Genomic DNA, 144,179 nt, shown 5'->3' on the forward strand with positions numbered 1-144,179 from the left:
TCTTCCAGTCAACTGATGAAGAAACACTAAGTGACCCCGGCAGATTACGGATAATCTTAGGGTCAAGTAGATGTTTCCCACGAGGGTTAGGTCCAGCAAAGATGGTTATTCTTCTGATGACCTGCAAAACAGACACCGTGAGCTCGTCACTGAGAATGGGGGGGTACCTCCTTGTGACCACCCTCCGGCGTGAGAATCAGACTAGATTGCTCTGAAAATAAATGTATATTAAGAGAAATAGCTAGAGCATATAAGATATGTGATGGTATAAGATAGTATATGATACCGTTCCAAGGTGTTGGAGTATTTATAGCCGAAGGTAGGTTTCCAAGCAGGTACAGCCAGCTGTATAATATTCCTTTTCTACCAACTGCGGGCTACGCACGTGCCATGCTGGTGGTTGGTGGGTAGGCAGCGGCTGATAGTGACATGGCCGGCTGTGTACTATTCCTTTTCCACCAACTGCAGGCTATGTACGTGCCACGACAAGGGTTGGTGAGTAGGCAGCGGCTGATAGTGACATTTTGTACTAGAGCGTGCTCCTCGTCGTACTGTTGTCAGTGAGCTGTCACCCTGTGATTGGTTCATGGGCTGCTTTGGTCAGATCTTGTCTATTTTGTCCATACCTTGGCAGGTATAGTACAAAAGATCCTCCAGAAGCGTATGAACTGGCTCATTTGGGCGGGAGTATTCCCGCCTTGCTCATTCCTTCTTCAGGTGACATTACTGAATTATTGAGAGTTAGTGCCTTGTGCGTGTAGCCTTGCTATTAGTGCGGGTAGCCTTCCCTGATGGCTTGTATCCGCAGCTGCGGGAACAGGCGGGGTACTTCACCATTGGGAGGTTTTTCCTGCGGGAACAGCTGGCGTACTGCGCGTAAGGTCTTCATCTCTCTGAGCATGGTGGGTCCTGCGGAACCAGTTGGTCTTTGCGCAGACGCCCCTCTTCAAGGTGAGTCTTGCGGGTCCAACTGGGCCCTGCTGGGACCTACCTCTTCAAGTCCCCCCAGTCCAATGTTCTTCTCATGAATTGTTAATAAGTGAGGTGAACTTTTGGACTTAAGCAAAGGGTTTTGAAAAGGGTTTTTAGTTTTAAGGTTTTCCGTGGGGATTCTTCCCGCGGTTTTCCTAATGTCACGTGCAGAAATTCCCGACTTTTCTGTTTGATCTTTGGGTATGATGCGGGTAGGTGTGTAACCTCCTCGCAAGTCAGGAGCGTTGAGTTTCACTTGTGTAGATTCTCCACGAGGTTTTGGTAGTTTTAGACATAGTGATCAATTATGTTAAACAACCAATTCCATCTTGGAGCTTCAAACAATCTAGTTGTCAACGTTCCCGCTATGCGAGGATGTTATTTCCTTTTCCACAAGCATGGCCCAGAAGATCCTTCTTGGTTTCAATTCCCTGTAAGTGCTAAGTATGTGAAGGGTTTCGCCTTGACACTGTACCCGCACTCGTCTTATAGTTACTTGATTTCCAAGGTATTCTTGGCTTCAATTCCCTGCAGGTGCTAAGTATGTGAATGGTTTCGCCTTAACACTGTACCCGCACTTGTCTTACGGTTTGTTGGTTACCAAGGTATTCTTGGCTTCAATTCCCTGCAGGTGCTAAGTATGTGAAGGGTTTTGCCTTGACACTGTACCCGCACTTGTCTTACGGTTTCTTGGTTACCAAGGTAAGGGGGTATATTCCCTCTTATTTTTGAATCTTTTTGAAATTCGAAGAGTTGGTGAAAGGATAAGAACAGTCCAAACTGTTGAAGGGACGTTAGCGTCGTCCGACAGTTTCTTCTAACAGTTTCAGGACGTGCAGGCAGTTATGGCGACGTGACAGTATATGGTCATTCCAGACGCTTTTTCAGGCGCGTGGGCGCGAATTTTACGGCACGCGTCCTGTCGACAGCTGTTGCCAGCTTGCTTTCCACGTGTCGTTGTCTCATTGTGCCTGCGCTTTTCCCTCTCCCCCGCATTAAATTCATCGCATTCATTGCGATGGGTATATAAAGGGGGAAGAGGATGCATCTCAACTTACACCTTCACTTCACTCTTCTTCTTCTAAACGATTTCTGGCGAATACTCTAACTTTTTCGCCGAGCATTCTCCTGAAATCGTTCTCTTTCATACCTCCAAAATGTCTTCTACTCATGATCCTGAGGTTACTGCCGAAGAGTCCGACGTATACCCTGAGAACCCGATGTCCGCGTCTGACAAGGACGATAAGAGTACTGCTGGCGAGTGTAACACCCCGACCAAAGGCGGATTATACATCGGGGCGCCACATATTGTTTCATTACTCGTGACACTATTTGGGTGTCAATATTTAATAAATACATTCATTCGCGCACGCGCAACATAAACACAAGATAACATAAAGCAACATAATTCAATATATTATAAGGCAAAATATTCGAACAACAATAACTTGTCTTGATACATTTTAATCTAGGTCCAAAAGTAAAAACGTCCTACGTGTCCACAAGCTCCAAATGTAGCTACAGCAAACCTGAACATGTGTTAAAATAAAACGTCAAACACTTGCGTGTTGGTGAGAAATCAAGTTTAATACAATACATAGATAACAATAAATCTGCGCGCAACATGTGTATGTCTGGTTTTTAACAAGGGTGTAATCCGATCGGGACCAACTCTAAGATTCATAGACTGCCAGTGCTCACAATTGAGCTCACAAACAAGAAAGACTGTGCAAGTGTAAACAAAAGAGAAAATCATAAACGATAGTTCTCCCGTGTTCATCTAATGGTACCATGAGAACTGCGGAATAGACCGACAAGACGGTTAATGATCCACACATACAAATAAACAGCCAAGTCTACGTCCTCAACACATGGGATACTGCGCGACTAAAGTTCATAAACAGTTTAAGACTCTAAGTTTGTATGAACACATGAACATCCCAAAACATTAAAAGCAAAAAGGGATTAGGTACGAGATTACTCACTTGATAAACGATGCGGTGTAAGATAAAGCAAGAACCAACTCTTAACAAGCAAAGTTAACCTATAATTAAAGATTATTGTTTTAATGATTGGTTTTAAGGCTTGATTATAAGTTAGCATAATTAATAAGTAAATTATTATATATAATATATATTACCGGAAAAGCAGGGCAGAACAGGAAGGAAGACGGAGGCAGAGAGGAAGACGGCAGAGAGAGCAAGGAGGAAGTTAAATTAAGTGTGTGATGTGTTAAGAAAAATAACATTATTATTTATAGAGAAACCCTAGGGAACACAATCCCTAGAAAAGGGGAAAAGATCTCAAAAAGCAAAAGATTCCAAAAGCAAAAGATATCAAAAGATATGGCAGCTGCAGGGGGCAAGATAAAGGTGACAGGTAACAGTAACAGGCATGGGTGGGTCAGATAAAGGTACTGGTCAGGCATGGGAAAAGCAGATCTCAAAAGATAATGTCAGTCACTTTTTCTGTCAACCAATGGGGTTGGTGCGCATGCTGCGCCAAAAGTGGCTTTACAGACATAAGATAGGTCAGGTCAGCAACACAGGAGATAAGACATCACAAAAGCAAACGGCTAGATTAAACAGAAGAAAAGATAAGTCTAGCGCGAGAAAGCTACGCGCGAGAAGGCTAAGGCGCGCCGCGGGAAGAATCACATTTCCTAGCGCGCCGCGGGAAGAATCACATTTCTTAGCGCGCCGCGGGAGGAACTACAGTTCCTAGCGCGCCGCGGGAAAAACTATAATTCTTCGCGCGTCGAGGGATGAACTACGATTCTTAGCGCGCTGCGAGAAGAACTACAAATCCTTAGCGCGTCGCGGGAAGAACTACCGTTCTTAGCGCGCTGCGAGAAGAATTGAAATTCTTAGCGCGTCGCGGGATGAACTACCGTTCTTAGCGCGCTGCGAGAAGAATTGAAATTCTTAGCGCGCTGCGAGAAGAGTTCGTCTCGCGAATCGCTGGAACAGATGGTCTTCATGCAGGCTTCCTTGTAAGGAGTCTGGCGCGTGGAGCTGCGCAGACAACCTTAGGCGGGAAGAAACAAAGGACAAGGAGAGGGGAAAAAGAAGGAAACAAGGCTTAAGGGCGGGACGGCGACAAGAGGGAAAAGAAGGCGGAAAGAGAGAAGAAGAGGGACGGGACGGCGGAAAGAAAGAGAGAGAAAGAGGCGGGAAGGAAAATATATTATTATTATTAAAAGTAAAATATAAGTATAAATAAATATTAAATCATAAAAGAAAGAGATCGGATAAGGGAAACGGGTACCTGGGTCGGGTCGGATCGGGGCAGATGTCACAGTCTCCCCTACTTTAGGAAATTTCGTCCCGAAATTTATCTCGAAGTAGGTTGCGCAGAGAACAGGTGCGGGTACTTGATCTTCATTTGATCTTCCCTTTCCCATGTAAACTCGGTTCCGCGCTTGGACTCCCAGCGAACTTTCACGATAGGGATGCGACTGCGCTTGGTTTGCTTTACCTCGCGATCCATAATCTCAACAGGCTTCTCAACGAAATGCATAGTTTCATCAACTTGAACTTCATCAAGTGGAATGTGAAGGTTCTCGTCAGCTAAACACTTCTTGAGATTGGATACATGGAACGTTGGATGCACATTACTGAGCGCGGGCGGCAGGTCAAGTCTGTAGGCAACTTTTCCTACACGCGCGAGAATCTTAAATGGTCCAACATATCGAGGAGCAAGCTTACCTTTCTTCCCAAAGCGGACAACACCCTTCCAGGGCGACACTTTGAGGAGAACAAGATCACCAACTTGAAATTCGAGAGGCTTCCGCCTACGATCTGCGTAACTTTTCTGTCGGCTTCTGGCAGTCAGCAGATGATCACGGATCTTGGCGATTTTATCGGTTGTCTCTTGAACAAGTTCGGGTCCTGTGATTTGAGCTTCTCCCACTTCGCTCCAACAAATCGGGGAGCGGCACTTACGACCGTAAAGTGCTTCAAATGGGGCCATACCGATACTGGAATGATAGCTGTTATTATAAGAGAACTCAATCAAAGGCAGGTGTGAATCCCAATTACCTCCAAAATCAAGAACACAAGATCGGAGCATATCCTCAAGAGTTTGAATAGTTCGCTCAGACTGACCGTCAGTCTGAGGATGATATGCCGTACTCATGTCCAAGCGAGTTCCTAGCGCAGATTGGAGAGATTTCCAAAAGCGAGATATAAACCGGCCATCGCGATCGGAGATGATGCTCAAAGGAGTACCATGGCGGCAGACAATTTCCTTGACATAAAGCTGCGCGAGATGCTCAACACGGTAGTTTTCACGAATGGGCAGAAAGTGAGCAGACTTAGTCAAACGATCCACTATTACCCAAATGCTATCATGTTTGCTAGCTGTCAAAGGTAACTTGGTAATAAAGTCCATCGCTATACTTTCCCATTTCCACGTAGGAATTTCAGGTTGTTCGAGCAAACCAGATGGGCGTTGGTGTTCAGCTTTTACCTTAGAACAAGTCAGGCATTTAGCTACGAACACATCAATATCCTTTTTCATACCGGGCCACCAATAAGTAATGCGCAAATCCTTGTACATCTTATCAGCGCCGGGATGAATAGAATACCGAGATTTATGCGCTTCACTCAGGATATCAGCGCGAAGATTCTCATCAAAGGGAATCCAGATGCGATTGAGATAGCAGAGAATTCCACTCAGATTAGGGACAAAGTGCGCTTCCGCGCCACACGCTAACTCGGCGCGAAGGTTACCATTACTGATGGATGCACGCTGCGCGTCACGAATGCGTGATTCAAGGTTGCTTTGGATCGGCGCAAAGTGAAGCTGCGTGCGCGGCAAGATACAGTTAAGCTGGCAGGGTTTTCGGCTGAGCGCATCGGCTACCACATTAGCCTTACCAGGATGATACCAGATCTCACAATCGTAATCGCTGATGAGTTCGTTCCATCGGCGTTGCCTCATGTTGAGTTCCTTCTGATCAAAGATATGCTGAAGGCTTTTATGGTCAGTGTAAAGGATACACTTAGTACCATAAAGGTAGTGTCTCCAGATCTTCAAGGCAAAAACAACTGCACCAAGCTCGAGGTCGTGAGTTGTATAATTCTTTTCATGAACCTTGAGTTGCCTTGATGCGTAAGCGATAACCTTGCCTCGTTGCATAAGAACACAACCGAGACCTTGGTTGGATGCATCGCAATACACGACAAAATCTTCATTACCCTCAGGTAGCGCAAGAACAGGAGCTTCACACAACAATCGCTTGAGCGTCAGAAAGGCTTCTTCTTGCTTCGAGCCCCAAATATACGGTTTACCTTTGTGCGTTAGAGCTGTTAAAGGCAAAGCGATCTTCGAGAAGTTCGAAATAAATCGCCGGTAGTAACCAGCTAAGCCCAAAAAGGAACGGATTTCGGTAGGAGTGGATGGCGTAATCCAGTTCTTGATTGCTTCAATTTTGGATGGGTCGACATGAATACCCATCTTGTTAACAACATGGCCAAGAAACTGTACTTCATCCGACCAAAATTCACACTTGGAGAGCTTAGCAAAGAGCTGCTCGGCTCTAAGCTTTTGCAATACCAATCGAAGATGTTGCTCATGCTCGGCCTTGGTCTTAGAATAAATCAGAACGTCATCGATAAACACAATCACGAATTTATCCAAGAAAGGCCTACACACCCGATTCATTAGATCCATGAAAACGGCGGGTGCGTTGGTTAAACCGAAGGACATGACCAAGAATTCAAAATGGCCATAACGAGTTCGAAAAGCAGTCTTCGGAACATCTTCATCGCGGATGCGCAACTGGTGATAGCCAGAGCGGAGATCGATCTTGGAAAAACAAGAGGCACCTTGGAGTTGATCAAAGAGGTCGTCAATACGCGGTAAGGGATACCGGTTCTTAATGGTGAGTTTGTTCAACTCGCGGTAATCAATACACATGCGAAACGAACCGTCTTTCTTTTTAACGAACAACACCGGAGCACCCCAGGGCGAAGAGCTAGGGCGAATGAATCCTTTAGCGGTCAACTCTTGAAGTTGGCTTGCCAATTCTTGCATCTCAGCGGGCGCAAGACGGTAAGGAGATTTAGCTACGGGGGAAGCACCAGGGACAAGATCAATACGGAACTCGACTTCACGAGCGGGAGGGATACCAGGAAGATCGTCAGGAAAATCACGCACAACAGGGATATCGCGAAACTTCTTCTTTTCTTCAGCAGGTTTAACCACATGGGCTAAGAATGCAATACACCTTTTCCGCATGAGCCTTCGGGCTTCGGCGCAAGACATAAGTTTAAGACCGCGGGAGGGTTTTTCGCCGTAGATGTGAAGATCACCATTTTCTCGAGGTATGCGAATCATCTTCTTGGCGCAAATAACTTCGGCGCGATTATGCGTAAGCCAGTCCATACCAATGATAACATCAAAGCTTCCAAGGGGCATGGGGATGAGGTCGATCAGAAAATCGTTTTCGTTAAGGTTAAGCGTGCAATCTTTAATCACTGAGTTAATTAAAACAGTTTCGCCATTAGCCAATTCAACTGAAAAATTTTCTTTTAAATCGCTGCGCGGTCGCGCAAGCTTCTGCTCAAACGCGCGAGAAATAAAACTTCGATCGGCGCCAGTATCAAAAAGTACAGAAGCATAATATCCGTTAAGCAAAAATGTACCATTAACTACGTCATTATTCGCTTGCGCTTGGTGCGCGGTTATGTTAAAAGCTCGTCCGCGTGTCACTTGGTTCGAAATCTGGTTCACCGGATTCGCTTGCGTGATTTGCACTTGTAGTCTCGGGCACGCGTTCCGGAAATGACTGGGATCACCGCAGTTGAAGCACGATCTGGGTCGTGGGTTTTGGTAGGTTGGTTGTGGGTTCTGAAGGTAGACTGGTGGTGTCGGCGCAATTGGATTGGCGGGAAGGACTCTACAGTTTTCTGCAAGGTGACCAGCGCGGCCACATCGGTTACAAAGTCGACATGGGACTTGAGGTGGGTGGTGGAGTCTACAGGTTGGGCAAAAGGGGTGGTTTCCTGTGTAAGGTTTCTTAGTTGGCGGGGCAGGGAGTGCTGGATTGGTTAGGGTACAGTTGTGGACTATAGGAGGAGTTGGGTAGGCTGATAGTGGGTTAGGCGTGTAAACTGGAGGTTGGTAGATGGGTTGCTGGACTATGGGCGGGCTGGTAAGCACGTAAGCTTGTCTGCGCCTACGTTTCTGGTTATTACGGTTTGAGGGTTCAGGTTTGGTTTCTGTTGATTCAGGGACAGTCTTGGTGAGTTTGGTCTTTTCAGTTCCCCGCAGGAACAGGGTTCCTGCTCTGACATGGTTGTCGCTGAGCACACCGGCCAACTCGATGGCGTCAGAGAGGGTAACTGGGTTTCTAGCCCATACAGAATCTTGAATTTCCATGGGGAGACCCCCAAGGAATTTCTCGATGGCTCGGCGGGAAGGGGTAACAAGGTGAGGGACAAGTAGGTTTAGTTCATGGAAGCGCGTCGCGTACTCGCGCGCTTCACCGCTATATTGCTTAAGATTCCAAAATTCCTCCTCCAGGCGCTTAACTTCGTTGGGAGGGCAGAATTCTCGCGTCAGAATTTCCTTGAATTCCTCCCATGTCATGCTAGAAGCAGCTTCTGCGCCACGCGCATGAGCTACTCCATTCCACCAAGTAAGCGCTCTAGATTCCAGGACACTGGAAGCATATAGGGTTCGTCGGTCTGGAGGGCATTGGGTATGGAGGAAAGTGTTTTCTATTTTCTCAAGCCACTGGAGCATCACGGTGGCTCCTTCAAGACCTGTGAACTTTGGAGGGTTACCCGCGTTAAAGGACTTAATGTTGTAACCAGAGGTGTTAGCATTGTTTTGGTTTAAGGCTTGGGCTATTGCGGCGGCCATTTCCTGGGAACGTTGCTGTCTACGCCTGCGCGAGGCTTCTCTCCTCTGATGACGGCGGGATAGTGGAGGCATTCTATAAAAGTTTTAATTTTAGTTAATATCTTGGTTTTAGCGCAAAGTAACCTCGAAAAGCTTGGTTTCGCGGAGTCAGTTACTGTCAAAAGTTAAAGTAAAATAAATGACCCTAAATGCAGACTTAATAAAGGTAACAAATTCGAATCAAGAATCGACAATTCATGTATCACCATGACTTTCCGAATTCCCAATTTAAAATATACGAGCAAACGAGTACTGGAGATTGACGATTCATGTATCACCATGACTTTTCAATCTTCAATATAAAATATACAAGAAAATGAGTATTGGAGGTTGACAATTCATGTATCACCATGACTTTTCAAGTCTCCAACCTCAGAACATAATCGTAAATGGAAATTGAAAATCAACTATTCATGTATCGCCATGACTTTTCGGATTTTCAAATCCAACAAACGAATATGTAAGTAAAATCAATAAAAATCGAAATTCAACAAAAAATCGAAATATCGCGGAGTAAAACATAAAATCATACACTGCGCAAGCGCGAGCATATTCATAAATAACGAGTAATTAACAATAAGCGTGCAAACATGAGATTTCTCTCATGCGCGAGAAGGGACTCTTAGGTATTCTAGGCCGTTACGTCTAACCACCTATCCTAAAGTCAACGAGCTCTGATACCAATCTGTAACACCCCGACCAAAGGCGGATTATACATCGGGGCGCCACATATTGTTTCATTACTCGTGACACTATTTGGGTGTCAATATTTAATAAATACATTCATTCGCGCACGCGCAACATAAACACAAGATAACATAAAGCAACACAATTCAATATATTATAAGGCAAAATATTCGAACAACAATAACTTGTCTTGATACATTTTAATCTAGGTCCAAAAGTAAAAACGTCCTACGTGTCCACAAGCTCCAAATGTAGCTACAGCAAACCTGAACATGTGTTAAAATAAAACGTCAAACACTTGCGTGTTGGTGAGAAATCAAGTTTAATACAATACATAGATAACAATAAATCTGCGCGCAACATGTGTATGTCTGGTTTTCAACAAGGGTGTAATCCGATCGGGACCAACTCTAAGATTCATAGACTGCCAGTGCTCACAATTGAGCTCACAAACAAGAAAGACTGTGCAAGTGTAAACAAAAGAGAAAATCATAAACGATAGTTCTCCCGTGTTCATCTAATGGTACCATGAGAACTGCGGAATAGACCGACAAGACGGTTAATGATCCACACATACAAATAAACAGCCAAGTCTACGTCCTCAACACATGGGATACTGCGCGACTAAAGTTCATAAACAGTTTAAGACTCTAAGTTTGTATGAACACATGAACATCCCAAAACATTAAAAGCAAAAAGGGATTAGGTACGAGATTACTCACTTGATAAACGATGCGGTGTAAGATAAAGCAAGAACCAACTCTTAACAAGCAAAGTTAACCTATAATTAAAGATTATTGTTTTAATGATTGGTTTTAAGGCTTGATTATAAGTTAGCATAATTAATAAGTAAATTATTATATATAATATATATTACCGGAAAAGCAGGGCAGAACAGGAAGGAAGACGGAGGCAGAGAGGAAGACGGCAGAGAGAGCAAGGAGGAAGTTAAATTAAGTGTGTGATGTGTTAAGAAAAATAACATTATTATTTATAGAGAAACCCTAGGGAACACAATCCCTAGAAAAGGGGAAAAGATCTCAAAAAGCAAAAGATTCCAAAAGCAAAAGATATCAAAAGATATGACAGCTGCAGGGGGCAAGATAAAGCTGACAGGTAACAGTAACAGGCATGGGTGGGTCAGATAAAGGTACTGGTCAGGCATGGGAAAAGCAGATCTCAAAAGATAATGTCAGTCACTTTTTCTGTCAACCAATGGGGTTGGTGCGCATGCTGCGCCAAAAGTGGCTTTACAGACATAAGATAGGTCAGGTCAACAACACAGGAGATAAGACATCACAAAAGCAAACGGCTAGATTAAACAGAATAAAAGATAAGTCTAGCGCGAGAAAGCTGCGGGCGAGAAGGCTAAGGCGCGCCGCGGGAAGAATCACATTTCCTAGCGCGCCGCGGGAAGAATCACATTTCTTAGCGCGCCGCGGGAGGAACTACAGTTCCTAGCGCGCCGCGGGAAGAACTATAATTCTTCGTGCGTCGAGGGATGAACTACGATTCTTAGCGCGCTGCGAGAAGAACTACAAATCCTTAGCGCGTCGCGGGAAGAACTATTGTTCTTAGCGCGCTGCGAGAAGAATTGAAATTCTTAGCGCGTCGCGGGAAGAACTACCGTTCTTAGCGCGCTGCGTGAAGAATTGAAATTCTTAGCGCGCTGCGAGAAGAGTTCGTCTCGCGAATCGCTGGAACAGATGGTCTTCACGCAGGCTTCCTTGTAAGGAGTCTGGCGTGTGGAGCTGCGCAGACAACCTTTGGCGGGAAGAAACAAAGGACAAGGAGAGGGGAAAAAGAAGGAAACAAGGCTTAAGGGCGGGACGGCGACAAGAGGGAAAAGAAGGCGGAAAGAGAGAAGAAGAGGGACGGGACGGCGGAAAGAAAGAGAGAGAAAGAGGCGGGAAGGAAAATATATTATTATTATTAAAAGTAAAATATAAGTATAAATAAATATTAAATCATAAAAGAAAGAGATCGGATAAGGGAAACGGGTACCTGGGTCGGGTCGGATCGGGGCAGATGTCACAGCGAGTGCCAGTGTGCTCTTTCTGTCGATCTATACAGCTATATTGTCAAGAAGTTCATGCTTGATCCTTACGAGCCTGAGTTTCCGGAGCCTCACCAGACGGTGTACGATGCCCCCAAGGGTAAGATAGGGGTTTATGCCTCATCCTTCCTATATGGGAATCTCAGATTCCCATTAACGAAGTTCGTATACCGTGTTCTGGAGAAACACGGTGTACATTTGACGGAGGTGCACCCGATGGCGATCGCAAAGGTTCGCCACTTTGAATAGGTGTGCCGCATTCTGGGCGTTGAGCCTCGCGTCGACCGCCTAATGACCTTCTATTCCTGGAGGTGCATCCAGGGCTGGTATACCTTGGTCACTCGGATCAAGGGTTTGAAGATCTGTGCTACCGAGCGCAGTCTTCGGTCTTGGAAGCGGGAGTTTTTCTATATCTCCGCTCGCGTCGTCCCCATAGCGATGACGTTCAAGAACGGGAGAGCACTCCCCAACCATCACGCCTCCAACTACCAGGAGACTGAATGGTTTACCAAGATCTCCCGGATCCAGACTCCGGTTTACCGCTTTGCGGAGTCTGGGATGGTGATGCTCGGGATGAGCCAGGTTTGGAAGGATGCCGGTTCTGGGACGCCGCAAGTACCTATCATCCTTATATACGGTTCGAATTCTATTCCCTACGGTATGCTCCATTTCTTTTTGCTGATTTAGGGTTTTTCTTCTAACTGTTTTTCTGTTTATTTTCAGAGGGAAACAACTTGCAATCTCTTCTGCAACCGCGTGAGAGCGGTGGTCCCGCTCGACTGGGTACTCGTGCTCTTGATGAGAACGAGTTGCCCATCCTGGAGCAAACGGCGGATAGGTTCGTGGAGGTCTACCCGCCGGGCCACGAGATTTTGAGCGCCACGCGGCCAGGTAAGGGATTCTTTAACCCTCGCCCTCTTCATGCTCAAACCTCTGCTGGAGTTTCCCTAATTTTATCATCTTCTGATGAGGGATCCGCAGATGGGCCTTTCTTCGTGAGGAAGAAGAAAGCTGCCGGTGTGAAGGGCAAGGCGAAGGTCGCCTCCACCGCCGATCAGGAAAATCGGTCCGACTCGGAGACCGAAAGCGAGGAGGCAGTGGGGAACCCTGGTGATGGTGAGACCACTGTTCCGGAGGTTGAGACAGCTGTCACCTCCGGGCAGCCCAGTACGACGACGGTGACCGGCGTGAAGAGGCCGGCTCCATCGGGTTCGTCCCCGCCTGTCAGAACCTTCAAGCTCAAGAAAACTCGTAAGTATAAATTAATCTTACCCGCAATTCTTTCTGCCATTGTTTTTAATATTTTGTCTTCATGCAGGCGTGGATGCAACCGCATTCCAGACTGGAGCGGGAAGGAGCATCTCTGGACCCATGACGGTAGGTTTGGTCAATCTACCCGAGGCGATAACCCAGGCGGCTGCGCCTGTTTGCATTGTTGGTTCAGTTGCTCATCCCGTTGAGGCAACTGTTCCAATTGTGACGTCATCTCCGCCGGCTGTCAGTGCCATCTTTACTGCATCATTCACTGAGCCGGCGGTGATTTTTTCTGCGGGCTCCTCCGCAGCGGCGGCCTCGGTTGTGAGTTCACCTCCAGTGAGTTCACCTCCGATGGTCTCTACCGCGGCGGCTTCAACCGTGCCTCCGGCACCGGCGACTACCTCGTCCCCGGCCGGTTCATCAGGTATGTTTAGGGTTGAGGCTTCTAGCCAATCTCTGCCTCCTTCCCATCTGCCTGACCTCTTGGATGGATATCCCTTAGGTTCGGGTGATGGGTTTGGCGGCTACCGGCCTGTTGTCGACCCTACAGGTGCGTAGAATTATTTTGGCCAATTATCTTTTTTTCTTTTTTTTTTATCATTTTTTCCTAACCGCTTTTTGTTTTTGCAGTTTCGGATTCCAATGAGGTGTATGTTCCACGGTGGAACATCCGCCGGGGAACAACCCTTCGAACGGCTGTGGACTGCGTCGAGTGGGCGCGTCACGCAGCCCCAAGTGGTGCGTTGGGGGAAGCCATGTCTAGCTACCAGGAGGGTAGGCTGACGAATGAGCTTCGGATTCTCCTTGCCCGGATGCAGCCGCGCGTCGAGTTGCATTGTCGTGAAAACGACAAGTTAAAGGCGGCGCGTAGCCATGAAGTGGCTCAGGCGCGGGCTATCCGGGAGGAGAATAGGAGACTTGCCGCCATTGCTGCGGAGAAGGAAAAGGCCTTCAAGGCCCACGAGGTTGAAGTTCAGACCCGGCTCGAGGCCCGTTCCAAGGCTACCCAAGCTGTTAACGAACAGCTTAGGTTGGCTAAGGAAACTGCGCGGAACGCGACCGAGAGGGCCACCAGAGCTGAAGCCATTGCTGAGCCTTTGCGCGCTGAGAATGAGGAGCTTAAAGCCAAACTAGAGAGGCTTCAGCAGGCTCATGATGCTTTGGCTTTAGAAGATACCAAAAAGCTCCAAGAGATCTTGGACCAGAGGGGTATGCTTGACCACACTGAGCGTAAGCTGAAGGGCGTTGAAGAGGCTGCTGCTAAGGAAGTGTTGCTTGCCAACCTTAACAAAAATGAAGCCCAATGTGACATCTGCCCCGATCCGACCCGACCCAGGTACCCGTTTCTCTGACCCGATCTCTTTCTTTTATGATTTAATATTTATTTATACTTATATTTTACTTTTAATAACAATATATATTTTCCTTCCCGCCTCTTTCTCTCTCTTTCTTTCCGCCGTCCCGTCCCTCTTCCTTCTTTCTTTCCGCCTTCTTTTCTCTCTTGTCGCCGTCTCGCCCTTAAGCCTGGTTTCCCTCTTTTTTCTCCTCTCCTTGTCCTTTGTTTCTTCCCGCCTAAGGTTGTCTGCGCAGCTCCACGCGCCAGACTCTTTACAAGGAAGCCTGCGTGAAGACCATCTGTTCCAGCGATACGCGAGACGAACTCTTCTCGCAGCGCGCTAAGAATTGTAATTCTTCTCGCAGCGCGCGAAGAACGGTAGTTCTTCCCGCGACGCGCTAAGGATTTGTAGTTCTTCTCGCAGCGCGCTAAGAATCGTAGTTCATCCCTCGACGCGCGAAGAATTATAGTTCTTCTGGCGGCGCGCTAGGAATTTTAGTTCCTCCCGCGGCGCGCTAAGAAATGTGATTCTTCCCGCGGCGCGCCTTAGCTTTCTCGCGCTAACCCTTTGAGTTTTCTTCTGTTTAATCTAGCCGTTTGCTTTTGTGATGTCTTATCTTCTGAGTTGTTGACCTGACCTATCTTATGTCTGAAAAGTTACTTTCGACGCAGCATGCGCACCAACCCCATTGGTTGGCAGAAAAAGTGACTGACATGATCTTTTGAGATCTGCTTTTTCCATGCCTGACCAGTACCTTTATCTGACCCGCCCATGCCTTTTTACTGTTCCCTGTCAGCTTTATCTTACCCCTTGCAGCTGCCATATCTTTTGATATCTTTTGCTTTTGGAATCTTTTGCTTTTTGAGATCTCTTCCCCTTTTTTAGGGATTGTGTTCCCTAGGGTTTCTCTATAAATAATAATGTTATTTTCCTAACACTACACACAAAACACTTAATCTCTCCTGTCCTCCTCCTTGCTCTCTCTGCCGCCTCCCTCTCTGCCTCCGTCTTCCTCCCTGTTCTGTCCTGCTTTTCCGGTAATATATATTATATATAATAATTTACTTATTAATTATGCTAACTTATATCAAGACTTAAAACAAATCATTAAAACAATAATCTTATTTATAGGTTAACTTGTACTTGTTTAAAGTTGGTTCTTGCATTATCTTTCACCGCATCTTTATCAAGTGAGTAATCTCGTACCTAATCCCTTTTTATTTTTAATATTTTGGGATGTTCATGTGTTCGTACAAACTTGAGTCTTAAACCTGTTTATGAACTTTAGTCGCGCAGTATCCCATGTGTTGAGGACGTTTACTTGGCTGTTTATTTGTATGTGTGTATCATTAACCGCTTTGTTCGGCCTATTCCGCAGTTTTCATGGATCCATTAGATGAACACGGGAGACCTATCGTTTACGGTTTTCTTTGTTTACACTTGCACAGATGTTTTCTTGTTTTTGTGCTCAACTGGGAGCACGGATTGAACTATGAACTATGAGCTATGATCTATTTAGGCTTGATCACAATCTGATTGCACCCTTGTTAAACACCAGACATACACGTGTTGCGCGCAGATTTATTGTTATCTATGTATTGTATTAAACTTGATTTCTCACCAACACGCAAGTGTTTGACGTTTATTTTAACACATGTTCAGGTTTGCTGTAGCTACATTTGGAGCTTGTGGACACGTAGGACGTTTTTACTTTTGGACCTAGATTAAAATGTATCAAGACAAGTTATTGTTGTTCGAATATTTTGCCTTATAATATATTGAATTATGTTGCTTTATGTTATCTTTTGTCTACTTGCGCGTGCGCGAATGAATGTATTTATTAAATATTGACACCCAATAGTGTCACGAGTAATGAAACAATATGTGGCGCCCCGATGTATAATCCGCCTTTGGTCGGGGTGTTACAGATTGGTATCAGAGCTCGTTGACTTTAGGATAGGTGGTTAGACGTGACGGCCTAGAATACCTAAGAGTCCCCTCTCGCGCATGAGAGAAATCTCATGTTTGCGCGCTTATTGTTAATTACTCGTTATTTATGAATATGCTCGCGCCTGCGCAGTATATGATTTTGTTTTATTCCGCGATATTTCGATTTTTGTTGAATTTCGATTTTTATTGATTTTACTTACATATTCGTTTGTTGGATTTGAAAATCCGAAAAGTCATGGTGATACATGAATCGTCAATCTCCAATACTCGTTTGCTCGTATATTTTAAATTGGGAATTCGGAAAGTCATGGTGATACATGAATTGTCGATTCTTGATTCGAATTTGTTACCTTTATTAAGTCTACATTTTGGGTCATTTATTTTACTTTAACTTTTGACAGTAACTGACTCCGCGAAACCAAGCTTTTCGAGGTTATATTTTGCGCTAAAACCAAGATATTAACAGAAATTAAAACTTTTATAGAATGCCTCCGCTATCAGCTCGCCATCTCAAGAAGAAAGAAGCCGCGCGCAGACGTTCACTGCAACGTTCCCAGGAAATGGCCACCGCAATAGCCCAAGCTTTGAGCCAAAACAATACCAACACCTCTGGTTACAACATTAAGTCCTTTAACGCGGGTAACCCTCCAAAGTTCACAAGTCTTGAAGGAGCCACCGTGATGCTCCAGTGGCTTGAGAAAATAGAAAACACTTTCCTCCACACCCAATGCCCTCCTGACAGACGAACCCTATATGCTTCCAGTGTCCTGGAATCTAGAGCGCTTACATGGTGGAATGGAGCAGCTCATGCGCGTGGCGCAGAAGCTGCTTCCAGTATGACATGGGAGGAATTCAAGGAAATTCTGACGCGAGAATTCTGCCCTCCCAACGAAGTTAAGCGCCTGGAGGAAGAATTTTGGAATCTTAAGCAATACAGCGGTGAAGCGCGCGAGTACGCGACGCGTTTCCATGAACTAAGCCTGCTTGTCCCTCACCTTGTTACCCCTTCCCGCCGAGCCATAGAGAAATTCCTTGGGGGTCTCCCCATGGAAATTCAAGATTCTGTATGGGCCAGAAACCCAGTTACCCTCTCTGACGCCATCGAATTGGCCGCTGTGCTCAGCGACAACCATGTCAGAGCAGGAACCCTGTTCCTGCGGGGAACTGAGAAGACCAAACCCACCAAAACTGTTCCTGAACCAACAGAAACCAAACCTGAACCCTCTAACCGTAACAACCTCAAGCGCAGGCGCAAAGCCTATGCGCTTACCAACCCACCCATTGTCCAGCAACCCATCTACCAACCTCCAGTCTACGCGCCTAACCCACTGTCCACCTACCCAACACCTCCTGTAGTCCATAACTATGCCTTAACCAATCCCGCAATCCCTGCCCCGCCACTTAAGAAACCTTACACAGGAAATCAACCCTTTTGCCCAACCTGTAGACTTCACCACCCAACCCAAACCCCGTGTCGACAATGTAACCGATGTGGCCGCGTTGGTCACTCTGCCGAATACTGTAGAGTCCCTCCCGCCAATCCAATTGCGCCAACACCACCAGTCTACCCGCAAAACCCGCAACCAACCTACCAAAACCCACGACCCAGGTCGTGCTATAACTGCGGTGATCCCAGTCATTTCCGGAACGCATGCCCGAGGCTACAAGTTAAGATTACGCAAGCGAATCCGGTGAACCAGATTTCGAACCAAGTGACACGCGGACGAGCTTTTAACATAACCGCGCACCAAGCGCAAGCGAATAATGACGTAGTTAATGGTACATTTTTGCTCAACGGATTTTATGCTTCTGTACTTTTTGATACTGGCGCCGATCGAAGTTTTATCTCTCGCGCTTTTGAGCAGAAGCTTGCGCGACCGCGCGATAACTTAAAAGAAGATTTTTCAGTTGAATTGGCTAATGGCGAAACTGTTTTAATTAACTCTGTGATTAAAGATTGCACGCTTAACCTTAACGAAAATGATTTTCTGATCGACCTCATCCCCATGTCTCTTGGAAGCTTTGATGTTATCATTGGTATGGACTGGCTTACGCATAATCGCGCCGAAGTTATTTGCGCCAAGAAGATGATTCGCATACCTCGAGAAAATGGTGATCTTCATATCTACGGCGAAAAACCCTCCAGTGGTCTTAAACTTATGTCTTGCGCCGAAGCCCAAAGACTCATGCGGAAGAAGTGTATTGCATTTTTAGCCCATGTGGTCAAACCTGCTGAAGAAAAGAAGCTTCGCGATATCCCTGTTGTGCGTGATTTCCCTAAAGTTTTTCCTGATGATCTTCCTGGTATCCCTCCCACTCGTGAAGTCGAGTTCCGTATTGATCTTGTCCCTGGTGCTTCCCCCGTAGCTAAATCTCCTTACCGTCTTGCGCCCGCTGAGATGCAAGAATTGGCTAGCCAACTTCAAGAGTTGACTGCTAAAGGATTCATCCGCCCTAGCTCTTCGCCCTGGGGTGCTCCGGTGTTGTTCGTTAAAAAGAAAGATGGATCGTTTCGCATGTGTATTGATTACAGCGAGTTGAACAAACTCACCATTAAAAACCGGTATCCCTTACCGCGTATTGACGACCTCTTTGATCAACTCCAAGGTGCCTCTTGTTTCTCGAAGATTGATCTCCGCTCTGGCTATCACCAGTTGCGCATTCGCGATGAAGATGTTCCGAAGACTGCCTTTCGAACTCGTTATGGCCATTTTGAATTCTTGGTCATGTCCTTCGGTTTAACCAACGCACCCGCCGTTTTCATGGATCTAATGAATCGGGTGTGTAGGCCTTTCTTGGATAAATTCGTGATTGTGTTTATCGATGATGTTCTGGTGTATTCTAAGACCAAGGCCGAGCACGAGCAACATCTTCGGTTGGTGTTGCAAAAGCTTAGAGCTGAGCAACTCTATGCTAAGCTTTCCAAGTGTGAATTTTGGTCTGATGAAGTACAGTTTCTTGGCCATGTTGTGAACAATATGGGTATTCATGTCGACCCATCCAAGATTGAAGCAATCAAGAATTGGTTTACGCCATCCACTCCTTCCGAGATCCGTTCCTTTTGGGCTTAGCTGGTTATTACCGGCGCTTCATTTCGAACTTCTCAAAGATCGCATTGCCTTTAACAGCTCTGACGCACAAAGGTAAACCGTATATTTGGGGCTCGAAGCAAGAAGAAGCCTTTCTAACGCTCAAGCGTTTGTTGTGTGAAGCTCCTGTCCTTGCGTTACCTGAGGGTAATGAAGATTTTGTCGTGTATTGCGATGCATCCAACCAAGGTCTCGGTTGTGTTCTTATGCAACGAGGCAAGGTTATCGCTTACGCATCGAGGCAACTCAAGGTTCATGAAAAGAATTATACAACTCACGATCTCGAACTTGGTGCAGTTGTTTTTGCCTTGAAAATCTGGAGACACTACCTTTATGGTACTAAGTGTATCCTTTACACTGACCATAAAAGCCTTCAGCATATCTTTGATCAAAAGGAACTTAACATGAGGCAACGCCGATGGAACGAACTCATCAGCGATTACGATTGTGAGATCCGGTATCATCCTGGTAAGGCTAATGTGGTAGCTGATGCGCTCAGCCGAAAACCCTACCAGCTTAACTGTATCTTGCCGCGCACGCAGCTTCACTTCGCGCCGATTCAAAGCAACCTTGAATCGCGTATTCGTGACGCGCAGCGCGCATCCATCAGTAATGGTAACCTTCGCGCCGAGTTAGCGTGTGGCGCGGAAGCGCACTTTGTCCCTAATCTGAGTGGAATTCTCTGCTATCTCAATCGCATCTGGATTCCCTTTGATGAGAATCTTCGCGCTGATATCCTGAGTGAAGCGCACAAATCTCGATATTCCGTTCATCCTGGCGCTGATAAGATGTACAAGGATTTGCGCATTACTTATTGGTGGCCCGGTATGAAAAAGGATATTGCTGTGTTCGTAGCTAGATGCCTGACTTGTTCTAAGGTAAAAGCTGAACACCAACGCCCATCTGGTTTGCTCGAACAACCAGAAATTCCTACGTGGAAATGGGAAGGTATAGCGATGGACTTTATTACCAAGTTACCTTTGACAGCAAGCAAACATGATAGCATTTGGGTAATAGTGGATCGATTGACTAAGTCTGCTCACTTTCTGCCCATTCATGAAAACTACCGTGTTGAGCATCTCGCGCAGCTTTATGTCAAGGAAATTGTCTGCCGCTATGGTACTCCTTTGAGCATCATATCCGATCGCGATGGCCGTTTTATATCTCGCTTTTGGAAATCTCTCCAATCTGCGCTAGGAACTCGCTTGGACATGAGTACGGCATATCATCCTCAGACTGACGGTCAGTCTGAGCGAACTATTCAAACTCTTGAGGATATGCTCCGATCTTGTGTTCTTGATTTTGGAGGTAATTGGGATTCACACCTGCCTTTGATTGAGTTCTCTTATAATAACAGCTATCATTCCAGTATCGGTATGGCCCCATTTGAAGCACTTTACGGTCGTAAGTGCCGCTCCCCGATTTGTTGGAGCGAAGTGGGAGAAGCTCAAATCACAGGACCCGAACTTGTTCAAGAGACAACCGATAAAATCGCCAAGATCCGTGATCATCTGCTGACTGCCAGAAGCCGACAGAAGAGTTACGCAGATCGTAGGCGGAAGCCTCTCGAATTTCAAGTTGGTGATCTTGTTCTCCTCAAAGTGTCGCCCTGGAAGGGTGTTGTCCGCTTTGGGAAGAAAGGTAAGCTTGCTCCTCGATATGTTGGACCATTTAAGATTCTCGCGCGTGTAGGAAAAGTTGCCTACAGACTTGACCTGCCGCCCGCGCTCAGTAATGTGCACCCAACGTTCCATGTATCCAATCTCAAGAAGTGTTTAGCTGACGAGAACCTTCACATTCCACTTGATGAAGTTCAAGTTGATGAAACTATGCATTTCGTTGAGAAGCCTGTTGAGATTATGGATCGCGAGGTTAAGCAAACCAAGCGCAGTCGCATCCCTATCATAAAAATTCGCTGGGAGTCCAAGCGCGGAGTCGAGTTTACATGGGAAAGGGAAGATCAAATGAAGATCAAGAACCCGCACCTGTTCTCTGCGCAACCTACTTCGAGATAAATTTCGGGACGAAATTTTTTAAAGTAGGGGAGACTGTGACATCTGCCCCGATCCGACCCGACCCAGGTACCCGTTTCTCTGACCCGATCTCTTTCTTTTATGATTTAATATTTATTTATACTTATATTTTACTTTTAATAATAATATATATTTTCCTTCCCGCCTCTTTCTCTCTCTTTCTTTCCGCCGTCCCGTCCCTCTTCCTTCTTTCTTTCCGCCTTCTTTTCTCTCTTGTCGCCGTCCCGCCCTTAAGCCTGGTTTCCCTCTTTTTTCTCCTCTCCTTGTCCTTTGTTTCTTCCCGCCTAAGGTTGTCTGCGCAGCTCCACGCGCCAGACTCTTTACAAGGAAGCCTGCGTGAAGACCATCTGTTCCAGCGATACGCGAGACGAACTTTTCTCGCAGCGCGCTAAGAATTGTAATTCTTCTCGCAGCGCGCGAAGAACGGTAGTTCTTCCCGCGACGCGCTAAGGATTTGTAGTTCTTCTCGCAGCGCGCTAAGAATCGTAGTTCATCCCTCGACGCGCGAAGAATTATAGTTCTTCCCGCGGCGCGCTAGGAATTTTAGTTCCTCCCGCGGCGCGCTAAGAAATGTGATTCTTCACGCGGCGCGCCTTAGCTTTCTCGCGCTAACCCTTTGAGTTTTCTTCTGTTTAATCTAGCCGTTTGCTTTTGTGATGTCTTATCTTCTGAGTTGTTGACCTGACCTATCTTATGTCTGAAAAGTTACTTTCGACGCAGCATGCGCACCAACCCCATTGGTTGGCAGAAAAAGTGACTGACATGATCTTTTGAGATCTGCTTTTTCCATGCCTGACCAGTACCTTTATCTGACCCGCCCATGCCTTTTTACTGTTCCCTGTCAGCTTTATCTTACCCCTTGCAGCTGCCATATCTTTTGATATCTTTTGCTTTTGGAATCTTTTGCTTTTTGAGATCTCTTCCCCTTTTTTAGGGATTGTGTTCCCTAGGGTTTCTCTATAAATAATAATGTTATTTTCCTAACACTACACACAAAACACTTAATCTCTCCTGTCCTCCTCCTTGCTCTCTCTGCCGCCTCCCTCTCTGCCTCCGTCTTCCTCCCTGTTCTGTCCTGCTTTTCCGGTAATATATATTATATATAATAATTTACTTATTAATTATGCTAACTTATATCAAGACTTAAAACAAATCATTAAAACAATAATCTTATTTATAGGTTAACTTGTACTTGTTTAAAGTTGGTTCTTGCATTATCTTTCACCGCATCTTTATCAAGTGAGTAATCTCGTACCTAATCCCTTTTTATTTTTAATGTTTTGGGATGTTCATGTGTTCGTACAAACTTGAGTCTTAAACCTGTTTATGAACTTTAGTCGCGCAGTATCCCATGTGTTGAGGACGTTTACTTGGCTGTTTATTTGTATGTGTGTATCATTAACCGCTTTGTTCAGCCTATTCCGCAGTTTTCATGGATCCATTAGATGAACACGGGAGACCTATCGTTTACGGTTTTCTTTGTCTACACTTGCACAGATGTTTTCTCGTTTTTGTGCTCAACTGGGAGCACGGATTGAACTATGAACTATGAGCTATGATCTATTTAGGCTTGATCACAATCTGATTGCACCCTTGTTAAACACCAGACATACACGTGTTGCGCGCAGATTTATTGTTATCTATGTATTGTATTAAACTTGATTTCTCACCAACACGCAAGTGTTTGACGTTTATTTTAACACATGTTCAGGTTTGCTGTAGCTACATTTGGAGCTTGTGGACACGTAGGACGTTTTTACTTTTGGACCTAGATTAAAATGTATCAAGACAAGTTATTGTTGTTCGAATATTTTGCCTTATAATATATTGAATTATGTTGCTTTATGTTATCTTGTGTCTACTTGCGCGTGCGCGAATGAATGTATTTATTAAATATTGACACCCAATAGTGTCACGAGTAATGAAACAATATGTGGCGCCCCGATGTATAATCCGCCTTTGGTCGGGGTGTTACACCCAACGCGCCAGTGACCAAGCTCAAGCTGCCCTCCAGGAATCTCTGATCACCAAGGAATGGCTTCTACGAGAAGCGTTGTCGCAGGTATGCGTAGCTTCATAATATCTTTACGCTTTTCTTTATACTTAGAAAAGTTGATGCATATATATTTTTTTTTTGTAGGTTGTGCATCGGATCTTCACGAACACATTTTATGACGATGCCATGAGCGCAGCCCTCAACGCTTCCCATGAGGATGGGGAAAAGACTGGTTTCTTGCTTGGTCTGGGGTTTGTTGAGAAGGGCATCCCGCCTTCCAACTTCCCTCTTTATGATGTGGACACTGAAGCTACTTACGACCAAGCAGTGAACCAGTATGCTGCCTTCCCGCATCCGGTGGTGGAGAAGGTGAACAAAATTGCTGCTGCTGATGATGGGCTAACTATTCTCAAGGCTTTCCTTGAACCGCCACAGGCAACTGATGGTGCGGGTTCGAGTGAGTTTGGAGGGAGTGGTCCTGAAGTTTGAACCTTGAGATCCCTTCCCAGCGTTAGGATAGATTTACATTACTGTAGGCGGGTAGATACCTGGCCATTCTTGTAATGTTTGAATTTTTTATGAAATATAAATGTTTGTGCGGGTAGGACCGTCACTTTCACTTAATGACTTGCTTTATAAACGTTATATGACTTGCTCATGCATATTATAGTTTAATTTGGCACTTGTTTTGCCTCAAAAACAATATATGATTCGCTCGTGCATACTTTAGTTTAACTTAGCAAATTTCCAAGTGTTTTTGATAAGTTAACCTTTCGACGCGTGGTTGTCAATAGGTTATTGTTCAGTTTCCTCTATCATGATTGTGCGGGTAGGACCGTCATTTTCATTTAGTGGGATGACCAATCTTCACCTATAACTGACCTGCGTGAAGGTTTTCCTCATCTTTTTCTTAGAAATTTTTGCCGTTTTGTGTTTATGCGGGTTTTGCCGCCTTCCACACGCAACGACTTACTTCCCCACTTATTTATGCGGTGAATACCGGCATATCAGTGTTTTGAATAAGTTAACATTTCGACGCGCGGTTGTCAATAGGTTAATGTTCAGTTTCCTCTATCATGATTGTGCGGGTAGGACCGTCACTTTCATTTAGTGGGATGACCAAACTTCACCTATAACTGACCTGCGTGAAGGTTTTCCTCATATTTCCTTAGAAATTTTTGCCGTTTTGTGTTTATGCGGGTTTTGCCGCCTTCCACACGCAACGACTTACTTCCCCACTTATTTATGCGGTGAATACCGGCATATCAGTGTGGTCAGATCATAAGTATAAATGTAAGACCATCAGCGTCAATGTGATAAGGAGAATCATTTACATTAGAAGTGGCTCTAGGCCTTTTCTTTACAAGTTTGGAATTGATCTACTTGCAGCCTGTGTAATTGAGCTCCCTTCCATGTTCTTGGGATGGGGTGTCATCGAGCCTTTCGAGCCGATATGCACCTGGTTCGGAATCTCGTTGTTTACGCAGTATGTAGTCTCCAACATTGAAGCTGCAGTTTCATCCGTGTTTTCCTCAACTGGGGTTCTACACGCATTAGCCTGCTTAGCGTCCATTACGCCACGAGGTGAGTGAGTTTCCCATTTCTGACGAATGCTTCGACGACGTCCTTCAAGGATACGCATTCCTCCGTGGTATGGCCTTTTGTCCTGTGGAAGTCGCAGGATTTGCTCTGATCAGCGTTGTGACGCTGTCGGATTATTGGAGCCTTTGGCCATGGGAGCCTCTCGGTGGCAAATATTTCGGTGACGCTTTTGGTGAGTGGCGTCCATCTGGAGTTCCGGTTCGACGACTGCATGTTATCCCTTCCGCCTAACCGAGGGTGCGAGCCGGATGAGGTGTCAAAGTTTACCCTTGACTGCCAAATACCAAGCTTCCTCTTTTTGTTTTGTCGGGCGGTAAGGACGTTGTTTTCTCTTGTTTTTTGCGTGTAGAGGTTTGTACTCTGGGGAAGATCCCTACCCAGTTGCTTCTCCGTTTCGGCAAAGCGCTTGGCAGCCGTCATGATGGCACCCCATGTGGATGGCATGCCGTCTTTACCCGTCAACGTGCGGATAAGCTCTGGGTATTCGGCGCCCTGGATGAAAGCGGCGCGAACAAGATCTTTGCTTATGGTGTCCAGACTCAGCTTTTTCGAGTTGAAGCGAGTGATGAAGTCTAGTAAAGATTCATCCTCTTCTCTAACGCAGTTGAGGATCGTCCACTGCTCTTCAGTATATTTCCTCTGTTGGCTGAAGTGCTGGCTGAACTTGTGTTGGAAGTCCGCCCAATCATAGATGTGGTGGACCGATAAACGATCAAACCACGCCCTGGCCGCTCCAACCAGCGTCATCTGGAACATATAACACCACGTGGGTTCCGTCCAGTTGCTGACGGTTGCCCCCGCTATGAATCTGTTCAAGTGATCATCTGGGTCGGATATACCATCATAAGTGCCGATGTTGGACATATGTTTGGCACTCTTCGAGCCGATTGCTTCCGCAATGTCCCTTGCAAACTTGGACGTTCCCGCATTTGCAACAGTTGGTCTAAAGGTTTTAGAGAAGTCACGTGGGTTTCTCCCCGCGTTCCTTGGTTTGAAAGTTTCTCCAAAATTCATTTTCGGTTGGAAGTCCGTTTCCTTGCGCTTCCCTTTCGCCCTATGACGAGGGTTTGCGTCACTGTCGGACTCCTCCCAATCATCGTCCAAGTACTCGCACTCATTGCTCATGTTGAGCTGTTGTCGAGTGTTCCCGAACTCGTCATTAGCCTGTTGGAGTGAACGTAAACGTTCATCCAACTCAGCTTGTAATTCTTTCTGACGTGCTTCTGCCCACGCTTTAACTTGATCAAGTGTTTGGCGGGGGAGCCTCGTTTGTTGTTTCTCCAACTGGGTATCAATGAATCCCAGGGGAGGATTGTTTACTGCACTTGCCCCGGCTTGGGTAACCGGGGTAGTGTTCGTAAAATTTGTGTACTCGCCGGTGTTCCCAGTAGCTGGGGTTTTGGTTACCGGGGTTTCTTGGTCACTCGCTGGCCTTGGCACCGGAGTAACCTTAACCATCTTTCCAGAGGTTTTGAAAAAACTGAAAAAGAATTAGTTCTAGCTTTTATGCACAGATGGCGCCAATGAAGAAACACTAAGTGACCCGGGCAGATTACGGATAATCTTAGGGTCAGGTAGATGTTTCCCACGAGGGTTAGGTCCGGCAAAGATGGTTATTCTTCTGATGACCTGCAAAACAGACACCGTGAGCTCGCCACTGAGAAGGGGGGGTACCTCCTTGTGACCACCCTCCGGCGTGACAATCAGACTAGATTGCTCTGAATATAAATGTATATTAAGAGAAATAGCTAGAGCAGATAAGATATGTGATGGTATAAGATAGTATATGATACCGTTCCAAGGTGTTGGAGTATTTATAGCCGAAGGTAGGTTTCCAAGCAGGTACAACCAGCTGTATAATATTCCTTTTCTACCAACTGTGGGCTACGCACGTGCCATGCTGGTGGCGGCTGATAGTGACATGGCCGGCTGTGTACTATTCCTTTTCCACCAACTGCAGGCTATGTACGTGCCACGACAAGGGTTGATGAGTAGGCAGCGGCTAATAGTGGAAAAGGAATAGATGCGCATACACTCCACCTACCACACAATTACTCTTCCACCAGTCAAATATTAGAGGACATACATTCACCAACAAGGGTTGGTGAGTAGGCTTGCTACTAACCCCAAGCCTTGAACACCAACTCACCAACACGTCTCTCGTCTTCCAGTCAACTGATGTTGTATTAGAACTAGTCTTGGTAGTGGAAAAGGAATCATCATCATAATTAGATATGCGAATGGAAATACGAATATGACGAGCAACAAGGAAGTTGGCGGTGTGAACTTGAGTATCACAATCCAAGCAAAGGAAAGCCTTGTCCGAAAAACAGTATAAAGAAGGTTGCTTGTGGTGGCAAAGCTCACAAGCCGCGGCTGCGGCTGCGGCTGCTAGTGGTGATTTCATTGTGATGTATAACAATTAGCTAAACTACACCAATGGCAATATATAGGAGTTGTATCGAAGGGGAGAAACTGGTGGCTCACAAGCCAACTACACCATTGGCAATATGTGTGTGGCTCATGTTTACCAAAAGTTCTAGCTAGTATGTGTTACATGTTAATAACCAGTTTCATTGAATCATTCTTTTCTATAATTTCTTTTCTTTTCTTTTAAAAAAAATGACATGTGATTTTTATTTATACACGTGTAATAGTCAAAGAAACACTCAAGCTTATTAGTGGCTAAAAGTTGAAATTGTAAAATGGAATTTAAAAAAAAAAAAGAAGAAAAGAAATTAAAGGGTTTGGTTATTTTAGATTATCTATCTACGGTTGTGGACAAAGACAGACACACGAATCTGAAGGTCCATGGGAGTCATGGCAAGTGGCAAGAAACAAATGTAAAACCGTGTCGTACTAAGATATGGTCGGATGCACATACACTCCACCTACCACACAATTACTCTTCCACCAGTCAAATATTAGAGGACATACATTCACCGACAACAAGTTATAATAGAGCTTAAACAACATACATCACCAAATATAAATATATAATAATGTTTTTAATAATCGCTCATTTACTCATTGTGTAACCCTGTAATAGTATATGGTTTTGTGTTACGACTTACTAGTAATGTTGTTAATTATAAGTTGTGTGTTCGACATGTGAGTCCGACACAACATATATGTTATGTGTTAGCATGTTGTTTTCGTGCTTCATTCTAGATGATCAAAGAAATATGTTACTACTTATGTGGAATTTGTTGGTTGACTCGTTTGCTAAAGTGTATTAATAAATATAGCCTAGCCATAGCAGTTAGCATTTGTCAATATAATTATAACTATTTATACCTTGTGTTGATCTAAGATTAATGTTAGTCCTTGGACATATTAAATTTAAATCATCACCATGTAATTTGTTAAATCCCTACTAACCAATTCCATCTTCGTGAACAAATTAAACAATTATCTGCTAATTAACACTTGGACTTATGTTTCTTTAATGATGAACATCATCCATCAAATTAAGTGTAGCTTTCCTATTATGACAGTCACAGAGAAAACTGAAAAGAGATGTCCCCAAAAGAACAAGTATTATATTTGATTCAATAAATGCCCGGTTTTGATATTTGATTGCAAACAAGAAAACCAGAAAGTTTGGTACAACATAACACAATAACAACAAACGTACCCAGTATAATCTCACTCAGAGCAGACCTATTAGGACACAACAACACACGCATGAATATTATGACAGGTAAACATACAAATGCTGGTGGCTTATTCTTTGGTACCGTACTTAAGAGATTATAAGTTGAGGAACACAAATTCTTCTACCGCGGGTACCTGCCCTATTTTGTCAAGGGTATCCTTGTCCGGTTCTTCGTCCACGCCTATTGCCATGATGGCCTTTTTCCTCCTAAAGTTCCTTCCAACACTCATAAAACTCACATTCACATTCTTCTCCCCAAGAATTCCTCCCACCTTCCCGATCATTCCCGGTTGGTCGACCTGCCTGCACAATATCAGGTTTCCTTCCAGGCTTACATCCACTCCAAACGACCCCACTCGCGTCAAGTGCGGCTTTCCATTTTTCACCCTCCCTTCCACACTGATCTCCTCTTTCTCGGTCAAAGCACTTTGAAACTTCGACTTCACATTGATGATCCTCACTTCAATTGAATCAACCGGAGTCACTGAGTTCACATACACTCTTTCCTCAGAGATGGCCAAGCCTTTCTGCTTAGCAATGAAATCCGCATTAACCAGATTAATGATGGTATCAGATATCGGCTCTATGATGCCTTTGGTGACCATGGCCCTCAAAAGTCTAGTGTCCAAGTCATCAGGATCCCGACCTGATCGGTACACCACCTTTACCGACTTGATTCCACTTCCTCCACTAACCAACTGCACAGCTAGTCGTCCCAGTTTCTCGGCTAGTGCCACGTAAGGCGCCAGCTCAGATAGAACCTCAGGGGGGACCATTGGAGCATTGACAGCAGTCGCCGAGAGTTCACCTTGTAAAGCTCCAACTACAGCCTCTGCTATTTCCACAGCTACACCTTCCTAATATGTATATGTATATGTATATGTATATGTATATGTATATGTATAAGATTACAGTTGACCAAAAAGATTAATTACTTAATTAGTTAATTATACATATATAGTTATACTTATATATATACCTGTGCTTCTTTTGTGCTAGCTCCAAGATGAGGTGTAGCTGTCACATTCTCATGCTGCACTAATTTGCTATCCTTTGGTGGCTCCTCACAGAACACATCTAATGCAGCCTGTGCAACGATTCCAGCATCAAGGGCCCTCAACAAGGCATCTTCATCAATTACTCCGCCCCGAGCAACGTTAATAATGCGGACTCCTTTCTTCATCTTTGCAAAGGTTGCATTATTAAACACCTTTGAAGTAGCAGGGGTGAGTGGCATATGGAGTGAAATAAAATCTGCAGTTGAGATAGCATCATCAAAGGAGACCAATTCAACACCAACAGCACGTGCTCTGTCCGCAGGCGCGTATGGATCATGTGCAATAACATGCATCCCAAGCCCTTTTGCTCGCCTGGCTACCTCGGATCCAACCTTTCCGAATCCCATAATTGCTAATGTCTTCCCTACCATAGAAACTCCAACATACTTGTTTCGCTGCCATTTCCCTGTCAAAATGTCATGGATTTAGAGATCTGGACTAGATAAGTGGTTGGAAGGTAAAATAAGAGGTACACATCAGAGACGACCCTGTGCACCTCTTATTTTAGTACTCATCCAGGCATCCGAAATATCATATACTGATATTTCGAATGGCTGGACGAGTACCTAAAGATGGGCTATAAATTAGATGGGCTATAAATTTTATTAGATATACATATAATATATATTTAAAAACATATATAATTTGTTTTTATAATTTTGGGAAACCGGGGCCTAAGCGGCCGCAGAGGCCCGAACCACCTACCAGCTTTCATGGAAGCATCAGCTTGGGCGATATTGCGAGCCATGGCAGCCAAAAGAGCGATCCCGTGCTCAGCAGCAGCAATAGTGTTAGCAGTGGGAGCATTGACAACCAGGCATCCAAATTCAGTAGCAGCCTGCAGATCTACATTGTCAATACCCACACCCGCCCTTCCAACGACCTTCAAGCGGCCGTTGGCTGCTTCAAAGACCTGGCGGTTGACCTTTGTTCCGCTCCTGACGATCAAGGCATCGTACTTGGAGATTTTGGAACAAAGGTCGTCCGCAGACAGGTTGTAGGAGCAGTCAACGTCCGCAAAGGTTCTCAGAAGGTCCAGACCTGCATCTCCAAGTTTCTCGGAGACCAGGATACTAGGCTTGGTGTCCGGGAGAATGGAGTGGAGGTCTGGACCAGCGGATGAAGACAAATTTAAAGATTCGGCGATTTTAAGAACGTTGGTGATCGTTAGAGATCGAAATCCTCCGGGACATAGTTTAAGGGGAACCGGGAATGAAGAAAACTTGGGAGTGGTTCGGGCCGGGAAGCGGGTTAGTCTTGATGAAATAGAAGAAGAAGAAGAAGAAGAAGAAGAAGAAGAGGTGATCATGGTGGAAGTTGAATATGGTTGGTTTGTTCTTCTTCAACTTGAAGTTAAAGTGATGTTGGTATTGTTTATAAGCGCCAACAATAACAAGAATAATTCGATTCTGTTGGGATACATTATATATGATTATTCAATGCCAGCAAAAACAGTCCTTCAATTATTTCTTGGTGGACTATTTCAGCCTTCCCTTTAACTTTGCATATTCGATCTTAGTATAGTACACTGGAGTAGTTAACTATTTATTATATTTTTTGATCATTTACATAGCATTTCTGTTGATGAATATGGAGTTGTTAACTTTGCATATTCAATCATTTACTATTTATTATATAATTTTATCATATTTTAGTTACCATCTTAATGATTTCATAACGATGCTATATTTGAATCTGTAAAAGCTAGAGTGTGTTTGATTCACTAAAAGAACACATTTTGACAGTCTATTGAATAGTTTAATAAACATGTAAATGATACATAAATTACCTCGTAAACCATAAGAACTCTTAAAAGCTTAACACAAGATTGTCAAATTAGTTAGTAAAATTTGATTGCTCCGGCGGTTACGATTTAAAAACTAGCCTTGCACTCCATAATATAAAAATGAATAAGACGCTATCATGTTTTACCTACTTTAAAATAATAATTGAAATATGTTCATTGCTTATTAAAAGTTAAATACAGTCTAGATGCATTATTATTATTACTACTACTATTCCCATACCATGTGAGGTGCCCCACTGACTTTTTATTGTTTTTTTTTATTCTTTTATAAAATATAAAATGTGCATGTGCATAACGCCATTCCTGTTATTGCAGAGTAGAATGGTGTATGGCACAAAAGTGTCCTTAGTGTGACCATTATATAATTTTAATGTCTTACTAATTAACAAAGATTAAATTTGTTACATGTTCTTTCAAACAATAATTTTCTTTTTGGTATAAGCTACTTTTTAATAGAATGTAACGAAAATATTTTACCGATTATAGCATGTCATATATTTTCTTTCGAGTTAGACAAGAAGCTTGATAGCTATTTCTTGTCCAAAATTCGGTCCCGTATTCAACTAACGGTTTGTTTCCAAGTTCAAAGTAGGCGGTTGAGATAGCAACAACTGCGATTGTGATGTAAATCAATATTCAATAATGAAGGTATGCCCACAATTCCATAGTCAAAATGTGAAACCAAGCACTTTTGGTTAATGAAAGTATGAAACTGGTAAGTTCAAAGCAATTGCACAGGAAAACTACAAATAAAAGTTTTGGATTGAAGAAACTTCTAAGTGTTACATATATTGACATGGAAACTTCTCTCCTATATCACAGGATAAAATAAAAGCTATACCACACTCAAACTATAAATATAGAAAACAATTATATATATAAAAATTAACAAGCCAAGTTCAAGTGTTAAATTCAAACTCGAAAAAAAAAACCAAGCTCAAGAAATTAAACAAGACGAGCTTGATTTGTCTGAAAACGTGTGTATTAACTAATTAAGATTAAAAGTACAAGGTGACACAGAGAGGGGGAAATGGCCCCTACCATGGGTGCCCTCAGATGATCCCTCTCTAATCAAATCAATAAATGGAAAAATCGTCTCTAGATTAATGAGTGACCTCTCATTATAGTCAAATCAAGATATGGAGGTTGCCTCTGCGATAAACAACATCTAATGATTGTCAAATCAGGGCCGTAGGCAGCTTTAGGGGAACGGGTTCAACCGAACTCGTACAAAAATTTGTTTTAGTGCTATATATTAATGTATTTTGACATCAAACCCGTAGAAATTTCAACATCGAACCCGTAGAATTTTCAACATTGAACCCGTAGAAAACCCAAGTCTAAGTGATAAACAATCGGTCGTCCGTCCCCCGAACTTTTCCGAACCCGTAAGAAAATTTTTCTGGCTACGCCATTGTGTCAAATCATCTGGCCAGCTCACAACACACGCATTTTTAGAACCAAGAAGTCACCCTTGGTAGAGGCTGTAGTCGCTTGTGAATACCCATATTTAAGAAAGAAAAAAATATATAAAAAAAGATATTACTTTTTCAACGTTTGATTATTATCAGCCACCAATATGGTCCCCAACGTACTTTGAAGTTCAAAAAGAAAGACACCACTTTTAAGGAGGCCACATTTATAAATTCGTACTTATTACATTCATAGGGTAAAGTTAACGTATTAATAAAATTAACATGATAATTATAAAAATAAAGTAGAGTAATTATGTAATTACATCATAAAGTATACATAACTACTCTAATTTAATTACATAATTACTCTATTTGATTCTCACAAATAACATGTTAATTTTATTTGTATTTGATCCAAACCCTACATCCCTAATGGTCAAATTATGATGAAGTAAATGAATTATGTTTTGATTTGTAAACTTAGATAATTAAGATTAAGATTTTTACATAAATCTCCTCCTTAAGGCTCTTAACTACATATTTTCCCAATATTAAAATCAAATTACATATTTCCTCTTTTAACACACAATTACTCTTCTACCCTTTTAAATTTACAAATCCAACTAAAAATAACCCAAAGGTCTTCCAAGCATAAGTGATCATATATAGAAACTTTAGATGCGCTACGTCCGAAAGGGTTAGGGGGGGCACTTTCTTGTGTTTCGGAAAAAAAGGTGCAACTGAAGACAAGAAGGCTATGATTGAGAACCCGGATGTGTATTGAACTAAAAGACTTCGCGCATCCGGTCTGGGCTTGAGCTGCCAAGCCGATCTGTGACGGGAAGACCGAGAGAGTAGAGACCAATACCACCGGTCAATGTCCAAAACATCATTTTACTGGTTTTACTTGCTGAAAAAAAAATACATATGAAGTCTTATAAATAACAATTCTCTAAAATTTGGGCCTCCAAATTTTTTAGACTCATGTTTAAAAACTTACAAAAATAGATGTATATATGTTTAAAAACTTATAAAAAAATGTATATTGTGTTCGTTTGATATTTTTTTTTTAGTTTCATGATAAAGCGTCACGTCCTAATCTTATAAACTTGAGTTCTAGTCTTTGTGTTCATGTTGTTTTTGTATGTTTATGATACACTATCTAGAAATATATTGTTGAATATTTCCGTTTTGAAATTGGAAGTACGATTTTTGAAAGACAACAACGCACTTTTGTTAATTTTAGACCCTAGAAATCATTAACCACGTCTTTACTTGCATCTAATAATAAATTAAAAAAAAAAGGAAAGAAATGTAAGCTACAAGTATACTCAAATAAAAAATGGTGTAAGAGAATATGTTATCTGATGTGAATGGTGAGAGTGGTGATTCCACTCATTTTCTTTCGTCATCATGATGGCAGTTTTGTGTTGGCTTAAGCCTTTTATGTGCATGCAGGTTATAGTTCAAATCTTTAACACGAATAATAATACGGATCAAGTTCGGGTTGTACATTTCAACCCACCAACCTACAACCAGACACACGATTGACACCTCTAGCCTTAGCTAAAAGAACTCCAGGTCGCATAATTTGATAATTAAATATTACCGACAATGTTATTCGGATAATTATCTCAAATCTCATTTAATTATTTTAAATGGTAGTGTTTTTCATTTTAGTTAAAATTATTGATTCTCCGACACTACTACGCACCCAATTATTAGAAAAGTCGCCAATGATAAGTAGTTGTGTGTCTAACAAGACTTTACCACTATTAATATTCTTCCATGTCTAACACTAAATTTTGGTTAAGATGCAAGAAGAAACGTTATTGTGTCATTCCTTCAAATTAAACAATTTATGTGAGAGTGAGGATTTGAGATGGAAGTAGTCCGTGAATCGTGCTAACGTGAAGAGGGTGTGTGTTTGTCGGGTGAGGGTGTTGTGACTTGTAAACCTTTATGGTTGGATGCTTTTAATATGAATGGTTAAAAGTGTAAACCATAAGGGCTATCAGTCAAAGTACAAAACAGCCCTTACGGTTTACCGTTATTTTGTTATACTTACTTAATTATTATTATTATTATTATTATTATTATTATTACTCGATTAAATTGCTAAATAGCATGATGCAACGTGCATGCGTGGTCCTTTTACATAACTTTTCGGATAATATTAACGCCCTTTCTATAACGCGTGGATTTGTATAGAATATTCGGTTTTTTATATAAACTTTCAAAGTCGTGAATTTTTTCGTAGTTTAACGCGTAAAATTTGTATTTGTTTTAATAGCTCTGCCGCAACACTCGAGTCATATATACTGGCTAATATTAATATCAGTATAATGGTGAGATGGTCACTGCACCGACTTCCTTCTAGCTTTTTAGTTGGAGATTAACACAACACTAGAAAATATAAATCGTTGATAGAAGACTAGAAGTCGGCTAAGGGGGTGTTTGTTTTTTCTTCAAACATCTTCAAGGGAGCTAATGTCTGCACGCGCGCAGACATTACCCTTGAAGACTGTTTGTTTTTTTTCTTAAAACAGATCTTAAGTTATCTTCTTTCATCTTAAAAGAAAAGCAAAGAAATCTTGCTTAAAACATCTTCGCAAAAAAATCATACTCTTATCCCTTTGAAGCCACCCTCTCATCCACTCCTCCCACCACCGTCCGCCACCACCACCCACCGTACGCCACCACCACCATCCCCCACTGCCACCGTCCACCACCATCCACCGCCACTACCCACCGTCCGCCGCCACTACCAGCATCCACCACCAATACCCATTGTCCGCCACCACCACCACCACCACCATCCATCACAGCCACCACCAATCACCACCGTCCACCACCCACCACAACCGTTCATCACCACCACCACCCACTGTCGGACGCCATCACCGTCAACTACCACCGTCCACCACCCACCAAAACCGTCCATTACCACCACCCACTGTCCACCACCACCATCCATCGCCACTACCCATCGTCCGCCGCCACAATTTTATTATTATATTTTCTATGTAACTTGAATAAATGACTTTTATCTTGTGAGATAAGTTTGACAGTTATGCAGACAGTATCAGCTTATAAAAACAAACAGTCTTATATTTTCAGCTTGCAGATCTTCAGACCACATCTTCAGTTGCAGACATGAAAACAGATGAAATCAGCTTGCAGACAGTTTATGTCTGCAAAAACAAACAGCACCTAAGTTGCAGAAATAAGGAGAAATGGGTCGTGGACTAATTTATAGTAAGCCCACTCAAAGTAAGGCCAGACTCCGCTTATTCAACATATGGTTAATGGTATGAAAACTGTTGGGCCTTTAAAGTATGCCCACACAAGTCACAACCCACAGTCCACGCACACAAGTATACTGGAGTCTGGACGTTCATATTTTCATGATCTCAATAATGGGATTCACCATTACTTAGGTGTTCGGTTAGGTGACTTGTTTATACTTTATAGATTTCTTCATTCCAAATTACTTCACTTGGCTATACTTAAGCTATGCCTTGTGAGCTCAATAGAGAGTGCTAGTTAAAATGTCATATTGACATGAAGTGATGAAACCATTAACTCACTAACCCTTTAACGAATGCGCTAAAGTAACTAAATAAAAGAAAAAAAAAACAAAATAAGAAAATTTGATTGCTGCATTGAGGGTGGTTTAACGGGTGTAATTGAGTTAATCTGGCTTTGACATCCATAACATATATGGTCTTACTACTTGTGTGTGTATATGCACACACCCACACATAGTTGTCCAATATATGTTTAAAGTTGTTCAATATTCAAATTTGAGTTAAATTACTCAAATTTCGTTTCCATTTGAATTCAGTTTTTGAAAAAAAAAGACTTTGATTCAAATTTTAAAGCATGTATTTTGTAATATTTGGGCCTAGTAACATTTATATCCAGCTTGATAAATAATTACCCTAAAATCTAAATGCCAATCATCTAAAATAAAAATCCATATAGCATTAGAATAAATTACCTATTTTGTACTAAATTAGATTGAAAACCACAAATTCATATTCAGTTGTTGAATAAGAATCGATTCCAAATTTCGAGCTCCTGTCGAATCAAATTGGATGTGAATTCGAATCTAACTCCAAAATTTCAATATACGATCTAATTATTTTGAGCATTCAAAATTTAATTCGTTCAACAACCCTAAACTTCACATTTTTTTCGAAGGGTTTTGTAATTGATAAATATTAACAAGTTCAAATATTCAATTCCTTTTGAGTTTGGAGCTTAATCAATATTAACAAATTGGAACTTTTAACCATATAATGGATGGATGCGATTGAAACAACTTTTTAGAACGCCTAATCCGAATACCTTTAAAATTTGTTGCTAATGGACTACAAGCCGTTGTTATCACATATACTTTGATATCATTAGACTATAACCAAGTCATGATAATAAATATTTTTGTCAATACTTGGTAAAAAAAAGAAAATGACAGAGAAAGAAAGAGATGGGTGGTTTGATAAAACAAAATAAATATTTAATTTTAGTTATTAACTTTGGGATGGAGAAAACTAGAACAGAAGACTTGGTCAGAATAGAATAAGATGGGATTAGTAGTCAAGTGTTGTGTGTTTTGTTTCAACTACAATATGAGCCAAGACCATTTCTTTCTTTCCTTCTTTCTTTATTTTTTTATTTATTAATATTTTACTGCTGACTTATTCCTCATGCTCTTTCTCACCTCCTTTCTTCTTTTCTTACTTTGTTTTGCAGACTCAGTCAACCTTAACATTACTTCAAATTAAAGTCAATTTGCTACTGCTTAAACATACCGTCAATCCAAACCAACCAACATCCTTTATAACATCTTCATCGAACCTTCAACTGCCCATCTATCCTATATCCTTCCTTTTCTAACTTATTCTCCTATTCCTATTTATAAACCCACCAACACTCAAAACATCATTTATTTACACATACTTAAGAGTTTAACTTTACGTCACGTCACACGTTATGGCGATGAGGCCCTCCAACCAACAACCACAACCTTCTCGTCGTCGCCCCAACCTAACCTTACCACTACCACCACCACAACCACAACCGCAAACAGCGGTCCCACTTCCTCTTCCGCCCTCCTCGTCCCAACCCATCAACTTCTCTCAACTCGGCCGCCTCAATAGAATAGGCAGCGGCAGTGGGGGTACCGTCTACAAAGTCATCCATCGCCCCACCGCCACCTTATACGCCCTCAAAGTAATCTATGGCACCCATGACCAAGACGCCCGACACCAAATTCGACGTGAAATTGAGATCCTACGTGGAGTGGACAACCTTAACGTGGTCAAGTGTCACGACATGTTTGATCGCGCGGGTGAGATACAAGTACTCCTCGAATACATGGATTGTGGATCACTTGAAGGCACTCATTTGTCCAATGAGGCCGCTTTAGCCGATCTCACTCGTCAAATTCTCTCGGGTCTTTACTATCTCCATCGTCGTAAGATCGTCCATCGTGACATTAAACCATCAAACTTACTAATCAACTCTAGAAAACAAGTCAAGATTGCGGATTTTGGTGTTTCTAGAATCCTGGAACAAACCATGGACCCTTGTAACTCCGCGGTTGGAACGATCGCTTACATGAGTCCTGAACGAATAAACACAGACTTAAACGAGGGAAAATACGACGGGTGCGCAGGCGATATCTGGAGCGTGGGTGTCAGCATTTTGGAATTCTATATAGGCCGCTTTCCGTTTAACGTAGGAAGGCAGGGCGATTGGGCTAGCCTTATGTGTGCTATATGCCTGACAAACCCGCCCCAGGCGCCTGCGACGGCGTCTCCTGAGTTTCGAGATTTTGTAAATTGTTGCTTGCAGATAGATCCTGCAAGGAGGTGGACCGCAGCACAGTTGCTGCGGCACCCGTTTATGACGGGTGCTGTCGTTAAACATAAACATAACTTTAGTGAGGCGCATCCGACGTATCAACTACTTCCTCCTCCACCTCAATTTTCTTCATCCTCTTAGTCTTGGTTATTGTTCTATTTGATCATGTGTTTCTTGTACATGATGTGTTGTGTGTTTTATTTTGTGGAAAAAGAATTAATTAATGTGTGTTAGGAAATGAAATTAATTCCTATTTATTTGTTTCTCTCCTAAAAGAATAAAATTAATTATCAAGGATCTTAATGATTTCTACTTGTAAATTAGATGACTCTTTATTCTTTTCTCACACATGACATGCTTTCATCATGTTACAATCATTTAAATATCTTTACTTTTCAACATAACTATTAAGTAATGTAATGCAAGTCAAAACTCACATCACTCGGTTTCAACTTCCTACACGTCTCTAGTATAAAGTCTCGTACAAATCATGTATAAAAATACAAATTTATCACTAAGAAAAAAAATACAAAAGTTTTGGCCGGTTTGCTAGAACATTGTACCGGCTGTTTTTGTCTAAAATACCGGTTTTTACCGGCAAACCGGTTTTATGTCCGAGACATTGTTAATATTTGCGGCCCATATTTTTTCAAATTCACTTTTAACCAAACAATTAACATTCAAACGTGTAAACTTTAGGACTATGTTTTAAAATATTAAGTGCTTTTGCATTATTTTTTAATATTGATTAACTTTTGGATTATTTTTTGTTGTGGAATCATTTAATTTTGGGTTAAAGTTACATTTATGAAAAATTATAAGGTAAATTATTCAACCGGTTGAACCTTCCGGTATAACCCTGTTCAACCGGTTATATCATTTTTTAGTTTAATCCGGTACAAATAAAATACCGGTTTTTAAAAATTGTATATTTCTATACTAACACAAAAAGATATTTAAGTGACAAATGATTGACCTAGTCAAACCCAATATCCACGCTACACTAATCTCCGCCGTTGATGAAACCATGTCTAGTTTTATTATAAAAGATAATAAAAAAGAAATAGATATGGATATTGGGGAGGAAGGTTCCTCTTGCATCTGCAAATAGTGGAGTAATTGAATAGAAATAGAATTGGATTACAGAAATAATATATGCCGCCTTGCTTTTGCCCACTTCATTCAACTCTCCGCCCAAATCCAGATCCAAATCAACTAACTTAATAATACATACATATACATAACATAATATACGTACATATATATCTTCACCATCAATTAGTAATATTTCATTTCATCTGGTTGCACTTGTGATATGATCTGCCTGTGTATTTAAATCTCTGATCAAGGTTACTTTTTACTTTCTTTACTTTACTTTACTTTTTATTTATTTATGACTAATTAATCGCTGTATTATCAGTTTGTTAAAGTCTAATAATTAACACGATCTGCTGTTATTGTTTGAAGATTGATTGATTTTGCTCGTTTAACTGCTCACATTGTTGTTTTATTGCCACTAGCGAAAAACTAACTCGGATTATTAGGGTTGCAGATCTTAATTTAGTTTGGTAAAGTTTCAACACATAGTTACTTGCCCTACATATGGATCAAAGTTGAATCTAGCATTAATGTGTCGAAAAAGGAACTGAATTTCATGGTTTCCGGTTTTCGCTTAGTCGTTAGCGCAATGTAATTAAGGGCTACCTAACTTGATAATGAATAGTTTTATGGTATAATACAAGATTTAATGTTACTTAAAAAAGATTTAATCGACACCGATTTTTTTAAGAACAAACCTAGACAAGACAATTGTTTTCTGGAGGAGAATGGGCACCGTTGACGACCAGTGGTGTACAAAAGATGAAATAATTGTTTTAACTTTGTAAACCATGATAAGTTCTTTTTTTTTGTTTACAACTCACGGGCGTCAACTTTTACACTCTCTCGAACTTCTCAGCCTTTCTAGTTTCATTTTTTTTTCTTTTGACACCAACGGTTTATATACTTGTGGTTCTTTTAAAGAAGCACAACCAAATAACACGCATTTACCTATGCCAACGCTTTTCGTATCAACATTGTACTTGCTCATCTAACACCAAGATTCAAATACTTTAACTGTGAAGGAAGTTTTATTACCAATTTTGTACTTGTCAGGACTCTACTCTTTTGTAATCCTGCTTTCACCAAGTTTCTATCCGGTATAATATGACGTCTGTAAAAAGAATGAATTTTTAGGTTGAATGCATGGCTAATCAAGCTATATACAATTGTTTATGAATCTTGCAGATGGGATCTAACAGCATGGAGTTATCATCAGAAAATATCAATTTGGACTCCGATGAGGAGAGCCCGTTAACATTATCACAATCTGCAGGTGCAAAACAATCTTTTCAGTTTGAGGCGTCTAATACAAGTGTCCCCAAACCTAAATCACTAATCGTCAGAAAGTTACAAAACTCTGCTCTCCACAGTGTCTATGTTGTCTTGTTTAAAGCAAAGATCAATGTTTTGCTTCCTTTTGGACCCCTTGCGGTTTTACTGCATTACGTCACTGGCAGTCATGTAAGAACTTTTTTTTTACCTCGAATATCAAAGTCAAGAATTTGTTCACGCTTTTCCTTATTTAATTTTCTTCAACATCAGGGATGGGTCTTCTTTTTCAGCTTACTGGGAATTACACCTTTAGCCGAACGATTGGGTTATGCAACTGAGTACGATTTTGTCTTTCATCTCATTGTGGTTTTTCCTTCCTTTTTTGAACTTCTTTAAAAAAAAATTTCCCTGTTTTTCAGGCAGCTCGCGTGCTATACAGGGAATACAGGTAAATAACATTCCGTTATTATAAACAAACATCTTATTTTTTTTGGTTGCATGTAGTAGTATTAAACAAGGATTAAGTATTTATTGGTTGGATCCGCAGTTGGAGGTCTTCTAAATGCCACATTTGGCAACGCAACAGAAATGATTATTTCGATATATGCATTAAAGAATGGGATGATAAGGGTTGTTCAGCAGTCATTGTTAGGATCCATCTTATCAAACATGCTGTTAGTGCTTGGTTGTGCTTTCTTTACTGGCGGCGTAGTTCACTATCCAAAAGTTCAGCGTTTCAACCAAGTAATTCATCACTATTTTGAACTTCGTATAGTGGGCTTGTTGTTGAATTATCTCTCTTAAAAAGGAAAACGCTCATTTCTGTGTGATTAAATATGTTTACAGACCGCTGCAATAGTTAGCTCAGGGCTGCTGTTGATGGCTGTAATGGGAATTCTTTTTCCAGCTGTGCTTCATTTTACACGCACAGAAGTTCATTTTGGGAAGTCTGAGTTGGCACTTTCAAGATTCAGCAGCTGTATAATGCTGGTGGCATATGCAAGCTATCTTTTCTTTCAACTTAAAAGCCATACTAATCTTTATGATTCAGTCGATGAGGTATTGTTCAAAGCCTTTTATTTTAGTTTGTTTTCAAAATAATTTCCCCTTCCAAAATGATTTATCAAGGTTAAACCCTATTATTTCTTTATTTCTAAAATTGTGTGTATAATACATTAATTGCACGTTCTTTAAAACAACCATGTTTTTTGTCTAGCGGGCAGATGATATGCACGTGTTTGTAAGTTTTTAATAAGGGTTAAATGCAGGAAAGAGAAAACAACGAGGATGATTCCGATGAAGAAGATATTCCAGAGATTACGAAGTGGGAAGCAATTGCTTGGCTTACAATTTTGACATTATGGGTGTCTGTATTATCTGGATACCTTGTGGATGCCATACAGGTAGGTAACTTTGGGTTATGGGCGCGGCGCGGCTCAATGGTCCCTTGATTTCTAATGTTGATTGTGATTGATATGTTGCAGGGAGCATCTGAGTCATGGAATATGCCGGTGTCTTTTATTAGTGTAATCCTGCTTCCTATCGTTGGTAATGCAGCTGAACATGCAAGTGCCATCATGTTTGCCATGAAAGATAAACTTGTAAGCCTTTAATTGGTTCATGTAAAACATACATAGGTGTGTAATGTAATGACTGTCTAATTCTTTTTGTTTGTTTTATTTATAGGACATAACGCTCGGAGTAGCAATTGGATCATCAACTCAGATATCCATGTTTGTGGTAATGCCACGTGTTCTTTTCTCATAAATTGACAGTGTTACATTTAATAAATATTAATGATATGATACCCTTGTATCTTTTACAAATGCAGATCCCATTCTGTGTGGTTGTTGGTTGGATAATGGGGCAGCCAATGGACTTGAACTTCCAGCTCTTTGAGACGGCTACTCTATTTATAACAGTGCTAGTTGTTGCATTTATGCTGCAGGTATTTCCGTCTCTCATCCTTCCGTGTGTGTATTGTTAGTTTTAAGTTGTAACTAATGATTTGGTGTGTTTACAGGAAGGAACATCAAACTACTTCAAAGGTGTTATGTTGATCCTCTGCTATCTGATTGTTGCTGCCAGTTTCTTTGTGCATGTGGATAAATCTGGTGAGTATCATCATAAATATATAAAAAGCAAAATAATATGTTACTGGACATGGTAAATAATATTTGGTTGACGATGTGTTTGCGTGATGCAGATGATGAGTAGGCCGGGACTGATGGCGATGGTTGTAATTTCGTGAGGCAGTATTAGTTGATGATGATGTAGAATTGTCAAAAAGAAAACAAAAGTTTGGTTTTGGTTGATGTAAGCAGCCAGCCAGTAGTAAAATGAAATGAGATGAAGAGGTGCCTACCTGCCAACATGTAAAAATCTAGTCATGTGTTTTGTGTATTTTTCTCTCCTCTTCTATACAATAACCCACCTTTTTTATTTTTATGATAATTATTTGAAAGCATCGCCGCCCTTTCTTTGAATGAAGAGCATTAAAGATGAGCTTCTTTTAATGGTAAATAGTAATCAAATTAATAGGAATAATAATTTGTTCTAAAAGATGGCATAAATATTCAACAATTAGGTTATGTGTTGTGAAGGTACATTCATGTCATATGGGTATGATGGGGCCTACTATGTCATGTCGGGCAAAATGTATGAGGCGCCTAAAATGGGGAACGCCACCCCAACAACTGCGTGAAACAAATCAAATGGTGGATCCGTCCCACTAACAAGTAATGAATTAATTTCGTAAATTAATTAAAAGACCGCTTCTCCTTACTTTATCACCCTTTTGTTTTTTAATTTAAATTTCTATATAGTTTAATTATTATTTTAATTGGATAGTGACTAGTTAACCTACAACGTTTAAATTAATGGATGACTAGCTATCCTACATGACAAGGACATTACACGGTAACTAATTATCCCACACCAAATGATATGTAAAACTTAAAATATTGATTTTTATTATTTTTTTTCATTTGGTGATCTCTGATTTGTTTATCTGAGTAACACTGTCCTCTTATAGCATTACATTATAGGTGTTAAAAAAAACTTGGTATGGGCCCGGCAACTCAGTTTATAACCCAACCCACTTCACTAAATAACCGGTTTGGGACCTAAACCTTCAATTTGTATACAGTATACTAGTTCGTAGTTCAATTCCTTCAAAGCCAGTTTGAACCCGGCCCAATTTGGAAACATGCCAAAAAACCGGTTCTTTTGTCCCAAACTAGATCCAAACCGGTCCTGATATAGCTGAACATTCTTGCCTCCAAGTTGGTTCCCCACCCAATCCGCTTTGGCCCAAACCGGTTTTGACCAAATATGGACCAACCCCGATCAGTTTATCTCCCGAATTGGTTTGAGTATCTAAGCTGATTTGTACATGTCTACATTACATTTTTATCAATTCCTTTTAGAAATTACGTATTTGATCCTCAATTTCGTTGGTGTGTAACACATTAGTTTTTCCTCTACTTGAAGTAAAAAGTGTGTTGATAAATACTTATAAAAATTATTATTTTATCTTTATTAAGAAGGATAAAAAAAATACATAAATACCTTATCTGTCCCCTTGAATTACATTCTCTTAATATGGAAAAATATTATTTTATCTTTATTAATTAGTTCTTCATGTTAATAATGGAAAAACATGATAATATGTTAAACTTATAATTATATATGTATTTGTTACAACATGTAGATTAGAAACCGCAGCAGAGTATGATGTAGTTGACATGTTTGTCATCTTGATCAAGTTTCCTTTTAAAATGTATCGTTAAAGATAGTATTCAGGTTCTTGAGATGAACCCGGTACAGGAGAAAGAAGACACACAAAATTGTATGTGTGTGTAGTTAAGTTATGATGTTAATTTTCTTCTCTCTATATGCACACAAGAGGAAACCTTTTATTAGCTAATTAAAGGTAACATAGCTCATCAATAATTATCAGGCTAATATATAATAAGGTATAACTAGATGGGAGCTCGCACGATGCGGCGTGTGTTTGAATACAGACTCTGGTAATCACGTAATAATTATGTATGTTCATGGTTCGGTTTAAAACTTTAAAATCGTTTAAACCGACCATCGATTAAGTTTCACAATCCGTTTTTCTTTAACTTTCGGTTCCAATTTATAATTATAACAGTTTAGTTTCAATTTTCGTCAACATAAAATCGTTACTAACGGTTTATCTCACATGTTTAACTTAAAAATTGTCAAAACCGAGTTGTGAACAACCATACGTAACATGTTATTTTTTTTAATTGAAAAAAAACTACAACGATATTAGCATATGAAAATGTTATAGTCGTTTAAAAATCGTGGTGGGAAGTTGGTTTAAAATTAAAATAAAATGTATTATATAGTGAAAAATGAGGGACCAAACTTGTAAGGGTTATTTAATTTAATAAAAGTCTAGTAAAGTTGGTGAAAATTTGTAAATATTTTGAAAGAATAGAAAATTAATGTGGGATTTTATGTTTGGAAGACTATTTTGTCTTTCTTCAATGTGTTTTAAATGTTGTACCATGTGTTATATATGTTGTAAATCCCTTAAAATCATGGTGTCTTAATTTGTCCATTCTCATACATTATAGACAAAATGGCAAAAGACGTCCTTTACGTTTGCACGGTTTTTCAATAGTCGTCATTTGGCAAACATAATGACAGAAAACGTATTTTATGTTTCAAATTCATTTCATGTTACGTCCTTTGACACTAACCCGGTTATTTTTTTCTCGTTAAATCTGAACATGTGCAAGGCACATGGGGGTATATTTGTAAATTTATAAATATATATATACATCTCTCTCCTTCTCCCTCTCCCTCTCCCTCTCCTGCCACCCACCTCACCACCATCACCTACCTTTGCATAGCCACCCCCAACTACCGTGTCTCCATCGTCTACCCAATACCTGCAATCTGACTTCCTTGTTGTCTCGGTGGCAAAGATCCAACCAGATCTTGACCTCCTTGTCGTCGCAATTCAACCAAATCTTGAACTCCACTGTCTCTCTCTCTTTTTTGTTCTCTGTAATTCATCACCACTATTAAACAACCTAGCAATCATCAAACCACAATTACCACAACCACCACTGACCTACCACCGCCATCTCTGCGCCGTTGGGCCCGCCGGAAAAAGCCGCCACGCGAACTCCGGCGAAGCTTTATCGGTATCAATTGGAACCAATTCAAGGTAAGTAAAACATAAATCTATGCGGCTTTGGATTATGAACAAAAGCCCTATCCTATGGAGAATTAATTTTGAAGCGAAATATTCATTTTGATGCCACCGGAATGTTTATAGAGCTTCCTCCTTGGTTGTTAGGGACATCAGTTTCATCAGCAAACCCTGGATTCCGATTGTTGTTTGGAAGAGATGAGTGGTGGTTGTCGCAACCGACAGCCGGAAGTTATAAGGTGGAAACGGTGATGGTCTTCGAAGTGGGTGAGAGAGAGTGACAGGGAGAGAGAGGGATTGAGATCAAGAAGAAAGAGAGAGTTTTTAAATATTTTTATTTTTAGTTGAAGTATCAAAAATATCTTTATCTTTTAATAATGTATAAAATTATAATACTACCCTCATGTGCCTTGCACATGTCAGATTTAACGAGAAAAAATAACTGGGTTAGTGTCAAAATACGTAACATAAAATGAATTTGAAACATAAAATACGTTTTCTGTCATTATGTTTGCCAAATGACGACTATTGAAAAACCGTGCAAACATAAAGAACGTATTTTGCCATTTTGTCTACATTATATATAATTTAAATATAAATATAAATTTAGATTAATATTTTAATCTATTATAATATAAATGATTATAATGATCACATAAAAATATATATAATTACATATTTAATCTTAGTTAAAAAAAGAAAAACGAGAGTTCGTATCTTTGAAAGTATTCTCCACCATAGCTAGTTTGTTCTAGAAAATAACATAATTTTTAGCATGTCAATTGTCAAATACACCAATAAACAAGGTATATAATCCTGGGTATCAATATCTTTCATCGATTTAGACAGTTATAAATCATTAAGAAGCAAAAATTTATTTGTTAATTATATCTTGAATTTGGATGGGAAATATCAATGATCACATTTAAGTTAAACTGCCGTGTTGCTTAAGTGATGGAAAAGTCATGGCACGTGATCTGACCTCCATTGTGTTAGCCGAACATATTTTATTATATGTCCCGTCATAATTTTTGTTCAACCAAAAACATATGTAACTATATATCATTAAATTGTGATTTTCTTTTAACTTTCAAAATTGTTTTAATTAAAAGAGTTAGAAATTAAAATATAAGATAACGTAGAGAGACGTAGGGTAACATCCAAGACCGTGACACGTGCGATAAATGAAATGCACCCGGGCACCCAAATTGACTCGAAATCAAACCTCCGATCTCTGTTGCTTTTTATATAATATAAAAAAATAAATAAATTTGTCATGATTTAATTAGAGACGAATAGGTTTTAACAAATTCAATTATAACTCACCAGTCCCATAGCTAATAATCTATATTACTGTATAACTTTAACATTTATAATCAGAGGCGAAGCTTGGACTGAGGCACCGGGGGGGCTCAAAATGTATACAAAATTACACAAACGAGGGGGGGCGGCCTCAAATTTTCGGTCGAAAAAGGCTAAACTTACACTACGTATAAAAAATTCGGCCGAAAACGGGTAAATTTACACTACTGCGCAAAAAAACAGGGGGGGCGAGGCCACCCGGGCCTCAATGAAGCTTCGCCCTTGTTTCTAACTTGTAGTTTCATTATTGAGTGCAATCTTATTTTAAGGGAAAAATAAATAAATTTATACGTATTTAATGACAAGTTACGAGAATTTGGTAGGTTTCGGTCTTGTTCATTACAGTGTAAATAACTCATTTACGTTCGTTACGATACTGGAGCTGAAAAAATAAATAGACGTCGATCAATACGGTTTCCTCAAATAACCGAAAAGGGTATTTGCATCACCAAACTTCTATACACGCAAACTACAGATTGATAATAAATAATACTAATATATAAAATCCTACATATACTTTATCGACTTTAACTTGAGTGTATTATGTAGTCTTTTTGGACGATGGATTGGACATGTAAATGCAAACAACCTAAAATCTTCCATCAATCAAGATATATATTAAATTGGTATAAGAAAATAATAATAATGGATGAATGAATGAAAATGACACATTAAGTTTTAAATTTTACTTTAAATAAAATGTCATTATTGTTGTTTAAAAGTAAAATAAAATGGCACAAGATATGATAACGATATGATGGATGATGACCCATTCATCATCTTCAACCACACTTTCCAAATGTGCGAATTCTATTAAGCCTTCAGTGTCGGTTATATACTCAGTGCCGGCCCTTTTTGTAACTAGGTGAAGCCCTAGCTTAGGGCCACCAAATTTCAAGGGCCCCAAGTTTTTATGACTAGGGCTTTAAATGTTTCATATTTTGTATAGATAATTTGATGTTTCTCACAGATTTTGAATGGTTATCAAAGGTATTCATAGTTTTTTTTTAAGAAACAATGAGCAGTGTGCAATTTTCATTAGACATATTTTTGAAGTAATGGTGAGTTGTGTGGGATTTTTATTCGATATTCATGTTTGCGTAGATTTTAATTTATTATTTTTTTCATGCTTTTATAGTTTTCAAAGAGAGGAAGCAATTCTGGTTTTTAACTTTGTTCATGCAACAACATTGCATATCAGCTTTCACTCTTACATAAGCTGTATAAGTGTATATATATGTTTTTCAATAAAGTGCACTTACATATCTAAGTTTTGATCAAGAACATGTTAATTTGACCAGTCTAAGCAATCTTGTTAACACTGTTAAATGTAAGTTTATTACTTAGCACTTAGTTTATCATTTCAAGATTTAAAATAACGTCTTTCCAAACCTATTTTATATTTAATCGAAACTTGCAATCTAATGTATTGGCTATAAATTTTGCCTTCACTTGGCACTTGGCAGTATTTAGAATCTTCAAGAAATTTGACCGGACATGATTAAACTGCAAGGTTTTTGGAAAATAGATAGTGTTTGGCAATCATGGTTCGACTAATAGAAGTTTTGACATCAATTTGTTTTCATTGTCTTGCAGTTGATTTCGTTTTCTAGTATTTTTTTTATTTCAATGGGTCGTCCAGACTGGATGATGGCCCCACTCGCTTATTTTGCTAGGCTTACGTGATTCTAAAAGGGCCTCAATTTTGAAGTTCGCTTTAGGCATCTAAAAAGGTTGGGCCGGCCCTGTATATACTTAAATGCAAATGACGCAACTAGCTACCTGCGAACTTGTCTTTTAATGTTATTTTATTATTAATAATTTAACCATGAATATATAAGGCAATACGTAATGGGGCAATAAAAAGGGCGATATTGGGCGACAACACCGCCCCCTGGGCGAGAAGAGGGGCGAAAAGGGGCGGGGCTACAACAGCTTATCGCCTGCTTCCTTTCTTTATTATTATTATTATTATTATTATTATTATTATATTCTAATGTGTTATATATATATACACACATATATATATATGGGTTGAGTTATAATAAAAAAATTAATTTTCCTATGAAGGATAGAAAATAATCTTGTCCATTCATTTTAAAATTGAATGGTTGAGATTAGATTAGAGAGATCATAAAGTGTAAAACAAGGGTAAATGCATAATAGGGATAACACATTTGTTGACTTTCTCTCTCCACATGCAAGACACATGTCAAATACTCCCATCATTTTAAAACGTCCATAACTTTTTTATACGACAATTTTTTTTCAAAACAATTTCACCATAATAACGAGTGTTTTTTTTATCTTTTATATGAGTACCATATTGCTTTATAAAAATAAGAAAAAAAATTCGTGGGTTTTTACAAGGTGTGTTTTATCATATTGTGTTTTACAAAATTGTGTTATACAAGTGTGTTTTATTTTTTCATAGTGTTTTTTACATTGTGTTATTTAATTGTGTTTTCATTGTGTTTTTGCCATTGTGTTTTTATTTTCATAGTGTTTATTCCATTGTGTTTTTTACATTGTGTCTTTTTCATTGTGTTTTTTATAGTGTTTTATTTTCCGACGAAATTTTCGAAGACTTTTCCGGCAAGGTGGGTGGCGGTGGGTGGCGGTGGGCGGTGGTAGTTGTAGGAGATGAGTGCAAATTTAAGTGGGTTTTAATTAAGTGGGTTTTTGAAATTAAATTAAGTTGGTTTAAATATTAAGGTAGTAGACTAAAATACCCTCATTCCTAGACTTCTTAGAAAAACCAAACTTCTTATTTGATCCTTCTCTATATATTATTATTATATAACTATTGTAGCCCCTACACCATTACACCCAAAAACAAATTCTCACACATTGCTGACTGGGCGCCACACGAAGCAAAATGCCCCAATTTATAGCTCTTCCACTACGCATAGCCTAACATACCGGTAGCAGAATTGGTGGAATCTGAAAAAGTGTGAATAAATTATTATATTTTATGAATCTATCATAAAACTATTTTCATGGCAAAAAGAAAAAAAAATAAATATAAAGTCTATGGACAAATTCTTATAGAATAAACATTATTTATCATACTTTAAGGCTAAGCGATGTGGTTTAACCAGAAAATGCATAATTTCTCTCATTTGCTGTTATATCTACGGTGGGCTTTAACCAACTACTTTGATGTTTGAACGAATGCATTGCGGTTTAACAAAAATAAAAAATTTAAAATTAATGTTTGTGTGTGCATGTAATTGGTGGATGTTAATGCCTAAAGGGGGAGGGGTGGTGGATGTGGTGTGATCACTCATCACACACCCCACCCAATCAAATGGTGCCACATCACCAACCCTAAATACATCACATGTGATGGTTTTTTACTAAGGGTGGTGGTGTGGTGTGATGATGTGTGATGGTTTTTTTTAATAAATACTAAATTAAATAAAAAGAAAACAATATTTTACATTAACTAAAAAATAAAACAAGATTACATTAAACAAAGACAACTAAATTAAAAAAACCGCAAAAAAGAAAAACTACGGCCCTTCCCAACCCCACTTGTCGCATATCTCGTGTTTTCGTTGAAGTTGGAGCGATTTAACGGGTTCATCAAGATGGTCGTGCGGTTGTAGGAGGATTTGTAGATCGGCGTTTCTTTGTTTTTCATTCAAATGGTTGATATACGCCTCCTCACGCTTCATTTTTAAAATACGAGCCTCTTTCCTAAACTCCTTCTTCTCGGCCATTTCCCCCATCCTAGCCGACTTGTATTCGGCGAAGTTTTCGGCCACCGCTTCCTTTCCAAGTCTTGACGGTTCCCCACTTTTCTTGCGATTCGGCCGTGTGGGTGTGGGCATGTCTTCGTCTGGATTGTCTTCGGGTTCTTCGTTCAAGTTAATGTTCGGCATGTTACATGACAAGCCGCCGGTAGACGTCGTGCAGTCCCCGGACTCGGAAGTTTTTGATCTTTTTGAACAAGATCCTTTCTTCCTTGAAGCCGTTGGTCCCTTCAAATCGACCAACGGAATCGGTACCCACTTCGCGTGACGTCTCGCAATCTGCCACGCATCCAAGTGGGGAAAATCCTTAACTTTGTAAACTGAGACATATTCGCGCAAAGCGTTCGTTATCATAGTCGCCTCGCTCGCTCCGCTTTGTGGAGTTCGGGTCTACAAAACATTTAGAAAAAATATATTTATAACAAATTGTAAAAATAAAGTACTAGATTATAAAATAAATAAACTAAAATAGTTACCTCTTGGACGTAACAAGCGTTAAATTTTGACATTTTTCGATTCAAATCTCCCCATTTGCCAATCATTTGATCCTTATTTCGTTCGGTTGCGCCGGGAAGTTGCGAGAAATGTTCTTTAATACGTTTCCATAACGCGTCTTTTTTTGTTGGTTTGAGCGTTTTTTTGATTCGGAGCAATGTAAATAAGCCTTGGTCAAGGCGACCTCCTCATCGGCCAACCAACGCCGAGCACCTCTTTGATGCGGCTCCTCATCCTCGGATTCATCTTCATTCAAAGTTTGCACATCGTGACGAAAAGCACTTGCAAATTGATGTATAACATCGTTATTGTCTAGGGGATCGACAGACATTTGGGACGATTGAGAGCCAAACATTTGAGACGGTTGAGAGCCAAACATTTGAGACGGTTGAGACGGTTGAGATCCAAAATTTTGAAAAGCATTATTTGGGTAATTTTGGGTAGAAAAAGGGGGTATAAAAGGTTGGTTTTGATACGATTGGTTTTGGGACGGTTGATAATAACGTTGTTGTTGGGAAGGTTGTTGTTGGTTTTGGGACGGTTGAAAAGGTTGGGGATAATAAGGTTGTTGTTCGGAAGGTTGGTTTGTGTCGGGTTCGTCTTGTAAGCGAAATCTCGTCGGTTCGCCTAGATTTTGTCGAACCTTTGGTCGAGTTTGGGTTTTCTTTGAACCCGACCCATGTTTCTTAGAACCCTCCATTTGATATGTTAAAAATGGTGTGTGTAATAGAAGATTTTGAGTTGGATTTGTGTATGTTTTGAAGATATATTTATAATGTTTTTATTGTGTTTGGTTTAATGTTTTTTTTTAATTTTTTCAATTCCAACGGCTACATTGAACCCCCCCCCCCCCCAACGGCTCTTTCTTCTTGGAAAACACCCCCACCAAGCGTGATGGCCATCATGCAAATTTGATATTTTCGCGTGATCATAGGACCGGCGACGGTGTTGCCTACCTCATCACGCGTGACGGGTAGGCTACCACGCACCACCCCGTCCGCCCTAAAAGGAACATCTCCCATCTTGGCACCCCCATTAAAACATGCAGCGTAGTACTTAACTAGCTTTTTGGGTGAGGTGGCATGGGACGCCACCTCACAACGCATGACCTAACAATCATCAATGATTTAGCGCTATCCCCTAATACTCTATACATATTAAATATTACGAATTTATCTAAGTTCTAATTATGCCGCCTTTAGTCTGCGTTGTTGCCTTGACAACCCACCCTCTTGAACGACTATTTGTGATATTTTTAAAACAAAAGTAAAAACTAAAGATATAACAAATAAAAACTCTTAAAAGTATCAAATTTGTGAAATTTAATGTACCTCTTTCGATGTCAATCATTATTCGCAACTTATTTTTGTCACCCATAAGATTTGTTTGCTCATAATATAAAAAAGACAAAACATTATCTAACGCCTCAATCAATTTGGTAAAAAAAGGAATATATATTAATCCAAAACAGAGAGAATATAATCTAAAATTGGTTAATAATAATAATGATGGTGATACCCATAATCCGCGTAAATTTAGAGAGGCTTGACTGACTATTTCTGTGGGGGGCGTAGAATATCCGAGAATGTAATACTAGACACTAGACCACCTCACCTCACCTCACCTCACCTCACCTCACCTCACCTCACCTCACCTTAACTTATTCTATTGCCATTTGCTATTGCTTGCTGTTCCTCTATTCACACGAGATACAAACATTAAACCCCTAAATAAATTATTATTCAGATCAAATGCATGCGTTCTGAATCTTATTTATTTTGCTGCTGTTGTTGTTATTTGTCGGTAGTCAAGTGTCGGTAGCAATGACACCATTCCTCTTATTCATCTTCATCTTCCTTCTTGCCCCTAACTCCATCTCCGCCGACACAGATCCATCCGACGGTCAGTATCTATCTTTATTTAATCTTTCAGCCTTTAGGGTTTTTATGTTTCTTATATTATTCATCTTATGTTGGGGTTTTATCATTTATGTTTATGTATGTATGTGCAGTCTCTGCTTTGAATGCCATGTATATAAGCTTAAATTATCCGGGTCAATTAACCAAATGGACCTCAACCGGTGGTGACCCGTGTGCTGAAAACTGGAAAGGCATTACCTGTTCCGGTTCAAGAGTCACTGAAATGTATTCCTTTTTTAATGTTAATAACATTTGTATTATTATTATTAGTATTATTACTACTACTACTATTATTATTATTATTGTTATTGTGTTAATTAAACTTTATTTTATTATGAATCAGAAATCTACCAAGTCTTGGGCTTTCTGGAGGAATTGGATATCAGCTTCAAAGTTTGACATCAGTGACTAACTTGTAAGAACAAATACAAATACAATAACAATGACATTGTTTTCTTTTGTCACATATAGAAGCAGACTAACATGATGTCATCTGGTGGTGCAGTGATGTAAGCAACAATAACCTTGGAAATCAGATACCTTATAGCCTTCCTCCAAACTTGCAAAGATTGTATGATTTTTTTCTTATACTTTTTATTTCGGATTGTGTAACGTGTTGTGTTTTTCGGTTTTATGAAATGAGCTATTTTGTAATATGCAGAAATCTTGCTGGATGTGGATACACTGGCAACCTTCCGTATTCTATATCGCAAATGACTTCTTTAAAATACTTGTGAGACAACTTTCATATTTCCTCCCTCTTATAACAGTTGCATTATCACAAATGTTATCTTATTTTGTATTTATATATTTGAACAGAAATGTTGCTCGCAACCAAATTAGTGGCCAGTTGCCCGACATGTTTGGGCAGCTTTCGGCTCTAACCACTATGTATGACCTTCTTCCTGAGTTCAAATTTTCCGTCTTTTTTTTCTGTTGTTAAAACTATATTATATGCTTCAGGGATATATCTTTCAATTCGTTTACGGGTGACCTTCCTGAAAGCTTTAGCATGCTGTCCAGTGTGACTGATATGTAAGTATATGAATATGTAATCTGACATGACGGTCAACATAACATTCAATCATCTTATTTGATGCTTTATAATATTGTTGTGTAGGTATTTACAAAACAACCAGTTTACAGGCACCATTGATGTCCTTGCCAATCTTCCACTTAAAAACCTGTTAGTTTTAGTTTCAATCCACTTAAAAAGTCTTCTTTTGATTTGGTTTGGTTATTTACGCTCGTGTTTCGATAATGATTCAGGAATGTTGCCAATAACCGGTTTATGGGTTGGGTTCCTAGTCGACTAAAGTTTATGTACAAATAAAAAAGAAGATAAAAACCGTTTTGAAAATTGAATTATTGTATTGTGCCAGAAAGGACGGTAACTCGTGGAACTCCGGGCCTGCACCACCACCTCCACCTGGAACACCTGCAGCTGGAGGGGGCGGTCAAAATCGACAGCCAGGTGGCAATAGCCCGTCTACTGGCGGCGGTTCTAGTGGTGGTGGGAAGAAGTCTGGTGTTGGTGGTGGAGCTATATCAGGAACTATAATATCCATTTTGGTTGTTAGTGCAATAATCGCCTTTGTTTTACTGAAAAAAAGATCCAAGAAATCGTCAAACGATATAGAAAAAACCATGGGCCATTCTTTACCCCTGTTGCTCCACAGCCAGTTGAAGGTATAAAGTTTTAATCTTTAAATTTGTTTTCCTGTAAGTTATATGCTTCAAGAAATCTTAATTAAATACGTGACCTTTTTTTGTAGAAATTAAGCCTGATCTATCTTCTCCCATGGCCAACACAAAAACATTTCAAACTGCAGATGTTATAAACCTAAAACCACCACCTTTTGATCATCACAAATCGTTTGATGACGATGATTTTTCTGCAATTCCCATTGTTCCCAAGAAAGTACAAGTGCCCCCACCAAATGTTCCATCATACTCGGTAGCCGACCTTCAAATAGCTACAAACAGCTTTAGTGCTGATAACCTCATTGGTGAAGGATCTACCGGACGTGTATTTCGTGCTCAATTTGAAGACGGAAAAGTATACTATTTTCATCTATTCATAATTCATGTAAAGTATTGTATATACAAAATTATATAACCTCTCACCCTTGGTATTTTAGGTTGTTGCTGTTTTTTTTAAGAAAATGATATCTGCTCTGTCAGATGATTTCATTGATATGGTTTCTGATGTATCTAGATTACTCCATCCTAATATAACCGAGCTTATTGGCTACTGCTCAGAACACGGACAACACCTTCTTGTTTACGAGTTCCTTAAAAATGGCTCTCTATACGATTTCTTGCATCTCTCTGATGAATACAGCAAGCCATTAATATGGAATACACGTGTCAAAATTGCTCTAGGGACAGCTCGTGCATTGGAGTAAGTCAAAATTTCATTTCTTAAATCAAGTTATGATCTTTACTAATGAATGTAAACTTGTTTGTGTTTGTTAGATATCTACACGAAGTTTGCTCGCCATCTGTTATTCATAAGAATATTAAATCCGCTAATATCTTACTAGACTCGGAGCTCAATCCTCATCTGTCTGAGTGTGGGTTAGCAAGCCTCATCTCAGATGCAGATCAGGTATTTCAGGCTTAGTATGAAGTTATAGATAATACCTAAATTACCCTTGTTATTAACTTTTGAATTTGCAGAGTTCTGGATACAGTGCCCCTGAGGTTTCCATGTCGGGCCAGTACACATTGAAAAGTGATGTATACAGTTTTGGTGTTACTATGTTAGAGCTACTTACAGGAAGAAAACCATTTGATAGGTAAAGTAAAGCATATAATGTAAATTGTGGCATTCAGTTTGCTTAAGTTGTAATGTAATGGTACAGCTCAAGGACAAGGGCAGAACAGTCTTTGGTGAGGTGGGCGACACCTCAGCTTCATGACATGGATGCTCTTGCAAAGATGGTTGATCCATCACTAAAAGGACTGTATCCGGTTAAATCTCTTTCTCGTTTTGCAGATGTAATTGCTCTGTGTGTACAGGTAATATAATACTCACAATATCCGAGTTCAAATTGTATATAGTTCTATGCTTATTACTGATATATAACAAAACGAACTGTCAGCCGGAGCCAGAGTTTTGACCAGCCATGTCAGAAGTGGTTCAGGTGTTGGTTCGACTTGTGCAGAGGGCAAATATGAGCAAGAGAACTGTAGGTGTTGAACAAGGGCGATCTAGCAACCAGGACTCTCCGTCATAAACATTCTCCGTTGTTTACGTTTAGTTTATCATCATAGTTTTGTCAAATTTCACATTCTTGTGTTGAGTGTATTAGTTAGAAACAAAAGTCATGTGGCAAAGACTACTTTATTATATTAGGGTATCCTTGGTTAGATGGAATGAAATGACCCCGCCTTAGCATCATGATGAGAGAATTATAATTTATTAATGCAAGATGTGTAAAAATATAGACTAACGGGTTACAAACTTAGTGAACAACAAATATATACGGGTCCAAATAAAGAATATAGAGTCGGTCCAAACCTGTCATGTGTTTGGTCTTCATTAACCCAAAAATACGTCTTTTTGGACCCAACTAGGCCCAGCCTACACAAACCCAACATATTAAACCATTAACGTTGAATGATTTCAGTGGCTTTTCTTTTACATAGTGACCCCATGCAATCTAACAAGCATAAATACAAATTGTATAAAAGATTAAATCACTATCCTCATAGAGTCCTGCCGGGGGGACACCCATACACCCTTTAATATGGGTTGTATTGTTGTACTATACGCTACATATTAAGGGGTGTTTGTCTTATATGGTGTACCTGATATGCGGCGTATAGCACAATACGTCCCAGATTAAGGGGAATAGGCCGCGACATTATGCTATACGCGGCATATAGGTTCAGATAGGGATACATATGGTTAAAAGAGCCCTTATATGCCGCGTATAGTGCTATACGCGGCACATAGGTCCCCTTTTGTTAAAAGGGGTAATGTATGGATGTGAATATTATTATTTATTATTATTATTATTATTATTATTATTATTATTAAACGTTTTTTTACCACGAGTCGAGCACTTCGGGCGTTAGACGCGGACGGGGCGACAAAGTGGACGACGATAATTAGGGATCGGGCGTCAGACGCAGGGTCGACGAACACGTTGATGTTCACGATACAACGTTTACAGCCCCCGACATCGACGACACGCCGTTTTTATAGTTTGTATATATTTTGTTTTATTTTCTACAAACTCGATGTTTTTTATATAATAATGTTTTGCTTTGGTGTATATATGTGTTTATTGTTTTGGTAAAAAATTTGTTATAAAAACACATCTTTTTAAACAAAATTATTATATAAAAACAATAAAAAGAAGGAAACAAAAAACCAAAATTAAAACATAAAAATAAAAAAATAAAATAAAAACATAATAAGAAAAAATTGATTGGAGTTTTCTAAACAAACTCCTCAATATGTCCATAGAAAATAGCATCTGATATCCTCCATTGTTTTTTTTCTTTTATCTCCAATAAGAACTATAATATCAGTACTCTCGTACAAACCGATGTTGTGATTTTTTTAAATAAAAAAGGTTGTTTTTTTTTAATTTATTGCCGATTAAAGACTTATCTAGCGGTTATCCATTTTGGAGCCACTCCCAACCAAACATGCTTAATCGTTAAGTTCTCCTTTCACTTATATGCTTTGGTGGTGTTCGGAGGCTGGTCCACCTAGGCAAAATGCTTTTCAAACATCAATGCGCCCAAAATGCTTTGATGGTGTTTGAGGCGGCTTCACCCAGGTAAAAAAGAAAACAATGTTGTGATTTACTTGTAAATGAATCAGGAATTATTAATTTATAAATATGAACTGTCGAATGTTACAAGAATCTATTTGTGCCTTTGTGGTTGCAGGTTAATAATCATAAAAAAAATCCAACTCTTATTTGATACATTTGAAAATCATTATAAGATTGATTGAAACCATTTTTCTATTTCTTATTTGCTGCCGTTTAATAAAAATAAAATTATTTCTTATTTTTCTGGTCAATTTTTGTTTTAAGAATAGCGATACACGGTTGGTCATTGGTTTTATACTTTTATGCATCTGTTAACAAAAATGTGTTTTGTTAGTAGAGATTTACGGCCGACCTTTATATTTTCATGCCATTTGGGGCTGCAGCTGCATAAGGCCATGACCACGTTTTGTAGACTATTTAAAAGTATTAAATTTTATAAAACTTAATACGGTATTAAACTAAAACTTTATTTAATACTAATATGTTAATATGTTACTTTTATTTTATAATAATATTTTTTTTAATACTAAAACTTAGTTATTATATATAACACAAACCGAGCTACATCTGGGTAATGGGTAAGCGAGCAACAAGCTGCGCCGCTATCTCCTTTTGAATCGCAAAGGGGATAAATAAAAGAAAATATGCAATCAAATGGTTTGATCTTAGTCTATCCAAAATAGCTTGCAAACTCAAGAGTTTGGCAAAGAAAATACTTAAGGCTGAGGGGTGTGGAGCGCTAGGAAGGGCGCAAGAGGCCAGACGATCGCGCCCCGGGGCGCGAGCACCACACCACCGAGGCGCGATAGGGGCGCGAGAGGGGCGCGAGAGCGGAAAACGATGCAGGCGCCAGGGGGCTCGCGGGAACTGTTGCGCGTGAGGGTGCTTGGGGAATGGTGAAAGAGCCGTTGGAGGCTTAAATGTGAATAAAAAAAAAAAAAATTTTCCTCTATATATATCACAATATATATCACATATATCCACACCCAAAACCATTCTCACATACCACACCCAAAACCAATATCACATACCACACCCAAAACCCGAAATCACCCCATATTCCAAACCTTTTTTTAAAAACATGGCTGGAAATTGGTACCCAAACCTAGAATCAGATTACAGTTACGACGATTTATGGTCGGCACCGGACCAACCGATGTTTTATTCGGGGTCGCAACAACCATCCGGCTTTCAACCATCCAACATACAACCGTCTCCTAACTTTGTAGTTCCGGAGACACAAGAACCAGAACCAGAAGGCGAAGCTGCGGGACAAAGAAGACGCGTCCACCGGAAAAAACAAGTTGCAACGGACGGGTCGGGTTCGGCTTCGACCGGAAGGGCGAAACGGAAAATCACTCCGTGGTCATCGGATGAGAAGGAAGCCCTGTGTCGGGCTTGGATAGCCACTTCTGAGGATCGGCGTTGCGGTAATTGTTTTAACGTTTTTAAAAATGATTTTTAATAAAAAAGTTAAATAAAAAAGTTAAATGACATACAAATTTATTATGCATTTTGCAGCGGACTACCAAAAGAGCAAGGTCTTTTGGACAAAGGTTAGGGAGACGTTCTATTCGCTCGTTGGGAGTACAGAGCGGAACGCCGATATGATTTCGGGTCGGTGGACCGAAATCAGAAAATTTGTCGGCTTGTTTACTAATCTGTTCAACAGGAACGCCGGTCGTATGAGACCAAGTGACAGTGACGATTTGGCGGTCTATAATTTCACTGTCGAAGAGTGGAGGCAGGAGTGCCTGCGGAGGTATGGGACGGTGAAGACGTGGGACGATGTAAAGGTGTGGGAGAGGTTGAGAAGGTGTTCCAAGTGGGTTGAGCTAGTGGCGCCGGACCTAGATGCGGAAGTAGGGCCGAAACGGACTAAAACTAGTTCGTCTGGAGCGTACAGCACTTCCGCCGGGTCGGATTGCCGGGTTGGATTCGACCTAAACGTTGCGGGGGAGGAAACGTCTTCACCGCCGAGGAGGCGGCCATTGGGAAGGGACGCCAGGGGGAAAAAACCGGCTGAGGGGGAAGCCGTAAACATCAACGATCTTGTTGAATCCCTCAATAAATTCAACAAAACCATGGAGGTGGTCTCTATTGACAAAAAGGAAAAAAAAAGAATGAGAGATTTGGACTTCCTTGCAAGAGACTTCAGCCACCTAAATCCGGTCGACCAAATGCTGATGGAAAAACAAAAGGAACGTATCCGGAAGAGGTTGATCGAAGAAGACGAAGCCGAATAATAAGAATAATGTTTTTCTTTAGTACTTTAATTTTTTTTTATATATTAATGTGTTTTTTAATTAATGTGTGTTTTTTTAAATAATTTCTTGTTTTTTTAATAATACGTTTTTTTAATACATTTATAAAAAAATAAAAAAATAAACCGCTCGCGCCCCCTCTCGCGCCCCTCCACACCATGGCCCGGGGCGCTATCACCACTACCAACACCCATCTTATCAAGTTTCTCTCTCTGCCACACGTCACAATATTATTGGCTGGCGCCCCCACTCACGCCCCCTCTCGCGCCCCCCACACCCCTCAGCCTAATATATGAAGTTCACATTTCTTAAAATATTCATCCGTTGTTCCAAACACAAACCAAAAATCCAAAAAGATAAAGCCTAACAACCAAAACAAAGATAAAAGATAATTATAAAAAATATTAATAAGAGATTCAAACGGAAGTTGTAGATAAACTCAGTGCAATGCAAACCAATCCCCTTCATTCCAACTATCCTAAGATAATACACAAGCATCTTCTTGGAAAAGTTAAGACATTTTCAATACATTATACAGGATAATCTTACAACTTAAGACAAAAAACTTAATAAAATTTGCTAAAAGCCGATCCGACTGTCTTAATAGAGAAGGTCCAAACCCATTGAACCGGACCGACCTGGTGCCCATTTCCCGATCCAAGTACATCTTATAGCATAGCCCTTAGTATCAACTCATTTACATATCCAAATACACATATTTTAGCATCTTCGTATCAACCCTTAACTTTTTCCAAACGAAATTCATTTTTTTTTAAAATTATTTATATTATTTTTTTTGTGAATAACTTGCTTGACAACTGACATTCTATATCATCACCCTTTTTATAAAAGGCCCACCAAAAGTAAGCCTTAGCCTATATAGGATATCGATTTTGTATTTCACTATTTTGGAGGCTCCCTATAGTGGTCCCACTGGTGGGCGTGGAATCATGAATCCATGATATCCGAATTTTCTCTTCTGCAGACAAATCAATTTCGTTCTCTTTCATATAATTTGAAAAGAAACCACCTTGTATTTTTCAGTTGGAAGTTTCTGAAAATATCTTAAATATTCACAAAACGTGAACGCTTTCTCACATGGTCATTGATGATGACACCGTCAACTAGAGAGGTCAAAACTGTATCAGGTTGAATTTCCAACTAGAATTCATATATTTATTTTTTTTCAAAGATGTTAATTTGATCTTAAACATGCCCCGTTTAACCTTTTTATCTAAACAAATTGTAGTAAAAGAGTTGACGAGTTATAAACATGACAACATGTTAAATTGATTCAGTGGCGGATCCAGGAATTTTTTTTAGGTGGTTCCCTCTTAATTTATAAGGTGGTTCCTACGCGTCTTCTATATATCCGTACACTATTATTTCGAAACTCGGGTGGTTCCGGGGAACCACCCGTTTGTATGCTGGATCCGCCAATGATTGATTGTAAACAGGTTGATGAGTTAACCTTATAAATCGTATATGTTATGTTTTATTCTTTCCAACTTTAATTGTGTTGATCAGGCGACCTATTTTATATTTTCTTGTCATTTTTGTACTTCATAGGCTGCAGTAAGTAACTCAACACAATTAATATTAAATGAAAACACTTGCGTCTACTCATACAAATAAGAAATTTTGGCAAAACATTTTGTTGCTTGTGCCTTGTTGATACGTGTTGAAATGAAAGTTCTAGAAGTCAAAATGAACTGCTTATTTTGCTAACAAGAAACCAAACTCACACCACCCACGTCTTAGGAAGTTAGGCCAACGGTTCGTAACTCACTCCTAACTCCCCAATATTCTAATTTGAATTTCCATAAGTAATGAATATTATTAATATATTATATTACTTTAATCTTGTTTACCTCTTTTACTTTCTAATGACTTGATAATCAACAACAACAATAATAATAATAAAAGAAACATTACACGTTAACAAGCAATCAAAAATGCCCCTTCCTTTCTTTTTCCTTATTTTCTACGGAATATTCATTTATATATAAAAAAAAAAAGTGTCAACCGTTTTGAAATCGTCAATGACATTATGTGGTGTTTCCACTTTGAATTCTTCTTCGTTTTTGGCAACCTAAATAGCCATCACTTATCCCATTATATTCAACCTCAACCGTCTTCCTCCACAATCCCACAACTTCACTTTTTTTATATAAAAAAAACACATCTCCTTTGGTTTCTTATTTTTTGTTTCATTAAAAACTTTAGATAAAACATGAGTTCAAATAATCTAGATGATCCAGGTGTGATGGAGGTAACAGGAAGAGTACTAATTGCCACCATAGTTGCTTTGATCATCGTACTCGTACTAGTTGTCATGTTCCACATGTATGCTAAGTGGTTATGGCACCGTCGCCAACAAGGTATAGACAGCTCGAACGCCCGTCGTCACCAAGAGCAGCACGCGGGCGTTACTGTCCTGAGGCGCGGCCTAGACGCCGCGTTTCTTAAAACGTTACCCATTATCCAATTCGATTTGAAAGACTTTAAAGACGGCCTTGAATGCTCGGTTTGTTTAACCGAGCTAGAACAAGGGGAAAAAACTCGGGTTTTGCCTAAGTGTAGTCACGCGTTTCATGCAGAGTGTATAGACATGTGGTTTCATTCACATTCAACTTGTCCGATTTGTAGAAACTCCGTTTCTGAGCAAACAGAAGTTTCTGTTGAGAGCTTGCTTGATTCAAATCATGCGGCTGAAGAATCGTCGAGAAACAGTGGCGATTTCCCGACGAATGTATTGTTTTGGGGGGATGAGATGGAAGTAAGCACGTTGACTTCGCAATTGGTGGAAGCTAATAATAACCATCAAGCTCCGGTTTTGCCGTTTGAACTAACTTCAGCTTCAACATCAGCATCATCGTCGTCGTCGAGCAATAAGGATAGATTGAAGCCGGATTTAGTAATTGATATACCGAGGCAAGGACAAGGGAGTGAGGAAGAAGATGCAAGAACTCCAATTATGAGATCATTAAGGAGAATTTTGAGCAGTAGTAGAAGGTTTAATCCTTTTAGCCCGGGTTCGGAACAAGCCCAAAGTTAATTGTTTGACATTTGTTAATTTGTTGATTTATGTATAGAAATTGTTGGAAACAAAACCTTTTGATTTTTGATTTTATAGTTGTTAGTAGTTTGGGTTGAGAGTAAATCATGAATGTATATGTACCCGCTCCTCTAATGCAGAAATTTGCATAAAGAAAGGAAGTGTTAAAAGAAATTAAATATGTATGTATGATAGTACTTGTATAAGTATTCAACAAGTGACAAATGTGCTTTAAGAACAAGGAAACAATGAGGTTGTTTGTATGGTTATGTTTGTTTTGTTGTGTTAGAGAAAAGGTTTAACATGTATTTATACATTCTGGTCTTTTATATCTTCTGTTATGATCTACAGGAAACAAACACACAATTTCTCAATAATTGGCACTTTCTGAATCATGACGGACATGTCGATTGGAGCATGCCCTTAGTGAGTCACATCTGCAACGAATGGGTTGGGGTGCGGCTTGTGAACATGTCGAGCCGAGCTAGTTCAGTTAGTAAATGAAGCATACTGAACTCAGCCTTTGAACAGGACAAGGCAAGTGCGCATTTATTTTTGACATAATTAGCATACTAAACATGTCCTGATATCCTTATATAGGATACAGCTTTATATACTTATCATTATTCGGTTAAGATGGTTTGTCAATTTAGTAATTTACTTTACAGGTTCAATAAAGTCAAAGACCAAATCTATAGTAAACAACTGATTGGGAGATTTGCATACCAAACAAGAATAAACATAAGTGATAAGTTTAAACTTGGAGCACAAATAACTTTATAGATAACTAAAATTAAAGTACCAAAACGCATGGATTTAAGCTAATTGGATTCTATCAGTTGGGCTGAAATTAAAAGAGAGCAAAGAGCCCACGGAACATTTGAAGGCTAGATGTTGGAACTATTGGGAGTTCACGTGGATGTAAAAAGGAGAGTGTTTTTTTTTGTGGAGGGGGGGGGGGGGGGTGGGGGGGGTGGGGTTGTATTTCCCTTAGTTGATGTAAACAAGGCACTAGGATGAGGGTAGTGGGCCGCGGACGACGTGGCTGTCGTGCACACCACTACCACGATTGCGTGAACTGGGCCGCGGACGGCGGGGCGAGCCGGTCCACGGGACTCAAAAGAGCCGTTGGGCATGGGGTAGATAACAAACTTGGGGGTGGATCAATCAAACCCCACTACACCCTCTGGGGCTTGATCCAAAGACTTGTGTACATGGTCTGATTTTGATCAAACATTGTTTGTGATCTTGTGTTTATTTTATTTTGGGCCAAAATTACCAAGGACTATATTGTTTAAACACACCAAGTTTCACTGTTTTAAAACCCGAGGATTAAACCGTAACAGCAAAACTCAGATTCAATCATAGAGATTGAAGTCATCATCTTAATTAGGAAATATGGTTTGAAATCATTTGCCAAATAACTTGTTTAATCGAGTCGCTCCAACCATAATTTAGTTATTTGATGAACTAAATGTCACAATCTATATTTAAGTGCGTTTGGTAAACAGTAAACACCAATTAAAGAACCAAATTTCTTATAACATAAAGCCAACTTTTATATGATTTATATTTAGCATGTATAATACGAGATACGAAGTACCCGGCGTTACTTAGTTGGTCGTTAAAAAAAAATGTATAATACGGGGTCACTCCTATATTTTTGTAGTGTCCTCTAAAGCGTCAAGTCAAACTTGTGAAATGAAAGAATTACCACGTGACAAGTTGAAAGGCTCGGTGTGTCACAAGTAAAAGGATAAGGGGATAGAGTACTTTTACCACCTATATTATATTATTATGCTAGTACGAACATTATTGGGATCAGGGGATACCTACTGTTAATAGGACGACAACTGATCACTCACATTAATTAATTGCTTATAATTTGATATGTTATCTCCATTCTCTTTAGCCAACGTTGTTATCCATACCTAATTAACTAATTTACATATCGAGTTTATGTAAAATGCATACATCAATTAACACACATTTCATACGACAAGACTTTCAAGTTAGTTTCTCAAAATAATGATTACAACCTTTTAATACGAGCCACCGATATCAATTTAGGGAGGGAGAGGTGAGCTTCTCAATTATCCATAGTTTCACTAACCGTACACTGTCATGTCATGTCATTTACATTTTAAACTATCCTAAAACCCGTTAAACCAAAGACACCACCACCACTTCTCTCAAATACCCTGAAATCATTGTTTTATTTATTTATTTATTTTATAAAAGCTAGGTGACTACTGATTGGGTATGATAGATTGAGGACCCATAAACAACTACAATTTTAAACTCCAACACCAATTTGTGGTTAAACAACAGGGCAACGACGGTGTTCTCTCTTTAAATTGCCATATATTACATACCCACATCCTAGTACTGGTAGACGCCCTGCCCCCTCCTCCGCCTTTAGGTAATCCAGTTTTTCAAACGTTTAAACTTTAAACCGAACTTCTAGAGAACCAAAAATGAGTGTAAGTAAATTAAGTATCAAATCTTATCTCATTGTTAGACTAGTTAGAAACCTTTTAGCTATTCTAGTAACTAAAATTATTTAATTGACATGATGATTATATATATGACACACGTTTAATAAGTAGGAAATAGTGGACGGCCCAAGACCATACATATATGTCAATATAAACACCACACTTAAACTCATCAACACCACACTACTTTTATCAAATCCAAAAATCAAACAACTTTATTGTTGCCGGAATGTTCAACTTTCGTCTAATCCTTTTAGCATCATTATTGCTAACTTCGGTTGTTCATGGAACCACACTACCATCCTTAATCAAATCAACATGTTCCACCACCTTATACCCACAACTTTGCTATACCACCCTCTCCACCACCACACTTTCAACCACTTCAACTAAAAAAGACTTGATCCAAATCACCATCAATACCATAAGCCGCATACTCTCAACCGATGCCACTCTCACCAAACGCACCAAACTTGCTCTCCTTGACTGCTTAGAGCTAGGATCCGAAACCATAAGACGAATCGACACGGTGATCGACGACCTTAAGGCGTATCCAAACAAGAAACCTATACACCAACATGCTAACGATCTTAAAACCCTCATGAGTACCACTATCACCAACAAGGAAACTTGTTTGGACGGTTTATCGCACGAGACACCCTCCTGGCTGTTACGCAAATTAGTTATTAAAAAACAGGACAAAGGAGGAAAGATGTGTAGCAATGTACTAGCTATGATTAAGAGCATGACGGATTCGGATATTGTAGACCATGAAGAGGTTAATATTAAAATGTTTAAGGATGATGAGAATATAGTGATGTGGCCCGAGTGGTTGTCTGCTGGAGACAGGAAGTTGTTGCAGTCGGGTACAGACACGGTAAACGTGACTGTGGCGGCTGATGGTAGTGGAGACTATACGACTGTGGCGGCTGCGGTGGCGGCCGCACCCTCGAAAAGTGGAACGAGGTATGTGATAAAAATAAAGGCGGGTGTGTATAGGGAGAATGTTAATATTCCAAGTAGTAAAACAAACTTGATGTTTATCGGGGACGGAAGGAGTAACACGATTATTACCGCGAACGACAGCGTTGCGGGCGGGAACACCACCTTCAAATCTGCAACCGTAGGTAAGTGAAGTGTTCGTTTTTTTAACTGATTTAATAATGAATCAAAGTTTGCTAATTCCTTTTAGGATTTCAACATGTTTTGGACTAAAATCAGAAAATGTAGATTTTAATCGAGAAAATTAACAAAATGGTATTTAACTTTGTTTTGACTTAGGTTTCTAGTCAATGTCTTTTGGGGCCATGAATCTCAATCTATATCAACATATTTCAAACTGGCACAAAATATTTGATCTTTTGAGACAGTAGATTTAAAAAGGCGCAGAAAGTTGATTTTTTTGTTAAAACGTAATGCATGAAATTCGAAAGTGGTACGGGAGATTTCATTCTGACGCAGAAGAATTTTGCCTTCTGTTTTGGTGTAAGCATCATAATTTTTTTTTAAATTAATGAAACCAAAAAAGTTATATATATAGCTATTTTTGTAATTTCAAAAGGTTATGTTTATCTATCTAGTGGTTAAATGGATATTTTCTTATGTTCCCAAAAACAAATCCTCTTTTCATTGAATAACACAACCAAAATTAACATCTTAACTTGACACGTTTCTGCCTCAATTTTCATCAAAAGATCGTAATCTACAAATTTTGAATTAGGACAATTATTGCCATTGAAGTCTAAAGTAGTTTAGTCGTAAGACAACGCCGACTTTGTTGACTCACTGGCCGTAAATTACGAGTAAGCAAACCACTATTTTTTTTAGTGTGTGTTCTACAATTTTGATTATGGTTTTTGAAGTTTTGTACATATGTGAACTTAAATGAAATCAAATTTATTCGAACTTGATTTAAATTAATTCGAATTCAAGTTTCAAATTTGAATTGAATTGCATTTCGAATATGACATATATAATACAAATTCAAATTAAAGAATTCAACTTTTAATCAAATAAAAATAAAAAACAAATATAAAAAAAAACAATATTTATTTTAGTAGTCAATTCGATTAACTCGAAAATTCAATATTGATTCATTAACACTTACGATCTGTATTATTATATCCAAAAGTAATAGCTATCTGTAATAAATATAAATTCAAATAGTCGAATTTAAAAAATTAATAAAATAGTAAAGTAGTGCTCCACGCAATACATTTATTTATTCTTTGCCGTTCATTATAATAATATATATTTTTGTGACAGAATATAATAAAATTTAAGATGAAATAAAGAAAAGGCCCTCTTTCGATTCTTTTGAACATGCATAATCATCTCAGTATCTCACTCAATTTCAATATTTCGTTTTCTTCAAAATATAACTACTTTCACAAAAAAAAAACTAATACAAAACTATAAAGCAAAACCACTTTACCCTACCAATTCCCACCAATGTTTTGCGAAATGTCGGTTCGACCGGTTCATGTTATTATCTCCAAATCAAGCCAACGACATGTACCGATTTAGTTGGCCGCCATATGGTCCTGTTTCTAAAGATTATTTCCAACGTACCCATTTCACTTTTAAAATTTAACAAACAATGAAATATGTACAAACATACATGTGGCATTGTCCACTTTGCAATTTGAATGGTCATGTATCAATCATTTCCTTTGATTTATGATGCTTGTAGCAGCGGTGGGAGATGGATTCTTGGCACGGGACATCACATTTCAAAATTCAGCAGGGCCGTCAGGGCACCAAGCCGTGGCACTACGTGTTGGATCTGATTTCTCAGCATTCTACAGATGTGGTATGCTAGCCTACCAAGACACCCTTTACGTTCACTCCAATAGACAGTTTTACTACGAATGCATGGTGGCTGGCACGGTCGACTTCATTTTTGGCAATGCGGCAGTTGTCTTTCAAGACTGTGACATCCAGGCTCGCCGCCCGGACCCCAAGCAAAAGAATATGCTCACAGCTCAAGGGCGAACTGATCCTAACCAAAACACGGGCATCGTTATTCAAAAGTGTAGAATAAGTGCAACTTCTGACCTACAACCTGTTCAAGCCGATTTTCCAACGTATCTTGGAAGGCCATGGAAGGAGTATTCGAGAACGGTGGTGATGCAGTCATCCATTAGTGATGTGATCGACCCTGCGGGATGGTACCCGTGGAATGGGGATTTTGCACTTGACACGTTGTATTACCGAGAGTATCAAAATACAGGGCCTGGGGCTGACACGTCTAAGCGAGTGACATGGAAAGGGTGGGGCGTGATTACTAGTACCGCGGAGGCCGAGAGTTTTACTCCTGGCACCTTCATTGAAGGAGATAGTTGGTTGCAGTCTACTGGCTTCCCCTTCTCGCTTGGTCTGTAATGCTGCTACTACTAGTACTACTAGTGTTGTTGCATGTGACTTGTAATAGTTCTTAATAAAAGCCATTGTGCTTATTTTGTTCATGTTGTATCGTTTTATAATATAAAGTATGTTATTTTATTGTTATGGAACCCAACACCTAGATTTCTAAAATACTTGATGATGATTGTGATAGCAGAATTTTATCCAAGCATTTACAAAGACAGAATTACAAATTTTACCATAACATTGTGGATGCAGAATTTTACTTGGACACGATGAAAGAGACGGTGTGGGAGACAATGATCTTGCCCTTTGTTTGTGATAATGTGTTCAGAGACGGTGACGGTTGTGTAGGTGGTGATGGTGGGTGTATTATGCGGTGGTGTACTGGTTGCCGACGATTGGATAATGGGTTGAAGATGAATGATTAATTTTATAAGTATAATTAGTTGATTATAAATAATAAAAGAAAAGGGAAAAGGGAAAAGGATAATATACCTTTGACTTAACGATGAAATTAAATGAAGTTAACGATTTGGACGTAAATGACAAGAAGTGGGAAACCTCGGTGGTCAAGTTGCGGAAAATAATTTCTTTGACGAAAGTCGCATAATTAGAAAAATCTCATGGACGATTTTGGGCCTCTGGCACTTTACTCTTTTGAAAAATCTCAAGAAGTGGGTATGTATCTAGACCCCCAAAACCAAGTGCGATTTGACTATTGAAAATAGATTAATACTAACATGTTTGCATGTTAACATATATTTATAAATATTGAGACAAAATTTTGCGTTTAAATGAATTATTGAGTTTTTTTTTTCTTTTTAGATTATTTAAAACATGAAAATTATTAAATAACATAATGAAGCTCAATGGGACATTGGCACTTTTTAGAAAAAATATTACGTACTATTACAAGGTCATGATGCTATAGCATCAATCAACATTAGCATTATAAACCAAGCGAGAATGGGAAGCCAGTAGATTGCAACCAAACACCTCCGTCAATGAAGCTTCCAGGAGTAAAACTCTCGGCCTCCGCGGTACTATTAATCACACCCCACCCTTTCCATGTCACTCACTTTGACGTGTCAGCCCCAGGCCCTGTATTTTGATACTCTCGGTAATACAACGTGTCAAGCGCAAATTCCCCATCCCACGGGTACCATCCTGCAGGGTCGATCACTTCACCGATAGATGATTGCATCACCACCGTTCTCGAATACTCCTTCCATGGCCTTCCAAGATACGTTAGAAAATCGTCTTGAACAGGTTGTAGGTCAGAAGTTGCATTTATTCTACACTTTTTGAAGAAACGTGGATCTACTCACTGGTAGCAGATCTACTTTCCTCGGGTGTGAAGAAACGTGGATCTGCTCACTGGTAGCAGATCTACTTTCCTCGGGTGTGATTATACTATTTCACCGATGGTTCTTCTGGATCCGTGCTCTTCCACCTACAAAATGAACAGCGCCGTTACTTACCCCTCAGAAAGGGACAGAGGGGTCCTCTTTGGGGTAACCCTCCGGCGTGAGAATCAGTATATTGTGGAGAAGATGATAATGTGTGTAAGGGAGTCTCAAGAGTATTGCTTAATAGCTGAATACCCTCTGATTGTGAGACTGTGTGTTTGTATGTAACTGATTGTGAGTGAATGTAATTCAATATGATTGAATGTGATATCACTGCCTGTAACTGTCAATGATTGAGTATGAATGTGTCATCAAAGTGGAGTTGATGCTGTATTTATAATGCTAGGATTTCCACTGATTGGGCTCAACCTCGTTGGCCTCCTCCAATCGCACTGCGCCACGTGTCCTCTGGGACACCTGGCGCTTTCTCGTTGGTTGTAATCACGTGGTAACACATGTGTCATGCTGAGTTGTCGACCTTTCATTTGGCAGCTGTCAACATCAGCATATTCTTACTCCTTAAAAAGATGCCTTCTGGAAGGTTGTCTGATGTGCACACTCAAGGTTGCCCTAATCCTGATTTGGATAAGGACGAGGTTGATTATGTGCACGTATGATATGCGCCCACCCTGAGGATGCGCGAGGTCTTCTCTTTATTCTCACGCGCAGATATTTCATGCGCAGATGTGATATGCACGAGCATGTGATATGCGCCGCGCGCTGATGCGCTGCGCGCATATGTGATGCGCGAGCATATGTGTGCCTGGGCAGATGTGATATGCACGGGCATGTGATATGCGCCGCGCGCATATGTGATGCGCGAGCATATGTGTGCCTGGGCATATGATGCCTGAGCATGTTTTGTATGCGCCATGCGCATAGGTTTTGGCTTTGTGCCTTCATAATGTCTTTATCTTGTGGGTTGACCCGCCTTGCTCGGTGTTGAGGTGGGTACATACCTCTTCAAGCCCCCCCAGTCTAATGTGTGTCTTATCTCGCGCGAGCGCGGTAAGATGGATATTAGACTTACTGATTTGGTCTTTTAAAGGGGGTTTTGTCGTTTTATTGGTTGTTTCCATCGTTGCGCGAAGTTCTATCCATTTGGTTGAAAACGAAGGGTCCAAACACGTGGTTAGTTGGTGGTGACGTGCGCCGTAAACATGTCAGACGTTTCGTGTGCTCGAGGTGCTACAGTTGCCTCTCATGTCCCCTCACACAGCTGTCTTGAACACGTGTCGCGCTCGCATTGGTTAGCACCTGCGAGTGGGGGCGCGTCTCTGTTCCGTGGCAGGTCGGTTACATTTTTATGTCCCCTCAACAGTGTTAGGAACACGTGTCGCGCCCTCGTTGGCTTGCACCTGCGAGTGGGGGCGCGTGAAATCCGATCAGTTGCCACATTTCTCTCTCCTGGGCCTATAAAAGCAGGCCCTTAGGAAAATTTTTTATCTTCATCTTCATTGTTGCTAATTTTCGAGTTTCTGCCTTTCACATTCTGATTTGAGAGTTTTCATCTTTTCGATTTTTCGAATATCTGCTGCTGCAGTTGTATGTCTGATAGTTCAGACTCGTCTAGGCCCTCAATCACCTCTATTGCCTCTCGAAGACGCCGTGTGAAATCTGTGGTGATGTCGACATTGAAACAAAAGGGGAAGGGGAAGGGGAAGAGGGTTGTTGAGACCACATCTGAGGAAGTAGGGAGGACCAAGGCCACCAAAAGGTGGAATGAAATCCCCTGCAAATTGAAGCAGGCCGATCTCGACAGCCTCATCGCCTCTCAGGGCTTTCTCCCCCTGTTTGGCTGCATGTTGCCTGGGGCCGGGCAAACGGCGGCGGACCCGCCTGCCGGCTATATATCCCTATATAGCCACTTTTTCACCCACTGCAACCTTCGTCTCCCGATAACAAGGTTTGTGGGTGCACTGCTGAAGTTCTATGGGATTCATATATCCCAAGTCCATCCTTTTGGACTTGTGCGCATGACTCACTTTGAGTTCATGTGCAAATCCCAGCGCGAGGAGCCTACCCCTCGGCGCTTTCAGTATTTTTATAAGGCCAAGATCCAAGACAATTGGTTCTCCTTTATTCCTCGCAGTCAGAAGGTGAAGTGCTCCACTGTTTCATTCAAGAGCCTTCATGACTGGTCTGAGAGGTTCTTCTACATTAGGGCTGGTGTGATACCCATCCGTATGACCATGCGCTCCATCTCTTCTGCGCCTGCGGATGTGGGTGTCCTCAAGAACCCAACTGGCGCCTGGGTTAAGAAACTGACCGCCGAACCTTCCCTTCGAAGAAAATTTGCGAGGAGGCGCTGGTGGGGGTCGGCATGAGTAAGCTATGGGCCGACAGCGCGCTTGAGCCCGTTATCCAAGTCGACGGGTTGTGTAAGTTTATTTCATTGCTTTATTTATTTTTTCTGCGCGAACATAATTCTTTTGCTGATATCACTTGACTTGTTTTTGCGCAGTCTCCAAGGATTATATCCTTGCCGCTTATGATGATCAAGTGGAGGGTGGCTCCGTCGCGCTTGGCGCTGGGGAGGTTGGTTTCCCAGATCGCTTCGATGACATGTTCATCCCAGTGGATCTGGATTTTGACTTTGACAGTGACGCGCCTGGTAAACCTTCGCACTTATGCTCATTCCTTTAGAATACCCAAGTTTATTAACAGTTCTGTTGCTTGTTTTGCAGATGCGCTTGAAAACTACGAGCTAGAGCTCGCGGAAGAGGAGGAGGAGGAAGAGGAGGCGCCCCTACTAAAGCGCAAAGCTAAGGGGAAATCTGGCGCAGGGGCCAGTAAGAAACAAAAGAAAGATGACACCCCTGTCGCTCATCCCCATGCTCAAACTATGGGACCTAAGGAAACCCAGGTGTTTACTACCAAGGTTTCTTTAGCTTCCCTGCCTGTGAGAGTGGGCAGACCTCCTGTCCACTTGAGGTATGGTGGCGTCACCTCCTCCGTTCGCGCGGCTGAAGAGAGAAGCAGTGCCGCGCCTGCAACAGGTATACTTTGCTTGTCTTCATCTGGTTGAATTGTTATTAAACCTTTGCTCCTTTGAATGTTTGCAGAACCGGCGACGGTAGCAGATCAGCCGACTGCGCCACAAGGTGCTAAGGCTGCGCCGGGGGCTGCTTCGGAGTCCCCTGTTCTACCCTCTGAAAAGGGTAGAATGAACTTTATGGCGATGTTCGCCTCGCGAACAGAATTGCGCCAAGGTAAGTTTTGCACATTTGTCTTCTGAATTTCTCCTTTTGGATTCAGTCATAAACCATTTTTCCTTGTTGATTTGTTCATAGGAGTTGTAGCTGGCGCACAAGTTGCTGGTGACACTCCTGGCGCCGTTGCCGGCGCCGCTGGTTCTGTTCCTGCTGCTGAGTCTCCCCTTATTGGGATTACCAAGGAGCAGGAAACCGTATTGCGCTCCGAACTGGCGGCGCCGAGACCTCCCTCGCCTCCTCCTACACGCAGCCCTCCCCGCGAGACTGGTTTGGAGCCCTCCCGGTCGCAGGAGAAGAGGCCTATTGAAGAAGATGAGGAGGATGAGGGGGCTCAAGCTGAAGACTCCTTGGGAGACCGCGCCAGCCCTGCGATGCCACAAGAGTTCGCAGCGCAGACTTCTGGTGGGGCTGGCGCTGACTTTTCTGCTTCATCCCCGCAGGTATGTTTTAATTTGTTGCTCCGCCGCGCGTACCTCCATATAAGTATGTTTTATGACTTAGAACATTTCTTGTGTTTTGCAGGGAGATGACCACGTTTACCGCCCGAGATGGAGTATTAATGAAGACAGCTCCTTCCAATCCTTGGGCGTATGCGAGGACTTCTGGGCTCATGCCGTGCCTCCTACTGAAAGGAGGTATCAGGAGGAGCGCACCCGCAGGTATGTTTTAATTTGTTGCTCCGCCGCGCGTACCTCCATATAAGTATGTTTTATGACTTAGAACATTTCTTGTGTTTTGCAGGGAGATGACCACGTTTACCTCCCGAGATGGAGTATTAATGAAGACAGCTCCTTCCAATCCTTGGGCGTATGCGAGGACTTCTGGGCTCATGCCGTGCCTCCTACTGAAAGGAGGTATCAGGAGGAGCGCACCCGCGCGGACTTGCTGAATGACCATATTTTCGCTGGGTCGGCTTTCTTTGCTGCCTCCCAGGAGCTTCGTCGTGATTGTATTAAAGTACGCGATGCTCTTGTGGAAGCCCAGCGAGAGGCTAAGGTGGCCGCCTGGAACCTTTCTGATGCTCGCGCACGAGCTGAGAAACTCCAGGCGGAGCTCAGCGAAAACCGAGCAAGTGCCAACACCGCCTATATTAAGCGCGGGCATGAGCTCCAAGCTGCGCGGGAGAAGCAGCAGGTGGCGGAGGCCGAAGTTGCCAAGTACGCGCGTAGAGTGCGTGTCTTGGAACAGCAGGCTGAGGCGCGTGACCAAGCTATCGTCCAGAGTATCACTGAGAAATCATCACTGGAGAGCGAGGTTGCGCGCCTGAAGAGGGAGTTGGCGGCCGCGCAGGCCGATAGAGATGAGGCCTTGGCGACGGCGGCGTCCAGCCAGGAAGCACTTGGTGCTGCGCAGGCGGAGAAAGAAAAAATTTTGGCGGCAGCAGCGTCTGATAAGGAGGAGCTAAAAAAGACCAAGGAAACTGTTGAGTTATTAAACTCCCAGGTTCCTGCCCTCGAGACGTCTGTTGCTGGCCTCGCGCAGGATCGCCAATGGCTGGTTTCTCAGGGCATGACTCGTTGCGCTTTGGCGATGAAATATTCCGTCGAGTTTCAGGCCCTTGTGATGGACTGCAATGCCGCCGCGCGCTTGGTGGGCCGAGCTGAAGGGTTTACGGATGGGTATGAATATGGCATGTTGAAGAAGAACCCATCCGAGTACCCTTACAAGAGCGACGCGGCCTGCGCGGACATGGCCGCGGTGGGGGAAAAGTATATGAATACTCCCATCCCCATCCTTATGCAGGTACCTTGACCTTAATGAGCTTTACTTGACTAATTTTTCCAAGTGTTTTGTACTCAATACTTTCCAATGATTTTGCAGATAGCTGCGCTTGCTGACCAGCCCGACCTCGGCGCGCTAAAGCAGTTGCTCGATGAATGCGAGAGGGCTGGTAGCGATGATGGTGGCGCGGGAGATGTTGCCCCTGCCAGCGGCTCTGGCGCTGCGAAAGAATCTGCTCCTGACACCGTCGTGATAGAAGACTCCAATGAGGAGGAAGAACTTGACTATGGTCAGTTCGGAGATGAGGAGCAGGCCGCGCCAGATGCTGCGGGAGATGATAAGGGTGATGAAGTGGCTGACGTCGACGTGGAGACTTGAGAAGCCCTTCATCAAATTTTATAATTTTTTTTTTTTATACTTGTAATTTGTAACTCATCATACTTGTAAATTTCAATGCTATGGAATGAAACTTGTTTTCTCTTTTTTACATCTTGCGCATTTCCAATCATCTCTTCATGTTTGCTTGTATAGATATAAGATATGCTTGCACGTTAAAATAAGAACAAGGTTGTAAGGAAATTATTCACTTAACCATAGTCCTATTTTGTAAGTGGTTTCGCAGTATCTTGTTTATGCTGACATGCGCGATAACTTTTCACAATTCCTTTTTCGCGCGTCGTTGTCGCGCGGTTTTTATATGGAAGTATGAGTTTTAGCCATTACATGTCAGCATGTGTTACTCAGATACCCACTATGATTCCTAGCGCGACCTCGACCTGAGACCTTAACAACTATGATATGGCATGTACTTTGCCTTAGTTGTGTTTAAGGATTTTTATGATCAGGCTGCGCGGGATGTAAGATGGATGTTTGTGAGTGTTTTGAGCTAAGGCTCTTTGTTTTGGGCTAAGGCCCTGACGTTTTAGAGTTAAGACTCATTAACGTGTTTGAGCTAAGGCTCGTAGGTTTGGGCTAAGGCCCTGACGTTTTAGAGTTAAGACTCGTTAACGCGTTTGAGCTAAGGCTCGCGCATGTATGTTTTACTTCGTTTTATTTTGTTTTGAAGTCAATATAGTGTTGTCGTATTGCTCCAAATTAATAAAGGAAGTGTGAAACATGTATGCAAAGGTAATAGAACAAATATTGAAAGATTGCGCGAATCATCATTCATGATGGCTTAAAAGCCTTGATTACATATTTGAACTTTTACATGAAGCATTTTCTAAGCTGTGCCGCGTTCCACGCGCGCGGTATCTTTTTTCCATTCAAATCTTTTAAAGTGTACGCGCCTTTCCCCAAATCTTCTGAAATTTGATAAGGTCCCTCCCAATTGGGAGACATTTTTCCTAGGGGTATCGCGCGGCTAGCTTCATTGTTTCGAAGGACAAAATCATTTTTCTTGAAGTGGCATTCTTTAACGCGCTGATTATAATATTTTTCCAGCTTTTTCTTGTATTTGGCTTCATTGATGATAGCCGCTTCTCTGCGCCCTTCAAGCAAGTTGAGGTCCAATCTTCTTTCGCGCTCGTTATCAGTCTTGCTCATCATGAGTACCCTATGGGATGGGCATCCAATTTCTGCTGGGATCATAGCCTCTGTCCCATAGGTTAGGCTGAACGGGGATTCGCCATTGCTAGTTTTGCTTAATGTCCTGTGCGCCCACAGGACATTAGGTAACTCTTCGACCCAAGAATGGGATTCTCCCTCCAACCTTTTCTTCAGCCCATTTAACAAACTTTGATTCGCGCGCTCCACTTGGCCATTCCCCTGAGGGTGGTAGACCGAAGTGAAGATTTGTTTGATGTGCAATTCTTTGAGCCAGCTGGATATCTTCCTGTCAGTGAATTGTTTGCCATTGTCGCTCACAATTTCCATAGGAAGGCCAAAACGGCAAATGATGTGGCTCCAGATAAATTGCCTCATCGCCTCAGCTGTGATTTTTGCTAGTGGCTTGGCTTCAACCCATTTTGTGAAATAGTCTACTGCCACTACCAAAAATTTCACTCGCCCTTGCGCTTGCGGCAGGGGCCCCACAATATCAATGGCCCATTTGTGGAAAGGCCATGCAGAGGTCACTGGAATCAAGTTGTTCTTTGGCCGCATGGTGTTTGGCGCGTGGCTCTGACATGCCTTGCATTTTTGGATTTCTTTTAGCGCATCCAAGTACATGCCTGGCCAATAGTAGCCTGCGCTCATTGCCTTGGCAACCACCATGCGCGGGCCAGCGTGTATTCCGCAGATCCCTTCGTGAATCTCCCTAATCACATAGCTTGCTTCTTCAGCATCCAGGCATTTCATGAGCGGTCCAAGATAAGAGCGTCGATATAATGTACCCTCAAGTAGTTCATAGTTCTGCGCCTTGTGTCTTATCTTCCTCGCCTGTGCGCGATCGTCTGGTAATTTCCCCTCCTTCAGGAATTCCATTATTGGAGTTATCCAGGATGAAGGGGTTGTATGAATTACAAGGACCGATTGCGTTTGCACTGACGGGCTGCTCATTACTTCCACCCTGACATCTTTGCCAAAGTGATCAAAATTAGTTGACGCCATTTTACTCAAAGCGTCCGCGGACTTATTTTCGCTGCGCGAGATGTGTATGATTCTGAAGAAGTCAAACTGCTCAACAAGCTTTTTTGCCTGCTCTAGATATAGAGGCATTGTGTTCTCCTTGGCGTCATATAGGCCGTTGACCTGAGCAGCTACCAAGTAAGAATCAACATGTGCCTCTAGCCTTTTAACTCCAAACTTGCGCGCAATGCGCAGACCAGCCAGCAGGGCTTCATACTCAGCCTCATTGTTGGTACTCTTGAAGTCCAACCTAATAGCATAAGTATATTCATGATTATCAGGGTCCACCAGTTTGAGGCCTGCGCCGGACCCTTCGCTGTTGGAGGCTCCATCAGTGAATAGCCTCCAAACATCTTCTTCATCATTTGCTCGCGGAGGGTCTACCTCGCGCTGAGCTTCTTCAATCTTTCCCTCTGGGATTTCCGTGATGAAATCCGCTAAAACTTGACCCTTTATTGCTGGACGGGGCTTATAGGTGATCGTGTGTTCACCTAATTCCAGCGCCCACTTTGTCAGCCTTCCGGAGAGCGCAGGGCGTCGCAAGACTTGCTGGATGTTTTAACCAGTCAGAACTTCAATAGGATGACCATTGAAGTATCTATGGAGCTTGCGCGACGCGTGTGTTAGTGACAAAACTAACTTTTCCATGATGGAATAGCGCGTCTCAGGGTCTGTGAGCACCCGACTCACATAGTAGATTGGCGTTTGGATCCCCTTGCGATCCACCAATAATACTGCGCCGATGGCGCGATCTCCAGCTGACAAGTACAATGTAAGGGTTTCGCCAGGAAGTGGAGCTGTGAGCGCGGGCAGTTTTATGAGACATTCTTTTATCTCAGTGAATGCTTGCTCAGCCTCAGGCGTCCACTTGAATTGGCTCTTCTTCAAGCAGTTCCTCAAAGTGTTAACGAATGGAGTAGATTTGCTGGCGTGGTTCGCTAGGAACCTGTTGATTGACACCAGTCTACCATTCAGCTTCTGAACCTCTTTCATGGTGGATGGTGAAGGCATGTCAAGGATGGCTTCCACCTTTTCAGGGTTCACCTTGAAACCATCCTTAGTGACCATTACACCAAGAAATTTCCCCTCTTCCGCGCCGAAAGTACATTTGCTCGGGTTCAGCTTCATGTTAACTTCCGTTAGGCGCTGAAGAGTTTCCTCGATGTCTTTGAGCATTTGTCTCTCCTCCCTGCTCTTGATCACCAAATCATCAACATAGACTTCTAGATTTCTTCCGATCTGTTCACTGAAAACCGAATCCATAAGTCTCTGATAGGTGGCGCCCGCATTTTTTAGACCAAAGGGCATTTTCGTGTAACAAAAAACACCCTTGTCGGTCCTGAAGGCCGTCTTGTCTTCGTCTTGTGGTGCCATTTGAATCTGGTGATAGCCTTTGTAGGCATCCAGGAAACATTTGAACTTGAATGGCGCCACGGAGTCCACCTTTGCGTCGATGTTTGGGAGGGGGTAACAGTCTTTCGGACATGCTTTGTTGAGGTCCTTGAAGTCAATACACATCCTCCATGACCCGTTGCTTTTCTTTACCATCACAGGATTGGCTACCCACGTCTGGTATCGGATCGGGCGGATGATGTTTGCGCGCAACAGGTCCTCCACTTGCTCATTCATGGCCTTCGCCTTTTCATCCCCCATGATTCTCTTTTTCTGAGCAATTGGCTCCACCGACTTGAACGTGTTAAGAGAATGTTGCGCCAGGTTTCGCGGGACCCCCGTCATATCGGAGTGCTGCCACGCGAAAACCGACGTGTATTTTGTGAGCAACCTTTTCATTCTCAATCTCGTTTCGTCTGAAATGGTAGCGCCAATTGTGACCGTTTGCTCTGGGAATTTTGGGTTTAAAATCCACTTCTCTGGCGCATTGTCCGCCATTGGAAGTTTCATTCTCCCTTCCCGCGGCGTACTTGTCACTGCGCACAAATGATCGCGGTAAACAAATGTTACGCCTGTTTGTGTAGGGAACCCCAATGCGCCGTGCGCTGGCGACGGTACAGCATTAAATTGAGCAATCGTTCCCCTACCCAGGATCATATTGTGGCATGACGTGGTGGGCAAGACCAAGAAGTTGACAACTTCGGCTCGCTTGTGCTCATCATCCCCCATAGTTAATTCAAACTGAATCTGGCCTAGGGGATGGATGATTTCATTTGAAACACCACAGATTGGTGCGTTCACAATTTCGAGCCGCGCTTGGTCTGCCGGGTCTAACTTTCTGAAACATTGCTCATACATAATGTCAGATTCGCTTCCAGTGTCCACCAGGACTTTTGACACTTCGTAATGAGCAATGTGTGTGGTGATGACGAGAGGACTGCTTATTGAAGGGCCTCCCCTGATTCTTGGGAAGATGACTTGCTGCTCGCGCCAATCCCCGTGGATTTGCTCGCTTCTCTTTTTTGACGTCTGCCCTTGTCGTCCCCCCTCAGCCACACAGATTCTTTTGTATTTCTTGCTGGCAGAGGCTCCTTCCGGTTGCTCATCTTCTATTCTTTGGTTTTTCACCAAGTGAGCCAGCCTGCCTGACTTTACATCCTTCTCGATCGCATCCTTTAAATGATGGCATGCGTCGGTGTTGTGGCCCGGGGACCTGTGAAATTCACAATATTTGCCACTGTTTTGCGGTCCCTTGTAGTGTAGTTGCTTGGGGGGCTTGAATTGGACATTCTCAGTACTTAACACCTGTGAAGGTGTTTTAGTGAGGGGTGTCCATATTCTTGGCAGAGGTCTGCTAGGATCTCTGCCGCCCTCCCTCTTGTCACCCTCCCCGCGATTACGAACATCTTTTTGGGGCTGGGGTGAGCTTGGTTGCGCTTGTTTTTCCGCGGAAGAAAAACTTGTTGGCTGCAACCTGGACCATACAGAGTTCTGTTTGGCCCTCTTCTCTTTGCTGCGCAGTGATTCAGCCTGATGCGCTCTTTCTCTTGCCCTATCTTGGGCAATCTGTTTTTCATTTCTCGCGAAAACTCGCGATGCCTCCATTAACTTGGCCCACGTGGTGGGCATGCCATCTTTGCTCACGAGAGCTCTTCGTAATTGATCACTGCGCGCGCCTTGTATAAAGGCCACGCGCAGGAGTTGCTCGGTTATACCTCCGATTGCCAAAGACTCCTGATTGAACCGAGTGATGTAATCTTCAATCGTCTCATCATTCCTGCGTACGCAGTGCATGATGTCATCAGGATCGCGCGTGTGCCTGCGCTGCTGTACGAAGTGGGCTTGGAACTTTTCTAATAGTTCCTCGAACCCATCAATTTGCCCTGTCGGCAAGCTCTCGAACCATACCCGCGCTGCGCCCGTGAGGCAGCGAGCAAACATATGACACCATGTTGGCATCGTCCAGCTCTCTAGGTTTCCCGTGTTATAGAAACCTTGTAAAAAGTCATCTGGATCTGTTGTGCCATCATATTTGCCCAGACCACTTGGCATCTTGGTCTTGTGCTGGATGGGAGCCTGCGCGATGCGCGCAGTAAACTTTGAGTGTTTTACCAGGATGGCTGGTCTGTAGGGCGTGGTTACGTCCACTTGCCCTCTGACCGGTGGGCTGTACGGCATGTGCAGATCCAGATCTGCTCTGGCTCCAGGCGCCATGTTCACAGGCGCGCGGAGCTGTGAGCCTCCTGCATGAGTATCCCGTGTCTTCCTCATGCTATGCACTTCTTCATCACTGAACTCAGTGTGTGCAGTGTGAACAGAATGTCCTTCTTCCGGCGCGCGCGGTCTTTTTGTAGTCTGCTTATCAAAAGCTTGCCTTTGTGTTTGGTCGGCTAGCTTCTTCTGCTTGACCATTTCATTGTACTTTTCCATCAGACGCCGCTGCTCGTTTATGAGCCATTCATTGGGATCATTTGTTTCTTCTTCTGGACCCATTGGTCCTTTCAGTTTCGCGCCGGCCATATTTTGTAACGTGAGATCGTCTGGAGGAGTTTCAGTCTGGCCGTGAGGGGTTGTGACGAAGGGACGGTTGCTGGTGGTACGCGTAGAATCACGCGGAACCCTCAGAACCTGTTGTCCGTCGTTAACACCCTCACGTTCAATATCCTCCAGAGCTTGATCAACGTTACGAACGCCAGAAACCATGGTGATTGATTTTTTTTTTTTTATAGATCTGATGAGATCTGATTGCCGTTTGTAACAGTGGATGGCGCCAATGAAGAAACGTGGATCTACTCACTGGTAGCAGATCTACTTTCCTCGGGTGTGAAGAAACGTGGATCTACTCACTGGTAGCAGATCTACTTTCCTCGGGTGTGATTATACTATTTCACCGATGGTTCTTCTGGATCCGTGCTCTTCCACCTACAAAATGAACAGCGCCGTTACTTACCCCTCAGAAAGGGACAGAGGGGTCCTCTTTGGGGTAACCCTCCGGCGTGAGAATCAGTATATTGTGGAGAAGATGATAATGTGTGTAAGGGAGTCTCAAGAGTATTGCTTAATAGCTGAATACCCTCTGATTGTGAGACTGTGTGATTGTATGTAACTGATTGTGAGTGAATGTAATTCAATATGATTGAATGTGATATCACTGCCTGTAACTGTCAATGATTGAGTATGAATGTGTCATCAAAGTGGAGTTGATGCTGTATTTATAATGCTAGGATTTCCACTGATTGGGCTCAACCTCGTTGGCCTCCTCCAATCGCACTGCGCCACGTGTCCTCTGGGACACCTGGCGCTTTCTCGTTGGTTGTAATCACGTGGTAACACATGTGTCATGCTGAGTTGTCGACCTTTCATTTGGCAGCTGTCAACATCAGCATATTCTTACTCCTTAAAAAGATGCCTTCTGGAAGGTTGTCTGATGTGCACACTCAAGGTTGCCCTAATCCTGATTTGGATAAGGACGAGGTTGATTATGTGCACGTATGATATGCGCCCACCCTGAGGATGCGCGAGGTCTTCTCTTTATTCTCACGCGCAGATATTTCATGCGCAGATGTGATATGCACGAGCATGTGATATGCGCCGCGCGCTGATGCGCTGCGCGCATATGTGATGCGCGAGCATATGTGTGCCTGGGCAGATGTGATATGCACGGGCATGTGATATGCGCCGCGCGCTGATGCGCCGCTCGCATATGTGATGCGCGAGCATATGTGTGCCTGGGCATATGATGCCTGAGCATGTTTTGTATGCGCCATGCGCATAGGTTTTGGCTTTGTGCCTTCATAATGTCTTTATCTTGTGGGTTGACCCGCCTTACTCGGTGTTGAGGTGGGTACATACCTCTTCACTTTTGAATAACAATGCCCGTGTTTTGGTTAGGATCAGTTCGCCCTTGAGCTGTGACCATATTCTTTTGCTTGGGGTTCGGGCGACGGGCTTGAATGTCACACTCTTGGAAAACAACTTGTGCATTGCCAAAAATGAAGTCGACCGTGCCAACCACCATGCAGTCGTAGTAAAACTGGCGATTGGAGTGAACGTAAAGGGTGTCTTGGTAGGCTAGCATACCACATCTATAGAATGCTGAGAAATCGGATCCAACACGCAGTGCCACCGCTTGGTGTCCTGACGGCCCTGCTGCATTTTGAAATGTGATGTCCCGTGCCAAGAATCCATCACCCACCGCAGCTACATCGATCATGATCACATGTTCATACAGAATGATTGATACGCTATTAAGATTGCAACACGCACAAACACATATAATGATTTGAACTTATATTTATTAAAGAGAAACAGTTAATAGTTTTTTCCATGATAATCTTATATATTAATAACATTTAACCAATATCTGAAACTAAAAATAATTGATGATAGAGATCGCATAGTAATATTATACATATCGATTCTCTTTTTGATCTACTTGATACATTGTTAATACATATTAATTAATATAATATAATAATGTTTTTATTGTCACGTTCCTTCTTTGTATATGTAAATATTTGACAGGTACCTGGCAAAAGTTTTTTAATTTGAAGCACAAAGATTCCACACCTTGCAATAGGTTTGGTTTTCTCGTAATCAAGGCCAGTGATTGAGTCAATTTAGTTTGGTTACGTTTAAAATGAAAATGGTCCTAAGCTAGAGGATTATGTTTTTATTTATAATTTTTTTGCAAATGAACACATTACTGACCTACGGTAGCTGAGTTGAAGGTATCGTTACCGCCTGCAACACTCTCGTTTGCGGTAATAATCGTGTTCTTCCTTCCGTCCCCGATAAACATCAAGTTTGTTTTGCTGCTTGGAATGTTCACATTCTCCCTATACACACCCGCCTTTATTTTTATCACATACCTTGTTCCACTTCTCAACGGCGCATCCGCCACAGCAGCCGCTACAGTCGTATAGTCTTCACTACCATCAGCCGCCACAATTACATCTGGCATTTCTGTCCCCAACTCCAACAATTTCCTGTCTCCAGCAGACAACCACTCTGGCCACGTCTCCTCATCAAACATTTTTATGTTGGACTCTGCCTGCTGGTCTGCCATATCCGAGTCCGTCATGTTCTTAATCATAGCTAGTACATTGCTACACATCTTTCCTCCATTGTCCTGATTCTTAATAACTAACTTGCACAACAGCTTGGAGGGTGTCTCGTGCGATAAGCTGTCCAAACAAGTTTCCTCGTTGGTGATAGTGGTACTCATGAAGGTTTTAAGATCGTTAGCATGTTGGTGAAGAGGTTTCTTGTTTGGATACGCCTTGAGGCCTTGGATCACCATGTCGATTCGTCTTATGGTTTCGGATCCTAGCTCTAGGCAGGTACCGAGAGCCATTTTGGTGCGTTTAGTGAGAGTGGCATCGGCTGTGAGTAGGTGGCTTATGGTTTGGAGATTGGTTTGGATGGTGTGTTTAGTTTTATTGATGGTGAGTTGGATCAAGTCTTTTTTAGTTGAATTGGAGGAAAGTGTGGTGGTGGAGAGGGTGGTATAGCAAAGTTGTGGGTATAAGGTGGTGGAACATGTTGATTTGATTAAGGATGGTAGTGTGGTTCCATGGACTACGGAAGTTAGCAGTAATAATGCTAAAAGGATTAGACGAAAGTTGAACATTGATGATTGATCCGGCGACAATGAAGATGTTTGATTCAGGATTTGATAAATGTAGTGTGGTGTTGATGATTATATATATGGCCCACTGGCCATGAACCTTCCACTACTTCCTATAATCCTATTTATTAAACTTGTGTCATTATATATTACTCTCTCCGTCCCATTGTAAGTGTCCTAATTTAATTTTTCAAATATTTTTTGTTTAACTTTGACTGATAATATTTTTGTTTGTGTTATATAATACTTGATGTAAAATATATGAATGATTGAGTTTTAAATATATTTTACATTGATATAATTTTCATCAAGTATTATATGACACGAACAAAAATATTTACGGTCAATGTTACAAAAGAAATACTTGAAAATTCAAACTATGACACTTATAATGGGACGGAAGGAGTATTTCTTTATTATTGATTTATCTAAAATCATCGTGCTTCTGCTTTTAATCAATAAAAATAATCATGAGCATCTTCAATGAGTGATGTGGCACATGTTTGAATTTACAAACACTCCTTACAAACCACTCCCCCATTGGAGTAGTATCAAGTTCTTGTAAAAGTTTGTAAACACAAACAACAAACACTTGAGATGGGCCATATTCAAATTATTATTATGATTATTATTATTATGATTATTATTATTATTATTATTATTATTAAATAAGGAGTTTGGTGTCGTTGGATCTTGATTGATTCACGTGGCACCAATCCTGTAGCCACTTCAATTTTGATTTTTTTTCGATTTTGTTTTGATGAAGTCCTGATTGTGCCACTTTGTGGCACTTTATTTGGTCTTTTTGGCTTGTTTTAGTTGCAATCCGATCGAATGTCAATTTTATATTTTGTTTTGTTTTGTTTTAGTTATGGTATCACCTCAACACTTGTGACCGACAACGCTTGAGTTTTACCGTTGCCCAGATTTCATCGACTTGTCCCGGTGCAACGCATCGGGTAAAACACTAGTTAATAATAAAAGAGGGTTTAGTTAAAATGCATAGTCTTCTAAAAATGAGAAGTCGTAGAAACTAGAAAGGGTATCAAATGGACTCCGATTGAACTCAAACTAGTGCCAGTAGAACTATCTTGTCGAACTCTACGATGTTAGATTTTTGGTTTTCGCTTTTCGATTTTTAGCTTGTAAATTTTAGTTTTTTTTTTCATATCATTGTCTCTTTTTATTAATAATTGAGTTTTTTTTTGTTGTTTATTTTCGTTATTGTGTGTTTTTTTACATTGTGTTTTTTTGTTCTACGATGTGTGTTATATTACTCATTGTTGTGTTATATTTTGTTCGGCATTATATTATATTTTGCGATCTATTGTGCTTTGTACCCTTTGTAGATAACATAACCAAAAGAGGGTTAATAAAGGAAAAAATAGGTGATGAGGTGACGGTTTGAAACAAAAACGGATAATAACCACTGGAGGAGAAATAAAGGTTTTTGTTGGTTGGTTGGTTTAAAATCTGATGATGTAACATACTAAGTTGGTGGTTTGAAAAAAAACAGCTGTTTGACACTGATGATGCTCTCATATACACTTTAATTACCAAAATAGCCAAAAGGGGGCAACTCGCTAGCTAGTACTGCAATAATATTGAGATTAAAATATAGACAATTGAATAGAAAGTTTCATCTTTTGATCTTAAAAGGTATAACCAAAATGCCCTAAAGAAGTCATCCACAATTGTTAGAAAGTATCTAACCCATCTTGACTAGTCACCTTAAATAGCCTCATAAATATGTGTATTAAGTCCCCTAATCCACTGCATTCGCAGTTGCTAGATGAGAATGACAATCTAGTTTGTTTAGCCATTTAACATATCTCACAAGGATTAGATGAACTGGTTTGTTTGGTGACCAAGTCTATTATGCTACAACTCAGCAAAATTAAGATTTGAGATAACATTATTATACACACTTATTGGCTGATTGGCTGATCGTCCCCACTAACAGAACTAAACACATAAAGAACACCTATTTCTTTACTAGTCATGATCATAAGTTTCTGATGTAACAAATCCTACATTGTGATTCAATAAATAAGGTGTACATTTTATTTTGTTTAGCTTTCTATTTACATATATAAGATTAATAAAATAATCAGTATAACAAGTATATCTTTTAAAACAATGTCATTATTAACCTATAGACTCCTAATTCTCATGATTTTTACCTTGGTACCATTATGATGTCCCACGGACAACTTTAGGTAAAAAGAAACATCCAAACAGCTGTTAATGTATGGCTAATATTCTATATTATTTATATTATTGTTAGGGTTTTGTATGTCTTTCGGTTTACTTATAGTTGGTTTATTACTATTATGTACTCAGTACGTTTATTTTGTACGGTAAAAGTCCATTGGGTAAGTTCATTTGGGCCCATGATCTTATAATGACTTAGATATGGAGCATATATACTCACATATACTAGATAACTCTCTTCAAATAAAAACAACTTCTTTCATAACCTCTCTTTCTTTCTTTTGTGTTTGCAAGACTAAGATCCAATTGATCCGAGTAAAGTTGTGAGATCCATTATAGAGGACCTACAGTTAATCTTGACTGTATACCTACAGTTAATCTTGACTGTATATATGCTGGTTAACTCTAGAGTTAACAATCCGACTATTGGATTGTAGTAATTCTCTACGGACGACATTAGCAAAGAAAATTGAATTACATGCAACTCATTGGATTAACCAACCTAACATGTTAATCGAAGAATCCAATAGTAATTTTGTCAGATATAAGGGTCATAATTCTAACAACTTGGTCAGAAGTAAATGGTTGAGATATAGATTTGGTAATGTCCTTAGGGCATTCATAGTTAGAGGAGGCATTAGAAACACTTTGGTTTCTAAAAACATTTGGTTTCTAGGTTATAGTTAGGTGAGTAACCAATTAGCTCAGAGGACTTATGCACTTAGGAATTTGGTTAGTTTGTTTCCTTTTGTTAACTTAGCATTGAAGGCAACAGGTTGGCAATTGGAAGAAGCTACGTACCACACCTTTTGTGAGACTCTTTACTAGAGATAGTCAATAGTGGCAAAGACATCCTCAATGGAAGGCAGAAGATCTTTAGTCAATAGAGTAGTCTTGATAGGTTGATAGATGTCATCAAGCCCCATAAGGTATTGCATGAGTTTAATCCTATGATCATTAAACTCATTGTTCTAATCTAATGGGAGGCACAACAAAAACATTTAGGGAGCTTCATGAGATTATCATATTGTCTCCACATAGAATTCACTTTGTGATAACTAATTAGGAGTACCAGATATGGCAGAACCATTTTGAGTAATAGAGTTGATTTGTTTATATAAGTTGTATACAATAAAACCATCTATTTTACAATAAGTTTTGCTTAATTCACTCCACATATATTAGCAGCAATAATAGATAAAATTTGACTAGCATACAACTCTTCACATACAGAATTCAATATCCAGGATGGTACAACACATAAATACATAATTACACCCATCCCATTGGTTCTTTGACACAACATCTGTTACACAGATCTAACAGATTTACCATTTATAAAGCCAGTTTTGTTTTTTACATTTAAAATCAACTCCATAGAGCTGGCCCAAACTTATAATTCTCTGTTTCTTTCAACTTAATACAAAATTCTAGACTGCTTATTTGAGTTTGACTTTTAAGTAGTTTATTAATAAGATCTTGACACCTCATTATTAATAGATCCATCATTGTCGTGAATAGAACCAAACATGATGCCAAGCAAGAAGTAAACAGGTAAAACTACAAACAAACAAGAGATGCAACAAGTAATATGCAACACATAAACCAGTGGTCCATCACCGGTAACAACTTGAGTCAGGAAACCAACTTTAAGATCTTAGTTATACCTTAATATGTGTGTGAAATTAAAGGAAATGAAGCATGCATTCTAAACACAGGGTGAATATGGGTCTCAACATGTTACATGTTTGAATCTTAACTTGAAAACACTTTCTTCAAATGCAAAACTTGTGAATGCTTAAAATAATAATTAACCATGCCACCCCGGTCGAGCTTGGGAGTTGCGAACTATGGGAACACCAAACCATACTTGGGAAGTTTGGAATCACGCTTTTGAAGGGAACCTGAACTTGGGAAGTTTGGTTTGGAGACCATGTAAAGTTATATGGACTTGGTGAGTCTGGTTTCGTCATGCATGTTTCACCTGGAGCGACTTACACGTCTCCTACTTGCATTTTGGGTAACATTCTCTGGGCTTGAGAAGTCTAAACACACCAAATGTGAAAGAATATCTATTGACACTAATTGTGAAATATTAGGCGTGATTTTTAAAAAGATCATGTTGCCCAAGATCCTAAATAGGTTCTTTCGACCGATGGATTATGTTCGTCGGTAATAAGTCATTCGATACATTATCCTCATTTGTTTAGTAATAAAATACATGTGAAATCAGACGGGAACCACATGTACGATTTGGTTTGGTTTTACTAATTTAGTTCCTAAAGATTTGGTGTCACTTGAATTACTTTAATCAACAAAAAGAATAATCAAATGTTGTATGTACACGTAACTATAAATGAGGAGGTTTTCCATCTTAAAACATCAAAAAACGAATGTTGGCCTAATCAGCAAACCCCATATATACATATAGCCATACGAAACAATCGACATAAATAATTAATGCATTTGAAATTAATTAACCTAGAAATATACACACAAAAATGATAAATTACTTTAATTTAATACTCATGGTTAATCAACTAATTAAAAACTAATAAGATGAAAGAAACATGAAAAACGTGATTAATCAAAAGAAATTAGCATGCATGTTACGGAAACGGTTCCTATCCCAAACTATTAACTGATTTTACCCACTTTCTTAACTATTCTAGTAAAACACCACTCTCAATTAATTTTCTCAAAAACAAAAATAAATAAACAAAATAACGTTAGTTATATGATAACAGTATAACAATCAAACAAGCTATTTTCATAGCAAAAGAATCATGCCACTTTTAATTCTTTTTGTTTCACTACTACCAACTTCCATTAGCCATGGAACTTCAAGCTCCAACATTAATAATATTATCACTTCTTCATGCACCACCACCTTGTATCCAGACATATGCTACTAGACCGTCTCAGATGCGACCCAAAACATCACAACTAAGAAAGATGTAATCGAACTAACAATCGACAAGACAAAGGCAACCATTGAAGCCAGCCTTCACACCAAACGTGCCAAAATGGCTCTTCATGACTGCTTAGATATGGAAGCTGCGAATCTAGAACAACTCGACACTGTCATCGATTACCTAAGGGAGTACCCGACGAAGAAGCCTCTTCTTGAGTAAGCGGGTGACCTCCAAACCTTAATGAGCACCACTATAGCTAATAAGGAAACTTGTTTGGACGGCTTATCTTACGATGATTATGTGATTAAGCGGATACGAAAGTTGGTTATTAAAGGCCAGAAGCATGGGGGAAAGATGTGTAGCAATGTGCTGGCTATGATTAAGGACATGACAGATATAGACATTGCCAACAACCCGGAGGCAAGTAATCGGGGTCGAAAGTTAAGGAGGGAAAATGAAATCATGTGGCCGGAATGGTTATCGGCTGGAGACAGGAAACTGTTGGGGTTTAAAGGCGTGAAGGCGAATGTGACTGTTTCAAAAGACGGGAAGGGGAACTTTAAGACGGTGGCGGAAGCGGTGGAGGCTGCCCCAAACAAAAGTGCTAAGAGATACGTGATAAAGATCATGGCAGGGACTTACAAGGTACAGAATATGGTGAACTTGTTTTTTTGGTTTGGTGGGTGATCATGAAAATGCATGGCGTTTGGGTGGTTTTTGGAACTATTGTTGGAAATAAGTGATCCACTATACTAGTGTATCTGAATCTGATGATGATTTGGCAAGCTTTCACGGATGATTCAGCATAGAGTGAAGGCATGTGTAACGGCGTTTACACCAACAAACCTTTACAAACTGTCACATCAGCAATACATTAGATTTCAAACTTTTTATAAAAAACTCTGTTTCTTTTACAACAACAAATCCACAAACCTTATTAAAAAATTTAAAATTACCTATTTATATATAATATGTTAATTTCATTTGTACGTTAATATTTCCCGTTATATCTATATATTATCAATAAACCCTAACTAATATAGTCTTTCTAAATACATACAAGGAGTATATCCAAATTCCAAAAGGCAAACAAAACATCATGCTTGTTGGGGCGGGAAGAGGTAAAACCATTATAACCGGGAGCAAGAATGTGGCAAGCAAAGACGGTACCACTACCCTCAACTCCGCAACCGTAGGTAATTAATTAGCTTAATACACACACTGTCTGACATCTAATCCCAAATTGTTTCAAACAACCATTAGGATTAAGAGCGGATGGCCGTTTTAACAAAAGAAAAAATAATAATTCAAAATTTGACCATCTATGGTCATAAGTTCAAAACGAACATCCGGATGTTGTCCGGCCTTTCTTACCAATAGCTTGACCCAATGGTTAGAACGACCGTCCGAATATTGTTCAGGAAAGATAGCTTTCAAGAGTTTGAAAATTTTTTGTTCAAATTGACTGTCCGTCTGTTATGAACGGCCATTTGATGGTGTGAAATCAGATGGGGGTGATGTAGCTATAGCATGACCCATAAGATAACGACATTGGCATGCATACATGCAGCGGTGATGGGCAATAGATTCTTGGCACGCGATATCACATTTGAAAACACAGCAGGGGCTTCGGGGCATCAAGCGGTGGCATTACGTGTTTCATCAGATCAATCTGCGTTCTACAAATGTAGCATTGAAGGTTATCAAGACACCCTTTATGTCCACACAGACCGACAATTCTACGTCAAGTGCCTGGTGACAGGCACGGTTGACTTCATATTCGGCAACGCAGCAGCAGTTTTCCAGTTATGTGACATCATGGCCCGCAAGCCCAATCGTGGTCAAGCTAACATGGTGACAGCACAAGGGCGAACCGATAAGAACCAAGACACTGGCATTGTGATTCAAAAGTGCAACATTGGTGCGGCTGCTGATTTAAAACCGGTTCAAGGGAACTTTCCAACGTATCTAGGAAGGCCTTGGAAGAAGTTTTCGAGAACAGTGGTGATGCGAACGATGATTAGTGACGTGATAAAGAAGGAAGGATGGCACCCTTGGGATGGTGACTTTGCGTTGGATACGTTGTATTATCGCGAGTACCAAAACAAGGGGCCTGGGGCGGATACGTCGAAGAGGGTTAAGTGGAAAGGGTGGGGTGTGATCAAGGATAGGAATGAGGCTAAACCTTTAGCTGTCACAAAATTCGTTAACGGTTGGACTTGGTTGCTATCTACTGGTTTCCCATTTTGGTCTGGTTTATAGTTATTACTTCTTGATAATATGTATAAGTAATAAAATTAATGCTGGATATATATACGGCTAAAGAGTGATGGATGTAACATTTTGATATAATAAACGAGAGATCGATTGAGTAATCTGACAACTACATGTATCTTAATTAGTTTTTATGAGACTATTTTTATTTGAAAGAGAACTGGTTGGTGACCAGGATGGCCCGTAAACGAATCGAATGAGGTATGTTTATGTTCGTTCATTTAGATTTAAACGAACACGAACACTCAGTCGAACAAATATTTTGTGTTCATGTTCATTTATTTAAAATCTAAACAACCCATTTACCAACACAAATGAATATAATTGAACAAAGATAAACGAACAAAAATGAGCATATATGAAAAAATGAATGGACGAAACATGTATTCATGTCCGTTCGTTTAATTAAACGAACACAAATTTTTTGTTCAAGTTCACTCATTTATTAAATAAACATAAACGAACTCCGGTCAAACGGCTCATGAAACGCTTCAATGAACATTCGGTTCTTTTACACACCTAAATATCATTAGCAACAAAATTAAAAACACTAAACACCTGTCCTCAATAGTTTTTTTCCAGAAATAAAACAGGTTTCAAACTTTTGCTTCATCTATTCAAAAGTGCCACGAGTTGTTTTTATGTATTCAGTCTCCCAAATTACTATAATTAAAATAGTTAGGGAAATAATTCATAAATGGCACTCTAGAAATACCCCAAGCATTATTCTCAACCACAATTTTAGCATGCAACACTCCATAATTAAAACAATAAAAGCAATATTGACTATCAAATATACACATTGAACCAACATAAACAAACACAAATGTACAAAACTTTCTTGGCCTAATAACAATTTTCATGCCTTTTTTTTTCTTCTTCACCACCATCCATGCATGCAAGCAACAAATAACATCCATCTTTTTAGAAAATACTGATTGATGCTCAAAAATGATTTGTAAAGAAACTATAGATATATAACCGACAATCATCAAAATATACATACATATTCATTCATTCCCGGCTTCAGAAAGATCTGTCTGGGACTTGGTTGGCACGACAGCAGGCGGAGACCATTGGTCCGGCACCATCAAGAAGTATGTTGTCATTGCTTTCCTAAACCTTTTCTTGTACTGTTTGGGTGAAATCACTGTTGGAGAAGCGTTTTTTGGCCCTCCGAGAATCCCAGAAGCCTTCACCCATGTTTCCAGATGCTTGTCCCATGTGTACTGTCTCATGAAATCAATAATCCCAAGTACCAGTTCATGTTTCTCTTCATCTACCCCAACCAACAATGAATAATCCATCACATCAATTGACTGCAAATCAAAAACAATAAAAATATGACATCTTCATCTTCATATCTAATATAAAGTTCACAAACATATTATATATCATCAAACAAACTTACAGCAAGAAACGCAGTATCGTTCCAAACAGCTCGTTCCAACAGCCGTTTAGCTTTATTTCCCACAAATATTGGAGAAGTTGGCATTGCTTCGATTAAATTCTGATCAAGTAAAACCTTATTACTCCCACTAGAATCAGGATTATAGCGCGACCTTGAAGATCCTTTAAGGTCATAAAGCCGCGACAAATTCCTTCCAAACAGAAGATTCTCCATAACAAGCACGTCCATTTTCATTTCTTTTCCCCCTTTCATTTGCCTAGTCACCTTTACACACACACACAAAATACTCACGCGTTAATAAATAAACCGCAAAACTACACGAAACAGAAACAAAGTTCACATAAAAGACAATGATTCATACCACAACAAAAGAAAAGGAGAAAAAAAAACGGATACCTGATAAATGCCTAGAATCTTTGCAAGACAAGTAGGGCTACCGGTACCAATTGATTCAGAAAGATACTTAAAGTAAGCAGGAGCAAACTTAATAAACGACTCCAGTTCTGTTTTTGTAACCTGCTTAATTATAAACCGGTCATCTAAAGTTTTTGCAAAGAAAACGTTGCTTTTACCACCTTGTGCGCCCCACTTCTTACACCGACTTAAAGACCTTATATAATCCAGCTCAGCAGGACAACACAGCCTCCTTAATGCTTCGAACCGTTTGGCATAGTAACAGATAACACCATACTTCACTTTACCATCATCTGAAAACTCAACTCTTGCATGCAACGCTTTTGTGTATGATAGAGGGTCTAAAGCCAGAGACCCACGAGATCCCGACATGGATAATAATAAACTCTCATCACCACCGCTTTTAACAGATTCAAGTGTCGCGTCATCAAAACTGTTGAATGACTGAAACATTGCTGAGTCAGCAGATTGTGATGAAAAAATAGATTCCCCTTCTTTTACTTCATCAGACATCTGGGAAGCGTAATCATGGGACAGCAACGCATATGATATGATACTTGTTGGCTCATCATCGTACACTGGAACAACAATGTCATTGATGCCCACAGATAGAAGCAACCGGGCCCCACCTTGGAGTTCTGATTCACGAATATAAATGGGCTTATACTCGTTTAGGGCTTCGAGTTTCTGGGTAGTCGGTAACAAGTTTTTATTTAAAGAACGATAGAAGTTTAAAAACGGCATGCTAAACCAGCTTGATGAATCTTCCACACTTTCAGAACCCTTTGTAGACACTGTAGGAGATGGAAGTGATGACGGTGTATGGTCTTCGGCATGATCTACCTTATCATCTGAATCATTGAGATCAGAACCCGGCGGGTTACCGGTCCATGCAGCATCTAGGGTGTCCGATAAACTAGCCATAACTGATAACTGCCCTTCAGAAACCACCCTATGAACACCTACTTCAGAATTGTTCTCGTCTTTAGGGCTTGAAACCACCATTACTTCAGGCTGACTTTGCTTCCCATCAACAGTTTCACTAATATCTGAATCAGCAAGTTGTTCACTTAATTTATCCACATTTTCAGATTTCGAGCTATCCAGATCACCACGAGAACTGTTGCTACTAACACTAGCTGCATACACCAGTCGGTGGTCCCACATGTAAGATTGAAACAGCAATTGTCTTCGCAATCGGTTGATCTCAAAAATATCAATCATGCCTTGGCTTTTCTGATTTATAATCTTTTCAAGTGACTCCTACAAATATTACATATAGCATAGTTGTGAGCCCTAAATCTAGCAAAACTTGATTAAAAAAAAGTAGGATATGCAACCTCAAATTCTGTTTTCTCCTTCTGTAGCATCTCTTCCAATTCTGCAAGGTGGCGTCTTGATTGTGTCATATTTGTGTGTTTATTGGATGATTTTTTCCCAAATTTCTTCTCTGAAATCTGAGTCAATGCGTTAAGAATTTCAGAAAATAATAGCTCAGCCCGGCTAACAACCTGCACATGCATTATGTACAGTTAAAATACACAAAATATCACCGAAGTCGATCACACTATTAGTTACTTTCAATCAAAACTCAAACCTCATTCACTTCACTTTGTATCCACTCCTGATTCTCATATTTGAAAACAAGTTTAGAAGGAGGAAGGTAAACTGAGTGGACATTAATTGATGCATACCGAAAACAAGCAACCATTTTTCCAAACCTGCAAACAACAAGTACTCATGACATAAAAACATTTATTAATAATTCTGATATCAAAATAAAAAGATAATCACCCGTAAAAACGAAGGCAGTCACGATGCAGAGAATGGCCACAGTTGGCCACCCTGCTGGCAGCAGCATGGTTAGAAAAACTAAGTTCCAAAAACTTTCCAAATGATAAACCCCAAGCAGCATCTGACATCACAATTCTCCGGGTTGAAGGAAGGAGCCCGTTAACCCGTGGACACCTCAAGCACCTATGCCACATCCAAATCTTACCATCTTTTTCTCCTGGTAAGGGTAATCCCGTCAGTTTCTTCACAGATATGGTTAGCGTGCCTTGCCTATGTGTGTAACATTGTACATGTGCTTCTGAGGGCATCTCACACTGAGGACATCTATATCCCTACCAACAAAGAAAAAGAACCACAATTCCATTAAATCTCAGAGTGCAACTAATTCTTATAACAAGAAAATTTTAACATGTTAGTAACTTACTTGATCAAACAAATTATCTCGAAGAAAACGTCCCAACGGTTTATCAAAATTCCCATAGTATTTGATGCGAAATAGGTGGGACCGTTCACACACGGTCCCTTTCCACACACACCGAGATGACAATGATACCAAAATGCTCTGATGATCCGATGGTGTTGGAGGAAACTCTTCCTTTGAACCACCACCATTCTTTCCCTCCAAAAACTGGTCAGCATTGTCCATGTCATCACCAATTTTTGAGGTGTTTACCATTTCACCATTTGTCGTTACCACTTCGGAGAAATCCTTTGGTGCATCTGAACCATCCGAATTTGGGGTGGAATTGTCAAGCATGGAAGTAGAAGGCTTGTTTTGAGACAAACGATTATTAGATTCCCCAAGGGGCAAGAGCATTGTTTGTGACTTTTGATTCATTATGGATGTAAACACGTCTAACATAGGAAGACTGGTTGTCCTAGGTGGTTCATTGTCTTTCATGGAGAGAGTAAAACCAGGTATTGTTGAAATTGACCGATCAATGGTTGATGCCTTTTCAGGAAGTGCAACAGTTAGTGGAGAATTTAAGGGTAATTCTGGAAGTGTGGCTCCTTCATCAGCAAGAAAAGAAGTCTCCAAAGCCAAATGATAGGCTGCAAAAACTCCATACTGAACCACGTGTTTCACTTTCTTCAGCTCATCACCACTTGCACCTCGTAGTAATATCTGACAAAATCAAAATAACAAATTGTCACACACATTAAAACGTAAAACTTGCTTACTGATAGCTAAATGCAATGGCGTTCTTGTCTTCCGTCATTAGACATGTTTTTTTTTATAATACTCGTTGAAACCAGATATATACAGAGTGGTTTCAATACATGGGTGGCTTCCAAATACAATGAAACCAAATGGCAATAACTTACCGTGCAACCAAATGGCTTTGGGCAGCCTTCAAAGTACATCAATGTCTTGACCAATTTCTTCCCATTTTGCCCTGCACTCCCATGCTCTTCTAGAAACTTCTCAACATGGAACATTTCACAGTATCCCAATTTCTGAGATGAAAGATGGTCGATTGAAGGAACTATCTGAGCACCGGTGCAACGGGCTATTCGCTCCAATAGTGACCTTTTTATATTCAAAACAAGGGATATATCTTTCGCCAAAAGGTATTCTTGTGCATACCGTGAAACTGATTTTTCTACCAGAAGAACATCAGGCTGGTGTGAGTCTATCTTAGCCACCGCCATCTTTAAATGATCCATTTCCTAAACAAAAAGATTACGTAAAATGTTAAAGTGATATCTCAGTTCAACCAACACTAGGATGAACAATGAAAAAGGAGGGAAAGAAGAAAAAAACTGCAACCTGTTGCAATAAAGTATCAAAACTTGATAGAAGGTTAGATACTCGCTGATACTCCAGTGCCCCTCCTAGAATTAAAAACCTTGGCTTTTCTATTCTTGATGTCATTCGTCTATGAGCCACATTTTTTTTACAAACAACTCCTTTGACCACCATACTGAAAAAAAGATGAAACGTTACAAGAAGAAAAAGAGAAGTGCAAAATCATGTTGAAACAAAAGTCAGCTCTTCATAATGAAATAATTAAGACAACAACAAGAAGCCTCTTATCTCAAACTAATTAGTGTAAGCCACAAATAAACAAAACAATACACAAAGACAGAACCTATATATTAATGTTGTAATTGGCATACTACAGTAGACTCGAGAAAAACAAAATATGATAAGCATCTTAATATAGAAAGACGAATAGCATATCATATTCAAAACAATACAAGTATATCACGTATGACTATGAACTGCTCCACAATTATAATGACTGATATTGCTCAGCTAAAATCCTCAATACAATCAACTTAAAATGCATCTACAAAATTATAAATATAGTATTGATGCAAAAAATTGTACCTGTCACAAGGACGTCCAGAAGCTAAACACTTGATCTTGACATAACCACCAGGATCCATCCCACCATCTTTGCTTGTGTCTGGTTTTAGCATTGATGCAGCCTCCCATGAAAGTGATGTTATAATTTCTAGCCAATTCTCTTTCTCCTCTTCATCATTTACAGCAACGTTCTCAGCCTGAAACAGCTGAGATACTAATGCTCTAAAGTGTCCATCAACTACAGTCTTCATAGCTTTCTTGTGTTCTTCATTCGACCTATCCCTGTTTCGAAATTCTCCACTCCCCAAATTGCCATATCCCCACTCTCCAACACCATCACCGTTATCATTTCCGTCATCGTCATCAAATAAAAGAGCATCCCTTTCATCTTCTTCGTCTTCAGGTTCAGGAGGTAGCCATAGCTCTCCGTTGTTCTCGAAATCCACAGGTTCAGAATCAATTTCCTGTGCAGCATATAACGAGGACGATGATGCTTCACATTCATCACCAACGTCATGTTCATCTTTTTTCTCGAAACTGTTTTGTAATGAAGAGCTGCTTGAATCAGCAGCAACTCCATCCGGATGCACCTTGCGGGACCCATAGTCATCTAATTGTAGTTCATCATAATATGCATTATCAACCTGTGACAGCTGTCCTGAATAAGCAAAGTCATCCGCCAACTCATCTCCCCTAGTGTCAATAAAACATTCACATATATATCATAATTTCTATAAAAAAAACTTCATTTTTCAAGCAGAGAAAAAGTGATAAAACAAGATGTAACTAAACCTGTTCATGTCGAACCCAGCTCGAGTAGGAGAATGACTTCCCACATCAACTTGTTGTTCATCATTCTTCGTTGCTACGGTGTTTTGCTCATCAAAATTTGATTCCATCACTAAAGACTGACAATGATTAGGAGTTTGTTGAAAGGAGCTAACCGCAGTCGTAAACGTTACGCAGCTACTGTCAGCAGTGGCACTGGACTTGGTACTGATGTAACTAGCAGCAGAAGGTGAAGTGCTAAGATCCAGGTTCCCGGCCTGGATCTCATGATCAGCCAAACCACCCTGCTGCCATTGCTTAAAACAATAATTACAAACCCTAATCTTCCCCGACTCTTCCCTCACACCACTCGAATCACTAGACGGTGTCACCGGGACCCAATTCGGCGTACACTTGGCACAGAAAACACGACCACAAAACCTACAATGATGCCTGCGGTTAAACAAGGTAAACTGGGAATCACAGTCGTAGCATACCCTGCAACTGTGATCGGGCATCCAAAAGTCCCTCGACACGTTAACGGGGTGGTCAGACCGCCGAGGGACCCCCCAAGATTTCAAGGCACCTAAGAGATCAGATAAAGGGTTGTCGGTTGCATCCATGGACTATACCTAATCACAGCCATTGTGTAATACAAATACTCATCTATGTGTGTACAATCATATCAAATAAAGAAAACCCAATTCAATTGAGGTTAATTAAAACAAAACCCAGATGGGAATTTTGGAGTTGATCCGTAAAGCATCTAACTTTGGGTGGTTCTTGATACTGCAAAATAATAATAAATCGAAAGAAAGGAAAGTGAATAAGGAGTGAAGGGAAGTCCCGTGAAGGGAAAAGGTGGAATTAGGTTTAAGTTGAAAACAAAAGGGGGTTTGGATTGATAAGATTAAGAATAAGATTACCTTTGCAATCGGTTTGAAAACTGAAAACCTGTTTGGTTGGCATATGTTGAATCGTACAAACGGAGGAGATCGATGGAGACTGTGAGGGACCGTAGATGGATTGAAAGAAGACGACTTTTACTGTTATTGTTATTATTTATCAATGTCACCGCTTTTTCTTTTCTTTACTTTCAATCGGACGGAACCATATTTATCGAACCAACCTATACAACACGACCACACCGAAACCGGGTTTGTTCACGACTTACTATTTATTATTTATTGTTATTATTGTAATACACGATTCTTCTATTTTTGACCTATACTCATCCTAATCTAATCTCTAAAAGTATAAATATAAATATAAATATTATTATTATTATTCCCGTAAAAATCAATCAGTTTACGGGATTTGCGAAAGGAGAAAAGGTTAATCCCGTGAGTATGAAATGAGTTGGATATTTATGACGTGAGCTTCTAAGAACTTTCATTCTAATAATGTTGTTGTACCAAGTTTTATTTTTACCTTATAATATAATTCTTTTTCTTTTTTCATTATATAGTGTTAATCTTTTTGTATGTATAATTCTCTTCATTTGGAAAACATTAAAAGTTAGGAGATTTTAGACACCTCTTTTGTCAACTTTTATAAGAACATCTACAATAATAAACTCATGTAAACCGAAATATCATTTTCACATCAAATTTTAAACTCTTCTAAAAAACCTCATTTTTTATTATAAGAACAAACCTCTACAAACCCATTAAAAATATTAAAACTATTATATATATATATGTGTGTGTGTGCGTGTGTGTGTGTGAGAGAGAGAGAGAGATGGGATATTGGGACCCACTTTGGTTGTTTGTTACAAGTTTGCAGTCAAAAACTACAACTTGGCAAACTTCGTCCACAATAGTGAAGTTTGTGATGGAGCTTGTCCAATGAATGTCACTTAGATTCAAACCTAAGGATTTGGATCATATTAATCTTGTATAAGAGCATTCTCATCCCATTCCTCATCCTTATCTCTATAAATACACTAAAAAACACTACATTTATCTCCTCTACTCACAACCAATCCAACAAATATTAAAAAATAAATAGGGGTAAACAATGTTTCCCAAATTTACAAAAAATCACTATATTTTTCTCTTCACCCTATAATTTACACTCACAACCACTCAAAACTTCACCCTATAATTTGCATACTCTCCTCACATAAATTTAGGGTATGAGATGTGAATGCTCTAAGTATGTTAATTTGTAAAAAGATCAAAGTTAAATCATAAAAATTCTTAGGAGGTTTTAGGGGGGTGTTTGGTACAGAGAATGGAATTGTAGAGAAATGGAATAGAGAAATGGGATTGCAGAGAAAGGGAATTAGTCTGGAGAATGAGAATTGACTGTTCTGTTTGGTAGTACAGAGATTTCAGTAGAGAAATATAGCTGAGAATCATTTCTCTTATTTGGTACATAGGAAATAAACTGAGAATTATAACAGTTAACGATATGCACGGATGAGGTGATTACCAACCGAATCCAGTAAAAAGAAAGAAATAATACAAACACTTCATAAGATACCATCCACTTACAAAACTTAGTTGGTTTTGCACAATGGCAACACCAGCCCGTTTTTTTGGGCTTAGTCACTTATTATTCATTTTACAACAACGTGTTCGTTTTCAAAGAAACATGCCTGAAGATGGGAGAACAAGTCATTTTAATGACATCTATTTTTAGACAGTTACTGTGTATACACTGTATCTATGATGACAAATTGCTATTCAATCTAGATATTTCCTACCAGTCATGGAGTCGTATGTTGCAGAGCAGATGCATCAAAATTCCCTTCAGCCAGAAGCCGCATGGCCCCGTCTCTAGAGAACTTGCGAGCAAACAGAAAACAGGGGACCAATATTCCATTAGTCTTACACCATTCTGTTCGGTGTTCAGTCTCATAATACAGTTTATACTAGGTGTTTGAATGGAAGTAATTATCTGATTACTTCAACTACAAGTTGCAATAATCAGTTTCGAGTATTTGGGCAACCTACGTTTGTTTATGATTTTCTGGTGTCAAATAAACTAACTAACTATTCAAAGCAGCTCGAATACTAAACAACTATCTACCTACGATTTCTAACTTCACGATTGAAATCAACATAATTAAGTACAATTAGGTCAAAATTAACAGCAATAGAACCACAAATTATGTACAGTACAATTGAATTCTGCTTTAGAAATGATCTCCAAGCTCATGTACAATCAAATTAAGCATCATAAACATAATTCAAATCCGATAATAATAACAATAATAATAGATAGAACAACCTAACGATAAGCTTTTGGATGAGTACAGTATCAACAAATACAATTCAATTCTGCTTAATCAATGATCTCCAAGCTCATGTACAGTCAAATTAAACATCATAAAGATAACTCAATTCTAATAATATTAGAATAACCTAACTATAACAGCTAGAACAACTAAATAACTTCATGATTAAAATCAACATAATTAAGTACACTCAGGTCAAAATAATAGAACAATCTAACGATAAGCTTTTGGACGAGTACATAACTCAATAAATACAACTCAATTCTGCTTCAGCAATCATCTTCAAGCTCGAGTACAATCAAGTTAAACATCACTAATATAATTCAATTCTGACAACAACAATAATAATTAAATAACCTAATTACAAAAGTTTGAATAAGTAAATAACTATCTACCTAACCATTTCTAACTTCACGATTGAAATCAACAAATTAAGCACAATTAGGTCAAAATTCGCCAAGCTCATGTATAGTCAAGTTAAACATCATAAACATAATCCAATTCCAATAATAACAATAATAAGTAATAACAACTACCTGACTACAACAGCTTGAATAAGTAAATAACTAATAACTATCTGCTATGATTTCTATCTAACAACACGATTCAATTCAACATAATTAACTCCAATTAGGTCAAAACTAACGGCAAATAAGCCGCACCTTTTGAGACGAAGAGCCAATTAGCGCGTTCGCAAGAGCACCGAGCGGATTTGACGACGAAGAAGAGCCAGGTACGGCACACGCCGCACCGCCGGTGACTAAATCATGCATCGCCATCGGTCAATTGACTGTGAGCTCTGGTTCGATTGAGCTAGGGTTTGGATAGCAATCGATAATCTGTTTGGACCTTTATAGAGGAGGATGTTTGATCACGTTATGTATTGATGAACAAAACAACAAAGCCGAACAATAATAGGATCGTTGGAGAGAGTGAGGAAGAGGCGTGAGAGAGTGAGGCTGAGAAATGAAATCAGAGAAATCCAATTCTCCGCTTTTTGTAGAGAAATGGAAATGGTTTATTTCCATTTCTCACCTCTTTCTTTCATAAACAAACAAGAGAATTCTTTCCAATTCCATTTCTCACCTCTCAATTTCCTCTACCAAACACCCCCTAGATGTCTCTTTTGTCAGCTTTCCATGTTTATTCTCATATGTACATGCTAGCCAAATGGTTTTTTAGTGTTTTCGAGATGAAGTTTAAAGTTTCTTATTCATTAAGATTATGGTGATCGAATAAAGAGTGTCATGAGAATCATATGAGTCATATTTTCTATCACAAGACAATATGAGTGTTCGGGTGTTTCTCTCTCCACAATGTGTATCATAAGGTGCAAGTGTCTTAAAAAGAATGGCATCAACTTCAATTTCAAAACTGACTTATGTTATAAATTATTGCATTGATGAAAAAAAAAAGTTGATGAAAACTTTTATATAAAAAAATTTTTTTGCATTCAAAGTTCAATGCAGAAGTTTAAAAAAAACTTACTTTTACGTGTTGTTGAGTGACCTTTAAAATATATATGTTACTAACTCTAGTCACGTTTAGCTTGTAAAAGATGTTTTTATCGACTCTAGTTGTGCTTATTTAAAACTAGTATAAGAGTTGTTATACAAGGCTGTCAATTACGAATAGCGTGTTAGGTGTGCATCGGGACATTTACATCAACGAACCAAAGGATCATGTCATTTGTGGATTATGTGATATTTTATATAATGTCGGTTTATAGCATGTATCTTTTATATACGTATTTTGAAAAAGATATATCATTTCTTAGCATGGGCAACATTTTTACAAACATGGATTCATCAATCATGGGGTTAACGAATAGTCTTTTTAATCCCTATGTAACATCCATCCGTTAACTTTTATTGCGTTTATTTGAGTAAACTCTCGTCAAAAAGACTTGTCCCGAATAGACTTCCTAATTGATTAGACTCTACCTATGAAAATAACATCAGATAATACTCTTCTTTGGCTACATGTAACCGATATTTACAATTTTTAGTTCATATTTCAAATTAAGTTACATTTTGCTCGTATTTAACACGGTACATTTGAATCAACAAAGATAAACAGCTAAAGTGTGGAGGTCGGAATGGAAAGTGATCCCATTGTTGTTTAAAATATCAAGCATCCATCACACAATTTCTGTATAAAGCTTTTAAATGTTAACAATCTTTATAAATACTATTTTACACTTATAGAATTATGTATAAAACTTTTAAATTTTAATATTACAAAATAAGAAAATGATTCAAATTTATTATTTATTATGATTGTTATCAAAATATCCTTAAATAACTAGAGAACTTATCTTAGACATCATTATTTTAATCTTCATATTTTAGTTATTCTAACCATTAACATTAAATGGATATAAATGTAAACAGGGTAAAACCTCCAAGAATAGAGAGAGATACCCCCTATAACTGGTTATGACTTATGAGTGTGTGCAAATGCAATGGATAGTTCAGATTTGTTTTTGAACTTTATAAACCAAAATAGAACCTCTTTTGTTTTAAAAAAAAAAAAAGGTTGTTGCTTTTCTAAGGTTTCCTTCAGTTGTCCGGCTCGTGAAGCATTCTCTAACAATTAATTGATGATCCATTTGAAAATCGTTCAATTTAGATTTTCTTGTTTTAGTTTTCTGCTTTTCTAAGGTTTCCTTACGGCTCGTGAAGCATTCTATAACAATTAATTGATGATCCATTTGAAAATCGTTCTATTTTGATTTTCTTGTTTTAGTTTTCACCATGGGTCCGGTTCGGTTATAGTTTTACCATTTGAAATTGAAGATTTTTGTGAAAAAAAAAACAACCAGAAATAAAGAACTTGGTTTTGAAACATGTGCCTATTATTATTATTATTGTTAATTAGTGAATAAGCGATGATTACCCATTTGGATCAAATTGTTTTGGGGTACACCGGTTTTTATTTTTATAAATTACCTAAAGTTTGTTTCTCGGTTGATTGCAAACCTGAAATTGAAAACCAATTTTTGAAAAACCATAAAAACAAACCACCAGATTTTTATTGTATTAAGTTATTTCGGTCTAGTTACAATGACAATTTCGGTTAGGGTTCTCCTATTTCGGTTTCATATGCACCCATATTTGCAAACACCTCAATGATATAATCAAAACATACAAACACGTCTAGCAAATTAGACATGCAAAAAAATTAGAAACACTATGAATGAGTCAAGTTGGAACAAATTGGAGAGTGAAGTTGTAAGGCCCCGAACCCGGTAGCCCTACTTTAGAGTCGGATTTACTCATAAACACAGTCCTTCAAATCAGAGTTTATTAAAACTTTTCGCGGAATATAAAACATCAATCATTTGTTACAAAACATTAAATCTTTTCTTTGATACCATAACACAAAACTTTATATTTAAAACATCTTTACTTCTTTCTTCAGATGCCAGCCGTTCAATCCATGCCATGCGTCATCCTCTTGCTAGCTCTGTAATCGGCTCACCTGCGTGCATACTAAAAGTCAGCTACGCTGAGTGAGTTCTAGTTAATCAGGTATCATACAATTTATTCCCATATATTACTTCCCGTATCCGAAGACACATATTACTACCTTAACCTTGTATAAATATCCATAGGAGGATCGTCACGTAATATTTATTAAAAGAACCATTACCATTACCCTACCATATATAATTTCCATAGGAGGAACACTATACTATCCATAAAAGGAACACTATACCTTCCATAAAAGGAACACTATACTTTATTATTTAATATCCATGTAAGGAGCTAGTCACTTCCCTTGACGATACGTGCAATATCCGAAGATCGTTCACGTACCGTCAAGCAATCATTCGTATCGATCACATATACCATACACGGCATACACATAAAATTATATCCTTTCGTTCATACTTTCTTACTTTCTTTTGTATTATCTTACTTTCATATCTTACGTTATAAAGAGCATTACGCCTTACATTCCTCGAGTATTACTAGGGCTCGGTACCCTCTTCGTAACCATACAACCATACGTTATCATTTCTTTCTTCTATTATCTCTATCATGTTCATACACATAAACATACATAACATACTTATCTTATTCTTAGCGCTGCAACCTGACAGTACATGCAATATCTGAAGATCGTTCACGTACCATCAAGCAATCATTCATATATTTCACATTATCCATATAAGGCATACACTTATCTCTTAGGATAAGTGTATTAACAAACATATTGAGTATGCATACAGCCCCGAAAACGTAACACATAAATGGGGCTAGAAACTCACCTGAATTCTGCTTCTTTTTCTGATAGCTGTAAATCCCTTCTCTAACTGAGCTTGGCTGACTGTACAAGTTACACGTATCAATACTCGTCTGATCTAATCTGGTGGCCTAGTATTAGCTTACTTTAACTTATCGCTTTATAATTTATTTTCTAATCAAACTTAGCTCTAGGCGAAGTTAACCTTAGGCGAACTTAGCTGTAGGCGAAGTTACCAGCTAGGCGAACTTAGCTTTACAGCGAAGTTGCCATCAGGCGAACTTGGCTTCAGGCGAAGTTGTCATCAGGAGAACTTGGCTTCAGGCGAAGTTGAACCTTAGGCGAACTTAACTTTACAGCGAAGTTGCCATCAGGCGAACTTAGCTTGCAGGCGAAGTTCATCAGGCGAACTTGGCTTCAGGCGAAGTTGAACCTTAGGGGAACTTAACTTTACAGCGAAGTTGCCATCAGGCGAACTTAGCTTGCAGGCGAAGTTCATCGCGTTGAAGGCGAAGTTGCCCAGATGAAGGCGAAGTTGCCCAGACGGCCGCTGTTCGGTTTTTTTTCAGCATTTTGAGCGATTTTAACACCCTTGCTATGGTTCAATATCACCCACTACGCTTCCCGACCATTTTTGGTCGCTTATACACTAAAAAGCTTGGATCTTTAAACCTCAAAGATCAAGAATCATACCTTTTTGAGCTTGTTTGGATCTTCGTTTAACCTGCTAGCACACTAATCGCCCTCTCTCGGACCTGCCCGATTCTTCCCTTGGCTCGGCCGGCGAAGTTGTGGCGTGTGTGTGTGTGTGTTTTTGGAGTGTTAGGGAGTTTGGTGAAAATGAAAGATATTTTGGGTTTAGGGGATATTTATACCCCTGAAATCCCATGGACCTAAGGCCCATTCTCATTTAACCCATCTCTATTAATCCAAGTCCATAACCCACATCCATTACCCAACACTAGCCCGACCCATACCAACTCCTATTCTATTATTTATTTCCTGATAACCCGAGTAACTTTCCCTCTATTATTAAGTAATATAATTAATATTATTTTGGAGTTTTTGGGATGTTACAAAAGTCGGTTTGGATCGATTTAATCGACTTTGCGTGGTATGCTAATCGAAATCGGTCAAAATTTCCGGTCATGCCAAAACTAAAAACTCAACTATCAATAATGTCTTAGGTTTGGCATGATTGTGTTGATTTAATTCGATTTGATTTAGTTCGATTTGTTCAATTAGTTCGATTACACTTGATTAATCGTTAATTTGTTAACCCTAAAAAATAGACTTCTTAGCATATAGGCGTTAGCATATAGGCGTATATAAAAACGTTGGCTACTTGGCTTAGGCACTTTCAAGGCCTATCTTTTATTTCGTTTTTTCTTATCTCCTAAACTTGTGTTACTTAAGCATTGTATGTTTCAATATTTGTTGATAATCAATTCAACATTATTAACAAATTTCCTAATCATTTTGGGAGATAGAGATACACCTCTTGAAATATTATTTGTTGCTTTCTTGAGAAGATATATCAGGAATTCAAATTAATGTATTGGTGTTTCAAGGTGTAGTTTGATTTGAGTGTAATCATTTTAAGTTTAATGAGAATATATAAATATTTGTAGGGAAAAAAAATTAATGTTGTTGTTTTTCAACATATTTACAAAATAAAATTAAAAGAATTTTAGATGGTGTTTTGAGAACTAGTATCCATCGTGGTCTATTTTAACTGTAGGGACGTCTTAATATATTATAAAGTTATAAAAATATCACTACAACAAAAATTCGAGCTTCAAATACCTTATTTTATATTACATGAAAAAGCTAAATACTCAATCTTATAGACGTGTTTGATAAGAATTACTAAATATTTCTTACATGTGAACAAACAATTTCACGCGTAAATTAGCACATGATTTGTTGATGAGTTTTAAGATTAGGTGCTTGAAAGCACATTTGTAATCATTCACATGTTAACAACTGATGACTGATGACATGTGTTTATAACATAGGTGAATCGAATATTTAATGCTTAAACGTTCTATAACAAGAATTATAGTTTATTTTGTAGAGTAGTCACATCCCAAATCCCCAACCTTGGAATTTATGTCAATAAATGGTTTACATTAAAATAACACCCATTTACATGTTAGCTACCATTAATTAACATGTGAATTAGTGTTAGCCGAAAGTATTTCACATGCAAACTAACACCAAACCAAAAAATTAATGATCTAGTGAAGGAATTTAATTAATGTGTATCAAGTTGAGTGTTTAATTAAAAAGAAAATAAATGCTTAATGATTTTATCTGCTTGATTTAACTATTTTATGTGTTTAAGGGAATTATGTTTGATTTAACTATTTATACATATCCAACTACATTATTATACAATATGGGTTACAAACGACGAAAGCATCCACAACAAGATAATCGTACATGTCTCTTGATAATAATCTTATATGAGAGGCTCGTATTTATTTATGCTCTCAATAAACATTTTTATTTATTTATTTCTCTATTAGACTGATTGGTGTGGGTGCTGATTCACCATTTACAAAAGGTTCAAAACAAGACAAGTTTGTTCCATCATTAATCACTTGAATTTGATCACAACTACAAAACGGTCAAAGTTTTTCTATTGAAGAAGCTAGCCGTGGATTCCATGATCATCAAATACGTGTTTGATTAATTCAAGGAATATCATTATTTGTGAAACACACACTTTCAGACAAAAGAAAAAGGCCAACTTATGTTATGATATCACATGCAAAAACCCCACAGAAATTCATGATTCCATCCAACTGGATAAACATGCAAGTTAGCTGATATATCGATCATTTTGTGAATATATAATCTAGCGTCATGTGAGTATGTCATTTTCTTAATTAAAATAATATTCATAATGTTATATGTTTTTGTATGGGTTAAATCATATATAATTTCTTACATCACTTTTAATCTCAATGTAATTTAAGCCTGACAAACCAGATTGCTCGAGCGGATTAGGATGACGAGTCAAAATGTGTAATGGTCAAAACAAGCCCTGAGCAAAATGAGTTCGATTAAAAACGGTTTGTTATAAAAACAGTATCAAATTGGTTAAGGTCATAACAGGTATGGCTGAGTCGAAAAGCTAGAGTCTGGGTGGTGGTGGACGTTACAGTGGCAATAACATGTTGGTGGCAACACATGGTGGGTGGAGAGACAATGACGACGGTTATGAAGTGGCTCATGTCTAGTTATTAGTGGATGATGTCTAACCAATGCGTGAAACAAAAACTCCCTAAAATGTTCTTCATTAAGTTTTATTTCTTGCGTCTAAAACACACTATATAACAACTTATGACCAATATGCATGTTTTGTTGGTCAATTTGGCATATGCACGATGATAAAATAAATTACATCTTATAAAAGAAAACTCTTCCAAGCATTCGAGCAAGTTTACTTTTTTTTAATTGCGTTTTTTTTAACAACCTTAAGATTAATTTTGTTGCCTCGTCTTTAACTAAATCACCATCTTTCATCATCAATATGCATTATATTTGTGTAACTAGCATCTACAAAACAGCTATAAGAAATAAGAAGAACACATATGGGTTGGAACATAAGTATAAGTACCCAAACTATGATGCTAATTCCAAACCCAACTTACAAGTCGTTGAAATTGAAGGACCAATGCTGACAAACTGGTCAAAGTTGATTTAGTTTCATAATTGTGTTCTAATTACCTTTAGGGGTGAGCAAGATAAGGGTTAGACCCTTGAAACCCGGTTACCCGACTCTTAAAACCCTTAATTAGACCCGAATAAATAATATGGGTCGGGTAAAGGCTATTTAAATTTCACCTTAAAGGGTAAAAGGGTTTCAAGGGTCTGACCCTTTTTAAAACCCTTGACCCGTTTACTAGATAGATATACATCATATTCACGATTAATATGAAATTTATGAGAGGTTTGTATTTCTTATATGATTCATCAAAAGTTTCCAACTACTAAGAAAAATAAAAATAAAGGGTCATACTAAGGAATGGAAATATATATATGGAAATCACTGAATTGTTCTCTACAAGTAATTTGTGAATGTGGATATTGTTTGCATAAGTTCAAATCATTGAAAACACTTTCGAAGTTAGACTTTACTATGTTATTAAATGAAAGTATAATTGTTCTAGGATTCATATATTAAAGTTATTTATGAGATATGCAACTAGTAAATGCAGAAAAAAGAGATGTGATTACTGTCTTAAATGGTAAAGGGTATGACCCTTGAAACCCTTATTTATACCCGACCCTTTTATTGGTTAGAGGGTAGGGTCTCGGGTCCACATTTCTTCCTAAAAGGGTAAAGGGTCCGGGTAGGGTATTAGGTAAAAGGGTAGTCTTGCCCTTTGAACAGTCCTAATTACCTTGGTAATGTTTTGGCTACATGTTAAGGTTACTTTATATAAAACGAGTCATAGTTAGAAATAACTACTTGAATTAGTATTAGAAAAAAAAAACTAAAAACAAGGGAGACCTGAAGGTCAATCAAACTTATCTAAACCCGAAGGCCGGTCTAAACACAATCGAAATAACCCAAGACCAATCAGTCGCCTTCAATATAATACTATCACGTTAATGCATATAAACTCACTTAAACACTTTATCCAGCTATTGTCGTTGTGTGACCATTTAGGATCAAACCTCAGTAACAACATTGTTATATGTTGTTACTTACTTGAGTGACTAGGTCCCACGAATACACACTTTGTTATGTTACAAATGTCTTAAGTAAAGCTCATGAATGAGATGATGGCTGGTAATCAAGAACTCAGAGCAACACAAGAACATCACATTTGAAAAGTGCTTTACCTTTTTTTGTAAATGTTTCAATATATACAACGTTATCTGGACTTAACAAACAGGTGCGCTACTTTAGTTCCAAATTTTGATGGACTTGTTCTTATAATGTTTGAAGCTTGACACATGATGTATATCAGTAGATAGTGTTTATAAACGAAAGTTTTTTTTGGGACCTACATCTTTAAATACCACTAAAACAATACAATTGTACACATGGCATCATTCTAGACCCTCCGCATAGGATGCTACCTACATGTCATGTGTAATATTTCTTATTCTATTAATTTCTAGCCATTAAAATAAATCAATATTAAAATCCCTCTACACGGACCCATTTTACAATATTTATAACCCATGACCCGTAAATAACCTGCTTCGTCCACAGAAAACTATACCCGGTCCATTTTTCATAATCCACAACCAATTCCACCACTCATTTTTCTCTCTAACCTCCTCACAAAGATACGAACCCTAATTACGTCACTCATATCCAACATCGAACGTCTACAGTATTTACCAACAATTGTTGAATCTACTATGATTTTCTTCACTTCCAAGGTTATTGATGTCTCCAATAGATTCGATTCCGTTCAATTGGTCGTTCCTCAGAGACGATGTTATAACGATATATTTGGTCAATTAATAATGATGATTATAACAGATCGATCATCCGATGAATATATTAAAGGTAATTTCCGTCCAATTTCTTTATTTCCGGCCACTTTCTTATTGTTGTTTACTAAATATTAAGAAGTGAATTTCCGTCCAATTTCTGATTTTTTTTCCGTCCAATTTCTGATTGTTTTCTTTACTAAATATTAACAAACATAATTTCCGTCCAATTTATGATTTTTTTTCCGACCAATTTTGATTCAGTTTTATTAAAAGTTTGAAACTTCGATTTAATATTTTGTTAATTACAATCTTTTTGAATGTTTAATAAATTTGTTTGTAAATTATTTGTTTCATATATAATTTAACTGACTCGAATCGATTGGAGACAATATTGATCTTTAATATTCCAGAAATATTAATTATAAATTTACTAAATTTTTTATAATATTTTATTTAATAATTTAAAAATATATCTTACAATATAATATTGATCTTTCAAATATAATTTATTCTATAATTTTCTAAAAATTTAGATGTACATTAAGTTGATCTGTTATCATTTAACTATAATTGGTATTCTGTTATCTCGGGCTTTCTGGTGGTGAACTGTGCGGTGATGATTTTTGTGACGAACTAGCCTCGGTCTTCAACGGGGACAAATCCAGATTATCCAACGGTGGTCCTTGTGAACGAAGATGTGGCATAAACATGAAAAACACAAAAGACCAAGTGAGTAGACTCGAATACTTAAAAATAAACTAAAACTTAAATTAGACTCCTACGACTCAAACAAAAATAAAACAAATAGCACGGATATAGCAAGTAAGTCAAAGTAAAGCTATTAACGCAATTGCCAAGAGTCCCCGACAACGGCGCCAAAAACTTGATGTGCTAGAAACAGTCAATTAAATATTAACTAAACTAAACAAGTAATAAAAACTAGACTTAAGACTCAACTACACAAAACACCGGCAAGTGAACCGGTCAATTGTACTAAAGCTAAGTAAGTCCGGAATATCGAACCCACAAGACTCTATAAATTACGTTAATTAACTAATTAGACTCGACTTATGACACGACTATGTATTATTAATGTTTAAAGGGGGTTTTTAAACTAATATTAAACTAAGAAAGCAAATAAACAAGTAAACTAGAAAACAAGCAAGCCAACACAAGATCGAAACCAATAAGATAAGGAATCTACCTAGGTAAGAATCTCATGCATCAACAATCATCAAGCAATGGACAAATAACATGATTATGGAAACTGATTTCTAAACATATTCATCTAACAATACCCTAAGGACCTTTGACTGAATCAAACGAAATCCCAAAGAACAATTATTAGATTATTAAGCAATCAGTATTATTGATTTCTGCAAAGTCATCAACTAGGGTTAATTAATAGTATCTAAAGCAAGCAATCTTACGAAACATTAAACTCTAGATAACTTGATAAACTCATCATGACATCATGAACAAGGATCATCGCACTAAGCAAAAATATTGTCACAATCTATCCTAGCATGCAATTGACCAAGACACACGAACAACTCCTCACCTTACAGCTATTGGAATTTAGCAAAACATTTAAAACCCTAACCAACTATCAACAAGCTTCTATGATCTAATATGCCTATTCAACCATAATAATCAAAACACCAAGTAAAGATTAAACATGAACCCTAAGATCTAAATAACACAATCAATAGAAAACAAAATCCATGTGAAGCAATAGTTAATAATCAACCAAGATAATAAACAGTTATACGCATCATGAAAGCAAAACCAAGTCTTTTACTATTAATAAAACGAAACCATAATCAAACAATTATCCAAAGCAAGAATCAAGTCTTAAACATGTTCATCAAACCTAGGTAGACATGAAGTCTAGCCAAGAATCATTATTAAAAACAATCCTAAACAAGTCATTAAAACAAAGAGGAAAGACATCAAGAATAATGAACAAGGAACGAAAGTTAGAGCGATAAAACCCTTTGCGATTGATCCTCTAACACCCGGATGAAAGCTCTCTCGATCCTCCTTGGTTCCTAGCTTCAAATCACCTTTAAACCCTTGGAAAACCTCTTGGAATCGGCTGCAATCAAGCTTAGGATCGGCTGGATTTATAATGATGTTTATATATCGAAATATCGGGCTTGGACTTGCAAAAACGAGTGACCAGGAGGCTCTAGGCGCCGCGCGACCGGGCCTGGCCACCCCCGTCGCGCGCGCGGCGTGCTATAGGGGGGGTCCGGAATTTTGTGTTATTTTCTTCTTATTTGTTGCCAAATATTGATATTATTCTTCCTTGAACTCCAAGTAATGCTTAGAACCTTCTAGATCTTCCTTCCCTTGATCACCAGGCCACCATCTACATGAACATAAATCAAAACTCGTAAATGAAGTAATCATGTAATCAATGATAAGCAAAACGAGTATAAACTTTGCATGAAAAGATAGAAAGAATTAAAGCTTAACATTCAAGACACCAAAACGATATAAAACATGATAACTATAATACTTGACTCAAAAACCTTAATTAATAAAAGATTAACAAAACTCGAACTAAAACGAACTCAAAACATTAAATAAACATAACTTTACACGGGATACGAGATGTATAAATAGATGTATATCAAATATCCCCACACTTACTCTTTTTTCGTCCCTGAAAAAGTCTGATGCAGTTGGATCAGAATCGGAAAATAAGGTATAACAAACATATAGGTTAATTTTTAAAGCTCAGAAAAACGCAAAAACCGCGATCACCGATATTGTTGTCCACTTAAACCCATGCCTTAATCTTTACCGGGACAAATGTGATCCGACAATTTTTTACTCAGTGGTTTACACAATTAAGACCCGCTTATTTTCAGCTATTACCGGACCAGACCACCCCAAATTGACTTAAACCTCAAAATTAGCAGATTTAAAACTTTTGTTGCTCTATTTTTTCATGAATAGTTAAGACGATCAAGGGTATTGTCTATCCACCTAAGCTTAAGCATCAAAGTCTACCAAGCAACCATTGGATATGATTAAGGTTCAATTAATTCATAGCTAGTGTTCCCCACAACATGACATACCCCCGTTATCAAGCAACACCCCAAATCCATCACCATAGGTGAGTATGCAAAATTTCATCTGTAGGGCTTACATGTAGCGTGTCCCTTGTGGTCCGTTTCTTAATGGTAATGAGACGCGAGCAAGGGGACCCCACATGGCTAACAGCGTGGATGATCAAGTCTGTAGTGATTTGTACTTTTGTACTATTGTGATCATGTTTATAGACTTAAAAGGGTTTGCTCTCTTTGGCTTTATTTTAAATATCCACAACCCCACTTAGGAATTGTGAATACCCAGATGAATAAATTGCATACGGGGTGTTTTAACCTTCTAGATGAATAATAGACTTAAAAGGGTTTCCTTGAACTCCAAGTAATGCTTAGAACCTTCTAGATCTTCCTTCCCTTGATCACCAAGCCACCATCTACATGAACATAAATCAAAACTCGTAAATGAAGTAATCATGTAATCAATGATAAGCAAAACGAGTATAAACTTTGCATGAAAAGATAGAAAGAATTAAAGCTTAACATTCAAGACACCAAAACGATATAAAACATGATAACTATAATACTTGACTCAAAAACCTTAATTAATAAAAGATTAACAAAACTCGAACTAAAACGAACTCAAAACATTAAATAAACATAACTTACACGGAATACGAGATGTATAAATAGATGTATATCACTACTCATGCTAGCTCATTAAACACATTTACCTGCGTGCATACTAAAAGTCAGTTACGCTGAGTGAGCTCTAGTTATTCATACATGATACCATACATACAATTACATTCATATACATACATATCCGAAGATACATATTAAAATCTTAACCTTGTATAAATATCCATAAGAGGAACGACACGTAATATCTATTAAAAGAACCATGGCTATTGCTCATGCTATATATTCTCCATAGAATGACACTCTGTATACATTCTCCATAGAAGGACACTCTATATACTTTCATAGATAGAACATCCGATATATTTCCATAGAAGGAACACTGTGCTTTCCATTAAAGGAACACTACGCTTTCCATTAAAGGAACACCACGCTTTCCATTAAAGGAACACTATATATATTATCCGTAGAGGGAACTCTATACATCATTTATTATTTAATATCCATATAAGGAGACAATCACTATTCTTGGCAATACATGCAATATACGAAGATCGTTCACGTATTGACAAACAATCATTCTTACATTACATTTAATATTCATATCCTTATTTATAACCTGGCTGTACGTGCAATATCCGAAGATCGTTCACGTACTACCAACATAACGTACATACATCATTCATACTTTTCATATATATCAATAATATCTTTAACTACCATCTGGCGGTACATGCAATATCCGAAGATCGTTCACGCACTGTCAAGCAACCATCATACATAAATTACACAAAGCATACACTTACCACTTAAGGTAAGTTTATTAACTATAACATCGAGTATGCACACAGCCCCGAAAACATAACAAGGAAATGGGGCTAGAAACTCACCTGAACTCGATTACTTCTTCCGTTAATGTTTACTTCTTTCTTTGGCTGTGCACGGCTAACTGTATAACAATTATGCGTATTAATTACCATCACTTTCCATATCACGGTTCTAGTTTAATTATTACCCTCAACGAACGGGGTTCCGGGGGCAACGCCCCTGGCAGCAAGGTTCTAGGGGCGGCAGCCCCTAACGGGGTCCAAGGGGTAGAGCCCCTGGCTGGGGTTAAGCTGCCAGGTCAGCTTGAAAAAAAAATATTTTCATTAACTGTCTTAACGCATTTTCCATTAGGATTTTTAAGTTATTATTTTATTCACCTACTCATTCGTTACAGTGAATTAAGCCCAATTTGTTAGCCCGATTCGTGGTCTAGTACTGGTTTACTTTTACTTAGCATTTTAAGCGAACTTAACATTAAGCGAACTTATTAGTGGCGACCTTGTAGCAGCGAAGTTAACCACAAAAGAACTTTCTTGTAGCGAAGTTACCCACGGGCGAACTTGCTTAAAGCGAAGTTAACCACGGGCGAACTTATGTCCAGCGAACTTAACGTCCGGCGAATTTATACTGCGAACTTATGCAGCGAACTTAGCTGCGGGCGAAGTTGCCCAGCAGCAGCCACTGTTTGATCCCATAATCATCTCTGTTTCATCGTGAAATTCTGGGTTATGATATTAACCAACCCGTGATCATTCCCATGGTCTTTTTCGGATCAAACTTGGCACAGAAAAGCATAAAGTTTGGATCTTTAGGCTTAAACGTTCAATACTAGGTCTAGGGTTTATTTTAAACGAGTCATATGCAGCCGTAAGTTTTTTAAGTTCGTTTCCAACATCAAGTTTGCTACTTTAATACTTGTTTATACCCGATCTACTCTAGGTTCAAGTTTCAAGGCTAACCATTCATAAAAACGTAAAATTTAAAGATAAAAGACATACCTTTACGTGTTTTAAGGTTGCGGCTTAGCTTGGTTATGAACTTTAGGTCTTGTATATATCTTGTATTACGAAAATCTATCAAGAATCGACGTTTGTTTGGCTTGGATCTCGCTTCTCTCTCTCACGGCTGAAATGATAAGGAGGTGTGTGTGTGTGGAGTGTGTAGGCAAATATGGAAAGATGGAAATGAGGATTTCGGGTTTTAGGGTGGTTTGAGGGGGTATTTATATCCTTTAAAACCCATGGACCTAAGACCCATTACCCTTTAATCCACCATAATTAATCCAAGTCCATGATCTTCTCTTTGTTAATACTAATTAATTATTTATGCCCAATAACTAAACGTGACTTTCTTTTATTAAATATGAAAATTTTAGGATGTTACATATTCAAATCTAATTTAATATTTAACTTGTTGACTCTAAATTGACATTCAAATTTTATTTAAAGCTTTGACTATAAAAACGATAATTAAGGAATAATAATTTATGTTTTTATTATTTTTATTATTTGATTCCTAAAGTATTTTCAATGTATTATTATTAAATATAAACTGATTTTGGAAAAACCTTAAACATAGAAATATTAAAACTTATCATATAATACATTCTAATAATACTTTTATTTATAAACAATCGGTTATTTTTGGAAATGATTATTTGAATATAATTTTTGTTTTAAAGGTTTGACTATAATAACGATAATTAAGGAAATAATTAATTTTTTTAATTATTGTTATTATTATTTCATTCCTAATTAAGCTACGTATTATTATTAAATATTAACTGATTTTTATTTCTAAATTAATTAGTCATATTAGTAAAATCAGAACCGATTTGATTTTAATTTATGTGATTTGACATTAACTAGAATAAGTTATCATTTTAATATTCAAAAACTGGTTGTCAAACTAAAAATACTTACCATAATTATAATGTAATCTTACTTTAATTTACGTGAATATTAATTATTAATTAATACTAAAATAATAACCGCGTTATTTTAGAACATAATATTCAAATTGACATAATTGCTAATAATCAATACTTAATATATCATAAATTAAATAACCGTTTTATAATAATTTTAAATAATATCCGGCACATATGATTTGGTGAATATTAGTAAACATGAAAACTTTTCAAGATATTTCAAATTATTTCAATCCTTACATGAAATACCAAATTTAAACTTAAATTTCGATCATTTATAAGTTTACCATTCGATATCTTATTCTTCATTGATATTCTATCATAACTACATCCAAATTTCAATATTTTCGCTACAACCGTGTAACTTTTTCAAAGAATTATTAATATACATTTCACTTTGTTTTTCAAAAATTAAATTAATCACATATTAATTTCTTATTGTTATTATTTATAGTAGACTCAATTGATTATGAGATTCCACACCCGAAACATAATTTTCTTTTTATATTCATCGTTTTAATTTTGGTTATGTATGTTCAATTTCTTTTTGAATTTGTGTTCACAAAATATTTATGTCACTAAATTTCTCAATAATGTATAATAAACGCCTATTATATTTTTACCCATTTTAACTAATAAGTTTTTTAAACATAATACAAATCTTCTAATTATAACATCCAAACAATTTGATAGTCTAAGTCTTCATAATGTTATCAAAGAATATTAAAAATATTTGATAATTTATTTCCTATACCTTTATATTTTGTTTTCATTGATTTTGTATCGTATATTTTCACATTTAATTATTTTCAAAGTCAACATAAAATTTTTTAATCTTTCTAAAGTTATTTAAAAATTCATTTATTGTAAAACGTCTTTAAGTTTTCCATGTTTAACAAAATATTAATGTCAGTGATTTAAAAGTTTGTTGCAAGATTGGTAAAAAATCAAAAAGAATTTCATAATTTTTTGAAGTTGACTAATTCCAGTTTTTTAATATTTTGTAACTATTTCGAAAATATTTCAAAACAAGTTGTTTTAAAAGAGTATCAAATTTGTTAGGTATAAAATGACGGCAAAATTTTTTTTATTGATGTATCTTTTTGGTTTAATGGTTTAAGTTAGAAAGATGTTTGATGCTGTCATTTTACTTTGTTTGTTGTTGTATGTTATTTTGTTTTAATAAAAACAAAAAATTAATAAAAACAACTTTATTAATGTTCAAATGTTACTTATTATTAAATATGTTATTATGATATATTTAATTTGGATGCTATTGTTTTATTATATTTTCAGGTGGTGAAACAAAATAAGTTTTATTTGGTAGAATGTTTGAAGAAGTTGATGGTGGTTTAATATGAAATAACATGTTTATGTCTTTTGTTAATGTTTTTTGGTTGTTCGATGTACATTAACGTATTGTAACTTTTAACTTTTAATATCTAGACAATGTAATTGGTTAACGTTTTGTCCGAAAGTTTGAAGAAGTATTGTGCTGCTTGAATTTGTTGTTTAAATTTATTATGTTTGTTGACATGTTTTTTCACCCGTGTGTAACACGGGCTATACCCTATTTCCCTCATTAAAAATACTATAACGAGTCTTATAAAAAGATGGGTGCTACATACATTTGCTGTTTTAGGTTATGAAAACTTATAAACTAAGTGAAATTATGTTTACTTTCTCTCAAGTTGCTATAAATGTTTTAAGATTTCTATATCCATTGTTATAGCATAATCAAACGTTTAGTATCATTTGTAATTTGTATGTTATTTACTGGGAAGTATAATTTTTTTTTACTTTGAAGACTTTGTTAAAATAAATATTTAGTATTGGGTTATTGGTATGTATAAAAGCTAAAGTAAGACATAATTTTATTTTATTTTTGAAAGACCAACAATATATTATTATTTACCATCAAAAGTCATAATAGCAAGATGCTAACCGACCCACCACATATTACACTTCCAATAGTTTTCTACCAAACGTAACACCAAATAAAACAAAGTTTACATTTTACACATTAAAGTTAAAAGAACTCCATCTCTTCAGATGTTAACGCCTCCATGTTCGATCTCGACCGCATCCACAAGTAACCCAAAGCTTTTATATTCCCCACCACATTACTCAAATGAATCGGTTTCCGGTTGAACACCACATCATTCCGGGCCTTTCATAGACAACACATCGAAATAAGACAAAAAGTATGAAAACTTTTAGCCTTCTTATTCGAGAACCTCGTCTTTCAAGACCTAAATTGGTTATCGTTGCACACCAATAAATCTAGAGGATTCCCGTGTTATTGGCCTACAACCAAAAGACTCTTGTTAAAACTTTAAAATCTTAATAATAATAAAATTAAAATTGGCAACAGCGTTTCAATTTATAAATATACTATGTACGTTATTATTTGATATCAATATATATATATATACACTATATAATAAATAAAAATTTTCTCATTACACATGTCATCCTCTTATACATTCTTATTCTTTCTTCCCGCCTCTCCCTCCTATTAATTATACATACATTTTATTGTTCTTTTTATATATTTTTGTTTAATGATTTCTATAATTGTTTTTACAAAACGTATTTTATATTTTTGAAAAACGTTAGGTTTATTTATAAAACATTTTTATAAACTGAACATTTTCATTATTCAACGGGTTCATTGTCGAAAACACGTGGATCCTTATTTGAACCCGACCCACTTTCTTTTCACCTGTAACCGTAATATCTTTCTTTCTATCCATATTTTGTCGATCAAAACGTTATTGATTCTCCTTTATTGTACATTCTTCAACTAATTGAACGTTTTCTTCTATTGATGGTTGGTTCGTATTGTTTCGATTTTTACTTTAGTTGCTACCATATTTTTGTGTATTATCTAATGTTGTATCGAACGAAGTATTTAGAGATTTATGATTTATTTTTAAGTTTGTGAATAGTAGTTATATAATTTAACTTCGTACTTACTTAATGTATTACTTAGCTTTATTTGTCGAAAGTTTTCACTTACAAAATTTAAATTGTCCAACCCGTGTAATCTATACCATATAATAAATAAAAGTTTTCTCATGACACATGTCATCCTCTTATATATTCTTATTTTTTCTTCCCGTCTCTTTCTCCTATTAATTATACATTAATTATACATACATTTTATTGTTCTTTTTATATATTTTTGTTTAATGATTTCTATAATTGTTTTTACAAAACGTATTTCATATTTTTGAAAAACGTTAGGTTTATTTATAAAACATTTTTATAAACTGAACATTTTCATTATTCAACAGGTTCATTGTCGAAAACACGTGGATCTTTATTTGAACCCGACCCGCCTTCTTTTCACCTGTAACCGTAATATCTTTCTTTCTATCCATATTTTGTCGATCAAAACGTTATTGATTATCCTTTATTGTACATTCTTCAACTAATTGAACGTTTTCTTCTATTGATGGTTGGTTCGTATTGTTTCGATTTTTACTTTAGTTGCTACCATATTTTTAGTGTATTATCTAAAGTTGTATCGAACGAAGTATTTAGAGATTTATGATTTATTTTTAAGTTTGTGAATAGTAGTTATAATTTAACTTCGTACTTACTTAATATATTACTTAGCTTTATTTATCAAAAGTTATCACTTACAAAATTTAGGGTCATAATTAGTGGCTTAATAGGATAATTTTTAAGTTTTGACCTTACGAAAGAATCGGATAATAGGGTCAAAACTTAAAAATAGTAATCTATCACCGCTTATAGGTCAAAACCAAAACCCATCCCGAAACCCGAGCACACAACTGTCACTATGAGCAATTATGGTGATTTTTGCTATTGTGAAGGCCCGTATCACTATCGGGATTGTTCAGTAGTTGCACAAAATTGGCAAGAGCGTTGCCATGGGCGAAGATATATGACGACAAGCTATGAAGATAAAGAGATTTTGTCATATTATTCATACTCTGAACAACACACATCACCAAATTATGATGAAGATTATCAATCAGACATGGATGACCAATATGATCAAGAGCCATATTATTCCAATTGTGAACCGGAGATGCCCTATTCCTCAAGTTCCCAAGACACTGTGGAATCCAAACTTGACAAATTGATAAATATTATGGTTGAGCATAACAAGGAATCAGAACAACAAAGGAAATCTCTCGAGGCTAAGTGGACCAATCAAATTAATAAAGAGATTATACACACTGAACCAGACTGGGATGAGGATGATTATGAATATTCTCATGAAGAAGATGATTATGAATATTCTCATGAAGAAGATGAGTATGAATATCCTCAGTCGTTTGATGAAGAGCAACAAAATATTCTGCATTCTAAGCTCGATGCCATCATGAACGTGTTAATGAAACAAAAGAAACAGATGATGGATTAAGAAAAGGAATATGAGCTAAGACATGAAAGAATTTTGGCCTCGCTCAATCCGAATATTGAGGACAAAACTGAAATCAAACGAGACCAAGAGGAGTTGGCTAGTGGTACTATGTCTGATGGTGATGAAGAGAATGAGGTTGTTGATCTTCCAAAGCAAGAAAGTGAAACTGTGATTCAAGTAGAAGATACAACTCATTCAGAGTATGAAGATCCCAAGGTAACCATTGTGAATCCTATGCCTTCTCCGGTACTTATTATTCCAAACAACAAGTGTGGGGATGAAGGCTTGGTAAACAATGAAAAGAAAGTAAGCATGCAAGATATTGGGCAAATAATTAAGAAGCGGCCTTACAATGATCATCCAAGTAGCACGCCAATCACTGCAAAGCGGTTATGGACTTGGCATGTAAGCTATCGAGCGCATACTGGAAACTCGGTGGGTAAGTGCGCACTTCGACCACCGTGAGGAATTCATGTATTGTCGAGCTGTAGACATCAATTCAGCGCTAACCGGGAGGCAACCCAGGGTTTGTAAGTATCTTTCCAATTTGTTTTTATTTGAGTTATTATCTGCTGTATTTTGATTTATTGTATATTGTGTTGTATTTGGAACTTTGTGGGTGTAGTTCACTATAAACCCTCACGAGACCTCACTCGTTCACCCGGGCTACCGGGGGGGTTTAAAGGGCTTGTTGCATACGCTAAATGCAATCGTGATTCCTACGAAAGTGAGTTAGGTCTTTTAACGTTTTTAACTTCTTTAACAAAATTTATTATGAAACGACTTAATTTGGCTCAGTAATTGTTTTATTAAAATTAACAGAAAATCATTTTTATAACTCTTGAAAGCCATATATCTTACACTTGTGAGAAGCTTGCTTCTACACGTCTCGAGATTTTGCAAGTTTGGTTGTCAGTTTGGTACTTGGTCGAGACAAGAGTATACGAGTGTTTATGGGGTCGTTTAGGCAGGGATAACGAGTCATGAGGACAGGTATACATGTTTCATATTGGCAACACATTATTCCAGACATATTGTGAGATGCCCCCTATACTTAATACACATATTATATAATATATATAAAACATGTTTTACACCATTTATTGAGGGAAACCGGTATGTTTTACAGAGTTAGAACTTGCTTGTCACATGCTTATCGAGATCTTAATACCACCACCTGTATGAAGATTAGGACTTTAGAAAACCTTTACATACACTTTTCCTCCACTAAATAAATTTCCTTACCCGACATTGCCCCCCTAGGAGCCCGTTTGGACCTCATTCCTGTTTATTTGCTAAACCAGACATTACACACCATTTCAGCCTTGGCCTTTATTATATTTTAACCATGTGTGATGAAATCCAGTTCGTTATCGAGTTGTATATAGTCAGTTGTTGAGCATATTACACAATGTACGTATGTCTCGGTTGAATTGTTAATATGTGTTTGTCATAGTTGTATAATTGTTTGCTTCAGTGTATTGTCTATCAGTTGCAAAAAAAAAAGAAGCAAAAAGCCAAAAAGAAAGTCAGTTTTAATTCAGTTATGTAATTAGCAGTCTGTTTGTTTTTGATCAGTTGTCTGTGTATTTGTTTACTGGGTTTCATCCACCTTAGTCACTAAATATGCCTATTCCGCACCCAACCTAAGTCTCAGCAAAACCCTAATCCGAGTCTTTATGGAACCGGTGGGTAATGGGTGGAGATAAGACTGACTTGCAAGCTTATTAAGTTGTGACTCATATTTGGTATTTGAGGGCAAAGATATACTGGCACATCTTTTGCTAGTCCAGATATTAAACCGGGAGGAATGTTGATAGTGTGAGGGTATGAACATGTATGCCTTAACCAGAAACAAAGTACACTCGTCTGGGCGGCTCTATTGTTTTTATAACATCATTTAACCTTATTTGTGAGATGTCACTCTAAAAACAGTGTTAGTCTGGGAAACTGGGTATGACCTTAAACCTTACTAGTATTAATGGCGATAATTTACGTACCTATGATGAAGGTTGATGTTTGCTTTAGAGTTTGCTTGAGGGAAAGCAAAAGATAAGTGTGGGGATGTGATGGTCGGTTATTTTGTATATATATTAGTGTATTAATTATGTAGTTTTATTGAGTATATTGTTAGAACTTTGGTACTTCATACGTGCTTTTGTATTTCAGGTCATTGATCACGAAAGATGCTAAATTGGAGACTTGTACGAGCATGAAATGATATCTCGGGAAGACCGAAGCATGATTTGATGTCCTGGGAAGTGTTACAAGGATTCGGGAAGAGTATGGATGAGAAATCATAAGCCGATGCTAAAACTGAACAAGATAGGTTGACAAAATGCGACCTTGAAGTAAAACGAGCATATCCTGAGCTAGGAAATGAGTTACGGGAGCCATAATATATGAATTTTGGGTTTCTCGACGAGAGGAATCTGAAAATAAAGTTTTCTTAGGTCTCGATACTCGATGGGATGGTCATATGGCCATCGCGTATCGCGATGGACATAAAAAACGGGAATTTTAGGTTTATATCTCATTCTTCATAAACAAGAACCCTAACTCCGTATTGACGGCCAGCAGCAGCTATTAGGCGATTTTGGGTGAATTTTAGGGCTACCAATCATCTCTTGATCAATCCTAATGGCCTTCCTCATCATAATTGAAGATCTATCCATTACAATGCTCGGCTAGTCTTCTCCGAATCATACTTGGGATGTATAGTTTGTAACCATTTACAGTTTTTCTCATGTGAATAAGAATACTTATGTTTTGTTATTGATGATTGATATATGATTATTGATATTTAGTATTTCTGTGTGTTCGGTCGGTTTAGGTTTACGTTGGTCTGAACGATCTGTTACTAGTTGCTAGATAATTAGTCATATAACTGTTTGGTTAGATTGAATACGATAAAACATACAATTACCCTTAACTGAGTCACACTGGCAAGGACTGTTTGATAACCAGTGCCGTGTGTAAAGTAATTGTTGACGTCTAAGGTTTTGTCTGATTGATCAGTTTTCAGTTAATCGTTAATAATTAATCTGTTAAGTTGCATGAGATACTGTTGGTTGCTTACTTGAATTCCCGGGTATGATTTGCTTTGTTAACTATTTGAAATTCGTTTACTTGTTCATTGCTTAGTTCTCTGAATTTACTAAAAATTGTTTGTGTGATCAGCACTAAAAATTAGTCACTTCATAATATTAAATCTGTTACATGAAAACATTGACCACATACTCCTTGTGATACGATACCCTACTTGCTCTAACTATTTAGGATAATTAGGTTTTTGATTGACTCAAACGACGGTCATCAGCCACTAGTCCGAACGGACGGAGCCCCTAGCGGTCCACCTATTGAGGGATTCACCGGATAAAACCCGACCCCCACGCCTGCCAAATGGCACGACAGCGAGGAGCCGGTAAAACCGGGTGAGATCAGGACTTGAACCCTGGCAAGCTAGGGTCATCCCTCATATATCCCATATAAATTGATGATAGTGATGTTTGAACCCCCTACCTCTCACTAGTAAAGTGAGTGCTCTACCATTGAGCCACATCCAATTTATAAAAAAAATAAAAACTAATATAAAAAAACTAGATCTACTAAAGAATCTAAAAAATAGTAAAAAAAATAAAGATATATGTTTTTATGTTTGTCACGCAAGAATATGTAATAACAACACCGTAAACAAACATTTGGTTTATTAAAGTCCAAACACCCTCATCACCCCTCTTTATCGTATACATCTAGACCAAAAATAAATTTAGTATTTTTACGCATCTAGTAATTAAAACAATATACTAAAACCAATGTTCAAACATACGATTAGAAAGTTTTCAAAATGCGAAGAAAAGTCGTTTCAACATACGACGACAAGTTGTGAACGGCACTACTAAAAAGTAGTTTCAAAATATGAACATATGACATAGCTGAACTTTTACATTGACATCATAAATAAGGTCAACACCTTATTACAGTTGCTTTTGATTTATTCAAGAGCTCTAAACTTTTCCAATTAAGACAAAGATGTCATTTTTTTAATCCGAAAGTGATCATTGTTGTTTTCTTTTCTTTCTCAAGTTCATACTTTATACCTTCACTCAATTAGGCTGAATATCATAAGCAAGTATTTAATAATTAAACATCACCAAATAACATAATCAACACAAAAATTTCATAAGCAATTGGTTTCTAAGACGATGGTGGAGCACAAAGGTGGAGGACGCCGGTAGAGGCGAAGTGAAGAGAGGCTACATTAGTGTTTTGAAACATTCTAGGGAGCATTTATAACATTCCTTTATAAACATGTTGGATTTTAGAATCCCATGACGGTGGGATTTGACGGTATTCTCTTTCCATTCCAACTCGGTCTTTAGTATAATAAACGCAAGAATCTCGTGGGATTTAAAATCCCTTTCCGTCTGATTCCTTGAAACGAACACGACCTTAAAGTTCAGCTAGGTGTACAAAAGCATTTCTGATGGCAGTTATCTCATGGGCAATTTCGTTGCAGATGTTCTAACCTTAACTCATGGGCAATTTCGTTGCAGATGTTCTAACCTTAAATCTACTATTATAATAAACAAAAATGATGGTTCAACCATATATCCTCTAATTAGCCTAATATATGCCAAGTGACATCCCTATCTTTTTATATTTAATTCCTAATTATTTTATTAAAATAAATCATTTAAACCTTCCATAACTAATCCATGTATCACATCCAAGCACTAGTAGTTTAACATGTTTTTTCCTATAATATTTAATTTTAGCAAAAAAAAAAACGTTTCTTAATAATGTCCTACTAAAATATTTGTTTTAAAATTTTAATATTACATTCCTTTGTTTTTTACCATTTAATGACTTATACAAAATATTAGTCTTAATAATTTCAAATAAAAATGTTAATGCATTAAATTTTATACGTAATATATTTTTAATTTAAACTATAAACTACATTTAACACATTAATTCTTGAAAACCTTTCATGATTTTTAAAATCTTTCACTTCCGACCATAATTATTACTTCTATTATATTCCCAAAAAAATTATAATAATAACATACTCAAAAGTTTAGAAATTAATTTTTATATAATTTTACTATCCTATGTTTTTTATTAAAATTGGTTTATTTCACATCAAAAAACAAATGTTTAAATGTTATAAGTTTTGGACAACCATCCAACAACAGTATTTTCATTGTCGATCATGCGATGTTACATGGTCATGTGCATCAAATCTAGATAAACACCTTTCAGGAAAAATACATGTGAATATGACCAAAATATACGACGATCGTTGCTATCCAAAACCTATAATGGTTTCATGTTGTTTGGGATATTTTGTTGTTTTGAAAAAGTGAAGTTGTTTTTTATATTTAAGATGATGTTTTTTTATGTTTTGAAGTACGTTTTCAATTTTTGTGGATTAGCATTGTTTTAAACACTTAGTATCCAGTATTTTGCTTATATATATGTATATAGGGTGAGGATCCTATGAGAACTTTGAGAACCATTTTAAGCCAAAAAAAACCTTTTAAAATATTAAAAAAACTATAAAACGAAAAAAAAGATTAAACAGTAAAAAACCAAAAAAATTATTTTTCATCCCAGTTTCATTAAAAAAACACACATAGTTATACACATATGTATATTTGTATTTAATCTTGATTTACATAATGTACATATATATACATTATCATTTATCTTAATTGTACATATGTGTATAAAAAAATAATATGTAAAAAATTTAAAAAACTAAGTATTATACATACGTGTATAATTTTGCTAAACCGATATTTTTTTCAATTTTTTAAATTTTTTTATGAAACCTGAATAAAAAATAATTTTTTTTTGTTTTTTTTTATTTTCGTGTTTTTTTGTTTTATTTTTTTTATATTTTTTAAGAGGAATGTCATTTTTGTCTAAAATAGTTCTCAATTTCAAAATAGTTCTCACATGATCCTAATAGGGGATGGATCTTGCGAGAAGTGCGAAAAGTGAATCCCTAATTTCACTCACTTTCATATGATGTTACATACATATATGTAGGTTGGTTGTATTTGTGTCTTAATTATACATATAAACCAACCTCCAAACATATAAATGTACCGAGCCACATTCAAACCTATGTACCTACACAAATACAAACATACATGCACATATACAAACATACGTACTTACACACATACATATGCACCTACACAATACACATACACATAAGAAAAGGAGTGAAATTAGGGATTAATTGTGACATTCGTCAAGTTTCGGTGTCGTATTTGTATCCGTTTTATTACCCTTTTGTAATTGGATATTTATATTTAATAAAAACATCCATTTATTAATTATGTCTTTCGGTTTTGTCTTTACTATAATTACGCGTATTCTAAATCGTTTAAAGTATCTATTGTTTGCACTTTTAACCCCTACACTATATTGTTTACCACATTTGACCATCAAACCAATCTTGAAGGACTTGTTTGCAAATATTATTCAAACTCCCTCCTTCCCTCTTCCTTTTCCGTCACCACCATCAGCCCCCCCCCCCCCCTTTCCAATTTTGATTTCATTTGACCCCCAAATCGCGGTTTTTGGTTTAATTAGAATGATCCTCATCATACACGCTCCTTCCTATTATAGTATAATGTAACATCCCCAAAATTTCGATCCAAATTTGACAACTTAGGAAAGTTGAAAGATCAAAAATAATATCAAGACAAGACATGAGAAAATATTTAATAAGGAATTATAATTAAAATAAGGAAATAAAAATATTTCCTAAGTTAATTACATAAAGGAAAATAATAAAACTCCATCCCACATTGGAAGATGTAAGAAAGTGGAAGCATTCCACTAAGGTATAAATAAGGGAAATGGAATTCATCCCACATGGAAAGTGGTAAATAAATGGAAGCTCGTTATAAGGAAGAGATTTTCCATAGTTATATTCTTTTATGAATATCATGCACCTAGTGGTCCTAGAGGAGGGTGCGTAGCACCCGACGCGCACGCGCTCGGGCTCGGGCGAGGACGAGGACGAGGACGATGGTGATTGCGAAGGCGACGGCAAAGGGCGCAATGTGGCGCTTTGATGGCGAACTTTGCACTTCGCACGCTCGCATCGCCAAGAGCCGCCTTAATATTTTTGGATAACGAGATTTAGACCAGAAGTGACAAGCTGCAAAAGATGAAGGACCAAAAGTGAAAAATAATATCTAGGAACCCATCGCGCTACGCGATGAGTCCAAGGAGACGACCATCACGTATCGCGATGGGACGTGATGACGCATCAACACGTGTCACACTCTAGTGACACGTTTCAGCATGACGGCGACACGTGGCAGACGTGTCAGGCCACGTGGCGACACGTGGCATCGCCTGATGACATGTGTCATCGCGATACGCGATGAACATGAGAAAGGAGCCTATCGCGTATCGCGATATGATCCAATTTTGGCTATAAATATGGAGGCTCACGGCATTTCTCACACACACATCTCCACTCTCTCTCTCTAAAACAACTTTCTCTCTATACCTCGGTTTGCGTGCCGAACATCATTTTGCGTGCCACCGACCCGACAAATAACACATCGTAATCCGTACCATAAACCCGGCGTTTCCTCGAAGTGCGTGCCACCCAAAGGTAACCCGACATTCTGTCTCGAAGTACGTGCACGACCCGACGACTGAATGTTGCCTCGATTTGCGTGCCAAGGAAGGTGGATCAAAAACGCCTCGAGAAACGTGCGTATAGAGTAGAAGTGCTGCCCGTATAAACTTAGGAATATCTAACTCCGGATACCCGTGCGAGGTAAGGGTTCTGCCTAAGTTATTATTATATTATTATAAATGGCTTAGACCATAGTCGGAGGTATAGCCGAACCTTGATTACGATTAAGAATAATATAACTTTTCTTAAGCAAAGGTTATAATCAAAATAATATTTCTTTATGACTAAGAAATATAATACAAGAGATTATAATTATGAAATTAATGTTTCTTCTTGAAGAAGAAATTCAGTATAGACGTTTCTTCTTCACACGTTTCTTCTTGAAGAAGAAACGTAGCATATAAATGGTAAATAAAGAAAAGGACTAAAGGTCCAAATGTTTTCATCAAGGTTAAAGCTATACGAAATAGACTAAAGGTCTAAAGCTAGATCGTTGATCTAGATATTTATACAAAAATGTTATTCTCGTACTATAGGTCCGAGGTAATAAAACAAGAAGAAGGATCAGAAAACAGGAATCAGTAAAAGAAACTGATTATAAACAGACAAGGTGAATACGCCCCCAAACCTTTTATATTGAGTCAGAATGTTTGCATAGGATTTACGAATCCTTAAAACTTGTGTTACAATAATAAGAAACGGACACTCTGATTAAGAGTATACATGTGTCTGGATCCAAACATACATGGTGACTCGCCATTGTATAACTCACCAAGACTGCCCCTGAACAACCAGAAATTCCTACGTGGAAATGGGAATGTGTAGCGATGGACTTTATTACCAAGTTACCTTTGACAGCAAGCAAACATGATAGCATTTGGGTAATAGTGGATCGTTTGACTAAGTCTGCTCACTTCCTGCCCATTCGTGAAAACTACCGTGTTGAGCAACTCGCGCAGCTTTATGTCAAGGAAATTGTCTGCCGTCATGGTACTCCTTTGAGCATCATATCCGATCGCGATGGCCGTTTTATATCTCGCTTTTGGAAATCTCTCCAATCTGCGCTAGGAACTCGCTTGGACATGAGTACGGCATATCATCCTCAGACTGACGGTCAGTCTGAGCGAACTATTCAAACTCTTGAGGATATGCTCCGATCTTGTGTTCTTGATTTTGGAGGTAATTGGGATTCACACCTGCCTTTGATCGAGTTCTCTTATAATAACAGCTATCATTCCAGTATCGGTATGGCCCCATTTGAAGCACTTTACGGTCGTAAGTGCCGCTCCCCGATTTGTTGGAGCGAAGTGGGAGAAGCTCATATCACAGGACCCGAACTTGTTCAAGAGACAACCGATAAAATCGCCAAGATCCGTGATCATCTGCTGACTGCCAGAAGCCGACAGAAGAGTTACGCAGATCGCAGGCGAAAGCCTCTCGAATTTCAAGTGAGTAATCTCGTACCTAATCCCTTTTTATTTTTAATGTTTTGGGATGTTCATGTGTTCATACAAACTTAGAGTCTTAAACTTGTTTATGAACTTTAGTCGCGCAGTATCCCATGTGTTGAGGACGTTTACTTGGCTGTTTATTTGTATGTGTGTATCATTAACCGCTTTGTTCGGCCTATTCCGAAGTTTTCATGGATCCATTAGATGAACACGGGAGACCTATCGTTTACGGTTTTCTTTGTTTACACTTGCACAGATGTTTTCTCGTTTTTGTGCTCAATTGGGAGCACGGATTGAACTATGAACTATGAGCTATGATCTATTTAGGCTTGATCACAATCTGATTGCACCCATGTTAAACACCAGACATACACGTGTTGCGCGCAGATTTATTGTTATCTATTATCTATTAAACTTGATTTCTCACCAACACGCAAGTGTTTGACGTTTATTTTAACACATGTTCAGGTTTGCAGTAGCTGTTTTGGAGCTTGTGGACACGTAGGAAGTTTTCTTTATTTTGGACCTAGATTAAAATGTATCAAGACAAGTTTTTGCTGTTCGAATATTATGATTTATAATATATTGATTTATGATGATTTATGTTATCTGTGTTTACCTTGCGCGTGCGCGAATGAACGTATTTATTAAATATTGACACCCAAATAGTGTCACGAGTAATGAAACAATATGTGGCGCCCCGATGTATAATCCGCCTTTGGTCGGGGTGTTACAGGCATTTCCCCGAGGCCATGCATATCATCAACATGTCTCTGAAGGTCTACGGGACTGTTCAGAGAAATGATATTGTGTATATAATTAATTGCACATGGTACTTAGGGTAATTTGATCCTAATTTAGTTGGGTGCCTAATGAGTAGTCACAAAGGTATTATTGTTGGTTTCACAAAGGTATTGAAAAGAGATTTTAGAGTCAGAGTTATTCACCAGCTTTGTGCTGGCGTATTTTCCCACTCATGTTACAGGGAAATAAGAAAGGTTAGAACATACAAGAAAGAAGGAATAAAATATTGGAGTTATAGTCATTAGATGCTATCTGATGGCTCAGATATTTTATTTCAAAATATTACAAAGAGTTATGTTTTCTAAAGAAATGTATTGTAAACGATGAACGGGTATTTAAACCCGAGATTTTAATAAGTTTTCAATACAAATATTTTAAAGACTTCCGCTATAAACCGCAAACTCTGATTTATTTACAAAACAGGTACCAACTTGTGGTCACACGCCTAGGCCCTAAGTCGGGGTGTGACATATAACGCGTAAATTGACAGCTAATCCGCATCGGATTGAATCAATTCCGTTAATTAGGGCCGCGGACTGATTGGACCCTTAACCCTATAAATATACAACCAAAATTCAATTAAACATGCATACACCACCTCCTTACAATCCCGAAGCAAAACCCTAAGATAATTGCAGCCAATAAACAGTTCTTGACCTCGTTTGAGTTCGTCTTCTGGCCGTAACCCTAGATCGTCGTTCTCGTGAAATCCGTAACCAATTAAGGTAATTAAATATAGCTTATAGGTCGTCTTTGAACCACCTTGAAAACCCCTATGTCAATTTTAATTAACAGAGAACGTAAGACCCTAGATTGAATTCTAGGGTTCTTGAGGTTATGATGTGATTTGGGTTTATGGTTAAGTATTCTATGTTTCATAGCTTAAACAAGTTAATCACTGGTCTGATGGTCAGTGCACATTCTGTTAAGCCTTGAACCGGCCTGGGGCGCGGGTTCGATTCCTCCAGGCCCGGTTTTTGTTGATTTTTTTATATTAATTATTTTAAACCTTTTTAATTATTAAATACTTTTCTATATTAAAATAAATATTGTTTACACTTGTTTAACTAAACCGAACCCAAAACATTTAAAATAGAATATTTAATTTGTTTTTGTATATATATATATATAATTCGGTATTTATAATTTAAAAAGTTAACCTTATAGATTTCGTTTAATAATCAAGGATGATTTTCTTTATTATAATAATTAAATTAATAAAACCTTAATTACACTTTCACCAATTATTCCATAAAATATAATAAACCCTTTAACGATCCCCAAATCTATTATAAACCTACTTTTGTTTTATATTCATGTTTAGTTCGTTCTCTTTGTTTTAGATATTCATTTCGTATATACTTTAATAACTAGGACAAGTAACCGGGACGACTCGCGGATCCATCTAGTTGCATTAATTGTTATCATCTCCTCGTTACCGTATTTCCTTATTCCAAGTGAGTTCTTCATAACCCCATTTTTAACGCTTTTAATATTTTGGGGTGTAGCATGTCACAAGTTTTACCTCGTTAGTTATGTGCTTATTTATAAACCGATTCACAATTAGCGTACATGTTAATATTATTCTTGCATATTGTTTATGATTATACGTGAACTTGCTTGCAACGTGTTTACTATTCTTATGGTGGAAGTTACGCAAACACATACACATACACATAGTGGTAGGGTCCGACGGGACGTACCCGCGCCGTCTAACGTTACGACTTCGGTTGTTTGTAAGGTGGTTCTCATTTCCCCTATTACTACGACCTCGGCCAAAGGAACGGGAGGACGACATTAATTGATTTCATTTACTTTACGCTTGGATATTTATTACATTACGAATGTTGAATCGTGGTTTTTATATATATATATATATATACTCAAAAACTTATGAAAACTCACCAACTTAATTGTTGACAAATATATTATTTTCAACGTGCTACAGGTTGATCGATGACATGCTAAGGATGAAGACCATTAGTATACCTTAGGATATTTGAATAAAGAACTTATTATTGTTTTGATGAAGTGTTTCTTTTTTTTATTTATTTATAATTATGAATAATTGTGTACTTGTTACGTTACGAAATTAAATGATAAAATTATTGCCACTTTAAATAGTGTTATGAGCTATGAGTGATCTGTACGTTACACCCGGGCGTATTCCGCTTAAAGCCGGGGTGTTACATTAATGGAGTTACACCTCCACTTTCCACAGTTCTCGCTGTAAAAGAACTTCTGAAATGATCCAATACATATATATATAGGGAGGGGTTATCGTATAATGATGGGTGTGTCTAAAAAGTGTAGGAAGTAATCTGGATGGTTAGATCTTGGTAGTTAATGGTCAAGATTGAAAGATGGAACAAATTGAGGAGTGTTGTATTTTAAAGGGTTAAATTGGTGTGTTAAAGGGTAGTCTAGTCATAATGAATATAATAACATACAGGATGTCAACTGTATATAATTGGAATCTCCTACTTTTATGCAATAATTATATGTATCTTCCAAAATATGGTTAATAATCAAATCTCTCTTTATTATTCAAACCAAGATAATCTATCAATTAGTCAAACCAAAAAAGACTTTTATTCAATTTAATATTTTTTTCACCGTCATAGCTATTCAAAAAATAAAACACACTATCCAATAACAAAAACACACTAACATTTATTAATAAAAACACACCGAACTAAAACACACTATGTTTGAAAATGAGTAATAACATTATTCAATTTATTAAACCTTATCTATGAAGTTGTAAAATTGAATTTAAACACAATAAGTAATATTCCTATGAACTGTATAACACTAAAATTATGGTGATGAAATAAAACACTTTATATAATTAATAAAAGTAATAAAAAGTATAATCTCTTAACTGCATGTGTATTTGTAATGGAATAATATTAACTATATTAAAAATATGAGGAAGATAATATAAAATACAATACACAGACCATCTCTCAAGCAACTATTGCACAAAACTCCACCAACAACTTTTTCACATATCACCAAAACTTTTACATAAATCTACTATCTAACATATATAACATTGTCATCAGATTCCCGCGGACACCATCGAACATCCACTAGCCACCGTACCATGGGGCCTGAATAGCTTTCGTGCCCACAGTGACTTCTTTTTTGACGTCTTTCATTAGAGGTTATGGCGGCGCTCCGCCGTGTGGTGGTTTTACTTCGCTGTTGAGCAGTACTCATGGCTTCGGGCATTTTTAGGGGTTATGACGGGGCCGATAATTAGCAGTTGGAGAGTTTAGACGATGGGGTTTGCTGGATCTCGCAATTTTAATACCAAGGAATGCAATCAAATAGATTAAAAGAGGATTGGGAATGATTGCGGATATCATCGGCAGCGGTGGCGTGTCGTACAAAAACGTATGTATAGCTTATGAATTATAACACATCGTTGCCATTTTATGAACTATGACACTCATGTCGTTGCTTCCATGTTGGAAAATAGAAACATAATACACATATGTTCAATAAAAAATTACCTTGTACAATATGTAACATGTTGTTAGCCGTGTAGTAAAGTGTAGAATTATTATGAGTTTTGCTTTGTAGGGTAAAGTTAAAATACAAAGGACAACAAAAATGAGAAGGGTGAGAATGAATCCAGTCCATTGATCTTGTATTTGAATGGCTGAAATTAATTTAATAAATAAAAATTGATGGAAAGGGCATGAAGGTAATAACACACCTTTGTTAACTTTCTCTCTCCGCATGCAAGGCACATGCCAATTCCCCCATCATTTTAAAATGTCCATAACTTTTTCATATTGTTATATATATAAAAAAAAATAATGGGTTTTTTAATTGTGTTTTTTTGTTGTTCATTGTGTCATTGTGTAATATGTTGTTTCCATTGTGTTTTACGTTTCAAGTCATTATATTCACTATTGTATCTTACGTTTTAGGCCATTGTGTTATACGTATTCATCATTGTTTTTTACGTTTTAGGTCATTGGGTTATACGTATTCACCATTGTGTTTTACGTTTCAAGTTAAAGACACAATGGTGTGCGAAAAGACACAATGACGAAAAAAGACACAATGGCGAAAAAAGACATAATGATAAGCGAAAAGACACAATGGTGTGCGAAAGGACACAACGGTGTGCGAAAAGACACAATGACGAAAAAAGACACAATGATAAGCGAAAAGACACAATGGTGTGCGAAAAAACACAATAACGAAAAAAGACACAATGATAAACGAAAAGACACAATGGTGTGCGGAAAGACACAATGGTGTGCGAAAAGACACAATGCGAAAAAAGACACAATGATAAGCGAAAAGACACAATGGTGTGTGAAAAGACACAATGACGAAAAAAGACATAATGATAAGCGAAAAGACACAATGGTGTGCGAAAAATCACAATGACGAAAAAAGACACAATGATAAACGAAAAGACACAATGGTGTGCGAAAAAACACAATTGTATGCGAAAAAACACAATGACGAAAAAAGACACAATGACAAACGAAAAGACACAATGGTGTGCGAAAAGACACAATGGCGAAAAAATACACAATGATAAGCGAAAAGACACAATGGTGTGCGAAAAGACACAATGACGAAAAAAGACACAATTATAAGCGAAAAGACACAATGGTGTGCGAAAAACACAGTGACGAAAAAAGACACAATGATAAGCGAAAAGACACAATGGTGTGCGAAAAGACTCAATGACGAAAAAAGACACAATGTCGTGATTTTTGTTTAAAATTTTATATAACAAAAATCATACTCATATTAAAGATAAAAAAACGCTTTTTATTATGATGAACTTTTTAAAAAAAAAATATCATATGAAAAAGTTATAAACGTTCTAAAATGATAGGGGTATTTACATGTGTATTGCATGTGAAGAGAGAAAATGTGTACAATTACATCTATACCCTTTTTCTTTTGGTCCCCACTTGACACATGTCAATTATTTATGATTCTCACACTTCTCATTTTTGTTACCCTTTGTAAAATAAATTGACCCTTGCTTTGTATAGATAGATAATTGGGGATTGAAACTTTTTAGATGAAATAGTCAATACATGATACGTGGAAAAAAAATAAATTTATGGGATTGATCTCCATAATAATTTTGAAATTATATAAAAATATATAATTTTGTTTTAGGTAATGCATAAAAGTAAGAATCTCCTTAACCATCTATATACATACTATAATTAAGAAAAAAATTAAGGTCAAAAATACCCTTATGTATTATTTTTAATCCAAGGGCCAAGATCTCTTTCTATGCTTTCTAGATATTAATTACTTTTTATTTTAACTTACCTCTCTCTCTCTCTCTCTCTCTCTCTCTATATATATATATATATATATATAGGGTAAGGATCCTAAGAGAACCTTTTGCAAATTGAGAACTTTGAGAACCATTTTGAACCACTAAAAACACCTTTAAAAAAATATTTTAAAAAATCATAAAACAAAAAATAATAAAAATTTTAAAAAAGTAAAAAACCAAAATTCTTATATTTCATTCCGGTTTCATTAAAAAAATAAAAAAAAACAAAAAAAAAACGTTGTATTATACACATATGTATAATTTTATATAATCTTTGGTTACGTAATATACACACATGTACAGTATCATTTATCTTAAATTATACACATGTGTACAAAAAACATGTAAATATACATATATGTATATATTATACATATGTGTATATAATTTAGCTAAACCGAGGTTTTTCTTATGAATCCGGGATGATAAAATAATAATTTTGGTTTTTATATTTTTTTATTTTTGTGTTTTTTTTATTTTATGATTTTTTTATTTTTGGATTTTTTGTGGTCCAAAATGGTTCTCATAGTTCTCAATTTTAAAAAGGTTCTCTCATGATCCTGATCCTATATATATATATGGTTAGTTTCAATTAAGAACTTCAAATTTTTTAAGAACTCTAAGAACCAATCTACACCACTCATTATTTTTCAAAATAAAAAATTAAATATAAAATGAAAAGGGTATAATAGTACATTTAAGACATTCTTTTTCCATTTAATTAATTAATTTTATTTAATCTATGCTCTCTATTCTATTCAATTCAATTATGTTATTAGTTCTCATATATAATTTTTTTCTCTGTATGCCGATAAATGAAAACTATTAAAAAAATCTGAATAACAATATTAATTGCAAATCACCATGTAAAACATATATGCAAACATACGCGAATAATTTTACATTCATATATAGTTATTTATGTATATGCAATTATGCAAACAATTACATGTATGTAAATACCTAGTTAAACATATTTTAAACTAATAGTGTGAAAACATAATTCAAAACAACATTTACACATATGTAAAAAAGGTGTTTAAGCGTGTGTAGATAACCATAAAATAGATGTTTACATCTGTGCAAATTAATTCAAACAATTCAAAAGTAAATTAGATTTAATGTTTTGTATGATATTAAAAAATCATTTCTTATAAATATTATTCGAATAGTATATTTGATGATAATATAATATGATTAACATATATGTTAATTCAAAATGCATAATTGCGTCATTATACCAGATGCATTAGCCATTCACAAATAAAGATTGTTTTTTTCTTTGAGAAAATCATTTGATGTAATTTATTGCTACGTTTCATTGGATGATTAAAAGAAAATAAGATAATGACGAGATTGTTTAGAATTTGGAATTATACCTCCTTTAAATGAGGAGTTAGTTTAGGAAAAGAATCTTACGGTTTCTATCTTATTTTTTGAACATGTCTAAACTACCCTTTTTTGTTTTATTAATTTGTCTCTAAAGATTACTATAAATTACAATCATGACATTATTGTTTTAAACCATTGATCAAATGATATAAGGGCTATTATGAGTTCTTAAGGTTCTCACAAAAATTAAGGGTTCCTAAATGATTATATCCCTATATATATATATATATATATATATATATATATATATATATATATAGGGTAGGGTTAATGTAAAAAACAATATTTTTGTGAGAAGAATAAGAATAGATCAAGGCCCTTGGATTTATGATCTAGTGGTTGAGATTGGTAGTCTCTAAATAATTGTATTGTTTCATATTTACATTGTACAGTGTCATATTTAGATGGTTTGTTTTATTTTAAAGTTCTTCTCACACTTCTCACAAAATACTTGTTTTTTATCTGAACTCTTTTAGATATATATATATATGTGTGTGTGTGTGTGTGTGTGAACGTTAAACACAAATATTAACTAATATTACTTTATATTATATTTATTTAAACTTTGTGTATTGTTTATTTAAGTATTTGTATGACCTTATATCAATATTTTATGTAAACACTACTCTTCTTAAAAATATAAATCCCTATATCAAATTAATATTATTATTAAATGATTTATTAGTAACAATCGTGTATTATTAGTGAAAAAAAGTTACTTCAATAAATTTTAAACATTATATACAACGAAAGTTTCTAACGATTTATGTTGACTTTCTAGTTTTGAACTAAAGATGGAGTCAATCTTCTAACATTCAACGAAGAGGATAATTACAATGTTGTATATGAAGAAACTTTTAGAGATTACTAAAAATTTATCATCTAATTTTCTTTCTCTTTTTTATTTTACAAAAAAACTATTTTATTCAACTTGGTAATGTGTATTCATATTCATTCATCTAATACCAAATTAGTAGTATTTCACATTGTTTTGTTCATTTGTTAATATAGTTTACCCAACCCGTGTATACACGGATATTTAACCTATAGTACGTACTACGCAAAAATATAACTTAGATTTTTTAGTGTAAATCATACCTCAAAATCTTCAGTATTACTAACCGTTTATATTAACGTATAAAAAAGATTCGCTAAACAAAGCGGCAAAGAAATAAAGTAACTTAATTTGTAAAAAAATGATTAACCGGTTTTCGGTTTTTAGACTTTTTTTATGATTGTTTTTATACAAACATATGGCACACATATTTGTATTCAATCAATCTTGAACCATCATATTCTCAACATCAACGAAATCTGAAAGCAAAATAAACTCTTCCATACCAAAAACATCAAAAATTTTCAACATTCCAATATTCATCATCATAAAAACTAGTCTCAAAGTCGTTGCTTTTAAACACTAAAAGTAAAATTCAACAAAGAGTAGATTGCATTCATTCCCAGCCGGTTGCAGCAGCACCTTCAGCTTGAGGTACAGGAGCAGCCACCGCTTCCCATCCATCACCACCTGCCACAGGAGCTAAAACAAAAAAAGTTTAAAACTCTAAAGACCCCAAAACAAAACAATGCACGGCGAAAAATGATCAAACTTACCTTCAGCAGCATCCCATCCGCCAGCGACAGGAGCACCTGCAATTGGTGGTGGTGCCACGTCAGCTGACCATTGAGCATCTGGAATTTGAGAAGACCACTGGTCACCAAGTGCACCAGCACCATAATCTGTGTAATCTGCTGGAGCTGCAATGTCATCTTCTTGTTCTTCCTTAGCTTCTTCGGGTTCCCTGTAGAAGAACAGATCAACCTGCAAACCAAACTCTTTTCAGTAAACCATTCATTTAAGTAAAACCAATTAATTTAGCAATCAGAAGTCAAATGTATTGCATACCATGACATCCCATTTGTGTCCTTGGTTGATCACACCTCGCATTTGCAAAACCATTCTAGCCAAAAGCCAGAACAAGCATCCAATGCTGTGTTTCCCCTTGTTGTTCGCCGGGATACCAATATCAACATATCTCATCGGAGAATCAGTATCACAAAACGCAATTGTTGGGATATTTCCTAGTGCAGCTTCTTTGATAGGCTATACATAATCAACAACACAAGTTCAATCTTCTCTATACATATAAACAAACTACAAAAAAAACAAATAAATAAATAAAAAACACTATAAACCTGGTGGTCAGTTCTTGGGTCGGTCAGGATAAGAAGACGCGGCTCACTGAAAGAAGTCTGAAGTTGATTGGTGAAAGTACCAGGAGTGTGACGACCGGCAATGGCGTGTGCACCAGTGTATTGAGCAAACTTGAGTACAGCCCTTTGACCATATGGTCTGGCGGATTGAACAATGATGTCTTGAGGATTTTCAATTGCCACAATCACTCTGGCAGCCATCTGAAGCTTCTCCCAAGTCTTTCCAAGGTTAATTATATAAATTCCTAATTTAAATAATAAAAAAAAAAAAGAAAATATGTGTCAGACTGTCAGCTACAAAAAATATGGCCTTTTTCAATAACTTTACAACAATATCTTAGAAATTTATGTCTATAAAAAAGGTTAGTATGCAAATTTCAGAAGCTTTAAACCAATGAATTTGTACACTTAGTCAAAACTGGCATAATAGATCTAATCGTGCTAAACAGGTTACAAGTATCAAACATTAACACGACTTGTTTAAGTTTCAAGTACCAATAAGAAAAAAAATGATGAAGACTAGCCTACTAATTTCAATTAATCAGAAAAATTAAAAGAAAATTCACATAGTGTACTTTATTTTATTAACAGATTCAATCTTGCCTTGAACAATAATCAGCTAAATGACAGCCTTACATTAATCATAACAATAAGCTGACCTTAGCTAACTTAATATCTAATAATGATATATTGTATCAAAAGGTTTGAATTAACAGGTTATAAAAGAGAGAATGCAGAATAATAATGTGTGAAATGATACCGTCGTTGCGGCGCTTGAAGACGTAACGTTCCATCTGGAAATCACAGTTCTTGGTGCCGAGGTGGACTTCAGCAGACAACATCATCTGCACATCGGCTTCCTTTGTCGATAGAACCTTGCTTGCCGCCATGATTGCTCTGCTTCTGGTTCTTTTAGGGTTACGCCGTTGCAGCCAGATTAATGCTAGAAGAGTGGTTGATGCAGGCTTAGAGAACCTTATATAGTGCCGCAACACAAACCCTAGGACCTGGAATATTACGAAACTGCCTCCTGTTTTATGTTTATTACGCTTCAGTCCCCCACAAGTTTTAACTCAAAATCTTAATATGTAAGTTTGAGTTCAAAAAGTCATTTTGAAAAGTTAGAATTTGAGTCTTTTAAAAAACTGTTTTTTAATTCTTTCAAAAAGCTAAAATAAAAAAGATTGTTGTAAGGCAAGGGATCCTCCCACACCATTTTTTGTCATGTACGGCTCGTATAGGGCTATACGGTCGTATAGGACCTGAATTATGCCAGTTTGCATCTGAGGTTGTCGGCCATCGTTTATAGTGCCTCGTATAGGCCTATACGGCCGTATAGACACTTTTTTAATAAAAAAAAATGATGACCATATGTTTAATATATGTGATATATACGGGTCGTATTTGGCTCGTTTATCTTAACGGGCTTAAATGTTGAGCTCAAGCTTAGCTCGTCAAAAGCTCAAGACTGTTTGGGGCTGGTTGACCCAGCTTGTTTGTTATTAAATTTTCTAAAATTTTTTTTGAGGTTTTTTAATATTCTAGGCATACTTGTTGCTTACATGTAATATAAATTTGAGGTTTTTTTAACATTTAGCCTATACGGGTCATATAGCACTATACGGCTCGTATAGGCTCGTATGGTCGTTTTCCGGCAACGACTAAGGC

General features: G+C 38.3%; 6 protein-coding genes, 1 long non-coding RNA gene and 4 pseudogenes across 10 annotated transcripts; 7 read left to right on the top strand and 4 right to left on the bottom strand.

Moving 5' to 3' along the window:
• Positions 1 to 28,473: 28,473 nt before the first annotated feature.
• On the bottom strand, positions 28,474 to 30,930 carry LOC143533674 (D-3-phosphoglycerate dehydrogenase 3, chloroplastic-like). Its single transcript, XM_077028374.1, has 3 exons — positions 30,312 to 30,930; positions 29,528 to 30,012; positions 28,474 to 29,405 (listed from the first exon to the last, which is right to left on the bottom strand). Exons 1-3 carry the CDS (start codon positions 30,913 to 30,915, stop codon positions 28,644 to 28,646), a joined length of 1,851 nt encoding a protein of 616 aa, XP_076884489.1. The 5' UTR covers positions 30,916 to 30,930; the 3' UTR covers positions 28,474 to 28,643.
• A 6,816-nt stretch (positions 30,931 to 37,746) lies between these two features.
• On the top strand, positions 37,747 to 38,896 carry LOC143533638 (mitogen-activated protein kinase kinase 4 pseudogene; annotated as a pseudogene).
• Positions 38,897 to 39,846: 950 nt separating this feature from the next.
• On the top strand, positions 39,847 to 43,562 carry LOC143533675 (vacuolar cation/proton exchanger 2-like). 2 transcript variants are annotated; one of them, XM_077028376.1, is made up of 12 exons: positions 39,849 to 40,048; positions 40,986 to 41,261; positions 41,343 to 41,410; positions 41,492 to 41,520; positions 41,620 to 41,816; positions 41,919 to 42,131; positions 42,341 to 42,475; positions 42,557 to 42,673; positions 42,759 to 42,812; positions 42,904 to 43,020; positions 43,096 to 43,186; positions 43,279 to 43,561. In XM_077028376.1, the coding sequence occupies exons 2-12, from the start codon at positions 40,986 to 40,988 to the stop codon at positions 43,287 to 43,289; spliced, it is 1,308 nt and encodes a 435-aa protein (XP_076884491.1). In that variant the 5' UTR covers positions 39,849 to 40,048; the 3' UTR covers positions 43,290 to 43,561. The 2 variants fall into 2 exon arrangements, with proteins under 2 accessions (XP_076884492.1, XP_076884491.1); XM_077028377.1 differs by lacking the exon at positions 41,492 to 41,520 and having other exon boundaries at positions 39,847 to 40,048; positions 41,591 to 41,816; positions 43,279 to 43,562.
• A 9,975-nt stretch (positions 43,563 to 53,537) lies between these two features.
• On the top strand, positions 53,538 to 57,188 carry LOC143533676 (protein STRUBBELIG-RECEPTOR FAMILY 6-like; annotated as a pseudogene). The gene is made up of 16 exons (XR_013135401.1): positions 53,538 to 53,783; positions 53,893 to 54,025; positions 54,144 to 54,215; positions 54,306 to 54,371; positions 54,462 to 54,533; positions 54,620 to 54,691; positions 54,764 to 54,835; positions 54,921 to 54,986; positions 55,070 to 55,123; positions 55,183 to 55,489; positions 55,576 to 55,859; positions 55,942 to 56,204; positions 56,279 to 56,411; positions 56,483 to 56,601; positions 56,668 to 56,824; positions 56,908 to 57,188. The product of XR_013135401.1 is annotated as a protein STRUBBELIG-RECEPTOR FAMILY 6-like (transcript).
• Positions 57,189 to 62,942: 5,754 nt separating this feature from the next.
• LOC143533639 (RING-H2 finger protein ATL3-like) lies at positions 62,943 to 64,193 on the top strand. Its single transcript, XM_077028349.1, has one exon. It carries the CDS (start codon positions 63,094 to 63,096, stop codon positions 63,916 to 63,918), a length of 825 nt encoding a protein of 274 aa, XP_076884464.1. The 5' UTR covers positions 62,943 to 63,093; the 3' UTR covers positions 63,919 to 64,193.
• A 2,408-nt stretch (positions 64,194 to 66,601) lies between these two features.
• Positions 66,602 to 69,815, top strand: LOC143533677 (pectinesterase-like). Its single transcript, XM_077028378.1, has 2 exons — positions 66,602 to 67,543; positions 69,109 to 69,815. The coding sequence occupies exons 1-2, from the start codon at positions 66,646 to 66,648 to the stop codon at positions 69,798 to 69,800; spliced, it is 1,590 nt and encodes a 529-aa protein (XP_076884493.1). The 5' UTR covers positions 66,602 to 66,645; the 3' UTR covers positions 69,801 to 69,815.
• Positions 69,816 to 70,732: 917 nt separating this feature from the next.
• On the bottom strand, positions 70,733 to 85,782 carry LOC143533641 (pectinesterase-like; annotated as a pseudogene).
• Positions 85,783 to 90,720: 4,938 nt separating this feature from the next.
• Positions 90,721 to 93,326, top strand: LOC143533684 (pectinesterase pseudogene; annotated as a pseudogene).
• Positions 93,327 to 93,827: 501 nt separating this feature from the next.
• Positions 93,828 to 100,874, bottom strand: LOC143533678 (1-phosphatidylinositol-3-phosphate 5-kinase FAB1B-like). 2 transcript variants are annotated; one of them, XM_077028379.1, is made up of 12 exons: positions 100,751 to 100,870; positions 99,849 to 100,613; positions 99,078 to 99,749; positions 98,514 to 98,667; positions 98,069 to 98,413; positions 97,167 to 97,868; positions 96,743 to 97,074; positions 96,546 to 96,669; positions 96,289 to 96,459; positions 94,931 to 96,211; positions 94,535 to 94,798; positions 93,828 to 94,442 (listed from the first exon to the last, which is right to left on the bottom strand). In XM_077028379.1, the coding sequence occupies exons 2-12, from the start codon at positions 100,445 to 100,447 to the stop codon at positions 94,134 to 94,136; spliced, it is 4,953 nt and encodes a 1,650-aa protein (XP_076884494.1). In that variant the 5' UTR covers positions 100,448 to 100,613; positions 100,751 to 100,870; the 3' UTR covers positions 93,828 to 94,133. The 2 variants fall into 2 exon arrangements, with proteins under 2 accessions (XP_076884494.1, XP_076884495.1); XM_077028380.1 differs by lacking the exon at positions 93,828 to 94,442 and having other exon boundaries at positions 94,651 to 94,848; positions 94,902 to 96,211; positions 100,751 to 100,874.
• A 22,129-nt stretch (positions 100,875 to 123,003) lies between these two features.
• Positions 123,004 to 123,639, top strand: LOC143533642 (uncharacterized). Its single transcript, XR_013135395.1, has 2 exons — positions 123,004 to 123,293; positions 123,330 to 123,639. It is a non-coding gene; the product is annotated as an uncharacterized LOC143533642 (long non-coding RNA).
• Positions 123,640 to 141,615: 17,976 nt separating this feature from the next.
• Positions 141,616 to 143,469, bottom strand: LOC143533679 (small ribosomal subunit protein uS2y-like). Its single transcript, XM_077028381.1, has 5 exons — positions 143,272 to 143,469; positions 142,494 to 142,756; positions 142,204 to 142,401; positions 141,912 to 142,119; positions 141,616 to 141,837 (listed from the first exon to the last, which is right to left on the bottom strand). Exons 1-5 carry the CDS (start codon positions 143,399 to 143,401, stop codon positions 141,752 to 141,754), a joined length of 885 nt encoding a protein of 294 aa, XP_076884496.1. The 5' UTR covers positions 143,402 to 143,469; the 3' UTR covers positions 141,616 to 141,751.
• Positions 143,470 to 144,179: the final 710 nt, after the last annotated feature.

Source organism: Bidens hawaiensis, unplaced genomic scaffold, assembly GCF_021521415.1.
Source record: "Bidens hawaiensis isolate Kalapana, Puna unplaced genomic scaffold, B.hawaiensis_p1.1 tig00009828_1, whole genome shotgun sequence".
In the NCBI taxonomy this organism is placed as follows: domain Eukaryota; kingdom Viridiplantae; phylum Streptophyta; class Magnoliopsida; order Asterales; family Asteraceae; genus Bidens; species Bidens hawaiensis.

What these genes read in the sequence shown, in the direction of transcription:
- LOC143533674 (XM_077028374.1), bottom strand. Translation starts at nt 30,915, where the DNA reads ATGATCACCTCTTCTTCTTCTTCTTCTTCTTCTTCTTCTTCTATTTCA. An exon ending in TGATGCTTCCATGAAAGCTG is followed by an intron (nt 30,013 to 30,311) that starts GTAGGTGGTTCG and finishes ACATTTTGACAG; the next exon opens with GGAAATGGCAGCGAAACAAG. An exon ending in CTAGCACAAAAGAAGCACAG is followed by an intron (nt 29,406 to 29,527) that starts GTATATATATAA and finishes TATACATATTAG; the next exon opens with GAAGGTGTAGCTGTGGAAAT.
- LOC143533675 (XM_077028377.1), top strand. Translation starts at nt 40,986, where the DNA reads ATGGGATCTAACAGCATGGAGTTATCATCAGAAAATATCAATTTGGAC. An exon ending in ATTACGTCACTGGCAGTCAT is followed by an intron (nt 41,262 to 41,342) that starts GTAAGAACTTTT and finishes CTTCAACATCAG; the next exon opens with GGATGGGTCTTCTTTTTCAG. An exon ending in TTGCCATGAAAGATAAACTT is followed by an intron (nt 42,674 to 42,758) that starts GTAAGCCTTTAA and finishes TTTTATTTATAG; the next exon opens with GACATAACGCTCGGAGTAGC.
- LOC143533639 (XM_077028349.1), top strand. Translation starts at nt 63,094, where the DNA reads ATGAGTTCAAATAATCTAGATGATCCAGGTGTGATGGAGGTAACAGGA.
- LOC143533677 (XM_077028378.1), top strand. Translation starts at nt 66,646, where the DNA reads ATGTTCAACTTTCGTCTAATCCTTTTAGCATCATTATTGCTAACTTCG. An exon ending in CTTCAAATCTGCAACCGTAG is followed by an intron (nt 67,544 to 69,108) that starts GTAAGTGAAGTG and finishes TGATGCTTGTAG; the next exon opens with CAGCGGTGGGAGATGGATTC.
- LOC143533678 (XM_077028379.1), bottom strand. Translation starts at nt 100,447, where the DNA reads ATGGATGCAACCGACAACCCTTTATCTGATCTCTTAGGTGCCTTGAAA. An exon ending in TCTGGACGTCCTTGTGACAG is followed by an intron (nt 98,668 to 99,077) that starts GTACAATTTTTT and finishes TCTTTTTTTCAG; the next exon opens with TATGGTGGTCAAAGGAGTTG. An exon ending in ACGATACTGCGTTTCTTGCT is followed by an intron (nt 94,443 to 94,534) that starts GTAAGTTTGTTT and finishes TTTGATTTGCAG; the next exon opens with TCAATTGATGTGATGGATTA.
- LOC143533679 (XM_077028381.1), bottom strand. Translation starts at nt 143,401, where the DNA reads ATGGCGGCAAGCAAGGTTCTATCGACAAAGGAAGCCGATGTGCAGATG. An exon ending in CTTCAAGCGCCGCAACGACG is followed by an intron (nt 142,757 to 143,271) that starts GTATCATTTCAC and finishes TATTTAAATTAG; the next exon opens with GAATTTATATAATTAACCTT. An exon ending in ACCCAAGAACTGACCACCAG is followed by an intron (nt 142,402 to 142,493) that starts GTTTATAGTGTT and finishes GATTATGTATAG; the next exon opens with CCTATCAAAGAAGCTGCACT.